The sequence below is a fragment of the Talpa europaea genome (genome assembly GCF_964194135.1).
Source record: "Talpa europaea genome assembly, chromosome: 7".
NCBI lineage: Eukaryota > Metazoa > Chordata > Mammalia > Eulipotyphla > Talpidae > Talpa > Talpa europaea.
Window position 1 is genome coordinate 83638641 of NC_140074.1, and position 105856 is coordinate 83744496.

The 105856-nt window shown below is 47.4% G+C and overlaps 7 protein-coding genes across 9 annotated transcripts; all 7 read right to left on the reverse strand.

The window, feature by feature from the left end:
- Positions 1–5711: 5711 nt before the first annotated feature.
- On the reverse strand, positions 5712–10968 carry UNC119 (unc-119 lipid binding chaperone; the record flags this gene model as incomplete). Its single annotated transcript, XM_084236636.1, has 5 exons — positions 5712–5824; positions 6389–6561; positions 6716–6818; positions 7279–7392; positions 10743–10968. The coding sequence occupies 5 exons, from the start codon at positions 10966–10968 to the stop codon at positions 5712–5714; spliced, it is 729 nt and encodes a 242-aa protein (XP_084092762.1).
- A 1665-nt stretch (positions 10969–12633) lies between these two features.
- Positions 12634–27787, reverse strand: PIGS (phosphatidylinositol glycan anchor biosynthesis class S; the record flags this gene model as incomplete). Its single annotated transcript, XM_084237846.1, has 12 exons — positions 12634–12909; positions 13264–13474; positions 14295–14395; positions 14956–15101; positions 16506–16620; positions 17351–17493; positions 17752–17959; positions 19878–19969; positions 20188–20277; positions 27144–27255; positions 27341–27501; positions 27751–27787. 12 exons carry the CDS (start codon positions 27785–27787, stop codon positions 12634–12636), a joined length of 1692 nt encoding a protein of 563 aa, XP_084093972.1.
- A 4301-nt stretch (positions 27788–32088) lies between these two features.
- ALDOC (aldolase, fructose-bisphosphate C) lies at positions 32089–34381 on the reverse strand (the record flags this gene model as incomplete). The annotated part of the gene is made up of 8 exons (XM_084238197.1): positions 32089–32507; positions 32627–32826; positions 32951–33125; positions 33368–33451; positions 33567–33727; positions 33815–33869; positions 33972–34179; positions 34266–34381. The coding sequence occupies 8 exons, from the start codon at positions 34379–34381 to the stop codon at positions 32412–32414; spliced, it is 1095 nt and encodes a 364-aa protein (XP_084094323.1). The 3' UTR covers positions 32089–32411.
- Positions 34382–36411: 2030 nt separating this feature from the next.
- Positions 36412–57292, reverse strand: SPAG5 (sperm associated antigen 5; the record flags this gene model as incomplete). The annotated part of the gene is made up of 25 exons (XM_084237847.1): positions 36412–36483; positions 36732–36812; positions 36931–37005; positions 37090–37245; positions 37403–37483; positions 37867–37978; positions 38075–38195; positions 38444–38524; positions 38681–38789; positions 43094–43232; positions 43431–43564; positions 43748–43850; positions 43931–44078; positions 44248–44341; positions 44703–44816; positions 45139–45231; positions 45354–45473; positions 45687–45821; positions 45912–46004; positions 46250–46324; positions 51654–51828; positions 51931–53009; positions 56523–56648; positions 56889–57050; positions 57233–57292. The coding sequence occupies 25 exons, from the start codon at positions 57290–57292 to the stop codon at positions 36412–36414; spliced, it is 3738 nt and encodes a 1245-aa protein (XP_084093973.1).
- Positions 57293–60004: 2712 nt separating this feature from the next.
- Positions 60005–64643, reverse strand: RSKR (ribosomal protein S6 kinase related; the record flags this gene model as incomplete). Its single annotated transcript, XM_084237848.1, is given in 19 exon segments — positions 60005–60043; positions 60046–60219; positions 60791–60839; positions 60841–60899; positions 61011–61054; positions 61057–61089; positions 61092–61097; positions 61186–61275; positions 61378–61405; positions 61648–61656; positions 61660–61688; positions 61867–61997; positions 62178–62251; positions 62617–62685; positions 63041–63124; positions 63218–63357; positions 63360–63465; positions 64145–64296; positions 64613–64643. Coding segments are annotated over 19 exon segments (1347 nt in total).
- A 530-nt stretch (positions 64644–65173) lies between these two features.
- Positions 65174–93172, reverse strand: BLTP2 (bridge-like lipid transfer protein family member 2; the record flags this gene model as incomplete). 3 transcript variants are annotated; one of them, XM_084238620.1, is made up of 39 exons in its annotated part: positions 65174–65356; positions 66043–66177; positions 66475–66576; positions 66738–66868; positions 66974–67109; positions 67251–67361; positions 67559–67645; positions 68254–68434; positions 69255–69376; positions 69455–69610; positions 70104–70225; positions 70586–70768; positions 70977–71076; positions 76444–76650; positions 76875–77032; positions 79595–79883; positions 80711–80913; positions 81034–81133; positions 81258–81448; positions 81757–81977; positions 82107–82225; positions 82349–82551; positions 82690–82881; positions 83294–84386; positions 85543–85748; positions 86690–86948; positions 87094–87257; positions 87360–87478; positions 88430–88575; positions 88686–88753; positions 89009–89133; positions 89288–89411; positions 90181–90370; positions 90564–90624; positions 90854–90972; positions 91147–91294; positions 91601–91650; positions 92145–92268; positions 93105–93172. In XM_084238620.1, the coding sequence occupies 39 exons, from the start codon at positions 93170–93172 to the stop codon at positions 65174–65176; spliced, it is 6696 nt and encodes a 2231-aa protein (XP_084094746.1). The 3 variants fall into 3 exon arrangements, with proteins under 3 accessions (XP_084094746.1, XP_084094745.1, XP_084094747.1); XM_084238619.1 differs by having other exon boundaries at positions 88424–88575; XM_084238621.1 differs by lacking the exon at positions 93105–93172 and having other exon boundaries at positions 91120–91294; positions 92145–92261.
- Positions 93173–95988: 2816 nt separating this feature from the next.
- Positions 95989–104960, reverse strand: SDF2 (stromal cell derived factor 2; the record flags this gene model as incomplete). Its single annotated transcript, XM_084236153.1, has 3 exons — positions 95989–96276; positions 99883–100079; positions 104810–104960. The coding sequence occupies 3 exons, from the start codon at positions 104958–104960 to the stop codon at positions 95989–95991; spliced, it is 636 nt and encodes a 211-aa protein (XP_084092279.1).
- Positions 104961–105856: the final 896 nt, after the last annotated feature.

The following is a 105856-nucleotide window of genomic DNA, read 5'->3' on the forward strand; positions in this document are numbered from 1 at the left end:
TGCACACACACACACAGTGATTCAGACATATGCCCACTCACACACCTTGTATCCAGAAGAATCAGAACTGCATACATCACAGAGAACCTGACTTCATTTCCGGGGCAGCTGAGAGCCAAGGGCTTTGGTTACCAAAAACCCAAGCCCCTCATGCCAGGTCTGAGACCACCCTGGGCCCTGATCTTATATCCACGTTCTCCATAGGTCTGGCTCTCTCCAGGCACGATCTTTCCCAGACCCCCTGTATTTATTCTCCCCTTTTCATCCTAGCAATCCATCAAGAAGGAGGAAATATGGAGCCTCCCCCCAAGTTGTCTCGGGGGGCTGGCTCTGCCAGGCTCTACCTGTCCTTAGCACACACTCTGTCTGGCACACAGGAGGGGCACCATCCACCCCAGGACCAAACTGAGCCCAATTCCAACACAAAGTGTTTGGAAAAGCCCGTGCCCCGGGAAACTTGAAAGTGTCCTCTTCTCCCGTCCTGGGTGCAGGGAGGGCCCCCCCGGTCACCAGTCTCCTTCAGTAGTTTAGGTCCCAGCTTACTAATTACTTCCAACTGTCTCAGACAGCCTGGGCATTCAGAGAAGGGAAACCTGGTACAGGCTAGGGGGCAGCACCCATGCCCCTTCCCTTTGACTGCCTGGCAGGCCCAGGATGCCCCTGGTATAGGGGTGTGGCTGAGCTGCCTGCTGTGTATTACCCAAGAGCCCAATTAAGTGGGAACTGCAGCCTACCCTGGACCTGGGGGCAACAAGAACCCCCAGAGTTTGGCCCCAGGCTCAGATGAGGTACAAGAAGATCCCTCCATGGCCTGCCATTGTCCCCTGTTCTGGAACAATAAAGCAAGTGCCTTGTGGTCTCGGCTCCCAAGGCTTCATTTCTGGATCACCGCTCCCTGAGCAGAAAGGCCAGGACAACTAACTGTGGACCCCCTGGTCCTGTGTTATCATTCACCACCAACCAGGACCATGAAATTTCCAAACTTAGAGTGAGGCGTTGAAGAAGACACCCTGCCTATTCAGAGGGAGCAAGAGGGTGTTGGTAGGTTGGTCTCTTCCCAGGAACACTTCCAAAGGGATGTGAAAAGTACCATGCCCTCTCTACATGCCGCTTCCTCTGACACGCTCCATCTCCCCAGGCAAGAAAAGGGTCACTGCGCCTTCCTGCCCCCCATCTTACCCTGAGTGGGACTCTGGATTCCACAGGGGACATGAATAGAGCATAGCCTGGTGCTGCATCCACTGCTGGCCCTGGAGGGTGGTCTCTGGAGATTCAGGAACCCACTTCATCCCACTCTAGACTCCTCTCCCAGGTGCCCCCCACCCCCAGGACCACCAGGCAGTCTGGTATCACCAAAGGGCAATCTGAGAGCCCCACACTCTGCTGCATAGGGATGGGGCATGTGTGGGAGCCAAAAGCACAAACATGAACCTCGGGTCTCAGAGGTGGGGCCTCTGCTTAGAAAGTGCTTGCCCTGGACCTGGGGGCCAAGTAACACCTACCTGCCGCAGAGGACAGCTCTACAGAAGAACCCGTAATACAGCCCACCCTCCATCAGCACCCTCCCTCCCGAGCCTGGAAGGCTGGGTCCAGGACTAGAGGGTCCGAGTGGGGTGAGGAGTGGGGGAAGCAGGGCCAGCCAGGGCACCCAGGAGGAAACCCCACCTACTTCAGCCTGGCTCTGGTCGTATGGGAAGGGGATGAAGCTTCCCTTCAAACCCCCCACGCCCCACTGCCCAGGCACAGCGCACTTCAGCGCAGCTGACCCCCAGGCCTGTGTCTTCATGGCCAGGCCCCCAAGGCCAGAGTTTTATGTGAAAGAAATTTCCAGGGACCCACTTCCTTGCCTCAGACCTTCAGACCCTGAAAGTTCAGACAAACTTACTCTACACCCCCAGCCTAGATAACGAGGGGAGCAGAGGACATCTCCACCAAGAACCCTCAGACCTGGTCCCACAGGCCCAACCTCAGCACCGCCCCTCTCGCGTGGAAAGCACAGAGGACTTTGGGTCTCATGTTAGGTAGGTGGTTAGTTTAGTTTCATTAGTTGGTTGGTTGGTTGGTCGGTTGGTAACCAGGCTGACCTTTAGATCTAAAACTGGGTGGCACCACGACTGAGCAGAGCCCTGCACTGCCGCTCTTATGCTGCCCCCTACTGGCCTCCGCGCGCCAGGTGTTTAACCCCGTTTTAAGGTAAGGACCCGTCAGAAAAGAAGCCGGGCCTGGAGGTTTCCTATTAGGGGGGAATCAATACTTTTCTTCAGAGGTTCTAAAACTGGCTGGATATCATGGATCCATGATCTTTTTTTTTTTTTAAAGATTTATTTATTTCTTATTTATACAAGCACTGGGTACAGTCAGAAGCGTGGGAAGGTAAGAGAATTCACCAGAGCCAGAGCGGGGAGCAGAGCAGGCAGAAGGACCTAAGTACACTGCTTAGGGGAGCAGCGGGCGGCAGGAGAGGTCTGCGCGCCATGTGGGACCCTCCTCCGGTGGCTGGGGAGCAGCCAGGGATCGAACCGGCGCTGCAGAGGCTGAGGGCAGCTTCGCAACCTAGCGCTCAACCACTGTGCCACCGGGGAGGCCCATGGATCCATGATCTTGGAGGGAGAAATTAAACCTTTCCTTTCACTCACCTCTACCTCAAATTTATCATTTCCCTGGATAATGTCATCCACAGATCATAAGAGCTGTGCAGAATCTGTGACTGTCATTAGATAGACCGATGAGACTGGAAATGACAGGTGTTGTCATATAACACTGCTGGTATTGAAAAATATATAAGGATTTTTAATACATAAAATAGATATGATTACAATAGATTTTACTTAAAAAAATACCTTTTGTCCCAAGGCCTCAGCAAATAACAACAAAGGGGGCCATGGCACACAAAACATCAAAGCACCCTTGCTTAAGGGGTGGAGGGTGGCTGGGGTGGGGGGCAGGCAGGAGGGAAGGCACAGGGAGCTAGAAATGCAGCTCTTTACCAACTACAGGGGAAGCAACCACCAAATTAACAACCACCTGGCAATCCAAGTGTGCAGCGTCGCCCAAGCAGGCATGAGGCAGGGGTCTCTCTAACATTGGAGCTTTCCTGCTAAACTCAGTGGTGGCATCCTCATAACGCCCCTGATGAGTCAAAGCAAAAATATCTGGCCCACTTCAGAGACAGGCTCTGAGGCCCAGTTTCACCAAGTAAGGAGTGACTGCTGTGCTCACAGGCCCTCAACATCAGAGGCCGAACTAGCCCCACCCCCACCATGTCTTCCTCCTTCTGTTGCCCAGGGATCCTCTAAGACTTCCCAGGGAAGTGCCAGGGACCAAATGCAGCATGTGACCCCATTAGCAGCAGGACCAGGGCCAACAGCATTAAGACTTAAAAGGAGGCAGGGGACTAGGCTTTTCCCAGCTGGGCCTCCTCCAGGCCCAAAGGACACAGGCCTATGGGGGAGCGCTAACCCGCTGAGTGCCAACCTGGTGCCTGCCCCAGGTGGAATCCCCCTCCCAGTCACAAGCTGGAGTACAGCGGGCCCAGTACAGAACCTCAGCCCAGTTCCCCTTAGCAGAACAGTGAAGAGGACAGTTATCAGGGTGGCAGGGGAGGGCTTCTTCCTGATGTCTGTGTAGGTGGAAAAATCCCTCATGCTCACTGGAGTTTCCCTATAACACCACCAGGACCTCCCTGGTGGCGCAAGGGGTTAAGTCTCAGCACAATGGGAAGTCACTGCAGCACCAGTTCAATCCAGATCCCAGCTAGGGAGTTGACCCACATGACCCAGCAGACCTCTCCTGACTCCGCCCACTGCTCCCCTCAGCAGTGTATTTCAGTAGATCCACCTTTTCTGCTCCCTACTGTGTCTCTGGTGAATCCTCTCACCCCCCGCATCTTTGGCCTGTACCCTAGTTCTTCTACGTAAAAATAAATTTAAAATTTAAAAAAAAAAACCCAGCACCAAAACCCTAGAGTGCACACAGAAAGTACTCTGTAACACATGAATGGTAGCATCACAATGCCAAGTAGGTCTTTAGGTCTAAAAAGGTCTCCAATAGGATAAAATAAACCAAGTGAAGGGCCTCCCTGGTGGCCTAGAGGTTAAGTCTCAGCACTTTGGCCTGAGTTCAATCCTCAGCCAGAGAGCTAACCCATATGTGGAACAGCAGACCTGTCTCCCCTTAGCAGAGTATTTCAGTAGATCTGCTTGTTCTGTTCCCCACTGTGCCTCTGGTGAATCCTCTCTCCCTCACCCCTCTGGCCTCCACCCCAGTTCTTCTACGCAAAAATTTAAAAAAAAAAAAAAGTAAAGGAATCAGGAATGAAATTATACTTACATACACAGGGTTGGATTGAATACACCTGGTAACTCTCACCTCCCAATCGTGGCTTTACACTGTACCATACCCCAAAGGCTTTCTCCCCTCTCTTCCAGTTAAAGTTGTCCCATTTACAAGCACCTGCTCCAAAGCTGCCTCTTCCAAGCAGGATGAATTGCTCCCGTATATGACCAGCCCATCTTATTCTTGGGACAGGTACTTTTTCCCTATGTCTCACTCATTTTAGAATTTCCAGAATTCAGCCCAGGTTCTGCCTCACAGAAAAGGCTCCATAGAACCCAGCTTAATTCCAGGGTTTCTGGGCCTCCTCAGGGTTGGCCCCAGGCATATTTAAATGAGTGCCTGGAATAGTAGGGCGCATGCCTTGAGTTCTCTGCCCAGCTCAGTTCCTGAATTTCCTCCATTAAGGAAATCAAGACCTCTGCATGTGGGGTAAGGCTGGATGCCAAGGGCGGTGTTATATGTAGGGCACAATGACAAGGATGTCCCAAAAGCAGCTGATGGCAAGGAGCTGGATCTAGGCCTTAGCCCAAGTCCTGCACCTTCTCTCTCTGACAAGGGCCACTCAACCCACTGGTTAGGGAGAGTCAGGGCCCTTGTTGCAGCCTCTGTTCCGCCAAGGTTAGCTGCAATTTCAGGCCAAAGCTTGCCCTCTCAGGGCCTGGGTTTCCTTTATCAAAGGAAAAACCCTTTCCAGCTGCAACATGTTCTAAATGCTGACGCGAGATGCCGAGTAAGGTGTCATGTGCAGAGGACTAGGGGACAGGAGGACTTAAGGATCACATTATCACCTGTCCCACCCTCCTGCCCCTAACACACACACACACATGCTGGCCCACTGCCAGAGAACAGAAAAGAAGTTTATTGAAAACTATATACAGGTGCACTAGCCCCTCCCTCACTCGGGCAGTGTCTAAGCCCCTGATGGGGGAGACTGGGCAAGGCCAGGACATAGACTCCTTTGGGAAGCTTGGCAGTCATGGGTCTTCATCTGCAAATATACTATAAACGGCCTGTCAAGGGTGGGCAGGGCACAGAGAATGGACCCCCACCCTGACTTAGGCAAAGCCCAGTTAGAGGAACACTATTCTGAAACTTGGACCCAAGAGGCCGGCCAGCTATCCGGAAGAGGTGGCTACTCCTCTCGCAGGAGGCCTTCCTGGACAGGGAGGCAATCAGCCTTCCTCCCACCAACCCCATGTGCCAGGCTCCCTAGGTTTTGTGGATGTGGGAAAGGGCCATCGGCCACCCTCCCTCCCAACATTGCCTCAGAGCCAGAGGTTCCTGGAGCTCTCCTCAAGAAGACCGAGAGGTGAGTATTAAGGAGGTCATGGCTGAGGGCCCAGGACCCTCCTGGGCCAAGGGCCGGTTGCGGGGAGTCACGGAGTCCCACTGTAGGAATAGTCTGCTTTGTTGTGCATCACCAGCCGGTCGTCCACAAAGTAGAAGCTGTCAGACTGCGTTTCATACGGGTGACGGATCATCTCATTGACTGTAAGAGAGGCCCAGCCAATTGGGGCAAAGGTCAAGAGCCTGAGCCAGTCCACTGCAGGGGCTTCAAGACTAGGGGAAGGGGACAAGCTGAATAACCTCTGAGTTCCCCCAGTCTCTGTGCACCTCAGTTTCCCGATAGGTGATACGGGATTGGTAGCCAGACATACAAGTGGCCCAGGGTGGGAAAAAGAGGGGGTCAAGAACCACATGCAGGGGCCTCCCTGGTGGCGCAAGGGGCTAAGCAACGCACTATGAAGCAATCCACAGCCTCTGCAGCACGAGTTCGATCCCAGGCCAGCCAGGGAGCAACCCACATGGCGAGGCAGACCCTTCTGTCTCTCCCGCTGCTCCCCTCAGCAGTGTACTTTAGTCAGTCTGCCTGTTCTGTTCCCCACTCTGTCTCTGGTAGATCCTCTCATCCCCTGCATCTCTGGTCTGTACCCCAGCTCTTGTATGCATAAATAAATCTTTAAAAAAAAAAAAAAAACCACACACACCCCCTCCCCCAACTTGGTCTCTACAAGTCCTCCCTTCATTCCCCCTTCCCATGAGGCCCACGCACTCAGCTCCTCAGAGAGAGGGGGGAAGTCGTAAATATGTTCGCAGGTATTCTTGCTGCTGGGGATGCAGAAGCCAAAGTGGAAGTCAAAGCTTTTGAGCAGCTGGTTGCGGAAGTAGTGCCTCTCAATCATGCGGAAGTTGTTGACAGGCTTGTCTCCCACTGTAAACTCCACCCTGATGGAAAGAAATGGGCAGGGCTGAGCTGGGCCTTGAAATCAGCCAGCCAAGCTCAAGACAGACCACCCCTAAGAGAGGCTCAGTAAGAACTTGGGAAGGGCTTTCCTCCCACCCACACCCCCTCAGCCCTCGCCCAAGCCCAGTGACTCACGTGGCTCCCACCTGCCTCAGGCGGAGGAAGGCAGGCGTGAACTGGTAGCGGACAAAGCGCCCAGCATTGGGGTCCAGGTCCCGCCGGTTGATGGGCAACCGCTCTGCAATGCACCCCAGCTGGGCTCAGTGGGCTTCAGGCTGGGGCCCTTGCCCACCCAGGGCTGCACCCCAGGGTCCCCATCTGTTTGCATTTTTTAAGCTCCCCCAGGTGATTTTGATGCACACTGAGGATTCATATCATTGGCAGAATGGTCCCACCTGGGGGTTCTATGTCAGCGGGTCACCAATTTCAACTGAGTCCTGGGGCCTCTGGGGCTGCAGTTCCCAGAGAGGCCTGCAGAGGGCAGGCTGGCAGGGACAAAGGGCAGGACTGTCTTCCCAAGAAGTACAATCCCAGAGATAAATGGTAGGAAAAGGGGTCCAGCCCCAGGCATGCCCTTGGGAATGCTGGGGTCCAACTCCCAGCTCTATTCTGACTCCTCTGTGGCGTGAGAAGTCCCGGTGCAGCCTGCTTCACAGCCCTCACCTACCTCTCTATTGCTGGCCCACCGGCCGGCTCACCTGAGGCTGGGGGCTTCTTGATTTCAAAAAGGACAGTGCCTGAATCCATGTCCCGAATCTTGAACCTGACGAAGTCGATCTTGTAGATATTCTCCTCGGGGGAGCACAGGTAATCTAGGGGAGAGAGGCAGATGAGCAAGAAAGGGGGCAGGTCCAGAAGCTCCTGTTGCCAGCGCAGCTTTTCTGGCACCCCAGACTAGGTGCTATTTTCTCTGATCCCTAAGGCCACTCTGCCTTCTAGAAAGGGTGAACTGAGCCCCTGTCCTTGGGGAGCCCACACAGTGTAAGAGACAGAGAGCTCTGCCACTGAGATATAACTGGGGATAAACTGAGGAGCAGAGTAGAGGATGAGGCCACCTCCCCCACACTTTCCCATCCACCCTGAAGTTGAGTCAACAGACTCAAGGTGAGGTTTTAGACAAATGGGTCTCTAATCTGACGGAGTGCCCCCAGCATGAGAGGGAAGACACAGTCCTGTTTGGGGGAAACCTCCTCTAAAGGGGGTGATAGAGCTCTGCCTCAGGAGAGACAATTTTTCTCTAAAGGATACTGCCAGCCCAAAGCTGCCCCTGGTGCTATTATCTAGGTGGCCAGGCAAGGACTTGCCCTGACCTCAATAGTGCTGGGGCAAACAAACAACCCCTTCCCTGTTCCTCTTCACCCCCAACGCCTGCTCTCCCCATAAACACCTGCTCTCCCCATAAGCGGCTTGTAGGAGCCTAGCTCCATTAAGCAGCTTAATCAAAGCTCTGCTGACTCAAGGCCAGAGCCTAGAATACTGGGGGGAAGGGGATCACCTTTACTTTCATCTCATTGATCTCCAAATGGGAGGAAGTTTTAGCAAACAAAGTGAAGCCCCTCAGAGGTCACCCATCTAGATCCTTGACTATGAACCACCCTCAAAAAAGAAAGCACAGGCAAGGGGAAGCAGAGGGTGTGGTAGGTGCAGCAGGGGCGGTGCATGGGGGTAAGAGGAGTCCTCTGGTCCAGAAGAGGAACCAGGAATGGTGGTAGTCCCTGCCTGAGGAAGCTCAGGAATATCAGGGCCTGACCCAACTCTCCATGCTCTTGCAGGAGCAAGGGCAAAGTGTGTTCTGGGAGGCTCTGGTCACAAATAGGAAGAAGCAGAGAGGCATAGTGGGGGGGTCCGGTGCTATCTGCCTGCACCACAATACATCCTCCCCACTGAGGCCCGGAAATCACCCTCTGGCCCCTGAGCCACCTCCTATTCCTCTGAGGCAGGAAGAGGAAGTGAATGTAAAGCCACTCTCTTCCCCAATCGTTGGACAGCCCCCTCCAGGAAGCCCTCCTGGTAACCACTTGGTACCCTGAGGCCCAGATGGGACTACATTGAGCTTGGGGAGGGGTCTGAGCCCTGGTCTGCCCATCACAGCCCAAGGTGGGAAAATGAGAAGCGGCAGAGCCTCTACCTCACTCTGTATATACCTTATTTTCACAAAAAAAACAAACACTAGTCCAAAGTATGAAAAGAAAGTGCAAGGCACAGAGAGAGGAGGCAGAGCTGGGAACAGGATCCTAGTTACCTAACTTCTTGTGACTTTGGTCTCTTTTAGCAAATTCAACCTATCTCTCCATTCCCCCAATCTTCACCCCCTCTTCCCCACTCCTCAGGTCCTTAGGAGACTGAGGAATGGGGATGCCATGGCTCAGGACACCACAGCCACTCCATTCAGGTTCTGCCAATGAGAGATGAGGCTTGGCACCAGGGTTAGGCCAGATAAGAGGCAGTGTGGCCACGGGCTCAGGACAGACTGCTTTCCTCCCCTCCGCCACAAATAGCTTCCTGAGCTGGATTCAAGACCAGGTAATCCAGGAAGAACAAACTTCAGATCTGTGTGATTAGGGTCAGAAGGCCAGGGCCACGGACTGTCAGGGTGGAGGGCCCTGGAGTCCTGTTTTCAACTGCTACTGAGAAAAGGGCTCCCATGAAGCCCCTTCCTCCACTCATCCCCACAGATGCCTAAGGGCTGAGAATTCCCTCCAAATTAGGAGACTTATGGTGCATGTGCTGGAAACCTCCATCATTACAAAATAACCCCTAAACTGACTTAGGGCCTGGACAGGTCAGCCTGACCTCTAGAAACCTTATAAGGAAGTTCTGTTCCTGAGCTACCCTGAATCCTTAAATGCTACTGTTGCCAATTACAGCCCAGGTGCAACAACATTACCAATCCAGGCCCCCTCCCTCTACAGGCAAGGGAGCTCAGTGCTCTGGGGACCCAGCCAACAATGGCTGCTGCCTGGCTCTACTAAGAGGGAGAAGCTAGTCCCCTAGGGACCCAGATGCACAGGCCTAGACCTGCTACCGTGGACTCCTCTACAGCTGTCTGGAAGCCCTGAGTTCTGCTGTTCCTACAGTTCCAGAACTGAGGTCCACTCAGGCACCTGTCCCCACCCATGCAAAGGAGCCCCTAGAGTTGCTCTCACAGAGGGAGCCAGGGCAGGCTTGCTGATGAATGAGGCCTGTTCTTTGAGCCACCGCCTCTGCCATGAGGCTTCCCAGTCCTTGTTCCCTGCCTGGGGGGACCCACCCCACCCCCCTGCCCTGAATGCCCAGTTGTCTGCCTCCAGGCAGGAGCCATAGCAGTCTTGCTTATGTGGGGCCCTCAGTACTACTGATAAAAAGAGTCCTATTTACAGAGCACGCACAGCATGCCAGGCTAGGCAAAATCAGAGCATTTACTTTCACAATATCCCTAAAAGTTCGGTGCCATTATCCCCATTTTACTGATGTACAAACTCAGAGAGGTAAAGTTACTTGCCCAAGGTCACACAGCCAATTATGTATCAAAAGTGGGACTCCAGCCCAGGCAGTCCCGCTCTGAATTTCCATAGTGGAGACCAGGCCTCCCACCTCCCCTCAAAAGGAAAGGCCCTGGTTGTCCAGCCTAGTCTAGCCTAAGGGGGACATTAATCCACTCCCCCGAGAGGGCCCAGGTCAATGCACTGACGTTTTCAGCTCAAGTCCTTCCAGGAGAGGAGGGAGGCTGGCTCCAGACTTCCAGGGAGCCCCAGGTGAGGGCATTAAGGTCAGGAAGACCTGAGGGTCTTAACATCACCTCAGTAACTCAGCCCCCACCTGGCCTCCAGGGTGGGGCTGAAGAGAGAGCACTCAGTCTCCCTCCTCATTACTACAGAAAAAGCCAGAAAAACTCCATGGTAAAGGGGTCACAGTGGCAGCTGCCGCCCCACCACCATGGGCAAGGGGAGGGACCCCTCAAAAAGGACAGTGGGGAGGCCACAGATTCTCTGAAAGGAGGGGAGGGGCGAGTAGGCAGGTCCAGGGAAGGGAGTGCTCGGGGTCTGCAGGAAGAAAGGTTAGGGACGCCGGCGCGGGGGGAGCGGGTGGGGGAGGGGAAGCGGGGGGCAGGGCGGGAAGGGGGCGGGGGCCCGGGGCGCGGCGCCGGGGGCCCCTCCCGCGCTCCCCGCCCGCGGGCGCTCACCGCCGGTGATCCGCTGCAGCCCCAGCACGTCCTCCGGCCCGATCGGCTGCTTCCTCCGCAGCGGCCCCAGCTTGGGCCCCAGGCCTGCTTCGGGTTCCGACTCGGACCCGGATTCGGAATCCGCCCGCGGCTGCGGCTCCAACTTGGACTCCACGCTGGGCCCCGAGGTCCCCGGAGCGGACTCCGCCCCCGGCCCAGCCCCGCCGCCGCCCTTCTTCACCTTCATGGCCTCGCCGGGCCGCGGCTCGCCTGCTGCCGCCGCGGCTGCTGCGCCGGCTGGAGCCTGGGGAAGGGGGAGCGCCCGCAGCCCCGCCCCCGGCCCGGGCCCAGGTACCGCTCCGCCCAGGCCCCGCCTCCCGGGTGGGCCCGGCCGGCGGCCCGCCCACCCGCGCAGGCTGCGGCTCGCCGGCCGGGCGGGGGCTCGCGGTGGGCTCCAGCACTTGGTCGACGCGCACTCTAGGGAGGGCCTAGCTACTTTTCCTCCTAACCAGCTGTGCTCCAGCCACTCTCCTCTTCTCTGCACCCGTCCAGTGAGTTCACACCTCAGGGCCTTTGCCGGAGATGCTGCTCCCCCAGATGGCCTCTTGTCCTGGTGACAGCTCAAGCGACATCTGTTCCAAGACCCTCCTTCAACCCAATCTAAAGTGCTAAACCAGAGTCTCTACCTGATTTGCTTTCCTACTACATTATCTGAAATTAATTTGTACACTGACACCTCACCCAAAAGATCAGTTTGGGGTAAGCAGAGAGCCCGTCTTCTATCATACCCTGGCAGCTAGCCCAGTGTCTGCTGCAGCCCATGCTCAGTGTATTTTCTTTTTTTGAATTAAGTTAGTATCTGAGGGCTTACACTGGTACAAAAGATCCTCTCCCAGATACCCTAAGAAAAAATAGAGGCTAACAGCCTTGTTGGGCAACCCAAGACATGCCGAGGGACAAAAGCTTGGGTGTCTACCTCCCAGTCAGGGAGGCAGAAAGGGCACGTGGTCACACGGAAGCAAGGTGGACCTGTGATGTGAGTCCAGGGGGATAGATTCTAGAAAACCATTACTACACATGAATGAAGGAAATGCTCATACTTTGCATCAGTCCACCTTATATTCAATCACTTTATTGAGAGCCCAGAATATGCCAAACACTTTCACAAGTTTGTCACATTTAATTCTCAAACCACATCATAAGGTGAGATAATAGTAGTGCCATTTAACAAATGAAAAACTGAGGCCCAGAGAAGTTCAATAGCTTATTCAAAGCTCCCCAGATGGTAAATGCAGAAGCAAGGGTGCTGAGTTCAGGCATGACTGATGCCAAGTCATCACACTGCCTCTGTGTAAGGATGATGGGAGCCCCTGCAACACACAGCAACAGGTCCAAAGCTGCCACTTTCTAGATTCTTGTGAGGCTATACCCAACAGCATCACCAGTCAGGAGGGAGGGGAATAAGGGAGAAGACCCAGAGGTGATCTGCACCTGGCCCTTCCATGACAGGAGTGCTACAGGGCTCTCCCTAGGGCTTAGGGAGTAGCATGGAATGGAACCAGCTCAAGTTTTCCCCCAATGCTCTCTCTCAGTGCAAGAGGACTGTGAGGAACAAGGCTGAAGCACAAGCTGCCCCTGTCCCCCAAGTGAGATAGGCAAGTATCTTCACATTCAAGCTGTATAAACAGACCCAGAGGATGTGACTTTTGAGATGGTGTGTTGGGAATGGGATTTGAGCTAGAGAAATGGGAAGGGACAATACTAATTTTCAAGTGTGGGGGTTTGGTTGCTGGAGAAGCCAGGGCAGCTGGAGAGAGACCAGTCATTCATGACAGGCTCCACTTATGTGCCTCTCAGTCTAACACTTCCCACCTGGCTGGGAAGGAAGGTTTCCTATGAGACACTGTGCTCCTCAGTCTATCTTCTCAGGCTTCTTCCAGGACTTGCGGGTCTCCAAGAAGATCTTTACCAAAGACAGGAGGATGGGCACAGCCATAGGCAGGAAGAGAGGGATGTAGATGGCAAACTTTTGGTCATCAGGGAAATAGAGGAGGTGGAGGAGCGAGGGGTCAAAAAAGGCACGTTCTGAAGATGTCACCGCTTCCTGGCTGGCGACGAAGGCAGAGGCCAGGTGCCCAGCAGCCAGCTCCTCTGCTGCCTTCTGGACTGCAGCTACAGCCCTGTACACCTAGGAAGGGGGAAGGGATTATCACTAAGTCCGAGGCATTGGGGGTGGGAGGGCAGGTATGGGAGTGGGGGTACTGGGGCTCACTGTGTCTTCCATCGACCAGAGAGTCTGCCTGGAATTCACCAGGATACATGGAGGCCAGTATGAAAGGGACTATGGTATATTTTCTCAGCGTTTGCTTAAAACCTCACACCCCCACCTACTGGGGACCTGGCATTGCCTTCTAGAGGATGCCTGGAACTGAAAAAAGGAACCCCACACATACCTTGCTTCTCAACTGGCTCTGGAGGCACCGAACCCTACGCCTTTCTGGCCACTCCAATCCTAGACCACATCCATCCCCTGCCCGCTTACCTCAGATGCCACATCATCCTTGATGACAATGTTGCTGATCTTGCCCAGAAGCTGGGCCAGGGAAGTGAGAGTGGTGGTGGCTGTGGCCAAGTTCTCCACTGACCGAGCCCAGAGCAAACGGTCCAGCTCCCAGGTCATTAGCCCTTCACTCTGAGGCCCTGATAACAGGCATTTTGGAGGCACCTGGGGCTGAGCAATCCCAAAGAGCAGCCTGTAGGAACAGTGAAGTAAGGTCAAGGAAGCTGAGACCAGAAAGTGGGAGAAGATGGCTAAGATTCCTGGAGTAATTAAAAGTGATTATCAGTCTAATCCAGAAACATGGGGGCTGCAGTAAGTGTTTTGGGGTACTGGGGGATGAGCAGTAACACTAAGCAACCCTAAAACCCAAGCCCAACATTTTCACTTTTACATATTTCTATACTGGACTTCTAAGATCTTGTTTGAAAAGGTTTCCATGGCTAACTATTTCTAATAACACAATTTAGTTTAATCCTCTTACCCTGCCTACTCTCTGGACAAATGGGGCCACTGAGAGTTAAGGGATGATCCAGTACTCCCTCTGACAGGGCATGCATGCTGTGCCTCGCTAATCCTGCACCCACGGCAAGACACCGCCAATCAATCAGTATCCTCTTTCCTGATGACCCCAGACAGCGTTAGAATCCTCAACATTGGTCTGCAGGCAGTCGCTATCAACAGATCAGTCAGCTTAAGAATTAATAGTTAGGGCCTCCCTGGTGGTGCAAGGGGTTAAACACCGCACTATGAAGCAATCCACAGCCTCTGCAGCACAAGTTCGATCCCTGGCCAGCCAGGGAGCAACCCACATGGCACAGCAGACCTCTCCTGATTCGCCCACTGCTCCCCTCAGCAGCGTACTTCGGTCAATCTGTCTGTTCTGTTCCCCACTCTGTCTCTGGTGAATCCTCTCACTCCCTGCATCTCTGGCCCTGGGGCCCTGGACACAGTCAAGGTTGGTAAGATTTCATTTCAGTCAGCTCAGGAGATTGTGGTCAGACCCAGGACCTCACCGCAACTGAGCCAAGAACACTTCCATCACCCGCACCATGTCCACCTCGACTCTCACTGGCAGCTCTGAGGCATTGTAGGCTTTGGGGTCCACATTGTACACCTGCGAGGGGATAGGAGATTGTCACATCACACCAGGACTGTGCACAGCTCTCCCCTAGACACCCAGAGGCCATGAGCAAAAAGGAAGATGTAGTCTGTGCTCTTCAGAAATTATAAACCTGATGGTACAGCTAATATTTTTGATCCCTGCTATTAGCTTTAAATAAATTTTCTCTATTATCCCCTCAAAGCCCTATGAAAGAGATATTTTTATTCTATTTTAGAGTTCTGACCCATGAGAAACTCCTTAACAGAGGAGATGTCTAACAGAGGAGATGAAGTCCCCAACCTTGCAAAACTCCCACAAAAAGGGTTAATACCTATGACGCACACAGACTGAGCTCTCAGCATGTGCAAATTGCTACATGCAAAAGGGTCAAATTATAGAAGACACTGGCAGAAATCAGATGCTGTGGGTCTATGAGGTACGAGCTACAAAACCCTCACCTCCTCGGTGCCAGTCCCTCCCATAAGCTGGCCCATAGTAGACACCAGAGGACAATCTCAGGGAGCATCTGTCTCTCCCCAAAACCTCTGGGATCTGCAGAGTGTGACCATTACCATAATGCCACCCCAGCGGGGACTGTGGAAGGCGTTGGTGGCCACTGGAGCTCCATCCTTGTCCTGAATATACAGTGGGGTGTGGGCAAGCTCAGGTACATAGAGCAGAAAGTTGAGCACAGGGTAAAGGGAGGCAGCACTGGATCCTGTGGTACGAAGAGAAGGGGAGTCAGAACACCAAAACATGTTGGATCCAGATCTTCCAGAACAGCCTCTAACTTGCTGGTCACTAACTCTGGGTCTCAGGTTCCCCAGCTGATAATCACTAGGATGTCCTCCAGCCCTAGGTTTCTATGGTAAAGAACCTCTAAATATTCTTCCAAAGATGAAGTACAGTCCTTATCCCCCAAATGCCCCTGAAATCTCCCCTCCCCTCAGTCCCTCTTGACTAAGATAGCTTTTCTCTGCCACCACCACACTGTACTCATACTACTATAACTAGTTTTATACACAGGTGTACATCTGACCTCATGCCAGTTCCCTGCTTCATATCTTTCAATGGCTGGTCATTCATACCAAGTTAAAGTTCAGACTCCTTTGTGATCTGGCACCTGCCTGCCTTGCCCACCTCATCTTTGGTTACTCCCTCACAACTCAGTCACACTAAACTTCTCTGAGCCTGGGTCTCCCTGATGGCACAAGGGATTAAGCACCGCACTATGAAGCAAACCACAGCCACTGCAGCACGAGTTCAATCCCCGGCCGACCTGGGAGCAACCCATGTGGTGCAGCAGACCTCTCCTGTCTCACCCTCAGCAGTGTATTTCAGTCAGTCTGCCTGTTCTGTTCCCCACTCTGTCTCTGGCGAGTCCTCTTATGCCCTAAATCTCTGGCCTGTACCCCAGCTCTTGTATGCATAAATAAATAATCTTTAAAAATACAAATTAAAAAAATAAGCTTCTCTGAGCCTCTTGAATGTCCACGCGCTCTTACTCTTCTATATTGAGATTCATAGTTCCCTTGCCAGAAATGCCCTCCTATATGTCTGAACTCAGCACTGCCCCAAAAACAGTCCCCTGGCCAATGTCTGCTGAATGAATGAATGAAAAGGAATTTACAAAGGCCTCTTGAGTCCTCACTAGCCTGAAATTCCACAATCAGTAATATATTCACTTTGGTTTGCCTGCATGACAGCTCTCGGTCACATCTACTCTTCCTAGTTTCCACCCCGCAAGTGAAAACCTAGAATCCTAGCATCAAGGTTCCTCAGCAGAATTGTCAATTTTTAAATCCTATCTTCATGTACTTTTGTCGTTGTTTTCCCCACATATGTGACCACATCTTTCCTGGGTAGCTTTTAGGGAGGGAGACACAGCCTATCCATTTCTAAAAAGTGCTGGGAAACATGTTTAAACATTTTTAAAGCATCGGGAACATGATGACATGGAGATGCAAATGTCAACAGAATATCATGAAAAGGAAGCCTACATGCCCTACACTCCTTCAACACCCTCAGGCCAACCCAGCCTAAGAACCATCACTACATACAACCCGCCTCCTAGGCCAGGATGAAGCTGCAGGTCCTTCCCCTGGCCTCCTCAGGAGCTCACCCAGCCGGGACTCCACTGGGTTGATGACATGGGGAAGACTGTGTGCAGCCAAGAAGTAGCTGGAGGAAGTAGGGTCAAAGCGAGGGTTTACCCCCAACACTGCATAGTAAAGGATCTGCAAAGAGGGAGATTATTTTATTGGTTTATATCCCACATTGTCCCAGAAAAGATTTGAGGTGCATTTTAAGGACCTCAAAAAGATTTGAGGTGCATTTTAAGGACCTAATTTAGGTGCAATTAGGACAGGGAAAAATATAAGATACAAAATCAGGGCCGAGACAAAATAGGTAGAGGGGAACAAATACAGATGTCAAGGGTAAAGTTGAATATACTAAATACATGCTTTGAAAGCCACATAGTTTACCAAGCTTTTACACAGTCTAAACAAAGAACAGCAGAATTCAGCAACCAAAAGATCAAATCTAGCCAATTATTCAGAAGTAATTACTCCCACTCCCAAAACCTGACAAAAATTTCTCCCACGTTTTCCCTAAAAGGACACTGTGTGATACAGAAAGCTGCATTCTTCACATCTTCATTGTTACTACATTAGTCTATTTCAGGGTTTTTTGTTTTCTAAAATAAATTCCTTTAAGGACAGCACAACGAGCAAGCATTTCTAGAGGAAGTTATCAGGAAATTAGTTTAACAAGCACTGATGAAACTCCCTGAAGTAGACACCAAAGAGGGAAACTAGATGCAAGAACCATAGACACACACAGGAAGTGCCTCGCAAATCAGCAACTCTGAGAGCTGGAAGAACAGACTATGCTTGTGAACACTAAATACAGGCAGGCTCTGAAGAGGGTGCAGCCAGAGGATTCCTCAGCTCATCCCTGTCTCACCTGAGAGTCCACAGAGATGTTGCCCGCAACACTGAGCGCATCCAGGAAGGGCTGCACGTAACGCTGGACAGCCCCCTCGATGTCCCAGTGGACGTCGTGGGACTTCGGGTCTGGGTTGAGCAAACTGAAGGTGATCTCATAGCCTGTAAGACAGAAGTCTGGGAAGTCAGAGGCTTCTTTGGACTAAAGAAGAGGGGAGGCCTGTTCCCATGGCTGAGTTGAACTTATTTCTTCTTGCCATCATGGAAGCAAAGAGAGGATAAAATTAGGAGGAACATTGAGTGTTTTAAAAAAACACTTGTGACCAGAGAAGAAAGGGGTAAAGAGTTTACATGCAGGTTCCCCTCTGCCCCTTAATTCATTTCCCTCTCCCTTCCCACGGCAGAGCCCACACACCCTACCCAGGCTGGACTTGAGAGGCCGCCTCTTATCAGCACTCCACTTGTCTTCTGGAAGGTGGTCCGCCAGGGCTGCAGCAAGCACATCCTCAGTCAAAGACATGGCCTGGGCTACTTGGATTATGCGGCGGCCAATGATGTTAAAGGCTTCCCGATGCACAATCCCCCGCACCACCGCAGTCCTCTTGGGCCCAATGTAGCTCAACATATCCTGTGAGGGGCAAGCAAGGGACAGAGTGCCCATGGCTCAGGGAAGAAAACAGAAAAGCACTCGGGCTCCTGTCTGAGACTCAGGCCTTTGGCCACTGACCAACAGGTCTGCATGTCTCTTTAGATTCATAGTTAACTCCCAATTGCATTTCTGAGCTTGTATTGAGAGTTTCAGCCACTGCAGCACGAGTTCGATCCCCAGGCAGGGAGCTACCCACATGGCGCAGCAGACCTCTCCTGTCTTGCCTGCTGCTCCCCTCAGCAGTGTATTTCAGTCAGTCTGCCTATTGTGTTCCCCACTCTGTCTTTGGTGAATCCTCTCACCCCCTCCACCCCGCACCTCTGGCCTACACCCCAGTTCTTGTATGCATAAATAAATAAATCTTAAAAAAAAAAGAAGTCCCTTCTCTTTCCCAGTAGGCAGAGATATCCAGAGAATATCTAAATCTTCACTAGTTGAAAAGATGGCATGCTGAGCAAGAAAAGCAGAGTAAACAACAACTGGAAAGTCTGACATAAGTAAATGGCACATGGCTAAGAAGCAAACACAAGAATGTTCACAGCAGTATTAGTTCCAGTAGTAAAAACTGGAGACAATCCAAATGCCTGTCAGCAACAGACTGGGTAAAATGTGGTATGTTTGTACAACCAAACATTCAACAGAATTTAAAATGAGCACATTTGATTCAATGTATGATCGTAATGAGTTGCTCAAACATAAATGATAAATAAAACAAAAGCTGCAGAACATGTGCTATACTGTACCATTTATATAAAGTTCAAAATATGTAAAATTAAGTATATTGTTTATGGAGATACAACATATGTATCTCTATACAACTCCAAAGAAAAGTAAAAAAATATCATCATTCAAAATGTGGTCACTTTGGCTGACAGGGAATGACATGTATTCATGAAGATGCACAGTATTCCAACTCTGTTGCTATTTTTGTAGTTTGCAACCCAGGGTGAATACATGAATGTTCATTAAAATGTTCTTTCATCTTTTCATAATAATTAAATCTCTCGAGGGCCTCCCTGGTGGCGCAGCGGTTGAGCACTGGGTTGCGAAGCTGCCCACAGCCTCTGCAGCGCCGGTTCGATCCCCGGCTGCTCCCCGGCCACCGGAGGAGGGTCCCACATGGCAAGCAGACCTCGCCTGCCGCCCGCTGCTCCCCTCAGCAGTGTACTTCGGTCCTTCTGCCTGCTCTGCTCCCCGCTCTGGCTCTGGTGAATTCTCTCACCCTCCCGCGCTTCTGACTCTACCCAGTGCTCGTATAAATAAATAAATAAATCTTAAAAAAAAAAATTAAATCTCTCGGGCCTCCCCTGGCGGTTGAGCGTAGCACTGTGAAGCTGTCCACAGACTCTGCAGCGCCAGTTCGATCCCGGCCGGCCAGCGAGGGCCCCCATGGCGCGGCAGACCTCTCCTGTCTCGCCCGTGGCTCCCCTCAGCAGTGTATTTCATCAGTCTGCCTGTTCTGCTCCCCACTCTGTCTCTGGTGAATCCTCTCACCCTCCCACACATCTGGCTTGTACCCCAGTTCTTGTATAAATAAATAAATCATAAAAAAAATAATTAAATCTTTCATTATAAATTTTAAAAGAAAATGGTACTTGGTACTGAGCCTTTTTATCATAAAGTAAAAAGGTCAAGAAATCACCTGACTACCATCACAACCCATTCAAACCAGCTTCTTTCTTTTAATCCTGATTTTATTCCACTTTAAATGGTCACTGGAGCTTTAACTGTGTACAAGTCTTGGAATTAGAAAGTTCGAGTCAGTGAGTAAATTCCTATTTGCTGGAGAATTTTCTACAGCAAATGGAAGAAATGGACTGCAAGGCTGCAAGAAAGTGACCTAGGAGAGGAACAGCTGGACAACGCAAGGTCAGAGCCCGTCTTCTGCTCAGCCTACCTGGGGGAGAAGTGAAGAGTGCTCAGAGATCACGTACACAGTCAGGGAGCCCGCTGCTTGTTCCTGTGGCTCAGCTAACGTGGATTCTGCCTCTAGGGACAAGAGCAGGTGGTATACCAGGAGTGAAATATCAGTCTTCTCCTCGAGGGTCCCCTCCATATACCTGACAGTGGCCCAGGCTGAAATACAAGATATTTCTTTCCCAGCTTATCCAGAGACTTTGGAGTTAAGCTATGGAAACTATGCACTTAGAGAACAGAAGGGGAAAAGCGGCTTCATGTTCAAATGATATGATCACCCCTTCTGGTACCTTGCACACTGCCCAATGACAGGGCTTTCTCCTCATGGTCCAAAGCTCTCCGATAGGCCTTCTGGAAACGGCATTTGATTTTCATTTTGTCTGAGAAGGGAAGAAGCATAATGGGAAAAGCAAGAGTCAGATCTCAGCCAACATTCCCAGCCCTCACACTAACAATATCCAGTGACTGAGGAGAGCAAGAGAAGAGAAAGACCAGGAGGCCACAACCGATTCTAATGATTTCTGCAAGGATGATGTTAAACACACAACATCCCGTCTCTTCCACCTGCCTAGCTCTTGCCTTTGACTATGCAATCACTACCTTCAGCCTGAAGGACCTCCCATGGAGAAGTCTACCATAATATTCATGACAGTAATAGATGAAAGGAAAAAAGTTGTATGATCATTTTAATAGCTGACCCCAAAATTAAATCCAATGAACAATCTTGGTAAGAACAAAACATACACAGTAAATATAGTTCCATCAAAGTGAGTAAGAAGACAAAGATCCCTACCCTCTATTCAGTTAGCATTGTTCTTTCTCACATTCCTGATCAATATAATAAGAAAAATAAACATAATTTTATTTGAAAATTAAATAAAACATAATTTATTTGAAAAAGATTAAATGGCCACTTCTGGGGGGGCCTCCCTGGTGGCACAGGGGTTAAGTCTCAGCACTATGAAGCTATCACCAGCCACTGTGGCATGAGTTTGATCCCTGGCCAGGGAACTGGGGTACTGGCCAGAGGTGCGGGGGTGGGAGGGTGAGAGGATTCACCAAAGACAGAGTGGAGAGCAGAACAGGCGGATCTACTGCAATACACTGCTGAGGGGAGCAGCGGGTGAGACAGGAGAGGTCTGCTGCACCATGTAAGTTAGATCCCTGGGCAGCCGGCAATCAAACTTATGCTGTGCTGCAGTGGCTGGTGATAGCTTAATAGTGCTGTGACTTAACCCCTTGCGCTACCAGGGAGGCCCTGCATAAATTTTTTATAAATAAATAAATAAATGGCCTCTTTGGAAGTAGTATAATTATTTAAAAAAAAAAAAAAACCTAAGAGGACCAACTGAAAAACTATTAGAATAGTAACAGTTCAGCAGCACTTCCACTGCCCACCTGTGCCTATGCACCAACTGTGCCTTTTCACCAACTCTCTCCCTCTGCAGGGCAGCAGCCTTCCTGCCTGCCCATGACCTACACCATGCCAGGGCTTCTCTTTACTGACCTCCCTCAGCAGAGACCGCTCTCCTCAAGGCCACCCGCCTGCAACCATGCAGGCCTCTATCAGCAAACCTGTCTCTTTCGGGGCAGCTCTTCCTGCCCACCTGTGTCTAGGCAAGTGTCTTTTACTATCCTATCCCTTTTCTAATAAACCTGCTCTTTAAATATCAAAAAATAAAAAAAAGAATAGTAACAGTTCAGTAAAATGACTAGATGTGAGAATAAAACAGCAACAGCTTTCTAATAAATACCAGCAATATCTGATAGAAAAGCAATCATTTTTCAAAATCGCAATGATAGGAATAAATGTACAAGACTATAAAAAAATAAAAAACAAGGACTTTACTTCAGGACATAAAAGATCGGAAGAATATGGGAAAAGCATGCAAACTCCTAGATGGAAAAACTAGTCTATGGATGTTCATTCTCCCCAAGTTAACCTATACACGTAAGGCATTCCCAAAGAAATAGTTTGCTCCCCTAGAATATGACAAACTGAACCTAAAATTTTATCGGGAAAGGGCCTCCCCCGGTGGCGCAGCAGTTGAGCTGCCTGCAGCCTCTGCAACGCCGGTTCAATCCCCATCATTCTGCCTGCTCTGCTCCCTGCTCTGGCTCTGGTGAATTCTCTCACCTTCCCGCGCTTCTGACTATATCCAGTGCTTCTATAAATAAATAAATAACTCTTAAAAAAAAATTTTATTGGGAAAATTCAAGAATTCCAGGTCATATAACACAGAAGAAATAATAGATTTAAAAAACCACAACTGCTGGCCTTCCCGGTAGCACAGTGGGTTGAGTGCAGCACTGCAAAGCTGTCCTCAGCCTCTGCAGCGCGGGTTCGATTCCCGGCCAGCAGGGGAAAAACCCACATGGCGCAGCAGACCTCTCCTGTCTTGCCCACTCTCCCCTCAGAAGTGTTTTTGGTCATCTGCCTGTTCTGCTTCCCACTCTGTCTCTGGTGAATCCTTTCACCTTCCCTCATCTCTGGTCTGTACCCCAGTTATTGTATAAATAAATCTTTAAAAAAAAAAAAAATCACAACTGCAGGGCCTCCCTGGTGGCGCAGCGGTTGAGCGCTGGGTTGCAAGGATGCCCGCAGCCCCCTGCAGCGCCGGTTCGATCCCCGGCTGCTCCCCAGCCACCCGAGGAGGGTCCCACATGGCGCGCAGACCTCTCCTGCCGCCCGCTGCTCCCCTCAGCATTGTGCTTCAGTCCTTCTGCCTGCTCTGCTCCCCGCTCTGGCTCTGGTGAATTCGCTCGCCCTCCCACACTTCTGACGTACCCAGTGCTTGTATAAATGAATAAATAAATCTTTTAGAAAAAAAAAAAAAAACCATCAAGGATGCAAACCAGTGGCACTCCAACAACAATTAAAAAAAAAAAATCACAACTGCTAATAAAACGAATTCCAGCACCAACGGATGCTAAAGCCATCAGGTGAAAGGTTAACGAGGAACTTTAAAATACAGAAATCAGGCTGACAATACATGAACTCACTAAATCATCTTTGCATCATCCAAAATGGGAAAATCGGCCATTATGACATGCTTCATGAAATAGCACAATAGGAAGTACACCACACCAATTTTAAAGTATTCTTGCCTAAAAAATCAAACATACTAGATCTAAATACCAGTTTATAAGAAATATGGAAACTAGAGGGCCTCCCCAGTGGCGCAGTGGGTTGAGCACAGTACAGCACTGTGAAGCTGTCTCCAGTCTCTGCAGCACGGGTTCAGTACCCGGCCGACCAGGAAGAGACCCACATGGTGAGGTAGACCTCTCCTGTCTCGCCCGCTGCTCCCCTCAGCAATGTATTTCAGTCAGTCTGCCTGTTCTGTTCCCCACTCTGTCTGAGCTGAATCCTCTCAAACCACACCCTCACCCCGCACCTCTGGCCTGTACCCCAGTTCTTGAATAAATAAAATAATTTCTTAAAAAAAAAAAAATTATGGGCTTCCCCGGTGGCGCAGCGGTTGAGCACTGGGTTGCGAAGCTGCCTGCAACCTCTGCAGCGCCAGTTCGATCTCCAGCTGCTCCCAGCCACCGGAGGAGGGTCCCACATGGCGCGCAGACCTCTCCTGCCGCCCGCTGCTCCCCTCAGCAGTGTATTTCGGTCCTTCTGCCTGCTCTGCTCCCCGCTCTGGCTCTGGTGAATTCTCTCACCCTCCCGCGCTTCTGACTGTACCCGGTGCTTGTATAAATAAATAAATAAATCTTAAAAAAAAAAAAATTATGGTGGGGGCCTCCATGGTGGCTCAAGGGGTTAAGACACAACCTATGAAGCTATCCGCAGACACTGCAGCACAAGTTCCATCCCTGGCCAGGGAGCAACACACATGACGCAGCAGACCTCTCCTGATTTGCCCGCTGCTCCCCTCAGCAGTGTACTTCAGTCAATCTGCCTGTTCTGTTCCCCACTCTGTCTCTGGTGAATTCTCTCACCCACCACACCTCTGGCCTGTACCCCAGTTCTTGTATGCATAAATAAATAAATTTTTTTTAAAAAATATGGTAACTAGAAAAATAAGTTATATGAAACAAGGAAGAAGTGACCTGCCAGATCCAGAACGCAAGATGTTCTATAAAACAAATGACCTGGTTTCTCCAACTAATCAATAGTATATGCAAAGAAGTACTGGGGGTCTGGAGCAGGGAGCAGCTAATATATAATAAAAGAATTAGATGACATTAAGGAATTACTGCTAACTTGGCTATGTGTACTAATGGTGGTTCAGTTTTTTAAAAAAAACCCTTCCATGGCTTCCCTTTTTATCTAGAATAAAAGCTGTCTGTGATCTGGCCCCTTGTACAGCTCTGGTTCTCTTTATTTCCTCTTAATCTCTCCCTTCTTCAGCTCATTCCAGCCACAATGGTATTCTTGCTGGTCTTCAGAGGCACCACACCCGTTCCCACCTCAGAACCTTATACTTGCCTTTCCCTCTGCCAAAAAAGTTTTTCTCCCAAATAGCTACACAAAAGACTCCCTCCCCTCTTTCAGGTCTTTACCCAATGTCCTATCTTCAATTGTCTTCTTTGGCCACCCTATGTAAAACTGCAATGATAACCCCAACCCCCAAGAAAACCTCCTTAACATCCCTGCCCTACTCTATGTTTGAGCCTTTCACCATCCAACATACACTTTTTTTTTTTTTTTAAATGTAAACATCATTGTTACATACTTTTTTTTTTTTTTTTTAGAGGCATGTTTTTATTTATTTATTTATTTGTTTGTTTGTTTTGTTTATACATGCACTGGGTACAGTCAGAAGCACGGGAGGGCGAGAGAATTCACCAGAGCCAGAGCGGGGAGCAGAGCAGGCAGAAGGACCGAAGTACACTGCTGAGGGGAGCAGCGGGCGGCAGGAGAGGTCTGTGCGCCATGTGGGACCCTCCTCCAGTGGCCGGGGAGCAGCCGGGGATCGAACATGCGCCGCAGAGGCTGCGGGCAGCTTCCCAACCCAGCGCTCAACCGCTGCGCCACCGGGGAGGCCCCTCCAACATACACTTTTACTTGTCTGTCTTTTTTTAATTGTCTGTTCTCTTTTTCGGTCTGCTTTGTTCACTGCTGTATCTAACATAGGCGCTCAATAAATATTTGTTGAATAAACGTACAGCCCTAGCACTCTTCCTATTTAACAGATAAGAAAACCAAGTTCAGAGAGCTTACCAACCTCATCCAAATTCACACAAATAAGTGGCAGAAACAAGGCTTTCCTCCAGCTGAGTTCAGATTTCATACTTTCGATAGGCCCCTCCACTGTACTGCATATTATCTTATGGAATACTGAATCACTAAAAATGAGCAGTAGTACACCACAAACTGAGAACAAAGCTGCAAACTAACATAGGAGTTACAATGCAATTTTTGTTTTTGGGATGTGTTTGAGAAACCAGACATATTTGTGTACACATTAAGTTAAATCATATAAAATGGTACGGTTGTTTTTAATGTCTTGACCAAGGTTAAAGAGCTGGAACATACTTGGCACACAGATACTTCACGGTCTACACTCAGTCTACAACTCCATTCACACCCAACCTTTCACTTCACATGGTGGGAGGAAACAAGTGTTCACAGAGTCCCTGATATGCAGATTCACCTCCCCATGCTTTATGCAGGAGGCAGTATTGTTTGCTGATGAAAGTCTGATCACTGGGATCAGTCAAACCTGGATTTAAAATCCAATCCCACCTCTTACTAGGTAACTGTGATCTAGGAAAAATCACACTCTAAGTTTGTTTTTTCATTTATAAAATGGAGCTCATAATGACCAGATTAAATGAGACAACACACCGAAAGTGTCTCACCTACTTTCAGGCATACAAAGAGCAACAATAACAGCTTCCGTGATTTAGGTGTCTTTCTCTCTTACCTACCTATGGATTTCTTGAAATTGCAACAGGGTGGTCCCCAGGAAAGGGGGAGGTTCCCTGCCCCACCCAAGGGAGGGTGGAGCTGAGCAGGAAGAAGAGAAGCTGGAGAAGAGACTGAGGAAGGAAGGAAGCAGGATGGAGCCAGGAGACCTGGAGGAGGCGCATGGAGCCTAGAGACATGTGAAGAAACTGCGCTTGTCTTTTGGTCGTGGACTGGGTGACACAGATGTGGGTGAGACCCGTGGGGAGGTGACAATGGCAGCTTTTATCTTGATGTTGATTTTGCTCTTTTCCTTCCGGGCTTGTCTGGTTGTTTGTGACCCTTTTCTGTGGGTCCCCACTGGAAGATGTTTTAGACTTGTAGCAGGCTTTGGGGCCTTGTTCTGGGCCGATCCCGTATGGATGGACTTTTACCCACGAGGGGACGGGTAACTTTGGGTGCTTCATTTAGAAACTAGACTCTTTGCCTTACCTGTATTGTTTCCTAGTTTTATTAAAGTTCCTTCCCATTAAAGTCTCCTATGTTTTGTGTTGATGCGGCGGATGGCAGAACCCATGTAGAATAGGCAGGTTTGCGGGGTTTGGGCTGCCCCTCTCCCTGTCCTATAACAGATTTGGCGCCATCACCATGGAAATGGTGGCAAAAAGTGAAAGGGGGGAATTGTTAGGGGGAAAAGGCGGTCCCAAAGCAAATTCCATACAGGCTTTGTGGACTCCACCCCCACCCCAGGTCAAAGCCAAAGACACTGGGAACTCCAAATCCCATCACCACCAAAGGGAAGGTGGCTGGGACCTGAGGGTGGGGTTAAGCAGCCAGGTGGATACAAAAGGCAGACACGTGGGCTTTGGGGGGCTCTCTCCATTTTGGGCTCTTGGCCAGCAGCAGCGTCCGGTCAGCTCTGAGAGTGACTTTGGGGTTTCCAGGTCGTCGGATCGGGTAGGACGCATTAAAGACTTTATTTCCCTATTTTCTCCCTGAGTTGTACATTTTCCTTATTTCCTTTCCTCTTGTAAATAAACCTTTTATTAACCCTTTTGTGTGTGTCTGTAGTAGAGTATTCATAAGTCCCTTTAAAGCGCGCGGGTGAGGACCCACAGCCAGGAACCCGTTTAATATCGGGGTTGCTCTATAACAAAATCATTAGCATTTTCTAATTCATTCCCAAATCGTTCCTAGTACCTAAGAACAGTACCTAACACTTAGTAAAGTGGCTTTTTTTTTTCTAACCAAACACATGTTCATTCGGAGAAGTCTTTTAATAAGTTTTTAACTACCTTATGGGGCATCCACGCTGTTCCTCCCCAATCCATCTCTGGACAGAGCTGACACCAGAAAGGGAGCCCTGATGACCTAGGAACTCACATTTCAGCGGGATCTCTCTCTCATGCACAACGGTGAAGGGCAGCTTCTCCTGGTCGTCCAGGGGCAATGATTCCCGGGTAAAGACGACAGTGACAGGCACCGTGAGCCGGAGCTTCGGGAAGGAGCATCAGGGCCATGAGTTGAGTCTTCAGCCTTGCCGGTGGGCTGCCCACGACCTTCCCCCACCGAGGTCTCACCTGCAGAGCATTCAGCCCGCTGATCTCGGAGTAAGGCAGCGGGGCTCGGTAGGTCTCCGTGGTCTTCCACCAGAGCGGCAGCCCCAGCACGATGGCCACCGCAGCGAAGAAGAGGGCGGAGCGCTTGCCTCGGACCACCTCTGGGGGGACCAGAGGATCGACTCAGGCTCGGGAAAGGAGGTTCGGGTGCCGGCCCCACCCCCGACGCGGAGGAGCCTGGGCAACCCGCACAGTCCGCCCGCATTCGTAGGGATCCCCGCGCCAGGAGCCCGGCCCAAATCTGCAGGGATTCCGTCAGAAATGACCCCCGACTCTCAGTCCGCGGGACCTCTGACACACCACAGTCCCCGCCCTCTCGTACCTCCCCAGCAATTCGCGAAACGCAGGCCCCCGTCCCAATCCCCACGCACCTAGGTCGGTAGAGGTGGTCGCGGCGGCGGCGGCCATACTTGCTTCCGGCTGTATGGGGGCGGGGCTTGGGAAGCTTCCTCCAATCGTAAGCCGCCGCGGCGATCGGGACCAATGAGGAGCAGCTCTCCGGGCCGGCAGGCGGAAGTAGGCCGGCGCGGGTGGGCGGAGCCCGCGTCAAAACAAGCGGCGAGTTTGAAAGGTTACTAGGGCCCCAAGGGGCGGTCGAGGTGGCGCGGTTTCGACCCGTATAGGAGATTAGATTAATCTCCCGCTTCCTAGTCCACACTTCTAGTCCCAGAGATTAGGACCGCAAACTCTGCAGTTGTTAAATACTAGCTGGGTAACCATAGGCAGCTCTAAATTTCAGTGTTCCTCACTAAAATGAAGATTCATGTATAGAATCTGGCGCACGGAAAGCGCTCAAATGTCAGCCATCAAGGTCGTTGCTTATCATCGCTATCACAGAGCTCCTCTTCTGAATAGCCTCTCCTCAATCCTCAGACTTGGAGATTGCCAGTTAGTAGTAACTTTTAGCAGGTTTTGTAACAGGGTGGTCCCCAGGAAAGGGGGAGGTTCCAGGTTCCCTGCCCCACCCAAGGAAGGGTGGAGCTGAGCAGGGAGAGAAGAAGCTGCAGAAGAGACTGAGGAAGGAAGCTGGATGGAGCTAGGAGACCTGGAAGAGGCGCATGGAGCCTAGAGACACGTGAAGAAACTGTGCTTGTCTTTTGGTCGTGGACTGGGTGACACAGATGTGGGTGAGACCCGTGGGGAGGTGACAATGGCAGTTTTTATCTTGATGTTTATTTTGCTCTTTTCCTTCCGGGCTTGTCTGGTTATTTCTGACCCTTTGCTGTGGGTCCCCACTGGAAGATGCTTTAGACTTGTGGCAGGCTTTGGGGCTTTGCTCTGGGCCAATCCCATTTGGATGGACTTTTACCCACGAGGGGATGGGTAACTTTGGGTGCTTCATTTAGAAACTAGACTCTTTGCCTTACCTGTATTGTTTCCTAGTTTTATTAAAGTTCCTTCCCATTAAAGTCTCCTATGTTTTGTGTTGATGCGGCGGATGGCAGAACCCATGTAGAATAGGCAGGTTTGCGGGGTTTGGGCTGCCCCTCTCCCTGACCTATAACAGTTTGACTCATTCGGTATTTTTATTTTTTTTTTTTTAATAGAGGCATGCTTTATTTGTTTTGCTGGTTTGTTTGTTTGTTTTGTTTATACATGCACTGGGTACAGTCAGAAGCGCGGGAGGGTGAGAGAATTCACCAGAGCCAGAGCAGGGAGCAGAGCAGACAGAAGGACCGAAGTACACTGCTGAGGGGAGCAGCGGGTGGCAGGAGAGGTCTGCGCACCATGTGGGATCCTCCTCCAGTGGCCTGGGAGCAGCCGGGGATCGAACCGGCGCCGCAGAGGCCGCGGGCAGCTTCGCAACCCAGCACTCAACCGCTGCGCCACCGGGGAGGCCCTCATTCGGTATTTTTAAATTCATTTGAATTCGTTGCTTATAAAAGCCTGGGTACTTCACTTAAAATTCTTGAAAATTCATAAACACAGACTCTGGATTTTTTTTTTTAAAGATTTATTTATTTATTTATTTATTTATACAAGCACTGGGTACAGTCAGAAGCGCGGGAGGGTGAGAGAATTCACCAGAGCCAGAGCGGGGAGCAGAGCAGGCAAACTGACAAAGTGCACTGCTGAGGGGAGCAGCAGGCGGGCAGCAGGGGAGGTCTGCGTGCCATGTGGGACCCTCGCCCGGCGGCCCGGGTTCGAACTGGTGCTGCAGAGGCTGAGGGCAGCCTCGCAGGCCAGCACTCAACCGCTGCTCCACCGGGGAGGCCCCAGACTCTGAATCTTAATGATTTGGATTCAGATTCTGATTTCACCACTTACGACCAAAGTGATGTTGAGAAGTTACGTTTTCCGTGCCTGTTTCCTCATATTAAAACAGGGAGACTAATAGGTCTACTCTATGTGAAGGTGTTGGAGTAAATGATTTAATAAATCAAGTGATTAAAATAGGATCAAAGTGACAGGAATATATAAAGTGTCATACAAGTCTTACTTTTGTTCGTGTAAGATCAGGTCACATTGAGCCTACATTTCCACATTGCAGTAATTAGCTAGATGGAGGATTGGTTACCTACTTTACACAGAGTGTGGCCTCCTTGGTTCACACAACACACACCCATCACATTCTCATCTTCATCTGCTCAGCTAGACCCAAGTGCTTACATCCCAGTCAAGTGGTCATAGTTCAGCATGAGACTTCACCACGTCTGCCTTTGCCCAGTCTTTTCTCCCCATATGCCACAGAAAATGCACACCAGCACTAGCCAGTCTCCCAGATATCTTGCTCTGCATGAGTTCTGAGGCTTAGAGGTTTTCCCATCAGCCAGAAGCCCTGGTGCTCCTTCTGCAGTGACTCCCCCTAGTGGACTGTGTCAAGTCAGCAGCTTGTCCTGCCTCCTACTTCCGACTTTGCACAAAAGCTGCCTTCAAGAGTTACTGAAATCGATGGAATTTATGTTTCTGTGTCCTTTGGGTAAATACCTTGGAGTGGAATTGCTGGATCATATGGAAGCTCTATGTTTAGTAGGTCAAGAAATCTCCACACAGCTCTCCATAGTGGTTGGGCCAGTTTGCACTCCCACCAGCAGTGCAGGAGAGTTCCTTTTTCTCCACACCCTCGCCAACATTTGTTGTTGCTGGTTTTTTTAATATGTGCCATTCTCACTGGTGTAAGATGGTATCTCATGGGCCTCCCCGGTGGCGCAGCAGTTGAGCGCTGGGTTGCGAAGCTGCCCACAGCCTCTGCAGCACCGGTTCGATCCCCGGCTGCTCCCCGGCCACCGGAGGAGGGTCCCAGGAGGAGGGTCCCACAGGGCGCGCAGACCTCTCCTGCCGCCCGCTGCTCCCCTCAGCAGTGTACTTCGGTCCTTCTGCCTGCTCTGCTCCCCGCTCTGGCTCTGGTGAATTCTGTCACCCTCCCGTGCTTCTGACTCTACCCAGTGCTTGTATAAATAAATAAATAAATCTTTAAAAAAAAAAAAAATGGTATCCCATGGTAGTTTTTTTTTTTTTTAAGAGGCATATTTTTTATTTATTTATTTGTTTGTTTGTTTGTTTTTTGTTTACACATGCACTGGGTACAGTCAGAAGTGCGGGAGGGTGAGAGAATTCACCAGAGCCAGAGCAGGGAGCAGAGCAGGCAGGACCGAAGTACACGGCTGAGGGGAGCAGCGGGCGGCAGGAGAGGTCTGCGCGCCATGTGGGACCCTCCTCCGGTGGCCGGGGAGCAGCCGGGGATCGAACCGGCGCCGCAGAGGCCGCAGGCAGCTTCGCAACCCAGCACTCAACCGCTGCGCCACGGGGGAGGCCTCATGGTAGTTTTGATTTGCATTTCCCTGATTACAAGTGATGTTGAACATTTTTTCATATGCCTGTTGGCCATTTGCATTTCCTCTTCAGAGAAGTTTCTTTTTAGCTCTTCTGCCCATTTTTTGACTAGGTATTTACCCAGAGGACACAGAAACATCAATTCCAAAGAGCACCTGCACCCCTATGTTTATAGCAGCACTATTTACAATAGCTAAGCTTTGGAAACAACCCAAATGCCCAAAAATAGATGACTGGATCAAGGAAGATGTGGTACATATACACAATGGAATATTACTCAGCCTTCAAAAAAGATAAACACAGGCAATTTGCAGCAACATGGATGGAGCTGGAAGGGATCATGCTCAGCGAAATAAGCCAGAAAGAAAAAGAAAAATGCCGGATGGTCTCACTCATAGCAGGAATCTAGAAAACTTAAATAAGGGACCAGGAAAAAGAATAACTATAAGAAAGTAAAAATCAAAATCAACAAACAACTATGAACCAGAGACACTCTATGGAGGGTGGGGGGCAGGGAAAGAAGGGTTTGGGGTCAAAATAAGGGGGTTGCAATTGTATGGGGAATATAAAAATAAAATTAAAATTAAAAAATTCAGCTTACCAAAAAAATAAACATATCATAAAAAAAAGTTACTGAAATCTTGCTTCATGCCATCCTTCTGCAGCTGCAGTCTATGACTCTGAAGTGCCAGTCTCTAAAAGATCAGCGGCCCAACATACTGTCTGCTCTAACCTTGGACATCAATAGGCAAGGGCCTGAACTGGGAATCATAACTGGGTGTGGCCTTCCCCATAAACTTAAAACTAAGTAAAATTCAAAACCCACCCTTTCCATCTCCACAGTCAGAGACTCCAGAGAGGAGTCAGAAACATGGAGGTGGGAATTTGATGCATAAAATACACAGACAAAACATGTTTTGCTACATTTATTTGTTATGTGGTATGTACTCTAGCATGAGTCAGGTCTAGTGTCCTACCCTGTGATTCCAGGAGAGAGCACAAGCAAGGGGAGCCCAATGGGGAAGTTGTGGGTGCTGGCAGAGGCAGAGGGAAGATTCTGACATACTACTCTGACTTCAAGCAAAGGCTCCTGCCCTCAGTCATCCTTTTATCCAATGGTCTCAGGTAGCAATGGGAGAGGGCAAGGGAGAAAAGGATTCAGTATTGGCTAGAGAGAGGCATCTCTGCTCTGAATGGCTATCACTACAAGCAAAACTGGGTGCAGGTGGCCAGGCCAATGGTTGTGTGGGATGGGTACTCAGTAGGCATGGTTGGCAATGTAGAGGGACTGTGCTGCAGCTCCACCATCCTCTCCAGTGCCTTCATACTTGCCCTGGGCGGCAAGCCCATTCACCTGCAAAAGGAGGGGAGGTGGTAAGCAGATCAAACCAACCCTCAGGTGCCACACCCTCTAGGCTGTTGCCACTAGCTGCTTCCCCTGCCTAGCAACACACACAATCCCATCCCCACAACCTCAGCCCGCTTGATGAACTCCTCAGTGGCAGCCCCGGCATTGTCCCGTTGCCCTCGCCAGGCATTGAGTGCAGAGGCTTGCAGGGCACGCCCATAGGAGAAGGTGAGGGCCCAGGGCCTGGGAAGGGGACATCGGTTGATGGCATTGAGGTTGAGGGATGCTTCCTCTTCACTCTGACCTCCAGACAGGAAGGTCACTCCTAGGGTGAAGAAGAGAAGACAAATTGGTCACTTCCTATTTTTCCTGGGTAAAGGACCCCAAAGGCACCGAGAAGAATCTGAGGTTGAGTCTTAGGGATAGCAGCAGGTTAGAAAGGGTGGCACCTGGAACAGCTGGGGGCACAGTACGACGCAGAGCAGTGACAGTTGCCATGGCAATCTCCTCCGGGCTATACTTAATGGGACAGGCATGGCCAGGGGTCACCATGTTGGGCTTGAGCAGGGTCCCCTCCAGGTACACATGATGGTCACTCAGGGCCTTGTACACAGCAGCCAGGACCTGGGGAGGAGAGGAGGTTTACTGAGGTTCTGGGCCCCTGCCATTTATCAGTCTATGTTCTCGTCTCAAAGTGGCTGGGCTTCACTGTGACTATCAAAACAGGCTCAGACTCACAAGTCTTTCCTGGGATCAAGTAAAAGAGGACTTGGGAAAAGTATCTGAATCTGAGCCATGGATTATGGGGAACAGGTTCCCTCATCAGCTGCCCTGCAGTACATGCCCATGCCCAGGTGTAGGCTCACCTTCTCTGTAACATACTGGCAACGTTTGAGGTCATGATCCCCATCAGGAAGGATTTCAGGTTCCACTATAGGCACAATGCCATTCTGCAGGTAAAAGCAGGAGAGTTGGGAGGGGCAGTAGATGGGATGGGGGAAAGTCCTGTAACCCTCTTCCCCGGGCACAGGGCACCCAACCGACCCCCTCAGGAGCACAACACACCTGCTGGCAGATGCTGGCATAGCGGGCCAGCACATTGGCATTCTCCACAATGGCAAGTGCTGAGGGTGTGCGCTCGCTGATTTTCAGCACACAGCGCCACTTGGCGAAGTCAGCGCCATCCTTCTTGTACTGGGCACAGCGTTCCGAGAGCCCATCCAGACCTGCAAGCATAGTGCCAGCCTCATCACTCTGCCCATCTGTGCCAGCATCAACCACCTAATCGCCCTGTGTTGCTAAAAGTCCTATACCTTGAGTGGTGCTTTCTCCATCAGTCCCAGCTAAAGGCACTACACCCTTGTCAACCTATAGGAAACACAAAGAGAGGGCTAAACCCAGGCAAGATTCTCCATGCCACCCCTCACACATACACATATTTTCACATTCACGCCTCTCCAGTGGCTGCACCTTGATGCCCACAACAATGCCTTTATCCTGGATGGTACGCATGAAGGGGACACCATTATCATCTTTTTGGTAAAGTGTCTCATGGAAGAAAATGACGCCTCCAATGCACTTCTTCACACGGTCGTCAGCACTGAACAGAACCTGGCGGTACAAACGGCGATTCTCCTCTGTGTTTTCCACCCCAATTTGGCTCAGCCGCTTGGCCATGCTGCCTGGAGACAAATGAAGAGAGGTGGCAAGATCATCCCCAGGGTTCTCTGGTCACCTCGCATCACTCCACCACAGACCCCCCACCTACCTACAGATTCATCAGCAGCCAGAATGCCTTTGCCAGGGGCCACAATCCGAAGGGCGATGTCAGACAACTCCTTTTTCTGCCCAGCAGAAAGGGCTGGGTACGAGTGGGGCATGGTGACAGCTCTCTGGAATGGAGACAAGATAGTAAGACTGGACCACATCCACTAACTGCTCTGCTTCCTGTCCTCGCCATATGGGCCAAATGGCTTTCCCTCTGCCCCACCCCCCAACAATCATGGGACTGGGAACAGGGCAGGCATCCTTGGCATGGGTTCTGGGCATCAAAGTGGCACCAGTCCTGCTGACAGCAGGCTTAGGGCCCAGTTCTCACAACTCCTTTTGTCCCTGGTGGGCAAAATTCCCAGCCTCAGGGAAAGAGGTAGGGTGGGGGTAGGGAGGGAAGCAGCCCTAAAGTTACAGGTCTTCTGATGAAACTGCTGCCCAAGCAAAGATGTCAATCCTCTCACTGACTTTCACCCCTTCTTCAATTAAGCAAAAGCCCTGACCTTTCCAACTTTCCCTTTCTCATCTTCAGCAGGGCCCCCAGGAAAGTGCACTTACTTCCAAGGCTTCTGAATGAGGCAAAAACACCCATCACTGCTCCTTCCCTAAGCTTCTGGAGGAAAGGTTTGGTTTTCTTGAGGGGTTAGGGGCAGCTACGGAATAGGAATGGTACAAATAACAGCCACAGGCTTTCATAACTTCTTTTGTACCCCAAACCTTACTGCTAGCACAATTGGGAGTTGGGAGCAGAGGTCAGGCTTGAAAGGAGTAAGTAGAGAAAGGAAGAGAGTGATGCAGGAAGAGCAAGGAGACTTGCAGGGAGGTAATGGTGAGACAGGGGGAAGGACCTAGACCAGGAGGACAGAAGGCAAGAGAACAGGAGAAGGAAATTAGCCTAAAAATGGGAGGAAGCTGAGGTTAAAATTATCTGGGTTGAAGAGGCTGACCCCAATGAAAAATGCAAGAGACAGAGGAAGATTTAGGATTGAAAAAATTGAGGTCCAGGTGTGAGAGCCGAGCGAGGGGTGTTGTGGAAGAGGCTGAGCCAAGGGATTAGGAAGGAGTTAAGATGTAAGAGAGAATGTAAGGAGACCGCGAGAAGGCACATCCAGGGACCCCAGGTATAGGGCAAGGACAGCAAGAAGAGCCAGGGAGAGGAAGCAGAGATGGAGTAGCTCCCACCTCACCCGGAGCCTCACCTGTGCGCAGCACAGTTAGCGGCGGCAGCCACGGGAACAGCTCAGCCAGAGGAACACCTCGATTCTGAGGAGCAGCCGCTGTGGCTCCAGCCCTAGCTCCAGTAAATGAGGTGGCGAATACCGCAGAGCTACGTGACACCCCCGGGGGGGCGGGGCCAGCACCTCACCGCCATGACCACGCCCCCTCCCCGAGACTGGCGGTCGCGGTGCGGCCACGCCCATAGGGGCGGGGTGACAAGGTGGAGTGACTCCTGGCCCCGGGCCACAGCCGTGCAGGCAGTGGTGGACTCTCCCCCTCCCATCTCATGGAGCGCTGCCACCAGGGCCCCAGACACAGGAAATGGTCTTGCCCTCATTTCTGCCACAATAGCCTTTACCAAGTGCATATCACTGTGCGGGATGTTGGGAATTTTGCCTGTCACAACGGGTAGATGGGACAGAGGCACCAACGAAGTGTGGGAGTCCTGTGCAGGGAGTAAGTAACTTACTTGGGTGAATTTATTGGTCCTCACCCCCTTATTAACCAAGGCCTAGCGTGGAGGGGGATGGAGAAGGTAAGAGAATGAAGTCTTGTGTATTCCCCCCAGGCCCAAAGCCAGGGACAAACAGTCCAGTGCCCGGGGTATTTGGGGAAGCAAGGGAAGGGAGGAGGGGCAGCTGGTTTTGGCTCTGCAGGAGGGGTGTGTTTAGGGTACTCAGGCAGGAAGGCCAAGCTGCGTCTCCCCAGACCTCATCCACCCCTTCCCCAAGAAAGAAGATTCAGTGAGCCTGAAAAAATACATTAAATATATTTTATTTAAATAGCATTCAAACATAGCTGAATTAAGTAATTAAAAAAAAAAAGATAAACATAGCTGGCTGTGTGCCAGTTGGTCCTGGAACTGGGCGAAGGGTGTAGTGCGGGTAAAAAGGGGTGAAAACAGATTCCAGCTTTTCATTTCTTAGCTCAGAAATTCTAGCAACCCCTGTAGCTCCTTGCAACCCTTCACGACCTCTGGAATGGACAGCAGAGTCTGGGAAGAGAGGCAAAAAAGGCAGCTCAGGGTCATAGGCTTGAGACCTGAAGCTCACAGCCCCAGGAAGCACCCAGTCAACACTGAGTTAGAGAAAAAAAACAGAAGCCACAGAGCAGCCTGCAAGAGTGAGTAAGGCCCAGCTCTCAGCACAGGCTGGGAACCAGTGCTGTGCTCTTCTCTGCCTACTAGGGCCACACCCTATCCCAGGGTCTTTTTTAGTTGCATCAGTTCCTTCCCTCCTTTACCTCACAAATATGCTGAACAATGTCATCTAGTTTCTTTAATTCCTTGTCAGAGCGCCGAAGATTCTCTTCTAGGATACTTCTCTAGAAAGCAAAGAGGCTAGATAAAGCCTGTGCTTAAAAGAATAGCACAGTTTTGGGGGCAAGGAAAATATGGCCAGGCACTTGCTGGTGGTTGAGGAAAATGCATGGGAATTCTTACATGGCTCTGGAACTTGACCATGAGTTTTGCTTTCTCATTTTTCATCTCCAGGAACATCACCCTCAGTTTATCCACCTAATGATAGATATGTCCAGATCAGTAGGGGTATAGCCTAGGGTCCCCACCAGCTGCCCAGCTCCTCTGTCAACCCAGAGTCACCTCCTGGGAAAGAAACACTTTCTCCTGGATCCAGCTAGTGGCCATGGGCTGACAGCTGGGGTCCAACTGGCCTGCCAGAGTCTCTTGGAGCACCTTAGTCTCTGTCTCTGCACGCCGAAGTGAGCGGGTAAGTTGTGTCACCTCCTCTCTCAGGCTCTGGGGATAAGAATGGAAAGGTATTCACAAGCCCTCAAGTATCCTCTCAATTCTTCTACCAATGTGAACAAGGGTAGACCAGGGGATCTAATGCCCAGATTTGGGATCCTGGCTACCAGCAACACAGGAAGTAAAGGGCCAGGCATCTTGAACATACTATGAGCTCTCCACTCTTGTCTATCTGCTCTAGGATCTTCTCGTTCTGCTGCTGTATCACCTCCTGGAGCTCTTTTTCATTCTGTGAAGCCAAAGGGAGTAAAGAAGGTATTGAGGGAGGCTCAAATCTTACAGCCCTTGCCAGGAAATAGAATTTAGTGTCTGACCCATGCTCAGCCCAGGTGATGCCAATTATTAACACTCCAGTTCTCCCTCCAGGGCTCATCATACAAGTCACATTTCAGTACTGAGAGTTCTGCTAGAGTTCCCAACTTCTAGGTTAGCCTGGGGAGATGGGTCACCCCATAGCTGATTCCCAAAAGTGTAATGTCTGACCCCAGAGGGGCAAAACTAGGGCAATGATTGGAAAATCCCCACCACCCAGATTCCTGGAGAGACAATGATTCCCAGTGGGCCAGTAGAGCTGCTCCAGTTCATTGCCCCACTTCTAGGCCCCTCCTTCACCTTGTAGCGCAAGCACAAGGCCTGGTTCAGCTTCTCTATATCTGCTTCCTTTGCCTTCTGGGCTTCCTGATGCTGTTCCTCCTGGGCCTGCAGTCTATCCTGCAGATCACAACTAGGGGAGGGAAGAATTCAGCATTATTCCTGTCCTCTCAGGGCTGGCTAGGCCCTTGACATTAGGGGTGTTCTCACTTGACCTGCTCTCGCTCACATTTTTCCCTGCAGACTCTTGACAGCTTCTTCTTTAGACTCTTGCAGCAGGGAACACAGGCTCTGAAGCTCCAGAGTCCTACTACTCAGTTCTGCCAGGCTCTTCTCCATGCCAGGGGTCTCTGAAAGGGAAAGTCTTAGGTAGAGGCAGAGGCGTGGAAAGAGTATAGCTATCATTTCCACAACTCTCATCCATGTTCCCCACCCACAGGATTTGAATGTCCGGAACATTACAGATCCCAAAAGGCAGTAATAAAATGAGCCCAAGTAGAATTGAGGTTTTTAGAGCAAAGCACTTCTCATTGCTTTAGTCTTTATCCTCACTACCAGATCTAGAAATAGGCAGGATCCCTGGAGAGCCCACCCTAACCTGTAGGCTGAAGGGATGCCATGGATGCTACTCGGGTGAAGGCACTCTTGTCACTTCCAAGCAAGGGCACAGGAGCTGATTCTGTATGTAAAACAAAAACCAACCATGGTAGAGGCCCCTCTAGTGACCTAGCCAAGAATCTGCCCTGGAGAGATAGGTCTGTTGGTGGGCATCTCCAACAGCGGAGGATATCAGGAGTGGTCACAACTTCCCACCCCTAAATTCCAGGCCTCTAACCTTTGTCTCCTTTTGCTGTCAAGATGCTTCCCAAGAAGGCGCTGTTGGTGGGTGGAGGGTGTGCTTGGGTAAGAGCACAGGCTGTGTTTATAAGGGTCTCCGGATCAGCCTAAGGGCAAAGGAGAAAAAAATATCAGTTGCTTTTCAGGGTTAGTGATTTCCCCAAACTCCCCAACTACATCTGGAATGCTATTCTATTACTTCTCTGTCTTCCAACTTCTCCATTAGCTTTTTTTCCCTGAAGTTAATTCTCTCACTAAAGCAACAACAATTAAAAAGAAAACAAAAACAAAAACACAACAAACCTTCTTAAATCCCTTTAGCTACTGCATTTTCTCTTTCCCATTAATTAAAAATAAAAAAGAAAAGCCTACATTTCTTGCCTATTATCTTCACCATCTATTAACTCCTCTGCCCACTACACTCAGGCTTCTGCCCCCCTTCTTCACCAAAATTTTCATCATTTGGTTCACCAGTGCCATCCTTACTTTCAAATGCAATGGGCGATTTTCAGCTCTTCTTTTCCCTGAGTTATTTCATAGTTAATGACCATATTCTTCCTTTAGAAACTTCCTTTTCTTAGCTCTGGAGCATGACTCTCTCTCCTTCAAAGGCAGGCCTCAAATCTTTCAGGCTATATCTTGTCTCTATCCACAGCCCATTTCTTGACTATTACTCATCCTTTGCTCTCTTAACATTTTAATCCATTCCCCAGATGACCTTACCTCAGGAACTCCACAGACACATCCACTTCCACAGATAATCCCTCAATCTGTCTCTCTCAGCTGGATTTTTCCCCTACTCTCCAGACCCAAAGGCTTGAGAGCCAGCAAAAAAATCTACCAGGATGTTCCATAATTCCACCCGAGAGATAATATGTACAAAGATAATATGCACAAATATGTACAAACCTAAACTCACCACCTTCCTTATACTAACTCCCCAAATCTGCCCCTCTCCTGTATTTACAAACCTAGATCAGCGTGAGCAGCCAGTTATAGTCTACAAGTCAAATCTGGCCTGCCAGCTGCTTTTGTAGATAGTTTTATTGGAATACAATTACATCCATTCATTTACACATTGTCATGGCCACCCCTGGGCTATAAAGGCAAAGTTGACTAGTTGAGACAGAAACACTTGGCTCGCAAGACTGAAAATACTGTATTGCCCTTTGCAGGGAATGTCTACTGACCCCCGCTCTATAGTGTCGCTATCTTCCCATCAATCTAAGTTCAGTTACTCTTCTACCTTACTTCAACATAAAATTAGTCAAGGTTCTATTACTCCTACCTTCTAACTATGAATTAAATTCATCCAACTCATCCCTACCCCTACTATAAGTGCCATGAGTTCAAGTCTTCAAAATCTGACTTCTACCTACTTCTCTACTCCGGTCTCTTTGCCATCCTTGCCCAATATAGAACCTACACTCCAATGATTAAAAAGTCACTTCCTAAGCAACATAAATGCCCCAAAATAGATGAATGGATGAAGAAGATGTGGCACATATACACAATGGAATACTACTCAGTGATCAAAAAAGATAAACTCATGCCATTTGCAGCAACATGGATGGAGTTGGAAAGGATTATGTAAAGCGATATAAGTCAGAAGGAAAAAGAGAAATATCAGTTGGTTTCACGTATAGGTGGACTATAGGGCAACTAAACAAAGGGTCAGGAAAAAGACAAAATTTGCAAACTGATCATAGATCTGAGGCACACAGCAGGGGAGGGGCGGAGAGAGGTCAAAACAGAGGAGGGAAAAGCACAAGGGACTGTGGTGATGGTTTATAGGTGCTATGGTGCTGGGAGAACTACAGGGACTATATCTGAGGGGAGAAATCAAACATTATATCAAAATGAACAACAATAAAGAAAATAGTAAGTAAATTAGAAAAAAAAGCCACTTTATAGTCCCCAAACTTGCCACATTCCTCATAAGCAGGGCCTTGTCTTTCTCACCTGTAGTACCAGCACCTAACCTTGTTGCAAGGTAGCCACTATAAAAAGTACACATAGTGGGCCTCCCCTGGTGGCGCAGCAGTTAAGCACTGGGCTGCGATGCGAAGCTGCCTGCGGCCTCCGCAGTGCCAGTTCGATCCCCAGATACTCGCGAGGGTCCCACATGGTGTGACAGACCTCTCCTGCCGCGCCCGCTGCTCCCCTCAGCAGTGTATTCCGTCAGTCTGCCTGTTCTGTTCCCCACTCTGTCTCTGGTAAATTCTCTCACCCTCCCGCGCTTCTGACTGTACCCAGTGCTTGTCTAAATAAATAAATAAATCTTAAAAAAAAAAAAAAAAAAAGTAGGGCCTCCCCGGTGGCGCAGCAGTTGAGCGCTGGGCTGCGAAGCTGCCCGCAGCCTCTGCTATACCAGTTCGATCCCCGGATGCTTCCAGCCACCAGAGGAGGGTCCCGCATGGCCCGCAGACCTCTCCTGCTGCCCGCTGCTCCCCTCAGCAGTGTACTTCGGTCCTTCTGCCTGCTCTGCTCCCCGCTCTGGCTCTGGTGAATTCTCTCACTCTCCCGTGCTTCTGACTGTACCCAATGCTTGTATAAATAAATAAACAAATAAATCTTAAAAAAAAAAAAAAAAGTACACATAGTACCACTAAAACTTTTATAAACTATTCCCCCTGCCAGCTGGGCCTTCCTCTTAACCAACCCCTGCTTTCCGAATTTCTAAACTTCGGGACTGACCAAGGGTCATGTTCTTTGAGAAGACATGGTAACTCTCCAATGTAGAACTGATGCTCCTTCCTCTGCTCCACACAGACCTCTCCCATGATCACAAGTTAAGACCACATTTTACACCTCTGCCTTTCCTGCTAGACTGTGGACTCTGGCATTGCCTATGTTCAGTATATACTGGGAAAAAGGGTCAGCTCATAAGCACATTCAGATTTCAGGATTCTGATTGTAGCTTTAACTGCTGAATAACCAATATTATGGTTTTGGAAAGATACCAACCATTTATTGTTTACTGTGCACTGTGGAAGGCCAGAGAAGCAAGGCTAAATTTCTGCTCTCAGTCTAGCTGAACAGACCAGATATCTAAGGAAAGTTACTGTAAGTACAAAAGGAGAATAAGTTCATGAGGACTATAGAGATCACTGAGTGTGATTTGGGAATATTTCAAAGAAAGTGAAATAGGGAGAATTTTAATGGGAAAGGGAAAGGTATTTCCAGTTTGAAGACAGAGAAGAACAGAGGTGGTAACATCCTGAGTCTGAGTAAGAATGGAGGTGGGACGCGTGCATAGTGTACAGGTAGCCTAGATGAACGAAATGCTTCATAATAGGGAGGAGGGAGACAGATAAGAAAAGTTTAAGTGAAAGGCTAAAGAGCTCGTGTAGGCACGAGTAACTGAAAGTTACTGAAGGTCACGGAGATGGAACGAGAATAGTGTTTTAAGACCATTCTATACAATAAAGACTCAATTAAAAACTCTCAGTAACTTAGAAATAGAGGGGCACGTCCTCAACTTGAGAAAGAATAGCTACAATAACCTACAGCTAACATCATCTATAATGGTTAGAAATGAAGTTTTCCCTCTAATAGCAGGTACTAGGCAAGGATGGCCCCTCTCACTACTCCTTTTCAACATCATGGTAAAAGTTCTAATACAGTAAAGCAAGAATAGGGAATAAAAAGTATATGGATCAGAGCCTTCCCTGGTGGTGCAGTGGTTGAGTGCTGGGCTGCGAAGCTGCCCGCAGCCTCTGCAGCACCAGTTCGATCCCCGGCCTCTGGCGAGGGTCCCACATGGCGCAACAGACCTCTCCTGCTGCACCCACTGCTCCCCTTAGCAGCATGTTTCGTCAGTCTGCCTGTTCTGTTCCGTGCTCTGGCTCTGGTGAATTCTCTCACCCTCCAGTGCTTCTGACTGTACCCAGTGCTTGTATAAATAAATAAATAAAATCTTAAAAAATATATATATATGGATGAGTGCCACGGTCAGGAGAGCCGATGAAGTTCTCTGCCATTAACGAAGACTCAGAGTCTAAATGAATTTGCAGCAGGGGGAGGCTGGGGAGAATGCCATCAAGAGCAGCTCTACCTTTCACTGTCCCAGCCCAAGCTTTTATTAAAGATATAAACAAAGGAACAAGAAAATAGCACACAACTGTGTTTATGCTGATACAGATTAGTAAGTTACTGCTAAAAACAAGCTTTTCTAGTTAGTAGGGAACATGCGCACAAGCCAGTACGTCCTCAGAGAACAGGAGTCAATTCTAGGAAGAAATTCTGTTTGCAGAACTTCTAACAACCTGGAACTCCGCATGCAGAGTAAACAGGTATTGTCTAAAAACACCAGCTCCCTTCAGGGCAGCAGGATCCTAAAAGATCAGAAAGGAAGAAATAAAAGTTTGTTCAAAGATACAAATGCAAGGAAGGAACCCCCAGATTCTACCTTTTCCTGTAGTTTCTTCCGTAGGAAGAGGGTCAGGTTCTGCAGTTGCTCAGTCAGCACCCCAAGCTCCTGGGAATATTGACGTGTCTTCTCCAGGTCTTTCTCCTGGTACTCTGCTATGGTGCTAGCCAGTTTAGCCCTGAAATAAAGAGCAGGGAAGGCTGTCAAAGACCAGAAGTCCTCAGAACACCTCTCCCAAATCCCCAGAGTTGCATTCAAAGAGGAAACTAGAGGTTCCTGAACTCTGGCACAATACCCTTCTTAAAGACTAGCTTATAGAAGCATTCCTGGGAGAGAGAAGCATTCCAGGGGAAGCAGAGAAAGGAGGAGCTCTTACTTCAGATTCTCTATGGTGTCCTTGAGGTCCTCACACTGCAGGCTACGTTCCCGGAGCACTCCCAGCGTGGTTTTCAACTGACACTCAACCTGGCCCAGCTCCAAGTGAGCAACCTGATTCTCTTGGTCAGCAAACTAGGAAAGCAGGAAAAGGGAAGAAAGGAGTAAGGATAGTGGGAAAAATGAGCCCCAGCGTCTTGGGACTTTTAGAGCCCTGGGAACAGAGGACTGTCCAGTCCAGAGTCTAAAACCTCACCTCAATACCATTAGGCACGAGTCTCTCTTGCCAGCTCCCCCACCCTAAGGCATATTCCTTACCTCCAAGTTCTCCTTCAAGTCTTGTACCTCCTTGGCCAGCACAGCCTGTTGCTGCTGCAGTTCAGCCTGCATGTGTTTTAGGGCCATCTCTTCTTTTTGCCATCTGCCAGAGACCTTATATTAGATTCCACTTAGTCCTATAGCCTGGGTGCCTACTGCCACAATAACCTGATAGGAACTCACTGAGCAGCCTGCTCCTCATTGCTCTGGGTAAGCTGGCAGAGCAATTCATCCTTCGTGGTCAGGTCCTGGGTACAATGGGCATGCTGGCTCTGGAGCTCTTTCAGCTGGCTCTCCATATTGGCCAAAATCTGCAGCTGAGCCCGGAGATCTAGACCAAAAGTATCCTAATGACACCATGTGGTTACTGGGCCAAAACCTCCCTATACTTCTGCTCCAAAACAAGTGCTCTCCAGCATTTTCTTGGTCTACTGCCATACCCCAAACCTCACGAAGGCAAAATTACTTGCACGCACACACACATATACACACACACACACCTGTTGCTAAACGAGTGTTTTCCAACTTTAATTGTTCTATTTGGCCTTTGCAGTCCTCTAAATGGGCAGAGACTTGTTCCAGCTCCTTAGAAACCTAGGAAAAAAAGACAGTTTTCCTCCCACAGTTCCTCCTGAATCAAGAGTCCCAGCACATAGTTCAGGACAGCAAACCATCTTACTCCTGGGCAGAAACACTGCAGCAAATGAGGCCAATTCTCAGGAAAAAGTAGAACCAGAGGAGAAAAGTTGCTGAAGAAGGTGTTGAAGGACAAAGGAAACAGCTGGACCCAAGCCCATCGCACAGCAAAGGAACCCGACTGATCTCCAAACCCACAGGATAGAAAGAGGTCAGGGCCAAGGTAAGAAGCTAATGATCACACTCATTAGGAAAGCCTTCTGTAGAAAAAGAGGAAACCAGAACTAAGAACTAAACAGTCCCCACTGCTGGTTTGTACCTGCTCCTTTTCTTCAAGTGCAGTATCACGTTCCTGCAGAGTCTGCCTGCTCTTAGCTGTGAGTTTCTTTGTGAGTTCTTGAGACCGACTCAGCAAAGCTGTCCATGTTATATACTGCCAGGGGAAGCAAGCAGGTCAGTAGAACACACTCGAGGCCAGGTGCCCAACGGGGCTGAAGTGAAGGAGTGCTGTGTTGGCCCCAAATACTCACATCCATGCAGCACGAGTTCAATCCCCGCCCAGGGAGCTACCCACATGGTGCAGCAGACTTCTCCTAACTCACCCACTGCTCCCCTCAGCAGTGTATTTCAGTCGGTCAGCCTGTTCTGTTCCCCACTCTGTCTCTGGTGAGTCCTCTCACCTCCCACACCTCTGGGCTGTACCCCAGTTCTTGTATGTATAAATAAATAAATCTAAAAAAAAAAAAAATACTCACATCCAGTTGCATGGCTATCCAGTCCTGATGCAAGATGGAAGTGAGACTCGATGTTTTCTGAGCCACCTCTTCTTGCTCAGCATGCAGGTCTACCTATATGAGAAGGAGTGCCTGTGCAAGGAGCCCCTTTCCTCTGGTAACAGCAAAGTGGGGATATGTGGCCATCCTCCCAGTATGTTGGCATGGACCCCAAGAAAGAAATGCCCTCAAATTACCATTTGGGTTTGGGTTTCCTTCAAAAGGTTTCTGAACTCCCCCAAGGATGCCACATCCTGTTCCAGCTGGCTGATACGCTGGCTGGCATGTGCACAGAAAGCCTCCAGCACAGTCTCTGCCTGTTTAGAGAAGAGATTGCAAGGACAGAGTGAGCAGAAGAGGGAAATAGCATAAAAAAACCATAACTTTCCACGGCTCCAGTAGTTAGTGCATGATTCTCCAGGGCAAACAGCTCATAGGTCACCTATCTATGTCTCCAGTGAATCTGTGTTCCCACAGGACACCTGAGGAACAGCTCTCCCATGTCCAAGAACAAAAACCTGACATCTTACCGCATTCTGGCCTCTGAGGGCCATTTCCTCTCTGTGCTTTGCCTCCTCGCCTTCTGCTTTGAGGCTCTGGAGTCTTGCCTTCAGTTTCTTCAACACATCAAAACAGCAGGAGACCAAGGTTTCCACACGCCGAGACTGCATGACAAGAATCAGATGCTGTGTCTTGTTCCACTTTTTGGCTTTCAGTCCCACCAAAGGTCTCTACTTCATCTTTACATTTCTTACCTCCTGACTCACATTCGTTTTATCTTCCTCTAAGTGTAACATAGATAGGTGAAGCAAGGATATCACCTCTTTAGAGACCAGCACCCATGACTGCTGTAGAGAGAAAGATGATTAGACTAGGTCAAATAAAGTCGCTGAGCAGGAAGAAGGGGGCACTGGGGAACAAAGTCACTGATGCCAATTTCAAGTTCCCAGTAGGGAGAAGGTGAACTTAACAAAGGTTTGGAAACCTCTCTTCACTACCACAACTGAGTACCACCATCGCTAACCACCTAGGATGCACCATTCTTGATCTTCACAGGAGACCCAGTAGCGGTATAAGGTCAGTCAACACTTACCATGATATTCCTGGCCTGCTGCAGAGCTTGCCCAATCTCTTGGTTCTTCCAAAGATGTTGAGGTTTCTTACTTATCTAGTCAGAGAAACAGAGTTCTTCCTTTTGTGTATGATATATCAATACCCCATTGCCTCTCCTACCAACTGAGTTCAAGAATCCTTCCTATTAAATGTAGGAGCAGGGCCTCCCTGGTAGGTTAAGACGCAACCTATGAAGTTATCCACAGCCACCACAGCACGAGTTCAATCTCTGGCCAGGGAGTTACCCACATGGTGCAGCAGACCTCTCCTGACTTGCCTGCTGCTCCCCTCAGCAGTGTATTTCAGTCAATCTGCTTGTTCTGTTTCCCACTCTGTCTCTGGTGAATCCTCTTACCCCCCACAAGTTGGCCTGTACCCTAGCTCCTGTATGTATAAATAAATAAATCTTTAAAAATAAATTAATTAATGGGCCTCCCCGGTGGCGCAGCGGTTGAGCGCTGGGTTGTGAAGCTGCCCGCAGCCTCTGCGGCGCCGGTTCGATCCCCGGCTGCTCCCCGGCCACCGGAGGAGGGTCCCACATGGCGCGCAGACCTCTCCTGCCGCCCGCTGCTCCCCTCAGCAGTGTACTTCGGTCCTTCTGCCTGCTCTGCTCCCCGCTCTGGCTCTGGTGAATTCTCTCACCCTCCCGCGCTTCTGACTGTACCCAGTGCATGTATGAACAAACAAGGAAAACAAATAAATAAATAAATAAAACATGCCTCTATTAAAAAAAAAATTAATTAATTAAATTAAATTAAAAAATAAAAGTAGGAGCAAGGCTCATAGTTTGATGAAGCCAAGTCAGGAAAGAGATCCAAAAGTAGGTTAAAAACTCCTTTTTAAAATAACATTTTTCTCAGGAACTCTCCTGCACTGTTGGTGGGAGTGCAAACTGGTCCAACCACTATGGAGAGCTGTGTGGAGATTTCTTGACCTACTAAACATAGAGCTTCAATATGATCCAGCAATTCCACTCCTAGGTATTTACCCAAAGGACACAGAAACATCAATTCCAAAGAGCACCTGCACCCCTATGTTTATAGCAGCACTATTTACAATAGCTAAGCTTTGGAAACAACCCAAATGCCCAAAAATAGATGACTGGATCAAGAAGATGTGGTGCATATACACCATGGAATATTACTCAGCATTCAAAAAAGATAAACACATGCAATTTGCAGCAACATGGATGGAGCTGGAAGGGATCATGCTCAGTGAAATAAGCCAGAAAGAAAAAGAAAAATACCGGATGGTCTCACTCATAGCAGGAATCTAGAAAACTTAAATAAGGGGCCAGGAAAAAGAATAACTATAAGAAAGAAAATATCAAAATCAACAAACAACTATGAACCAGAGATATTCTATCAGGGTGGGGGGCAGGGAAAGGAGGATTTGAGGTCAAAATAAGGGGGTTGTAATTATATGGGGAATATAAAAATAAAATTTAAACAAAATAAAATAACATTTTTCTCTAAGAACAACATACGTTTATTGTAAATTTTTGGAAAATACAAAAATGAATAAAATGGAGAAAAAATCATTAATAATTTTACCACCTATAACAGAGTTTCCTAACCAATAGTATAGCACCCATCTCAGAGATTGCTGTATACCTCCACAGTGAAATTTGGATATATCTTAGTATTGGTAATAGATTTGATGAAATATAGTAATGCTTAAGAAAAACTATAATTGAGATTATGTAAGTAAATTAGGATCCTGCTTTTAGTAATTTTATTAAACTACTGGTGTTATTTAGCCCTGAATTTATATTCATTCTCCTCACTGGATTAGTCTGAGACTGGGACATCTGCTTTTGGGGAAACCTACCTTGGAATACCACCCATTTTTAATTCCTGCTGGTATTTTTATCTTACCTCAAAGCCTCTCAGAGGGTTATCTGAGCTCTGATTTTTTTCTTAAAAACCATGATCTTGGGCCTCCCTGGTGGCGCAAGGGTTTAAGACGCAACCTGGGTCTCCCTGGTGGCACAAGGGGTTAAGCACCGCACTATGAAGCAATCCACAGCCACTATAGCATGAGTTTGATCCCCAGCTGGCCAGGGAGCAACACACATGGTGCAGCAAACCTCTCCTGCCTTGCCTGCTGCTCCCCTCAGCAGTGTGTTTCAGTCAGTCTGCCTGTTCTGTTCCCCACTCTGTCTCTGGTGAATCCTCTCACCCTCCCACATCTCTGGCCTGTACCTCAGTTCTTGTATGCATAAATAAATAAATCTTTAAAAAAAAAAAAAAAAAGACACAACCTATGGAGCTATACGCAGACACTGCAGCACGAGTTCAATTCCTGGCCAGGGAGATACCCACATGGTGCAGGAGACCTCTTCTGACTTGCCCGCTGCTCCCCTCAGCAGTGTACTTCGGTCAGTCTGCCTGTTCTGTTTCCCACTCTGTCTCTGGTGAATCCTCTCACCACCCCCACACACATCTCTGGCCTGTACCCCAGTTCTTGTATTCATAAATAAATAAATAAATAAAACCATGAACTGATGTTAAACTTGCTTAGCCGTGTACTTAATAACTCTTCATAAATGTACATTTTACTGACTACAGAATATTCCATCTTGTGGATGTACCATTATTTTACATTTTTTCATTATTAAAAAATGTGACTTTTTTTTAATTTTTAAAATTTTTCACATCATTGTTCATTTTTAAACAATATTTGCTTCCCCCCCTCAGGTGTAGTCCCCATAGAATTTCCTTCACCAATGCACCCGTGCACCATCACCTCAGTCCCATGTGCTCCTCCTCCCCTGCAGTATATCTCTGATTTATAATTGTCTGTTTTTGCTTTGTTGTGTTTTGTACTGTTATGTTTTTACACTGATGTCTTATTTGGTTCCCCTATATTCCTGCTATAAATGAAACTATCTGATATTTTTCTTTTTCCTTCTGGCTTAAAATGTGACTATCTTTATGCAGAATTTTTTTTTTTTTCCTTAGAACATATCCCTAGAAGTAGAGTCACTGGGTCAAAAAGTTTCTTGAACTGCTTTAAAAAGTCTTTTTTTTTTTTTTAATAGTGATACTTCTTTTTTTTTTTTTTTTTAAATACAAGCACTGGGTACAGTCAGAAGCGCGGGAGGGTGAGAGAATTCACCAGAGCCAGAGCAGGGAGCAGAGCAGGCAGAAGGACCGAAGCACACTGCTGAAGGGAGCAGCGGGCGGCAGGAGAGGTCTGCGCGCCATGTAGGACTCTCCTCCGGTGGCCGGGGAGCAGCCGGGGATTGAACCGGCGCTGCTGAGGCTGCGGGCAGCTTCGCAACCCAGCACTCATCTGCTGCACCACCCAGGAGGCTCCTGCTTTAAAAAGTCTTAAATTGCCTTCAAAAAAGACTGAAGCAATTTATTCCCTACTGACAACAGGTCAGTGCTTACAGGTCAGTGGAAGCATTATCCAACTTATTCTTTACTATTTGTTGGAAAGCTATTTTGGCACTTGTTTCAATTGCATGTCTTTGATTACCAGTAATAGTAACTTTCTCAAATATTAGTGAATTTTATTATCTTACCATCTAACTGTCTATTATCTTGGGGCAGAAAAGATTTTTAGTGTGCTTTGTAATGTAGATGAGGATCTCAAAGACAGAGGAGCCACAGAAAGATTTTAAAGTTCTGAAAGAAAGTGGGGAGCCTTCATTACTGCTGAAAGATAGCCATCACCCGGGGAAAAAAACCTCCTGCTGGAGCAGAAGAAAGCATCACAGTGCTGTGGCAGTCTGCATTTAAGGAGGCAGATCTCCTGGAATTCATCACTCTTCTCCAGCAAAACAAGCATTATTCCCTAGTATGCCAGCAGTACTGCACCAAGTACCTGCAGAGCCCTGCAGAGAGCACCATACTGCTCTGAGCTGGGCAGTCAGGCAGGTGATAGGATTAGTGTGATGGAGACAGCAGAGTGAAAAGGATATGGCCCTGGAATGCAGAACAACTGAAGGTGCTATCACGTACCCTCTTTGGTTCTGCTTCAGTGGTGTCCGAAGGGAGCCGGCAAGCTTTTGGGGTAAAGGGTATTCATACATAGGGAAAAAGATCAAGGATAAGAGGAAAGAATACAAAAATAAGAAAACACAGGAAAGAAATTGAGCAGTTGGAGGATCAAAGAGACTATGATTTCCAAAAGGTAAAAGGTAAAGTCATTATTTTGAGGACCTTTTCAACCTAAAGGAGGTCTGGACATTTGGAAGCCAACTCTTATTAGTAACAGCCACAATTCTGAGGCAATCAATCCCTTCCCTGACACCATTCCCTTCTTTCCTTAACTGTTTTCTTCTCATATCTCCTACAATAATTTTGGAAGATTAAGTAGCCTTAAGTGTAAATTGTTACAAAGGCTATATATACTATATTAGTAATACATATTTGTACTTCAAAGACTGTTACTCATGAGTATCTCTGCAACAACAACAAAAGTTGATCTAAGTTTAAATTTCTTTTAAATTCCTCTGACCATAAAAGTTGGAAATGAAAAAAAGTTTCTTTCATCAGTTGTACACTATCATGGTAAATATTGTAATTTTTGCAGTGAAATTTTAATGGGAAGCATCTATTAATGAAATGGATAAAGCTTTTTCCCCTTCATGTTCCTATGGGTCACTATAATTCCTATAATAAGACATGGTTCAGCAACAATTTTATGAAAGAAAGTGGGGAGCCTTCATTACTGCTGAAAGATAGCCATCACCCGGGGGAAAAAACCTCCTGCTGGAGCAGAAGTTTATTTTCCATTCTTAAAGTAAAGAATTGATAAATCTTCACATAATAATGGGAACAAGTGGGTAAGGAAGAAGGAAGACAGGGCATGTCACCCAGTTCTAGAGCAGGTTTGGAGATATACACTAAAAATCTCAAAGTGAACTTTCATCAAAATTTTTAGTGAACTGCTGACATAATTAAAGTCTTCCTTCAATTTTGTTGAAAGCATGTATAAGTGATGTCTGTAATCATTGCAGCCATGCATTCTCAGCAGGTACATAAATATTTCCTATTGTCCTTTGATGGCTATCCCTTGACAACATAAGATTCAGGATATGTGGTAAGTGTGTTCTTTAGTAAAGTGCACAAGAGCAGTTGAGAATGAGGAAGTAAGAAAAAATTAGTAAACAGTACATTTGGAAGCTGAAGATTCTAGAAATCAAGCTCTTCAAAATTTTCCTTGCTTGTATTCCCTCGGAAAGACTTGATGTTCCCCAGGGGTAAAGTGAATACCCACAGCTTTAAGGGATTTTTTCAGATCCCGCTTTTACATACATTCTAAGAATGTGCCTGTGACTAAGGAGTCCCCTTCGCCCTCTGGCAGAGTAGCATACATTTTGAGGAAGAGGCTCACTGAGATTCTCAGAGCTTTCGGAAGAACCTTCTTACCCCACTTGGAGAGGTATCAGTCTGTGTGCTATTGTCCTGAACTTCCGGGTGAGGACCTGTCAGCTGGCTCTTCCAGTCCCGCAGCTGATGGGAAAGAACTTCCAGAACAACAAGAGAGTTCAGCAGGTTATCTTCCAGGTCACGTCGAGATAAGGTAGTCAGATCTGGAGGATGGCTGCAGCAGGAAGAGAAGAACATAAGAAGAGAGAGGAAGGGGTGGGAATATCAGGTCCAGTTTAAGTGGGCCCAGGAGGTACAAGGATTCAGGGACACTTACCCCAACAAGAAACGCTCTGTTTCAGAAGTACTGTTCTTGGTGTCTACCACGCCTGTTTGGGATGTGTCTGAACTCTTTTCACATGGGGGTGGGGGAGTAAACCAAGTCCCCACCGAGCAAGTAGAGAAAGGTGTTGTGCCAATCGCAGCATCCCGAAGCACAGAGGGAAGGGATAAGCTCTGACGGAGATTTTCCAGCATGGTGGAGGTATTTACACTTTTTTCCAGCCAGGCCAGTGGAGACATCCAAGGTCCTGTATCAGAGATGAGAATCCTACCAGCATCTTCCACTGCTGTCTCTGAAGCTGCCTGGGATTCCACTTCCCCTGGACTTTGGGTCAGACATGTGGACAGAATATCTTCCATGTTTGAGACAAGTGCTTGATCTCTGAATTCAGCCTCCTCAGGGAGTGTGAGAAAGCTCATTTCTCCTTCCTTAATAGCTCTGTGCTCCACAATTCCCTCCCCTGGGTCCGCATGACTGACAGGGAAATCTGCTGCTAAGGTAGTTGAAGGGGAAAGCCAGAGCATAGAGAAAGGCAAGAAGTCACTACTTTCAGAAGGGCCTACATCCTCAGCCCTGCTGTCTCTCAGGCTTTCATTGGGACAGTGTGGGCCCTGTTCAGAGCAAAGATTTGGTGAATACTCTAAGAGATGAGATGGAGGATCTTCAAATGTAGGTTTTTCAGGCATGGCAAGAACAAGTTCTGAAAAGCTGTCTTCCATGCAGGGTGCCTCACCCTTTTTCAGCAGATCTCCTGTTCGCAAAGGCTCATCTAGACACATGCTATTTGTCTCTACCATGCTCTCCAAATGGACTGTCCATGTAATGTCTTGCTGCTGCCCTACTGTAGGAGGTTCCAGGACAAGGGTTTTAACCATACTGTCATCCAATGAGTCTACTGCTTCCCCGGATATTTTGGGAGTAGAGTTGGTTTGGGGAACTGGATCTAGCTGGGGCTCATCAGATTCCTGTTGACAAGTTTCTAGCCACTCTGAGGGATGGCTGAACTGTTCTGAAGGAGAGTCTATCTTCTTAGAATTGACACAATCCAGTAGAGATGACTTGTTGCTGCCTTCCTGCCAAAGGGGAAAAAAAGCAGTTGACTAAGGCAGTTGATTCTGTTCCCCACTATGCAATTATATGTACAGGATGCTGTACAATCTCATAAAAGAGCTCTCATTACCTCTGCTTAGGTAAGAACTTGGCTGAGTCTTGCTGCTCACTACACTGACCCAATACAGGGAAAGAAAGGCTGAGAAGCCATTTTGGGGTCTTTCAAGTGTTGACTGCTAAAACCAGTCTACAGTCTACAGTAAACAAGGCTGAGATAACCTACCCATACCATGCAGAGACAGTAGCTTGAATATCATACTATTCCTCCCCAACTGTATTCTAGGGAAATAAGTGGGAAGGGTCCCTAGGCTCAAATTCTGTCAGAATCTAAAGCTAATGGGCCTCCCTGGTGGCACCAGAAGTTGGGCGTCAGCTCTATGAAGCTGTTTGCAGCTGCTGCAGCTCAAATTCAAACCCTGGCCAGGGCGGTAACCCACATGGCACAGCAGACCTCTCCTGTATCACCCGCTGCTCCCCACAGGGGTGTATTTCAGTCAATTCGCCCGTTCTCTTCCCCACTCTATCTCTGGTGGATCCTCTCACCCTCCATATCTTTCACCCTCCCCCCACCCCAGTTCTTGTATAACATTTCCTCCCCTCTGGAGCAAATGAGAAATTGAGGACAATTCCATGGACCCTGATAACATCAATCTGTGTTATGACTAGTCTCCTTGGCCCACAAGAGCTATAGGCATCCTGAATACATGGATGAATCCATTCAACTTGGGATTTGAAAAGCTCTAGCCTTTGTAGCAGGGGAGAATGAAGAGCAGAGAGATTTTCTCCTGGTTCCCTGATAAAGAAACGGACAACCTCCCACTTCTAATCCACAGGCACACAGTCCACTGCACCTTCCACCACTTGCACATTTGTTGGACCTAAGTCCATATGAACAAGGAAAAGGAAAATACAAATGTACTTGAGTGGCTCTAATAGCCAGAGAAAGGACAAACCCTAAGTTAGAAAAGTTAGACCCTAACAAAACAGAGCTGATGGAAATCAGATGGTAATCCAAACCAATAAAAATAAAATAATATACATACATGTACACATATACATACATATGTCATAACAAGATTTAGGTTCAACAAACACATAGAGACTGGGGAAAATAACTATTACTTTTAAACAAAAATATTTCAGTGAAATAAATTGAAAGATGGTAGAGTTGAGAATGGAATTACTGGTCTGGTCAATCAACTGTAAGAAACATCTTAGAGCTAGAAATAAAAAGAAATGTAAATCTGAGGGAAAAGTTAACAAAATTAGAGGGAAAGTCTAATGAAGCTAACATGTGAATAAATGCTCTTTCAAGAGAAAAGAACATATGCAAATGAGTTATTAACAAATAGAATAAAATTTCTCCAAGGTAAAGGAAAATGTGAGTTCACACGTTGAAATGGCTCAAGTTCCAAGCAGGATTGACTAGATCTTTATTTCTTTTCTGCTTAGTATTTATTTCTTTTCTACTGTCTAACGTGGTAACCACTATTCATATGAGGATATTTAAATAAAATGAAGCTAAAAATCTAGTTCCTGGGCCTCCCCGGTGGCGCAGCGGTTGAGCGCTGGGTTGTGAAGCTGCCCATGGCCTCTGTGGCGCCGGTTCGATCCCCGGCTGCTCCCCGGCCACCGGAGGAGGGTCCCACATGGCGCGCAGACCTCTCCTGCCGCCCGCTGCTCCCCTCAGCAGTGTACTTCGGTCCTTCTGCCTGCTCTGCTCCCTGCTCTGGCTCTGGTGAATTCTCTCACCCTCCCACGCTTCTGACTATACCCAGTGCATGTATAAACAAGCAAACAAACAAACAAATTAATTAATTAAAAAAAAAAAATCTAGTTCCTCAGTCACATTAGCAACATTTCAAGTGCTCAACATCCTTCTATCATAGTGGGCAGCACAGATTATCAAACATTTCCATTATCCAAAAAAGTCCTATTGAAAGGCAGGTGTTAGGGCCTCCCCTGGTGGCACAGCAGTTGAGCGCTGAGCTGCGAATCTGCCCCCAGCCTCTGCAGCGCTGGTTCAATCCCGGCTGCCGGGTGAGGGTCCCACATGGTGCGACAGACCTCTCCTGCCACGCCCACTGCTCCCCACAGCAGTGTGTTTCGTCAGTCTGCCTGCTCTGCTCCCCGCTCTGGCTCTGGTGAATTCTCTCACCCTCCCGAGCTTCTGACTGTACGCAGTGCTTGTATAAATAAATCTTTTAAAAAAAAAAAAGAAAGGTAGGTGTTAGAACCCTTTCAAGACAGCTACCCTTATAAATCTGTTATCTGGGCTGTGTCTGTTGTTACATGCTCTTCTTTCCTCCTATAACTTTATTTAGTCCATCTCCTTCCAAAAATAATTTGGACTGCATGAAAAAGAACAGATACAGATAGATCAACTGATCAATTAATGAAATACAAACTCATGGTTAAAAAGAAAAAAAAAAGGGGGAAGCAGTTTTTCCTATTTCAAGGAGTAATAGCTATACCTGATAATCAGATTTGACCCCTGAGCTTTCTGGAAGAACAAGAGCAAAAAATATGACAACTACATAGTTCTATTTTCAGGAAGAGAAAAGAAGAGCAATTTCTCCAGAAAGGTAATTTTCCAAGTAGTAAGTTCTAAAAGAAGTTTCCTCAAGGAACCTTATAGAGAGGTCAATCTCCTTTGACAATTTTTTAAGCAATTGAAAAGCAGTTTCCACACAGCTACTTCTCTCAAGACCTTTGATAAAGGACTCAGTGAAGACAATTCTACAAGGGGCAAGTTTTAAGGTGGTACATGAACCCTGCCTTCCAGAGGTGCAATTTGATCCAGGAGAATTCTGGCTGCCTCTGATGATACTAAGGATAGGACTCAGTCTTGCAGAAATCCCTGACCTTGGGGCCTCCCTGCTGGGGCAAGGTGTTAAGTCGCAGCACTGTGAATCTATGTGCAGCAGGGCAAGTTCGATCCTGGCTGGCCAGGGAGGTGACCCACATGGCACAGCAGACCTCTCCTTGTCTCACCCACTGCTCCCCTCAGCAGTGTATTTCAGTAAGTCTGCCTGTTCTGTTTCCCACTCTAGTCTCTGGTGAATCCTCTCAAACCGCACCCACCCCCCAACTCTGGCCTGTACCCCAGCTCTTGTATGCATAAATAAATCTTAAAAGAAAAAAAAAGAAAAGAAAAGGACTGACCTCTCCGTGAGTCCTTACTAGAGGGAGAGCACAGTATTTCTCAGTTGTACGGTAAACATAGGGGGATTGAGGAGTAAGGAAGTGGGGAGTTGATAAAAAACTAACAACTAAATAGAGGTCCGGGGTCTCAGTGGATTTCCTTTAGCCAACCTAGGGCACCTCTCTGTTGGCCTGAATAGCTGTAAATGGATGTCACTGAGATAGAAGACTTCATTATCGCTATTAATTACGTTCCAGGCCTCGCCCTCTGTTCCTCTGAGCTCTCATTCTCGGCAAAGAGCCCAGTTAGAAGCTGGCCAGGCGAATCTCACCTGCAATCCCAGCTTGGACAATGATGGGGACAGCGTGTCGCATATCGGGGGTCCTTTTCCAGAGCTGGGGAGGACACTGGGCTGCAAGACAAGTTCTCGGAGAGGCGTTCTCACAGCTGGCTTTCCCTAACAAACAAGAGAATGTGTGAAAAAGCCCGGCCTCTGCGAGCCCGCCCTTCATCCCCAAGAAGCTGACAGGGTAACAAGCGTAGGTCCCGACATGGTGGCGCGCAAAGCCGCGGGACAAAGACTCCGCACGGGCCCCGCCGCCTCACGCTCGGCCCAGCTTTCCAGGCCACTCGGCACGACGGGCGCCCCCTCCGGGAAACCCCGGCCCTGCTCTCCCTAAGAGGCTCTCCTGCTTACCGGTGGGGGCGAAGGCGACAGGCCAGTGTCCCGCTTTTTCACCTGCCACATCTTCAACGCAGACACGAAGTCGCTCACCTTCCAGGCCCAGGGGGTGAAGCCATGGCCGCCCGCCGTCTCTATTTGAACCTGCGCCGCGCTCCCGGATTGGCCGCGGAGTCGCTGTGCGTCAGGGTAGCGGGTCGGCCCCGGGCTCGCGCCGGAGGGCGGTGGGCGGGGCTGGCGGTGGCCCCGCCCCCAGGTAAGCCCGGGGGCCCCCTGCGCTCTCGGGCGGGAACGCCTTCCGCCTCCCCCGGCTGGAGGCTGGATGTCGGCCGGGCGCGGGACTGGCGGTGTGACCTCACCTCGGGGAGGGTACCGCGGTGGCAGGAGAACCCAGGGGCTCCATACCTCCTGTTCCCCATAGCTCACCCTCCTGCTCCGTCAGGTCTTCGTGGCCTGCCCTGAGGCAGTCTCTCCACAGGTTTCCCTCCGTTACCTTTTTTTTTTTTTTACAGATTTATTTATTTACACAAGCTCTGGGTACAGTCAGAAGCGCGGGAGGGTGAGAGAATTCACCAGAGCCAGAGCGGGGAGCAGAGCAGGCAGACTGACGAAGTACACTGCTGAGGGGAGCAGCGGGCGGCAGGAGAGGTCTGCGCGCCATGTGGGACCCTCACCCGGTGGCCGGGGATTGAACCGGGGATACAGAGGCTGCACCCAGCGCTCAACCGTTGGGCCACCGGGGAGGTCCACCGTTACCTCTCTTCAGGAGGGAGGGACAGTGAATTCAGAAGGTAAAGAGGACTTGAATTTCTCACTCAGGCAGATTGGGTTGCACGTGATAACCTGAGGTCTCAACCAGCGCTCTAATTTAGCCTCTTGAATTTCTGGTGTTTTCTTGGGACTTACCTCAGGGCCTGCAGCAGATTTACTGGAACAGCTAACATGAATCGAACATTTATTATGTACCTGGCACTGTTAATTCCTTTAATCTTCATAAGGGTCTGTCTATGAAGTAAATACTATAACTATACCCACAGACCCACCCTACCTCCCCATTTTACAGACACAGGAACTGAGTCACAATAATATGATTTGCTTGCAGGTAGTAAAGGGCCATCAAGGTGTCTACTGTCACTTGATAAACATCCTTTACAAAATCCACAACAATTAAGTTTCATGGGGACTTTTATACAGGCTGCCAAAGTACAATCCAGAAAAAGCAATTCTCTAGAAGCCAATAAAATGCCATCAACATACAAGGAAAATTCAGTTTTATCTAGGGGCAGAATTAATAAATAGATATACATAGAGCACTTTCTAAATTCTCTTTGGTCAGGAGAGATCAGATATAACTGAAGAATATTAAAAATGAAGTTTTTGAGAAGTAAAAACAAAGCCACAAAAGGCCAAACGTATACAAATTTAAGATCCAAATGACTTCGTTTGCTGAAGGATAAGTTCCTTGAGATACATTTCTTTTTTAAAAAAGATTTATTTATTTATGCATACAAGAACTGGGGTACAGGCCAGAGGTGTGTGGGGTGAGGTGAGAGGCTTCACTAGAGACAGAGTGGGGAACAGAACAGGCAGATTGACTGAAATACACTGCTGAGGGGAGCAGCGGGCGAGACGGGAGAGGTGTGCTGCGCCATGTGGGTATCTCCCTAGCCAGGGATGGAACTCATGTTGCAGAGGCTGCGGATAGCTTCATAGGTTGAGTCTTAACTCCTTGCACCACCAGGGAGGCCCGAGATACATTTCTAATCTTAAATCTTAAGGTTCATGTCATGGCTCCTATCCTTTGGTTTGTCCATCAAAAACTAAATCCTGAGCTCTCTAGGGAGATGATGAGCATAAGTACTCATTGTGTCATTGAGTATCATTGTATCTTTTGTTTTTTCAATAAAGAGTTATTTATTTATGCCTACAAGAACGGGGGTACAGGCCAGAGGTGTGGGGGGGTGAGAGTATTTACCAGAGACAGAGTAGGGAGCAGAACAGGCAGATTGACTGCAATACACTGTTGATGGGAGCAGTGGGTGAGTCAGGAGAGGTCTGCTGTGCCATGTGGGTTCCTCCCTGGCCGGGGATCGAACTTGTGCTGCAGTGCTTGTGGTCAGCTTCATAGTGCTGCATCTTAACCGCTTGTGCCACCAGGGAGGCCCTCATTGTATCTTTTGGATAGATTTTGTTTTGGAAAAAATTTTCATAGCTATTCCAGTGACTCCTAGAAGAGGCATTTAACCCTACCCATGTTTCAGCTCCTGTTCTCACTTCAAGCTATTTGGTTCACTTTCTAAAATTTTTTAAAATTTTATTTATTACAGATTGGCTTTGAGTTCCCAGATAATGTTTTAACTCCACATTTAAGATTGAAATGCTAGCGGGCCTCCCCGGTGGCGCAGTGGTTGAGCGCTGGGTTGCAAAGCTGCCGGTGACCTCTGCAGCTGCCAGCGACCTCTGCGGCGCCGGTTCGGTTCGATCCCCAGCTGCTCCCCGGCCACCTGAGGAGGGTCCCACATGGCGCGCAGACCTCTCCTGCCGCCCGCTGCTCCCCTCAGCAGTGTGCTTCGGTCTTTCTGCCTGCTCTGCTCCCCGCTCTGGCTCTGGTGAATTCTCTCACCCTCCCGCGCTTCTGACTGTACCCAGTGCATGTATAAACAAATAAAAAAAAAAAAATGCCTCTATAAAAAAAAAAAAAAAAGATTGAAATGCTAGCTTTTGAGACCTTCAAAAAACAGTCAAACTGCTTCTGATAAGCCTACTAAATATATAAATAGCACCTTGGGAACCCATGAAGTATTGTTTACTAGGCTCAAGAGAGGAAACACAACAGAGAAACAGGAGGGGAAAATGGAAGATGCCTCTGGCTGAAAGCAACAGCACTGAAGACATGAAGCGAAGGAAAAAGTCACCACTCTGAGATGTTGAACTGAGATGTGGATTAGAGCTAACTGTGGCTACCAGCAGCAGAATGCCCAGGATTTGAACTCCTGTCTAACACCTGCAAGAACAGAATGGTAAAAGGTCACAAAGTAAAAACACACTGGATCATCAAGGCGGTCATACTGAGCTGGCAGTAGGGGAGATCCTCAGGTTCCCAGATAGGCCCTAATCTACAGTAGAGGAGCTCAAGCAGGGCTGGGGCGAACCAGGTAGGACTCCAGGTCACAAAGTCCTTGAAGAGCATGGACTCCGATGGACTGAGTTGGGTGGCTCGTGTCTTCATGACAGTGTTCACAGGCTGCTTCTGTAGGAGCTCTGGGTCAAAGGCCACACTCTGAAAGAAAGGGTGGAGCTGGAAGTGATGCAAATAGAGACAATGGAGGGGATTCTGACATAAGAGCTGAAGAGAAAGGGAGCGTGAGGGATGAGGGTCTAGGATAGGAAAGGAGATGAACAGATACACTGGAAAAGGAGAAAGAAGTTCATGGAGATGAAGAGGACAGGAAAAAGAACCATAAAGAGAAGAGAATTTATAAAATGGAGAAAAGTGTTAATACCAGGACAAAGGTGGGGATAAAGGAATGGCACTGGGAAGAGAGCAGCAGTGGCCCACTGTCTCAGAAGTGACCTCTCTCGGGCCTCCCCTGGTGGCGCAGCGGTTGAGCGCTGGGTTGCGAGGCTGCCTGCAGCCTCTGCAGTGCCAGTTCAATCCCCGGCCACCAGCGAGGGTCCCACAAAAAAAAAAAAAAAAAAAAAGTGACCTCTCTCATGGATGTGGAGATCATCTGGAGGACCCAAACTCAGTAATGAAATTTGAAGTGGTGGTTAGAGGGCAAGTAGTGAGGTGGTACTTGATCAAGTTGGAGTCCCTGCCCCCAAGCTAATCAGAAATGGGTAACTATCACTTTAATTATAGGGAAAGGACAGTGAATGGTTTGGTAGTCAAGAAAGAAAACAGTGCTCCTCCTTACCTCATGAAGCAGGAGTGAGAGCCCTTGGTTAAGAGAAGCTGGGATCTCAGTCACAGTGGGTCACGCTTGCCAACATAGATACATGATCTCTCTCTGCAGCGACTGGGAACTGAGTTAAGGGGTGGGAAGGTAGCATTCCTTAGTTAGAATAAAGCAAGATTTCTAAGGTCATCCTTTTTCCCACCACAAGGTTAAGCTCCTCTTTTCTACCAGTTCTCACCTTTCCAGTTGCCAGAGAGAAAACTAAGACACCCAGAGACCACAATCAACCGCATGGCTGTAAGGCCCTCCACTCAGACCTCTGGGGCTACAGATTAGAAAGATAACTTGTCACTGATATCCAACAGCTAGCCTCCTGCCCAGTGCTTGCCCACCAGTGTTAACTTCTCTCTCACCCATATACTGAAGGGTGCCACAGGTAGTATAGGCGCAGGCAACCTGGGGCAGGTGGTGGGACAGACCAAAGTCTGTCAGTTTCAGATGGCCTAAGAAAGAGAAGGCAACAGTATGACTCATCCACCTCTTGTCAGTCATGACTTACTCCCAAACCAAAATACCTCTCATTCTGGCCTAGCAAAAGCACTTACCTCGTTCATCTAGAAGGATATTCTCCATCTGAAAAAATAACAGATAAGAAGTTATTATTCTCCCTCTTCTTTCCAGCCCACTTTATTCATGTACACTCCCCAGGAAGAAACACTACTCTGCTCTCAGATCTATACTTGGAGGGCCCTTACTCAAATCCTTAGCACTCATGGGGGCCCCAATGTCAACTGTTCTCAGCTCCCCTTTGCCTTCTTGGACCTGTTGGTACCTCTTACTAATGCCTCGCCTCAGACACAAAAAAAGCACTTTACCTTCACATCTCAATGGATGATACCCAAGTCGTGGAGATAGCCTATGAATGACAAAGTATGGCATATGCTGCAGCTCCCCTGGCCTTTCTAATTTCACTGGGCGCCTCCACTCCATCCCTATCCCTGTTCTTTTACCTTCAAAATTAATACCAATAATGTCTCTGATGCCCCACCCAGTTGTTCCCTCCCCATTTTCATTACCACTCTTGTTTCACTTACACAGCACCAGAACCAGTTCAGCAGCAAAAAGGTGGATGGAAGCCTCAGCAAAGCAGCCAACAGCAGACCACAGGGAGTACAGATCTGTGCTGCACACTGCAAACCACCAGAAGACTAGGCAGTATTGAGGGCTACTATGCCTGGGCTCAAGGCATTGTAGACCTCCTGCCCAAATTGATGCCACCTGCTGTTCCCTCTCCGTTTGGGAGAGAGAAGTGCTATGAGAAAGGGAACAGCAAAGGCAGAAGAGAGAGGGATGGGTAACCTCAGAGAAGAAGTACAGAACAACTCTTGGGAAGGAGGCCAGTCACTCATTAATGAAGAGGTGCCGTTTTCCCTGCCAGCTGTCCCCCAAACCGTGCATAAATGGACGGTTGATCTGTCGCTAGGGATGAAGAAAACAGCAAATTAAAGGAGGGTCATTGAGGATCAAGGCAGCCAAGAAGTCAGGTTTTACCTAGTTTAGAAAGGATGCTGCTGACCTCACTCTTAGTTCAAGTGAACTCACTAATTGGGACTGCCTGCCTGGTAATTTCAGAACCAGCATAATACTAAGGCACACACTAGGTCATGCTGGAGTGAGTTCCCTGATAGACCTTAGGATAACTGATGATAGCTACTTTTCCCATGTCTTCCCATGTTAAAGTACCTTGAATCAGAGGGAGGGGACAGAACCTGGAAGAGCAGACAGTTGGACAAGAAAGGTACTTTCCCCACCTGGGATTTAGCTCTTCCCAGGCCTATTTGTACCTGGATATTAACCTCTTCTTTGCATTGCCTCAGGCTGTCCCTCTGTAGGACCTTTACCTTGGGCACCACCTATAAAGAGAGGCATGATGACTCCAAGACTGGAGGCAAAGAGGAATTCCCTGTTGGCACAAGGGGTTAAGCACCGCACTATGAAGCAGTCCACATCCTCTGCAGCCCTAGTTCGATCCCCGGCCAGCCAGAAAGGAATCCACATGGCAAGGCAGACCTCTCCTGCTGCTCCCCTCAGCAGTGTATTTCAGTCAGTCTGCCTGTTCTGTTCCCCATTCTGTCTCTGGTGGATCCTCTCACCCCCCACACCTCTGGCCTGTACCCCAGTTCTTGTATGCATAAATATTTTTTTTAAAAAAAGATTGGAGGCAAAGAGAAGAAAGAAACATGAAAGAGTACCTAGGCCCCTCCCTACCTTGACTGCAAATACTGCTTTCTGGCCACAATCTAGCACCTTGAGGACAGTTCCAAAAGAGCCTTTAGCCACAAGGCCTAATATCTGTACAGAGAAATGGAGAACAGGGCAATTGAGACTGGTTGTAGATTTTTCTCCCTAAGACTGAGACCCCTTCAGGGGATTCCATTGACCTACCTTCAGCTGCTGCTGCCCCCTAAGGGGCCTAATGGGAAATTCCGGCAGAAAAAGGTTGATGAACTGAGGCACTGGCCACTCAGACAGAGGCTTCTCTACCAGCAGTGGGACTGGCTCGAGGGGCTTCTGATCAGGCACTAATGCCCCCGAGGTCCCCACAGTTCTTCCAGACCTGACCTTGTGGTCCTCACACCTGACCAGAGGCTCTTCCAGCCTCGGACCAAGGGGCCCCAGATGTTGCCACACTGCTAGGATCCAAGGAAGCCACTCTAAACCTTCTGCCCTTGAGGAATTACAGTTTCTGCCCATCTTAGCAGGCATTCCCTCCCCCATAAGTCTCAACCCTAGCTAGAGATATTTTTTTGACCAAGTATAACTGCCATTATCCTCACTTTGGACCAAAGCCTAGAGTTCCTGGACACAATTCAAATCATCTAAGAAAGCAATCATTGGATGTTTCCCCATAAGGCATTAGAAATATAGCCTGTGGGGGCCTCCCTGGTGGCGCAAGGGGTTAAACACTGCACTATGAAGCAATTCGCAGCCTCTGCAGCCCGAGTTCAATACCCAGCCGGCCAGGGAGAAACCCACATGGCACAGCAGACATCTGTCGCCCGCTGCTCCCCTCAGCAGTGTGTTTCAGTCAGTCTGCCAGTTCTGTTCGCCACTCTGTCTCTGGTGGATCCTCTCACCCTCCATCCCCCCTGGCATCTCTAGCCTGTACCCCAGCTCTTATATGCATAAATAAATCTTTAAAAAAAAAAAAAGGAAATACAGCCTGCGTCTCTCAGTATGGAGCTGAGATACCTCCCTTCCCCACCCCCACATTGGGCATCACTAACATACTCCTCACCCGCTGCTTCCCAGACCTCAAGTCCATGCCTCCTTCACCTTCCCTAAGCAGGCTGTCACAACCCCACAGCCTACCTTCTGAGAAGCAGCCACTCGGGCATATTGCCACTGCCGACAGCTCACTGCTCCTATCCCCAGCCTCTGCCTCCTCTCTGCTAAATCTGCTGTCCCAGTTACAGAAGCAATTCCTCCCCCTGATGCTGCATTACACGAGCCCCGCCTTTTCCCTGCTGTTCATGACTAGAGCTGCAAGTGATGCAGCCAAAACCTTCCCTACCCCAAATCCTATTCCTCCAGGTTTAGTCTAAACTAACATGTGCAGAGACCTATTAGCATGGAGTCAAAGTCATACCAGAGCTGGGAAGTATCTGGGATAATGCCGCAGACAGAAGGAAAGAGGCCACCTCATTAGAGTGGCAGCTAGAGGATGTATCTTGGGTTGATGGAGAGGGAAGGACACTTGCACTCAACACAAAAGGAAAAAAAAAAAAACCCAACATCAAATTTAAAATATATATTTTTCTCTTTAAATCATTTTCTTACCATTTTCCAGGTATGCCCCAGGGGTACCCATGGCCAGCCCTGGTTCCTATTGCCAAGTAAGCTTGGCAAAGACTGGGGAGCAGCTGATACACCCAGAACACCAATATCTTTCATCCAAGGCAGTGGATTGAGGGTCAGATCCACCCCTGCCAGCCTCCGATTTCTGGCACCAGGGGGAGAGCAGTTATACTTAAAATATATATTTATATATGTATCTTTATAAAAATTTACCACACTTGATCAGGACTGTACCCCCACCCTTTCAACTGACCCCAAGGGAACCAGATCCCAGCCTCGGGCCTATTCTCTGTATCTTGCTCTCTTGATGCCTCTCTGGTTCTGGGCCTGCTGATCAGCGTGAGGTAGAATTCTCAGCATTATCTACCAAGCTCTGCAGGGGACAGACCAGCTGCTAAAGAGCAGTGCCTCTCTCCACAGTACCCTGCAGGCTCCTGGCCCCACCCATCCTGAGGGATGAAGAGAAGTGCCTCCCACCCCACAAGTCCCTGGGGCCTGAGCCAGAGTCAGCTCCTGTACTTCAGTCACTCTTGGATTGCCGGATCACTTGCGCCTGCCAAAGATGGACTTCTTGCCAGGGTTCTTGTTGCCCACCCTCAAACCAATGAGGAGCCGGGCTTTCTCCTCCTCTTCCTGCTGTTGCATGTTGATGTTTGATTTAGTCTCTAGCTTTCCCCGGACCTCAGACCCTGTTGCAGACTTCAGCCTTAGCTTCTCTTTGATTACCTGATAGGTTAGAGAGTAAAAAGGAAGGTAAATATTAGTGGGACAGGCTGAATAAATCAAGATAAATCAAGTCAATGAAGATTTATTAAACTTAACGTGAAGGCACAATAGGGCAATTCAAATTATAAAATGATCTCCACTTTCAAGAAGCATACCGTCTAAAGTCCATTCTAAAACTGAGTTTGTGTAAGCCCTGAGTTCCCAAAAAAAATCAACAGTAGTTAACAGAGGAAACAGTAAAGATTCAGTCCAATCATCTTGAGCAAAGTCACTCACTTCATTCACCTGCCCTTTCCCAAGACTGCTATTAATGTATTCTACAATAAGATGCTCCAGAGCAGGGCCTTCCTGGTGGTGCAAGGGGTTAACCATTGCACTATGAAGCAATCCGCAGCCTCTGCAGCGCGAGTTTGATCCCTGGCCAGCCAGGGAGAAACCCACATGGCGCAGCAGACCTCTCCTGACTTGCCCGCTGCTCCCCTCAGCAGTGTACTTGGGTCAATCTGCCTGTTCTGTTCCCCACTCTGTCTCTGGTGAATCCTCTCACCCCCCACATCTCTGGCCTATACCCCAGCTCTTGTATGCATAAATAAATAAATCTTTAAAAAAATAAAATAAAATGTTCCTGAGCAGAGGACCTGCTTGCTACCCTGCTAACCAAACAGCCATGAACTCTGGTGGGATACCTGCGCAACCAGGGCTTTGCGGCTGTCCCTCTTGACAGCCATGGCAAAGTCCAGCCATGTCCATGTGTTGTTGTGATACTCTAGACAGGGGAGCACCAGGTTAAGGTCACCCCAGTCCACACTGTTCTTCTCACCCTGTGAGAGGAGGAGGGAGAGAGAAAAGAAGAGGGAAGAAACATATCAATTGTTATTTTTAGTCCAAGCCAGTACTTGAGCCCAAGTCTAGTGAGCCCCTTCCCATAGTGATAACCTACAGATAGTGATGTCCCTCTACCTCGGCCTAGTAATGGTGCTCACTCCTGGAGAGGAGAGCAGAGGGAAGCAGATGTAGCACTCACAGACTAGTTTCACAAGCTGAAATCTGTCTTTAATCTCTGATTTTATCTGGTTCACTTCCCACCCTGTTCTAAAAAATGCTGGGGAGGAGCAGACCTTGTAGCTGACACATAGTGGAACTTGTGGGATCTTTATGTAGATGAAGGAGTTGTTCATGGCCGCTCGCTCTTTCATTTTGTCAATATCATCCACTGGGTGCTAGGACAAGCAGGAAAATTATGAGTCCCTAAAATCATCAGAAGAAACTTAAGACTCCAAACATCCTACTCCCCTGGAAAAGATGCAAAGGAAACAGAAGAAATCCTCAGCTAGGCCAAACCCAGCTCCCATTTTTCTGTCTTTAAGAGCATGTCAGGTACCTCAGGTGCTTTGCGAAATGACCTCCTGACCCCAGAACTCCGATTCAAGCCCTGTGCTACACCCTTCCCAGGGCCCAGGGGTGCTGCATCATCTGTCGCCATCAGCTGCCGAGGCTTCACCACTGGTATTCCTATGAAAAAGCAAGCACACCAGCTGTCGTCCTCTTTCTGAAGCTTCAGTTGTCTCTGGGACCGTTACCCCATTTCTTCTGGAGTTCCACCACAAAAGTTCTCACCAGTAGTCACCAGTTTGGATTTATCTTCTTCATCACCAACCTCATCATCTTCCACACTTCGGCCAGGAAAGAAAAAACCCATTATTCTATGGAAGAACTGGTGTGTCAGCTGGATGGTGAGAGGCACCACATTTACCTAAAGAGGAAAAAGGCTGAAGAAGCAATTAAGCTCAGACATCATCCCTCAGTTTTCCTAACCCTAATATAGCATCAGGTAACACAAAGAAAGCTTCTGACTGCTCCTTCTTCCTGGGTACCCAAAGGACTGTTTACTAACCTCAAAGTGCTCCTTAACAGAGATACCCCCAACAGGGGGTCGGACTTTGCTGAAGAGGCGTAGGGCCAGCTGTCGTCCAGATTGGCAGGAGCTCTGGGGCCGCAGGACTACCTGTAGGGTAGAGTGATAAATCAACCCACAAATCTTCTACAGACTTAGAAGGGAAGCAATGGTCTTACTAAGCTAGACAAGCTTCCACCATTTCAGATCACCACATTGTTGGCAAGAGAGGGTTTATGTGGGAGGACTTTTACAAATGCTCTGTAGTAGGTAGCATGTGAATGGCGAGGAATGGGGAAATGACTTGCCTTGTAGACAGCATTGGGCAGGAGGTTGTTCATGGTGAACCAGCCCAACTCCAGAAGATGTTCTGCTGTATCATCAGACTTATTCACCTATAAAAGACGGATAGCCCACCACCCAATCCACTATAATAAGCATTTCTCAGGAGCCGTCTAGAGAATTGCTATATATCCTATTGTTTTCAGCTTCTCCATGTTTAATCCCTATTTTTTGCTATCTCTTTCAATGTTAAAAAGTCAATACATCCTATAATCCAGAGTTTCTCATGGGTACTCCAGGTCTCACTGGTACTAAATGTCAGCATTACTTCTCATTCACTGTGACACTCAAAATGGTCTCACTTCCAAATGTCCAGGAGCTTGTGGAAGGGACTCAGACTTCCATGCAAAGAGGAACTGCAGGAAAGCTGAATGCTAGTATAGAATTAATGGTTCTTTTACAAGTTGGACTTGGAAGATTATTCCTTCTGGGCATTTCTAGAGATACTAGTCAATGAAGGAAGCATTTGATCAAGTTTATGTATATCTCTATTATTTCACATTACAAACATGTCTAAGGGGAGCTCTGCTCATGTCTCTATCATTAATAATCATATAATAATTAGCCCCTTTTTGTTTTACTTTTTTTGTGAATCAGACATCTGAAATAGGTCAATGCCTCTCAATACAGCTGCCATTCTGTGACCGTATATGCCCAATACCTTGCTGTACAGGAACCGCTGCAGCTCCAGTTCAGCTATTCCTAGCTGTCCATCTTCCTCTGTCAGACGCCACCGTGCCTGAGCAAAATAGAACTCAGTGCGACGAACCACACTCACATCTTCTTGCTGCTTTCGCAGCTCCATCTTGTTGGCCTGCTGCAACTGGAAATCCTTGAAACACCTATAAATGGACAGCAGGAGCAAAGTTAACAAGGGTAAAAGAGTTGGGGGTGGTGCAGAATGCTCTAGGTGATATAGGAGGAAAACTCCGAAGATGGACCTATTCTGGAACATTTATTCCCTAAAGTTTTTTCATGGATTTCCTGCTCTCCTCACCTTGAAGCACAGAAGCACAAACCCCATCTTTCAGGTCTATACCTTACTGATAAAGTAGCATCTTCCCACTAATAACCCTTATGGTTATATCTGCAATTGTGAAGATATCTTCCTTGCAGTTCAGCTGCATAGTATCAAGGTCACAAAAGTGATCAATCCCAACTACCCATTTTTCTCCCTTCCCTAGAGGTATATTATTGAAAAATCAAAGGATTTTCTTGGCCAAGTCCAACAAGGCTCATTCAGAAAGGGATGCCAGAATCTACAACAACAGCCTTTGATAACACATACTGGATTCTTGGGCATCCCTGGTGGCGCAGGTGGTTGAGCACCGCCCTGTGAAGCTGTCTGCAGCCTCTGCAGTGCAGGTTCAATCCCAGCCAGCCAAGGAGAAACCCACTTGGTGCAGCAGACCTCTCCTGTCTCACCCACTGCTCCCCTCAGCAGTGTATTTCGTTAGTCTGCCTGTTCTGTGCCCCACTCTGTTTTTGGTGAATCCTCTCACCCTCCCGTACATCTGGCCTGTATCCCGGTTCTTATATAAGTAAATAAATCTTTAAAAAAAAAAACAAAAAACACATACTGGACTCTTAAGAACACAGAAAAGAAAGAGAAATCCACTCAAGTGTGGCACTGAAAAGCGCAGGTAAAGAATGCTAGGGCACCTGATGAGGATATTAAGTTCTTCACTTTCCAGCTGTAGGTTGGCCTTCTCCTGGTTTAGCTGCAACTGAAGCTTTTGGTTCAGGTCAAGCAAATTCTCATTCTTGCTGTCATCCTGCAAAGACTAAGGACAGGAGAAAGAAAGAGGTGATTTCCCTTGCTCTAGGAGACCTCCCTAGCTTCAAACCGGCCAGGTCACTACCTTCATGATAGAATACATCTGTTTTTCCAGCTGCCGTATCTGGGCCACATGCTGCCGCACAGCCTCCTGCAAATGTAATATGCTGGTGCGCTGCTCCTCAGGATTGCTAGAGATCTCCAGCTGGAACCTGACCCGCTGCTTTTTCTCACTGTGCTCCTAAAGAAATGGAAAAGGAAATGACAAGATTTTTTAATAAACAAGTATTACCATAAAGTAGAACAGAAAAAGAACAGGAAACAGAGATCTCCAAAAAAAGAAAAGAAAATTGGGGGTCTCTTCTAGAAATTCTATCACTGTGTAATAACAAGAGCAAGGAATGGGCCAATACAGAAGATTTAATAATTTGGATTTCACTATAAGCCAGTCTCACAAATGGAGATGAAGATGGAAGTGGGGGGCAGCTACTGTTTTCAGAGGTATTTAGGTGACTGAGTAGAGAACTGACCAAGAAAAACAATCAAGTAAACAAGCTCGGACATTTCCAAGGTAAGTGATATTTCAACTGCCATTACTGACTAATAGAGGATGCACCAACCACAAGGCCCTTTTTCCATTTGAAGCATGGCTTTTCTTTTTGGACTCCAAATGAAGGACAGGGTCCAGTGGTTCCCGTGAGCCTAAATGGAGTTCCGACAGGGCCCATGCGCACCTTCCGCTTGGGTTCTACATGGAGCAGCAGGTTGTTGACAATGTCCAGGATCATGGCATACTGAGCCGGGTTGGTGGAGATTTCCAGCTCATGATGGATGAGGGTGAAGGTATCCACAGCCCCTATGTAATTGTTAGCAGCTAAATAAGAAGTTCAAGTTTCTCCTTAACTATTTACCCCACCTCCTAACCCATATCTGGAGCCAATCCTATTAACCCCATAGAAAGGGATTGTGAGACATCCTTATGGGTGGAAATATATTTACATATTTCAGAATCAAATAATACTCATTCACCCCAGTTTCCTCCAAGAGTACAGGATATTCTTACCCAAGAACTTACAAAATATAGAGCCAACTCTAATGTTAATGCCTGCTGCACACTGACACTTTAAATAACAGTACTGTCTCAAGATCACTAAGAAAATAACTAGTCTCACAAGTTCCCTAGTTCCTTCCTAAAAGCCTTTCATGTCCTGAATACCTTCCTGCTTCTTTAGGAGATCTTCCTTTTCCTGGTTCTCATGAACCTCAGGTGGCTTAATCTGAGTTGCAAGCTCAGGATCGATGTCATGGCTGTAACTAATATAGTACATTCGGCAGTTGCAACGCGAAATGATCCTCTGGACTTGCTGGGCTTGTTGCGCCTCAGCTGGCTGGTTCCAATCTGGGAAGAGGTGAGAAAGACATTCTCAATAGAGGTATTTTTGAGAGTCTCCCAGCTATGTGTGATGTCTAAAGAACTCCAGACACTTCCAACCAGCCCTAACACAAAATGGTCCTACTCCAGCATATTTTTGTCTTAAGAGGAGGTAAGGAAATGAGGCCCCTTTGGGGTGCCCTCACTACAGGATGGGGTGGAGGAAAAAGCGAACCTGTGGTGGTGGTGACCATGCCTCCCACTGCCTGCCCGCTCTCCATCAGCTCCTGGACAGAGTCCAGACTACGCTGCCGGTGCTCTTCAATATTCTTCACCTAAAGACAGAGATACAGATACCTGGGTCACAGATCTCCACACGATGTTAAGTAGTGATACTATCTAGAGTTCATCCGTCTGGAATAGCTTAAAGGATCTCCTAAAACGGAGAACATATGTCTATTCCTTCTATCCCAGACCACCAAAATTTCCAAACTCAACTGAGTTATGTGCACATTTTGCCAGGCCCACATGCCTCAGTCCAGAAAGACAAGCTAAGTTAAGATCAAATCAGGGGCCTCCCGGTGGCGCAGCGGTTGAGTGCTGGGTTGCGAAGCTGCCCGCAGCCTCTGCAGCGCCGGTTCAATCCCCGGCTGCTCCCCGGCCACCGGAGGAGGGTCCCGCATGGCACGCAGACCTCTCCTGCCGCCAGCTGCGCCCCTCAGCAGTGTGCTTTGGTCCTTCTGCCTGCTCTGCTCCCCGCTCTGGCTCTGGTGAATTCTCTCACCCTCCCGCGCTTCTGACTGTACCCAGTGCTTGTATAAATAAATACATAAATCGTTTAAAAAAATATATCAAATCATGGCCCAAATCACACCCATTAAGATAGCTACTTTCAAAAAAATAGTAATAATAGGTGCTGGCAAGGATGTACAGAAATTAGAACCCTGTACATTGTTCGTGGGAAAGTAAAATGGTACGGACACTTTGTAAAACAGTGTGGCAATTCCTCAAAATACTAAAAATCAAATTATTCAATGACCCAGCAATTCCTCTTCTGCCTATATATCTAAAAGAATTGAAAACAGCGTCTTAAAGAGGTATTTGTACAACCATAATCGTAACAGCATTGTTTACAATAGCTAGAGTATGGAAGCAACCCAAGTGTCCATCAGTGGGTGAATGGATAAGCAATATATGGCATATATATTATTATTCCACCTTAAAGCAATATATGGCATATCCATTATTATTCTGCCTTAAAGGAAGAAAATTCTACTACAACATGGATGAACCTGGAGAACATTATATTAAGTGAAATAAGCCAGTCAAATACTATGATTCTGCTTATATAAGATAGTAGTCAAAATCATAAAGAAAGAAAGTACAGGGCCTCCCTGGTGGCGCAAGGGGTTAAACATCGCACTATGAAGCAATCCACAGCCTCTGTAGCATGAGTTTGATCCCTCCCCGGCCAGGGAGCAACCCATATGGCGAGGCACACCTCTCCTGTCTCACCCGCTGCTCCCCTCAGCAGTGTATTTCAGTCATTCTGCCTGTTCTGCTCCCGACTCTGTCTCTGGTGAATTGTTTCACCCCTGCCCCCCCTCCCCAGCATCTCTGGCCTGTACCCCAGCTTATATGCATAAAAAAATAAATCTTTTAAAAAAAGAAAGTACAATGGGTGTTTGCCAGGGACTGGGAGACAGGAGAGTTATGTTTGATGGGTGTAGTTTCAGCTTTACCAAGATGAAAAGAGGGCCTCATGTTGGCGCAGGCAGTTGAGTGCAGTGCTGTGAAGCTGTCCGTAGCCTCTGCAGCATGGGTTTGATCCCGGCCGGCCAAGGAGATTCCCACATGGCGCGGCACACCTCTCCTGTCTTGCCCGCTGCTCCCCTCAGCAGTGTATTTCGTCAGTCTGCCTGTTCTGTTCCCCACTCTGTCTCTGGTGAATCCTCTCACCCTCCCGCGCATCTGGCCTGAACACTGGCTCTTGTATGCATGAATAAATCAATCTTAAAAATAAATAAATAGGGCCTCCCCGGTGGCGCAGCGGTTGAGTGCTGGGTTGCGAAGCTGCCCACGGCCTCTGCGACGCCGGTTCGGTCCCCGACTGCTCCCCGGCCACCTGAGGAGGGTCCCACATGGCGCGCAGACCTCTCCTGCCGCCCGCTGCTCCCCTCAGCAGTGTACTTCGGTCCTTCTGCCTGTTCTGCTCCCTGCTCTGGCTCTGGTGAATTCTCTCACCCTCCCGGCTTCTGACTGTACCCAGTGCATGTATAAACCAAACAAACAAACAAACAAATAGATAAATAAATAAATAAGACATGCCTCTAGAAAATTTAAAAAAATAAATAAAAATAAATAAATAAATAAATAAATGTCCCCTATATTTAAAAAAAAAAAAAGATGAAAAGAATTACTGAGACGGATGGGGGTGAAGGCTATACAACATTATGAATATATTTAACACCACTAGACTGTATACTTAAAAATGGTTTAAGAGAGTAAGTTTTATGTATATTTTATTTTTTTTAATGATTTATTTATTTACGCATACAAAAACCGGGTACCTACCAGAGGTGCTGGGGGGGGGGGGTAAAAGGATTCACCAGAGACAGAGTGGGGAGCAGAACAGGCAGAATGACTGAAATACACTGCTGAGGGTGAGCAGTGGTTGTGACAGGAGAGGTCTGCTGCACCATGTGGGTAACTCCCTGGCTGGCTGGGGATCAAACTTGTGCTGCAGAGGCTGCAGACAGCTTCACAGTGCTGAGCTCAACCCCTTGAGCCACCAGGGAGGCCCAATTTTATGTATATTTTAGCAGAATAGAAGTAGGAAAAAAAAATCAAAAAATCTTCAGAAGGAGAAATACCAGATGGTGTCACTAATATGTGGAATATAAAGTAACTAAATTAATAGTCAGGTAAGAAAAAGCTGAGACACTAACTCTTGACAGCTGACTACAGAACTGCAGGACCAAGTCGGGAGAGGTGTGGGAGAGAAAGAACAAAGAGGGAAGAAAGCACAATGGTCTATGGTAGTGGAGTATGGGTGAGCTGATGGTAGATATACTATGATGGTAATACTATGATGGGGAAATAAAATTAAAAGAAATAAAATTAAAAAAAAATAAAACCACCAATGACTTTCCCGCCCACTTTAGTAATTCATCTATCTGTGCTGCTATTTTCTGTCTTCAGGCAACCACTCTGACACTGTTGCCAAGGGGGAAAAGGACTCAATTCTTTTGAGTCTCTCTGCCAAGCTGAAGTCAAAGTGAGTAACAGAATGAGTAATATGGGAAGACCATTAAGTAGATCTGCCAAGTCACAAAAAAATTCAAACAGGAAAGGCAAGATCAAATCCCTCCCACCTAAGCCCAAGGACATTCCACTATAGTGCTAATATCAGAGCTCAAAAAAGGGGTTCACTTGCATGCCTTAGAGAAGCAGAAAATGGGAGATAGGCAGGTCTTGCATAACTCATCCTTTCTACTTCTGCATGAGTAGTTAATACCTTCTGTGCCTACCTCCTGAGACTACTGGTAAAGGGCATGGAGTGCCTGAACCACAACTATATTATCAGCATAATCTCTCACATTACCAATCACTTATTGGTTTAACATCTGATTTAAATGCTCACTACCATTTCTATAATTACACTTGAGGTTGCCTGGAGTGAGCCCTAAGATCAATGGAGTAAGAAGTACCAGCCAGGGAGGAGGAAAGAGGAATCAGTTTTATCCCCATTAAATAGAACAACAGGGCCTCCCTGGTGGCGCAAGGAGTTAAGCACAGCACTAGGAAGCCATCCGCAGCCTCTGCAACGTGAGTTCAATCCCCAGCCAGCCAGGGAGCAACCCACATGGCGCAGCACACCTCTCCTGACTTGTCCGCTGCTCCCCTCAGCAGTGTATTTCATCAATCTGCCTGTTCTGTACCCCGCTCTGTCTCTGGTGAATCCTCTCACCACCCGCATCTCTGGCCTGTACCCCAGCTCTTGTATGCATAAATAAATAAATCTTTAAAAAAAAATAAAATAAATATAACAGCAAATGAGGTTATGAGATTGGTCCTTATCACAGTAAGCTGGATCCAGCAACTCATTTGAGTGCACCATCTTCAGCACAATACACACACTTAACACCTGGTACATAAGTGATGGCAATGCAGAATATTGGCTAGGTACATCTTGTAACCACTAGATCTCCCAATAATTCTAATATTATATCCTAGAAATTACAATGCAAATTCAGTTTTACCAAGAAACGGCACAGTCCCTGCCAAGTGCTCACAATCTCACCATCTAACAAAAACATCTTGACACATACTTAAACCTCCCAGACATACTGACTTTTAAAAAATTAAAAGACTACTTTCTATCAGGAAGTTTTACTTATATCAAAGTACTTTGTGTAGGGTAAAGAAAATATCAGGCTTTTCTGCCCTTCCGCCATCAGGATAGATGATGGATCCTTGTCCTGAATGCATGCCTGATGGCGGGCACCTGGAATAGGGCGTGGGCCTAGGTAGATGGGATTCAGCTGAGCTAAGACTGTGCTTTTTTAAGGGCGGAGTCACGGAGACGCCAGCAGCAGCAGCCAAAGCAGAAGCCGAGAAGCAGCAGAACGAACGCCGGAGAGTCCAGAAAGAGTGAAGACTTGCTGGGGGGCTGGGAGGCTGGCAGGCCTCCCAGCCCCCCAGCCAGTACCCCTGCCTGCCATATGCCCGGTGAACCCCAAATAAAGGACCTGCAAAACTACTGAGGACTCTGACTCCTCCTTTACCCGGTCTGCATGGGATCAGAAAACCTGCACTGTGGCCATTCCTGACCTTACACTTTGTTACTGGAATTTTTCAACAATCTTGTGTGGGTGAAGTACTAACTCCATTTTACAAATAAATGTGAGTTCCCCAGTTCCCGGCTACTATAACAGCAAAGCTGGCATTAGAAATCACATAACCTGACTCCTAGACAAGCACTCTTTTTTTCTTTTTTTCCTGAAGATTTATCTATTTATGCACACAAGAACTGGGGTGTAGGCCAGAGGTGTATGTGGGGGGGTGAGAGGATTCACCAGAAACAAGTGGGGAGCAGAACAGGCAGATCTACTGAAATACACTGCAGAGGGGCGCAGCGGGTGAGACAGCAGAGGTCTGCTGCGCCATGTGTGTCAGCTCCCTGGCCAGTGATCATCATGCCACAGTGGCTGGCGATAGCTTGATAGCTCTGAGACTTTAACCCCTACACCACCTGACAAGGCCTGACAAGCACTCTTTCTATGTGACCTACTGCCTTGCTGAAACAACGAATCATCTTCCTAAGAGAAAAGGGAAGTAGAGAGCTTATCCAAATTCCCTGATTTACTGCCTAGTTTTCTTGGCTGCCTGCTGATTAGAGTGATCTTATTAAATGGGATCAGCAATCTTTTCAAAAAGTAAACAAGTTCCAGTCTAAATTCTAGTGCTAGGATGTGAGAATTTCCCTTGCAAAGAAACAGAAGAGCATGAACTTTAAAAAAATAAACATGTACTCATTGACCAAAGACAGATAACAATCTCTACATTCAAGGTGATATCAACCTCACTATTATTCTTAGCAGCAATAGGTACTGTCAAGAGTCTTGCAGCTATTCTGGTAGAAGGGTTAACTGTGGAAAAATGGGTTAAATTATAGGCTTTTCTCAGCCCTGCTGACTAACCTCTAACCACAGCTGTCGGCCATCCTGCTCAGTGGGGCTGCTTTCAGTGGTAGCAAAGTACTGCATGCCATCCAACAGGCACGTCCAGGATGTCTTTTGTTTTAATGTGTCACCGTACCAGGCTGGATGATGTTGACACTGCAGCAGCTGGGCCTTGGCAGCTGACACAATGACACAGCCTTCTGTTTCTGCTCCACGAAGAACCATCTGAGACAAAAGCAGGGTCACAGCATCAAGGCCGCTGCAAATGGTTCTAATTCTGGCTTACTGAGTGAACTCACCTGGCTTTTCGTCATGGAAGTGATTACCCATGATACCTACTGGAAGGAGTAGTTTTGGGGGCTCTATTCACCCATTCTTTTTACAGATACGGGAAAGTAAACAAATTTGATCACAATCTAGCCCAATGTTAGGGTGCTCTGGTGAAATACCTGACAGTTGACAAGCTCAATAAGGCAGTTTCGGTTATATATATCATCTGTCTGGCAGGCAGCAATGCCACACAACTGGTCGCTCACACCTGACTCCTCTTCTGTGAACACTACAAACCTATCTGTTTCTTCAATTAGTTTCTGCAACATGTAGGCACCTGGAAGAGAAACACAAAACGAGGAAAAGTCACCATCTCAAGGCAGCAAGATCATAACCAGGCCAAAACAATCTTCCTGCAATTTCTCTAGCTAAGGAAAACTAGAAAATATTCTCCCCAGCCCAACCTACTTCATGACCCTTGAGGACAAAATAAGGGTTGACATTTCATTTCCCTCTTATTTTAATACAAGTAACAGATTCCCAAACAAACTTAGAAACGCTCTCTAATTGTAGCATTTTTCTTTCTTATGCATATCCATCTCTGGATACCATTCCAGGAACTTCTCCCCCATTTTTGTTCCAAATGGGGGATGTGCTCCAAACCTGAATTCAACAACTCTACACTTCCAAGACAGTTACCTCCTGGTTCTCCTCTTTCTCATACTGTTACCATTATGCCAGTAACTGGCTCAAAGTCTCAGTCATCTGTTTGAACTCATTCTTCTAACCAATTGTCAGATCACTTATATGCACAGTAACATTTCTATCCATCCCCTCATCTCCATTCCTTCTATCTCTACTTTGCTCAGGTCCTCCTGGCCTCTAGTTGAGATATCATAATAATTTTCTAATTTGTCTAACCAATTTCAGTTTCTTTCTCCCCAGTACTCTTACACACCATTGTCAGACTGATTTACCTAAAAGTAAAACTCTAATGACACTTAAAAACTCTAACGACACTTAAAGGCCTTCATTAGTTCACCATTGTCTACTGAATAAGGATCAAAATCTCCTTAGCCTTTAGTGATCCACCTCTCCTTTTCAGCGTCTTCTCTCACTCCTCTCCTTCAGCAAATCTCTATGCCAGTCAAACTGTTCACTCACCTTTGGGCAAACTGAACTCTTACCTACTTCACTCTATTCAGGTTGTTCCTTCTTCCCTGAATTTCTACATGTTCAAATCTTAATAAGTCTTTAAGGTCCAGCTCAAATGCTACTTCGAGTGAACCCTTCCCTGATCACACTCCCTCCTTCACTCCAGTGAAGAACAGCTCCCATATTGTTGAATTTCTCTCCTGTGGCATTTATCACTTTTCACCTTGTTCTTAAGTGCACCATAAATTTGTATTTCTTGGACCTCCCTGCTGGTGGCGCAGGGTTTAAGTCTCAGCGCTATCACACTATTGCCACTGTGGCCTGAGTATGATCCACGCCCCAACCAATCCCCCTCTCTCCCCCCTTGCCAAGGAGCAGCAGACCTCTCTGTCTTGCCCGCTGCCCCCCTCAGCAGTGTATTTCAGTAGACCTATTCTGCTCCCCACTCTGTCTCTAGTGAATCCTCTCAACCCCGCACCTCTAGCCTATACCCCAGTTCTTGTATGCCTAAATAAATAAATCATAAAAAATAGTCTCTTTCCCAGTAGACAGAGATATCCAGAGAATATCTAAATCTCCACTGGTTGGAAAGATGGCACACTGAGCAAGAAAAGCAGAGTAAACAACAACTGGAAAGTCCCCCACCTTTGGCCTACACCCCAGTTCTTGTATGCATAAATAAAAAATTCTTTTTTTAAAAAAATTTGTATTTCTCTGTATTTGTTGTTCCCTCTCCCTAAAATGCCCTCTCCTTTTTCCTCATCCACAGAACTTTTACTCATCTCTTAAGACCCATCTTAATTATCATCTCTGTGAAGCCTTTCCAGACTTACCTAAACTCTTAAATATTTTCTTTTTCTTTAAGATTTATTTAATTATGCACGTAAGAGCCGGGGTGCAGGCCAAAGACATGTGTGTGGGGTTGGGGGTGGGGGAGAGGATTCACCAGACAGAGTGAGGAGCAGAACAAGCAGATGTACTGAAATACTCTGCTAAGGGGAACAGCAGGCAAGACAGGAGAGGTCTGCTGTGCCATGTGGGTCACCTCCCTGGCCGGGGATCAAACTCGTGCTGCAGAGGCTGCAGATAGCTTCATAGTGCTGCATCTTAACCCCTTGCACCACCAGGGAGGCCCCTCCTAAATATTTTCTTACTGAACATTGTTACAAAGCATTTTCATAATGACACAATAATTTTTATGACCACCAGTTTCTGAACTCTCCTCACCTTTGTATTGCCAATGTCTAGGCTCATGTGGGGATTAGAAATCCTCAATAAAACCAAAATGAACCTAAGAATGCATGACTGGGTTAATGAATGAACTAATCTTAGCTCACCCAGAGACAATAAACTTGTTGAGGTAAGTAGAATGTCATACATTCTATATCCCTCATTGAACAGGCACAATGCTTTGTGCCTGTTAAGTAGTCAATAAATATTTGTTGACTAAACAGCTTAATTCATCAAAGCACAAAGCAATTCTCTAATCCTTTGCTTTTTTCCCCTATTCAGCCTGTTTTGGCCCCTTTACCCCTTCCTGATCCTTTTCTCCTGGCTAGAGAACCAGATCTTCAATTCTCTCATATTTCTGCTGGGCAAGACTTAAGTGTCCTAATAGGGAAGAATAATAGTTTTATCTCTATGCCCAGATGGAACCTGTCATTATTTAGACCTCAAACTCCTGTCCAAGACCATATCCACAGTCTTAAACCTAACCCTGGGGAGTCTTATCACCCTAACTTACCTCCTGATGACCCCTTATCAGGCTGTCCACTATAGCTGGGAGTGCTGATGGGGGCTGGGGCACTGGTCAGGACGCTCTGTTTTGGCTTCTTGGCTGGCAAATGGGGATCAATCTTTAACCCCTTCAGGGCCTCAGTAGAGAGATTACGTTTGAGCACAGCTGCCTTTTTGTAGCCATCATATAAACCAAAGGCAATATCCCGATTGGTGGTTGTCCAAGAAGCCCGTAAATCTACCAAGTGCAGCTGGTGTGTGTGAATGGCAGGATCCCCAAGTCGAGTAGAGAGACTCTAAGAAACAGGAAAAGAATCTTAGGGTAGCATGGAAACTCCCACCTAGACCACAAATGCAGAGATAGGAAAAAAATCTCATTAAAAAAGAAACTTGTTTTAGGGGAGAGGAGAAGACCCCAGAGAAAGAAACACTAAGGGAACATAGCATGTGCATTAAATTAAACTCTTCACTACAACCACCGTATTTTCAATGACTGAGAATTTAACATACAATCTCCTTAAAAGATTAAGAAATAATAATAAGATGCTAAGAAATATTTTACTCTCCTTCCTAAGGGTAAGAGGCTATCTTTAGGAGACAGAAAAAAAAGAATTTTCAGAAAGATGGATGCTAACACAGCTGACACAGACAGTACATGAGAAAGTAATGATATTTATGCTAAGGTTATAGTTAGGAATGTGACCAGGAACTTAGTCTAACACTTACTGTTATGGATTCAATTGTGTCTCCCCAAAATTCACAGATTCAGGCCACAACTCCTAATGAGATAGTATTTGGAAATAGGGCCTTTAAGGAGGCAATTAAGTTTAGATAAGGTCATAAGGACGAGGTCCTGATGAGGAGATTAGTGTCTTATAAGACTCCAAAGAGCTTTTTCCGCCCTCTCTTTTCCCACCATGTGAAGACAAAGAGAGAAGGCAGCTGTACACAAGCAGGGGAAAGAGCCCTTCCCAGAAGCTGACCAGGCTGGCACCCAGGCTCTCCAAAAACAAATTTCTGGTATTTAAGCCATCCAGGCTATGGTAAATTGTAATGGCAGCTGAAGTAGACTGAGACACCTATTGATAGAATAAGGTGGTAAAGAGATTGTGCCGGGCAGTACCTCCTCAGCCATGCGGTTACTGTGCCGTTGGTAGGTGAGGGAGGATAGGCTCAGTAAGTGGGTCTTTGTCACCAAAGGATCGAGGCAGTGATCAGCATTCTCTTCAGTGGGTGAGGCCATCAAGTGAACAGTCACCTGACTTAGATCACTAACCATCTGGGTCACACTCCAGTCAGAGATGAGGCGCCGCATCACTGTGCCCGCTGAGGAAAGAAGGCATCCCAGTATAAAAGTGTGTGACAGGAAGAGGAAACGAAGGGGACAGAGAAAGGGAGAGAAAACAAGGAATGTGCTAGGAGAAACGAGGGAGTCTTTAACCTTACCTTGAGGTATAAGCCGCTGAGTTCCCCGAGTGAAGACATGGCCCTGACTGCACTCAATCTGGATGCCCCGATGCTGGGCAAATGAGGCCCAATAATGTACCTGGCAATAAGACAGTGTAACACTGAGCAAAGGTTGACAGGAGAAAGATGACTGTGAGAGAATAAGAGAAAAATAGAGAAGGGGAACAGAATTGAGCATGTCAGCAGGGTCATCAGAGCCTGACCTGCAGCTGGGGGAAGAGTGCAGTATAGGAAAGCTGCTTGTAGTGCTGGCCAAGTTTCTTCTTACTGGGTTTCAGGTTATTGAAGAGCTTTCCCCTGCAGATAGGTCTTGTCACACTAGTCCAAGTGGCCCAGAAGTTTTGCATCCAACGCAGCGTACTACTATATAGCAGAATTCGCGGCTGAGACATCGCTGCAAAGGAAAGGATTGACATTTCCTAGCTGTGGTTGAATCTCAGAGATGAAGTTAAATCCTTCCCTAGCTTCAGGTTTTAAAGGTTTAGAAACCTAGCGCTCAACCTCATAACTTAACACACTATGCCTTCTCCTTTCAAAGATCCAAACTCTGCTTTCAATAACGCTCTCCAAAAGAAAAAAAAAAAGGTGCTAACCCAATTCTCCCTTTCTCATGCCCCTCCCCAACGAGCCAAGTTGAAATCCTCAAATTCTAAGCCCATCCTCCCAGCCCTTCATCCCCAAGGCCCCAGACCCAAGCCTCACTCCCGCTGTGCCGAGTCAGATCCATCTTGATGGAGAGATTGAGGTTCTCAGAACGGAAGGCCCGGTAGGAGTCATGGAGTTGGCCCACGGGCACCTCGGGGAGGAACTCTGGGGCCCGCAACGTGACACTATGATGGTCATGGGGGTTCCCGTGGCATAGCCACTGCAGGTCCAGTGTCATGCAGAGGTCAGGGAGGTGAAGGAAGCAGCAGTCGTCATACCTGCCTCACAAGAGAGGCCCAACCCTCAGTGCCCTTGTCACTTGAAGCCCCTCAGCTTCCACCCTTATTCCCCTCTCCCTCCGCCCTGATTCCCTCACCCTGTGGAGGTCCAACCATCATGCCACTTACTTAGAAGCTGTTCTCACGTTGACATCCAAGTCACCCTTGAACACAAACTGACCAGCTTTCCAATGGAAAGACAGGTGGCTCCACTCCCAGTGCATATTTTCAGTTGTATTGTATGGATCCTGTAACCATCCCCAAGAACTTGGTGAGATACGGATGAGTACCACCCTCACCTCCTAAGTCAGTACCCTTCTCTCTTCCCTGATAGCATCTTAATAGGAAAACAACTGCTCTGGATCCCTCACCTCAGTCGCCAGCTGGTGCAGGTTTGCCTGTTCAATGTCCATGTGCCAGTCCCCGTGGAAGAGAAGACGGCTCTTGTCCCACCAGGGCAGAGGTGGGCTGGGGTCAGCTGAGGGCTTGGTCAAGAGGTCAACAGACTGTCCAATTAGTGTCCAGGCTGGATCCCAGCATGGGCCCCATACCACAGTATACTGGAAGATTTCCGCTGGGGTATAGGAGCAAAGGGTACAGCTTATTATACAGCTTCATCCCTCTCACTTCACTCCAGAAGGGTGTCAGCTCACCCTCGCACTCAGTCATCACAAACATCCCTCAACCAAACCAGCTGCCCTCCCCTACTCACAGTGAAAATCATGGTAGAATTTGAGTGGCGGCATGTTCCTCTCTACTGCCACATTACCCCACAGATGCCCCAAGTGCAGAATTTGACGCCGACGGGAACAAGGCTGACCACTCTGCTCCGTGCCCACAAGCCGACCTGTCAGTCTCCAGTCACGAATCTCAAACAGGTACCGGGGATAGTCTCTTATCCGAACTGTTATCACAGGGAGGACACACACTGCTATTCAGGGGGCTGCGTCAGTACTCAGGCATCTTCCCCCCAAAACTACCTTTATTTTTCTATTTTACAAAGTCATCTGACAGAACAAGAGCTGGCAGTTGGTAACAAAGCTGAAAAAGGGCATGAAGACTCTGAACAGAAAGTGAGGGATAAAATAGTGAGATCCAAGAGCCAAACTAACCCTGAAGATGACGTGTTGCTTTTCACCAAGTAGCTTCAGGGTGAAATTCAGGAACAAAGAAAGGGAACCCCACCCATCCCACTGCGCCCATCCAAAGAACAGCCACAGTTCTCAAAATAACCAAGCTCATCTGTAATCACTCAAAGACCTCCTGGAGCTTTAAGCATAAACACCAGGCTCTGCAAATAAAGAAGCACCACTTACCCAGAAAAGTCTTGACACTGCACTTGAGCATACGACACCACTGAATAACAAGATCGACCCCCTCTGCAGGAAATGGGCTGCCTGGATCAAGCTCTCGAACCTGCTCTATCACACGCTCAGGCCCATGGAAGGAGGCATCTGCCAGAGCCACGAGCTCTAGCCCTGCCAGGCTCCAAGTGAGCAGCGCCCGGCGCATGGGTGTGTTGCCATAGAGACGACGGGAACGCTGGATGTAGATTTCAATGTTTTTGTGTTCCAAAGATGCATAAAGCTCCTCAATTTTGCGTGCTGGCAGCAACTCCCCATGCTGCTTCCGAAGGGCAGCCACTTTGGCATCAAGCAGTTGCAGCCTTTTGGCACTCTCCTTACTTTCATCCTTCATTAGTTCATAGTTATCACGGAGCTTCACCTCAAAAATGTCATCCAAGAAAACCCAGGAGAAGTGTTGAACCTTCAAGAGTAGATCAGGTGGGAGTGGGGCGGGACTTGAAGAGGTCTGAGCATGAGCTCCTTGATGGAGCCCCTTCAGCCATTTCTGTACTCCCACTGCCTCATCTAAAGTTCGAGAGAAGTCATACTGATAAGGAAACTCCACTGAGACTGAGCCCAGAGAGAGGAGCCAAACACGATTCCGGAGGGTCTGCAGTACAGGGAAGGGGTTCCGATGGAGGATCATTTCCTCCAGTTCAGGTAGCAGCTGCAACTCGACCTCCTTGAAGTTGAAAATGCCATTCCCATCAAAGCCAGCAGCCAGCTCTGGACAATAAGCCTGTAGTGAACCCCCGTGCCGACTCAGCGACACACTCTCTGCAGCCAGAGTAATGAACTTGTCCTCAGCTACAAAAGCTGTCAGTTTGGCTGTGCTCACCTCTAATGTAAGGTTTAGCAGCCGCTTTGGAGGAGATGGCTCAGGGGGACGGCCTTCTAGCTCAGCAGCAGTTCCTGGAGTCTCCAGCTCAAGGAGTGAAACAGTCCCAGGAAGCAGAGTGGCTCTTAGTAGGTCTCGGTTCTGAAGGGTGGCCAGGACATGCTGGTACAGGTACATGTGATCTTGGGGGCTCCAGAGTAAAGTCAGTCCTGCACCACACTGAACCTTTAGGGAGCAAGAGAAAAGGATCTGTCAATTACCATGACCAGGAATAGGAGACGGCAGGCATTATTATACACGTACATCTGGCTCAAGAACCACTTCCACCCACAAGACTTTGCTGAGTAACCACATTAATTATGCCCTGGCCGTGTTCCCCTCAACAATAATGTGCTGAGCTAACATTTCTAACTGATTTTATACTTAAGGGCACTTATGCTTCTTAAGTTCTTCTCAACTAGCTTCTAAATTGGGTAAAGACCCTGTATATTAATGCTTTGGTATCTACCATGGAATAGCCAGTAAACACAACACACGCTCAATAAATCATTTGGTCTTAAATTTCTATTTATGAAAATGCTTCATTCCATTGATTACAACTTCAATTAATTCCCAAAAAAGGATAAAAAGCATGGACCATACACATTAACACAGTAATTGACATAGAATATAATATGAAAAGTATGTCTCAAAGAGGGGAGCACAGTCCTTGTCAGCTTGGAAAACAAAGTCAGTTCTGAGTAGCTAAGTGGACACAGAAAATTTAAACTCCAAGAGAAAAATTCCTTTAATTCCAGCCTCTGAGAAGGAAATCCCTCAGTTTCCAAAGGAAGGTGAGGTCTGACAAACAGGAAGGTATCCCACTCTCCTCCTAAGAGTCTCACATATGGTACCCTGAGGAGAGAAACTAGAAAGACTCTCAAAACTTGCCAGTGCCTCCATCTTCAGATCCCATCCAGCCTTTTGGCAAGCTCAGTGCTTCAGCAAAATGACACCAGATCATGATCTTTAAAAAGCTCTTTGTTCTTCAGAAATGTAAACTGAAATATTTATAGCTTCAATTATTTAAATCTGGTATCTGCTTCAAAATAATCCAGGAGACGGGCTACTGGCAGGATTATAGCTGGAACAAGTTGGCACTAAGTTGGTAATTTTACTAAAGCACAGTAGGAATACAGAAAGTTCATATATTTTCTCTAATTGTGTATGAATTTTAAGTCCTATAATAAAAAGTCAAAAATGTACAGAACAAGTCAGGACAAAAAAGTACATCAGGTGTTGTATTTCTCATTAGATAAGTTTCATATGACTCAAAAGATTAAGAAATGTTCTAAGCCAAGGTAAGACCCAACCTGACTCCACCTCCCCACAGAAGCATTACCTCTAGAGAGCGGGTGCTGCTGTGATAGGTGACAGAGAGCATGGAGAGGCTGAGTACTGGAGCAGGGATGTCAGGAGCCTTGCAACAGGGCTGCATCTTCTCTGTGACTGACTTCACCAGCGCAAGCACAAGTCCCTGAATACCCACAGTTGAGGTTTCAGCACTGCCCAGGACAGTCAGCGTGTCCAGTCGGACTTCTGAAGCACCTAACATCCAGAAATCCACATCAGCCTTGGTTCTCAGTTCTCAAATGGCAACTTCAGTCCTCATTCTTTCTTACTTATAGCCTTCACTTTAACTCATCTTTATTCCCCACACCTCCCTAAGTTTATTTCTTGCATTTTAGGCAAATTTTTCCTTTCCCATCTCTTGGGTCCTTGCTTCCAAAATGACCAAGAAGGAATAATGGTCATGCCGAAAAAGGACCATGGCCACGGGCAGCCTATCTGCAACACTAACTGCACCCGACGTATGCCCAAGGGCAAGGCCACTGAGAAGTCCATCATTAAATGTCGGGGAGGCCACAGCCATCAGGGATATATCTGAAGCAAGTGTCTTTGAAGCCTATGTGCTTCCCAAGCTGGAACTACATGACTGTGTGAGTGATGCCTTTCACAGCAAGGTAGGCAGGAACTGTTTTGGCAAAACCCAGAAGGTTCAAACACCTCCACCCCAATTTAGACCCACAGCTGCTGCCCTACGACCTCCCCCAAAGCCCATGTAAAGAAGCCAAGTTCTTAAAGACTGATGAAAAATTCCTCTGGGGAGAAACAAAATAGAAATCATACTTAAAAAATATTTTTTTTCCTTTTCCCATCTTAACCTAACTAGATCACCTGGCAGAGTCAAAGAAGTTCCTTAGCTCCTGCAAATTGCCCAGAGGCAAGAACTAAAACACAAGGAAATAAAAAAATGCAGGGGTCTCATTCTCTTGATCAGACGTCACAGCTAAGTCCTATCCTTACACATCTTGCTTGAAACTTTTCTCATAAGCCCTTAAAAAACATCAAAAAGTCCAATAGTTATAGAAGGCTTTGCAGCAACTGATGCCAATAATCTGCTTCATTATATGAGAACAGACTAAACCAGCATAACCTACTTAGGTTACAAACTACATACTTCAGTATAGACTCTCTGTTCCACTTACCAACCAGGGCAGCAAGGGTGAACAAGTTCATGTCCTCCACCTTCAAGTCTACCTTCCACAATAATGACACAGATTCCCCGAATGAAGATTCCCTAGAGACGGCTGACTTCCCAGATTGTGGGCTCATCAAGGACAAGATCCGAGAGAGACACTGGGCACAGGTGTCCGATGCTTCTACCTGCAGTCCTCGGATGGTACAATCAAGAAAGAGGGTATCTGACTGAGTGCTGGACAAGCCCAGTGGCTGGTTATAGCTACCCTACAAAAGAAGCAGAGGAAGGTCATTAGGAACATGCATATGGTTCTGTAATACTCAGATGTATCACCTGATGGTGTGCAGTACAGTGAAGCACAACAGGATGAGGAAACCACATGGGTCCCTGTTCACCAATATCCCCACGTACCTGTAGTGTGAAGGAATCCAAGACAAGCGCTTCACCCCAAACATGCATATTGGGTGGATGTGGTGCCCGCTGAATGTGGGAGTCACTGCCCACGCGCCAGCAAAGGTGGTCCACAGTTAGGACACCCCGCTGATGGATACTTTGTGGCCTCAGGTGCTGGTAATCTGAACAAAGAAGGTGAAAGAGAGGAGTTCTGTGGAGGTGCTGTGGCCATCAAATAGGTCCAGCTCCACTAGTGGACAGATTTTCCCATTCCAGAGCCTTACCCAAAGAGATGGAATTGAATCCCAAGGCAAAGGGTGGTGTATCTCCAAGCTGAATGGAAATGTTGACATTGGAAATGGAGGTGCTAACGATGATGGGAGCCAGGATTTGGGGCAAGGTTCTGCATAGGGACAAGACATCATTGTTTGATGAGGAGAGAATTGTAGCTTCCTATCATAGAGCAGATTCCTGAAGCTCTCAAAATCAGATGAGATTTATGGTCTTTCTTAGGATGGTATGCAACCAGAACATAAATGACTGAATTTGTCAGCTTGCTGCTATTCCCAATGTAATCTGCAGGAACATCAGAAAGGCATCAGGTGGAACCACATGAAATTGTTTTTTTTTTCTTGTTTGTTTGTTTGTTTACTACTTAGAACTGGGGTGTAGGCCAGAGGTGCAAGGGGAGAAAGGATTTACCAGAGACAGAGAGGGGAGCAGAAAAAGCAGATCTACTGAAATACACACTGCTAAGGGAAGCAGAGGGGAAGACAGGAGAGGTCTGCTGCACCGTATGTGGGTTAGTTCCTTGGCCAGGGATCAAACTCAGGCCACAGAGCTGATAGTGCTGAGATTTAACCCCTAGGCCACCAGGGAAGCCTGAAATTGCTATTTTCGTAGGCCAAATGTGGTGAACATCAGCCTATCATATGATTCAGTCTAATACAAACAATGAGCATCACTTTCAAACATTAACCTTAAATTTTCTCTGCAACAAAACTACACGTTGCATACACAAAGACATATTGCACTGCTGACAAGACCTGTCAACTTACAATCCAAGACAGATATGCTACTATTTGTCATTTATAAGTTCAGGTCAACAAATATTTATTTTGGATAATAAGACTGTGCTAGATATGGAAGACACTCAAACAAGGAGGGTATGACCCTATCATCAAAGAGCCTATGGGAAAGATATTTAATATGGGATTGCTACTGAAACCAGGCTATTGAGACTGAGGTTTGGTGAGCACAAACAATCAAGCATGTATTTAACACAAGATGCCATTGTGGTAAAAGAATCCCAGATTCGCCTCATCAGAAGGTGGCTGAAAAAGATTACACTGACCTTTTTTTCCTTTGCTTAAGAACAGAAGAACTAGACCCTTGGGTCTCTAGTGTTAGCATATGCAGCCAGTGAGAGAATTCCTGGTGCCGGTAATGAATAAAGCAAGTGTTCAGAACCAAGGAGGCTGAAAGGTCAATGGTGGTCACCTGGAAATGAGAACACCAGAAATGTGGGCTTGGGCTTTACAGGCTCCTAATACAATGGTGTTAGGAAACAGCAGAGAAAGGAGTGTTTCCTGAAAGCACACTCATCATACCTGCAAACTAGCCTTGAGGGAGTTGAGACAGACAATGCGCTGGCGGCTCTGGGACAGCAACAACCCATCTGTAAGGACACAGGGCAGATCAGAGAGCACTGGAAGTGCAAAAGATAAAACTAGGAGAGGATCAGAGGGAGGCAAGGAGAGGAACAGACTGTCAACTACACTCAGGAGTTGGAGTTCTTTCATCTTAGTATGTTCCGTCCTCCTCTTCCTCCCCAGTTACACTGATATTAAATGAAGAAGACCACATGGAAAATGAGGAAAGAGAGTGCCTGATCTCCCGTTCTCTCTCAGTACCAGTATCCCCACCCATGAACCTTTCAGGAGGAGTTCAGTGCTCATTTGCGCCATATCAGAGTTTGCTGTGAAGCTTCGAAGGGGCAGCTGATCCTCATCACAGTGGTACAGGAAATGCAGCAGCTTTACTGTCCAATTCAGGTGCCTGGACCAGAGAAACTCTGGCTCAGAAAGATGTGGAATGCCCCTCTTACTCATTTTTTCCCCACAGACAAGCTCAGTGCAGCTATAATGCTGCCTATGGAGATCCCAGACATATGCACTAACCATTGCTCTCCATACTTTTGTGGAGACCTCACCTCTTTTGACTATTCATGGACAGCACTACACTTGTGATCTCCATCTTCATCTTGACCTGGTCTGGCAGCTGCTGAAGGAAGTATAGGCCAGGCAGAGTTGGTTCGGCCAAGTTCTCTGTCACCTCTGTAAACATGAATGCATAACACAAGGACCATGAATCCCTAACTCTATGAATTCTCCCAAAATTCCCTTCCATCTTTGGTCAAATCCTTTTTATTTTTTTTCAATTTATTTATTTATTTTATACAGGAACCGGGGTACAGGCCAGATGTGCAGCAGGGTGAGAGGATTCACCAGAGACAGAGCGGGGAACAGAACAGGCAGACTGACGAAATACACTGCTGAGGAGAGCAGCGGGCGGCACAGGAAAGGTCTGCCGTGCCTGGTCAAATCCTCTTACATAAAGCAGGTTAAGCAAATGCCCAATCTTAGATGCAGATACCTTCTGTACTTCACTCCCCAAAGTCTAAAAATTAGGATGTGTTAACAGATTGGCATAATGGAAAGAATATGGATATTAGGGCCAAAAGAGTTAAAGTCCATTTTTACTACTCCCCTCAGCAATGCCTTCAGTCTGTCTGCCTGTTCTGCTCCCCGCTCTGTCTCTGGTGAATCCCCTCACACTCCCGTGCTTCTGGCCTGTACCCCAGTTCTTCTATAAAAATAAATACATTTCTTAAAAAAAAAAAAAAAAAAGAAGTAACCACTAAATGTGAGTTCTTGCACACACCATAAGCAAACACTCTATTTCCTCTGGTTATCCTCAGGGTCAAAGGTCATAATGAATAACAAACGAGTAGTAACACCTAAATGAGCCGTGAGAACAGTATTTTTTTCTATTTCCAAAATAATCCTGAGTTAGGCAGACAAAACTCGCTGGCTAGGGCCTTACCTGAACAAAGAACAGGTTTAGGTGCCAGGCTGGGACCCTGGCGCAGCAACTGACTATGGAAGAGGCCTTCGTGCAGTTCAGCATGGAGCGTCCACACATCCAGGGTGATCGCCTTCAGTTGTCGACTACTGATACCCACCTCTAGACACAGCTTTAGGGCCAGTGAGACCTCGGCAAGGCAGGTGTCCTCCTGCAGGGAAGATAAGTCTCTAAGGTTGTGTACTTGTAGGGAACTTGGGAATGTGGAGTCAAAATGTAGTGATCTGGAACACTACCCTGAGGAACTCCAGTAAGGACACATTATCTAGAATATGAGTCCTAAGCACCTTTATGTCTTATGCCCAGATGGAAAAAAAGCATCTAAATGACCATGGGATACTCACCAGCTGGCCACTCTTTAGAACTTTGCTGTTGATCTGACTTAGGCTCACCTCACATTTTAGCCTGGAAAAGGAAAAAAAATTAAGATGCTGGCCTTTGTCCTCACTATTTACCTTCAGTCAAGCTTTCTTGGCTGGAAGGGACAAGGCAAAAAGTACCTATTCTTAGTGTTTCCTCAAATTGCACAGAATGAGAACTCGACACCTTGTAAGACGTCTTTGACACAAACCCACCCTGAAACAATTCCCAGGTAAGAATAGGACTACCAAATCCTCTATTTCCTGGTGCTTACCTTTTCCCATCACTATCCAAATGAAAGCTGCATTCTCTGATCTGAATATGCCACAAGGATTCAGATGTAGCCACTTGGAGTACCATGATATTTATAGATTCTACATGAATGGAGAAAAGCTGAAAGGAAGAAGCAAAGATGAACCATAATTAATATCAAGGCGCTGCCCTTCCTTTTCAGTAGATAGCAAGAGACAATATTCCTAGTATTAATGCCTCCAAAATAGAAGGACCCACCCAATGCTCCTAAGTCAGTCATCCCTAAATAGTCCCAGAAAGAGGGTACAGTCTCACCTGGCAGAAGATCTTTAATAAGGATGGGCTAAATGACAGCTCCTTTTGATGTACCCCAGTGTTCTTAGAGAATGGGGCAAACAGGCTAGAAACCTTCTGTAGGTCCCTTCTGATCCGTACTTCTCCAAAACACAATGCCACATAGTTTCTGTTTTTTCTGTCCAGAAAAGAAACCTCATTGCAAGCAGGTTCATCCTTCCCATAGCAGACCCTTCCCCTCCCTCACATTCACTCTCCCATCCTCCCTTGCAATGTAGCTCAAGATATGGAGGGTAGTCTCTTAGTAGTTACAGTATCCACCTCAGAAAATAATAGCTTCCAGACTAATGGGAGAGAAACATCAGCAAGAATCCACTTTCCTCCTTGTTTTATGAGACATATATTGAAGATTCTCTTTCTGCAAATCCCAATCCAAAAATATTCCCCTGGGGAAGAATGAGGATAGAGTACTTACGGCAAATCATGGCTAAGTAGTTTGCTGGAAATCCACAGGCTATCAATTTCCTAAAACAGTGTGGGAGAAAGCTTTGTATACTAGCTGTGGGGTAAGCCATGAACAATCTGACAAGCCAGCAAAGGTTCTAAGAAAATAAGTGCTATAACCCATCCTCTAAATACTCTCCACTCCATTTCCACCAGCTTCTCTCCTCAGCATTGTATCATGTTCCTCACAATGATGTTAGTTGAAATTGCTTTGTACTTCTCTTTCTGGTTTCTCTGCTTCCCCTCTTAAATTAGAACAGTAACTCCTATTTTCTATTACTTTCTTTTGTGCTTTACTTTTGATTTTTCAAAATGCCCTAGAGACTCTGTGCCTTATATACATTTTTTAACAGAACTTGGATCAATCCTAGTATTCCCAAACTAACTCTAAAATCATTTTTACAAAGTTGGATTAACTAGGAAAAGTCACTCCCAATTTTTAAAAAGGAAATTAAAAACTGAAATTCAGCAAAATCAACTCTACATACATACCCAGGGAGTTCCCCAGGACTCACCACTGTTTGCTGGTGCTGCTGAAATTTAAGACTGACATTTTGGATCCAAAAAAAGGAGCCAATCTTTAGCTCTGCCTGCAGCTTCCGCTGACACCAATTGGTGGCCAATCTGACCACAAGCCACCTGCAGAAAAATTCCTATGAGTTCACAGGACCCTCTTCCAATTAATGGCTTCTGACAACCCTTTGCTGGTCCTAGAAGGCCTTGCAAAGGGTTATCTTCTGAAGCTGGTAACTTTCTTGTCTCCCTAAACACCACTCTGTCGCATACTTTCAGCCACACTGATCAGAACCCTAACAGCCCAGAGTGTCCCTTGCATCAAGATAAATGAGAAAAGCTAAGCCCCACCCTTTAAGTTGGGGACAAAAAAAACAAACAAACATGGAATTCCCCAAATCTTTAGAGATCCCAGAGGTAACGAGAAGAGGACCCAACAGCAGCCAAAGTACAACCAGCCATGTTAGACATGCATTACATACTCCCTCAAAAGGGTCTCAGTCTCCGCCCTCCCGACAGGTGTCCCCGAGACGGCACAGCGGGGTCAACCGGCCAGCTCGCTTGCCACTTTCTCCAGGAAGTCTGACTTGTTCCTGCTCCCCAGGGCGCAGCTGCAGGTGCCCTTCGCACTCGGCGAAGGGGACACTCACGGGAGAGAGGACTGCAAGGGGGCCCAGGGAGCTAGCCCCCCCCAACACACCCCTATTCAGTTCCTAGCCACAGCATATTGTCAGGCCTCGCCCCGCTCCAGCGTCCCTGCGCTCCCAGCGCCTCCTCACCAGCTCCGGCTTACGCCCCCGCATCTCGTCGTGCGCCCCCTCCTCGCCCCCTCCCTCCCGCCGCCCGCGCACAGACCCCTCCTGCTCCTCCCCACTCCCGTGCGCCCCTTTCCAGCTTGTGCCCCCTCCTCAATCTTTCTGCCCCCCACCCCTCACCCTCGCTGTAGCCGGGCATCCGCTCACCGGCCAAGGAAGACGGCGCCAATCGCAAGCAACAGCAAGGCCAACAGCGCGACGAAGAACAGGGGCATTACGGCCCCGGCCCCGCTCGACTCCGGCCCCCGCCCAGCCGGGTCCCCCCCTCCCGCGCCGGCTCCGCGCTGCGCCGCCGCGGGCCGACCAGCCGGGCGCGCAGGGACGCTCTGGGCCGGGAAGAGTTGGCGCGCGTGCGCCCCGCCCGCCGCCAGCCGCCAGCCAGCCAGCTGTCTCTCCTCCCCGCCCCGCCCGGCGCCGGCGGCCCCGTAGGGCCGACCTGCTGCTTGCGCGAAGTGAGGCGTGGCTCCGGAAGGAGAGTGAGGGGGAGTGGACCTCGCGCGGACCGACACGCGCGCCCCGCCCCCAGGCGCACCCTTTCGGCGCCCGGAAATGGGGAGCCTTAGGCTTGCCAGTGTCCGGAGGCCGAGCCTGGTCCCCGGCTGGCAGTGACCTGGCTGGCTCGTTTGGACCATGCAAAGTTTCACTTTCAAAACATTTTCCCTAGAGAACTAGAGCATCAGCTTGTCCACCTAGAGCCTGGATACTGCGGAGGTTATTACTCTGGATCGGACGCAGTAACTCTGCCACCTTACTTCTTTACAGGACTTTGAAAATCATTGAGGAAACCAAGAGGCAATTTAAAAGCCCCCAAAATCTCACCTTATTCCAGTCCACAAAAGACGGAGTTTTTAAATCATTCACTGTATTGAATGATTCACTGTATTGACCTACTGTGTTGGCAGCACCATTTTGGACACTTTATTGGAGCTTTCAGTATCTGCTATGTGTATGGCACAAACTGGGCAGTGGGCCAGGGGTGTACTATGTAAGTAGAGAATATTGCTCATGCCCTTCATTAAAAAATAATTTATCTGGGAAGCAAACATGAAATAGACAATTTCAGGGTCAACTTTATTTTGCCTGTTCCTTCTGTGAAGTAAAGGATTTGGACTTCAACTCAAATATGTGATGCTAACCCAGTACAAGCAACAGAAATTATGAGGATTTTAAAAAACTATTGAGCACTTCCTGTCTCTGCTCTTAAATCCTAATCTCCATAACACCCTTCAAGATTTCAATTGGGGCCCTCCCCTGGTGGCGCAGCGGCTGAGAGCTGGGCTGAGAGCTGGGCTGCGAGGTTGCCAGAAGCCTCCGCAGCACCGGTTCGTTTCCCGTTCCCCGTTGCCAGCGAGGGTCCCACAAAAAAAGAAAAAAAATTCGATTGGCAACTCTCCATTCCTTCTACTAAAGTACCGTTTCAGCTTTCACCTGCATTGCCCAGTTGCTTTTACCCCTCTAACTGGTTTCCTTTATCTAGTTTTCTCTTCAGTCATTTCTCAAGGGCTCCACCAATGTTTCAAGGTCCTATTTCTCTCTCAAGCTCCACAGCTGTTATCCTTGTAATCTGCAGCCTGCTGTCAGGGTTATGTTGTCTATGAACACTCAAGAGAAATCATAGCAACTCAGCTGAAAACTGTCCAAGCCAAGGTTAGTTTGCAACACCTCTCCCTGCACTTACTCATCTTGTCCAGTGTTTTATTTAGGTGACTTCCCATTCTTCCCCCTACTTCCGTTTTACCACCCTGTTCTCAACTTTCTCAATAGCCTGAAATGTTGATTTTATCATTTGTCTACTTCTTTCTGAAGAGATCTCGAGGGATCAATGCAATCAAAATTCATGGCCTCAACTTACTGGGCAAGTCTTTGTAAAAGAGACCAAAGTCTTTTAATGTCATTGGTCAAGTCCTGGCACACAGCTGATATCCTCAAATGTTCAATGTGTTAACTCCCCAAAAAAAGGGGGGGGGGAAGGTGGAAGTTTCTAAAAATAAAAAGGTCTGCTAGTCACAGACATTCCAGCAGATGGCAGACACCTTAGTCACTATTGCCATATTTGAAAGACATAGGCGTGAACTTGCTGCAATTCATCAGCAGATGGAAAGAAGAAATAAGGGAACAGTGTGATAAAAGAGGTTTTCTAACCCTTCTTTTCAGAAAAAAATATTCCTACATTTGTCAAAATAAAGAGGAGTTATCTTTAAATTTACTAGTTTTCAGGATTCAAGCAGTTCCTCAACTTTTCTGGAAATAGCTCCCTTATCTGTGAAAATTAAAGGAGATAAGAGCAATAATTTAGTATCTAGTATTTAGCATCAGTGAATAAATATTGATTCCTCTTCTCACCCATTCTCAACTCTAAGTAAGAGATACAGAATGAAACATTTCATTGGCTATTTATTAAGTTACATTCTTTGAGGATCATAATTAGGCATAAATGTACTGAAATCGAGGTGTTGGAGGCCAACTCAAAGAGAGAAAAGGTTTGGAGGTATGTAAACCTCTTAAGAGCCCATACCAAAGGTTTCCAGCATCTCAAAAGAGTGATAGCAATAATCACTGGATTAATCAGTCTATGAAAATAGTTCACCTAATAAATAACAACACAATGACTAGCAGTTAAATTCTTTATCATTTTGGAGGGAAAAAAAATAGGGGAAAAGTCACATGTCAATAATCAATGATGCCACGCTTCCAAGACATAAAAATTTCCCTGTTTTAAACGGGATGTCTTCCTCAGTTTCTGTTTAATCAATATGAATAAAAAGCAGCTGCTCCTTTACCAGCAAAAAACTGACCCATGTCTGGGAAGACAATCTGTACTCAGAAGAAACTAACCCAAGGCTGGAAGACCAAACAATTCAAGTGTGAAGAGCTGAAGCTTCCAAACACAGCCACTGTTTTCTGTCATGCATCTTCATCTCAGTGATGACGTGGTCACTGCCCAAGTGATGACATGACAGGGATCCCAGCATGAAGCAGCAGCAGAAGTCTATGAACACTGTATGGTGACAGTGGCTCACAGTCTCCAGACTCATAGCTCAGTGTGATGGGCTTCTGTTTTCAACAATTCACTGGGCTTCATGAAAATGCCTTCCATAGCTTTCCAATAGTTGTTCTGACTTGGCTGGGCCATGCCATGCACCTCTTTTTGTCCACTGATGGGTCGACCATATTGTTCTCCCGTGACAGACAGCAGAACCTCAGTTGAGGAATGCTTGAACCGCACTTCTCCATCTCTCACCCAGTAGGGCCCATTACAGAGCACTGTCCAGTCATCCAGATAATCACCTTCTCCTTCCTCACCAAAAGCACTCACTTCCTGGAATACACAAATGGTAGCAACATTAGTATAGCTGATGTAGACTTGCAAAGGGGAGAGAGGGAATGGGAAGAATATAGCTACACAAAAGTGAAAAATGAGAAGACTTTCCAATGTTGTTTGGGAAAAAATAAACTGTGGAGAAAAGAAAAAGATGAAAAGGACATGGAATTAGTTGCCTAAAGATTATGGTCCACACACTTATTTTGCAAATAAGCCTATATTTGACTTCTATGTTTCATTACAGTTTTCAAATACTTTGTAACTCTGGTTATTTGACTTTATTGCCTGCCTCATTTCCTTTAGATTTTAAGTGACCTGGTAAGAAACACAAGCTGGAAAGGAAATAGGCTCTAAAGATGGCAGACCTTTAACCTCAGCTCCATCCCTCCCTATATACTTCTGAGTCTTCCTTTTCTCCCCTATAAAATGGTAGAAACAGTGGCCTCCCTGGTGGCCTAGGGTTAAGTCTCAGCACTATCACTGGATGGCCCTCCTGCAGAGGCCTGAGTTTAATCCCCAGAGCTAACCCACATAGCGCAGCAGACCTCTCCTGCCTCGCCCCACTGCTCCCCTCAGCAGTGTGATAGTCAATCTCCCTGTTCTGCTCCCCACTGTCTCTGGTGAATCCTCCCATCCCTGTACCTCTGGCCTGCACCCCAGTTCTTCCACACAAAAATAAAGAAAATCTAAAAAAAATAATAAAATGGGGACCACTCTGGTGGCGCAAGGGGTTAAGGCGCAGCACTATGAAGCTATCAGCAACCACTGCAGCACAAGTTTGATCCCCGGCCAGGGAGCAACCCACATGGTGCAGCAGACCTCTCCTGACTCGCCACTGCTGCTCTCTGCAGTGTATTTCAATCCACCTGCCTGTTCTGCTCCCCACTCTGTCTCTGGTGAATCCTCTCACCCCCCACACCTCTGGCCTGTACCCCAGTTCTTGCATAAATAAATCTTAAAAAATAATTTAAAAAAATGGTGGAAATATCATCTTAAAGAGTAATTATGAGAGTTAAGTAACAAATACTCATTGTGCAAAATATACCAGAGTCTATCTTCAACTCTTCTTTAGATCCTATTCCCCTTGAGGCCAAATATTCAAAGTTTCTATCACAATAACAAGAATTACTGATTATTTCAGAAATACGTAGTTTATACATATATGTTAATCACTATAACTTTATTTTAAACATTTATTTATGCATACAAGAACTGGGGCATAGGTTAGAGGTGGGGGGGGGGATGAGAGGATTCACCAGAAACAGAGTGAGGAGCAGAATAGGCAGATATACTGAAATACACTGTTGAGCGGAGCAGCGGGCGAGACAGGAGAGGTCTGCTGTACCATATGGGTAGGCTCCCTGGCCAGGGATCGAACTCATGTTTCAGTGGCTGGGGGCAGCTTGACAACATTGTGTCTTTTACCCCTGTGCCACCAAGGAGACCCCCTAATCACTAAAATTTTAGATGATGAAAAGCAGTCATTTGGAAATGGAGTAAGAACAAAGACAAAATGCACTACACACAAGGTTAAAGGGTTACAGTTCTGATACTACCACACTTGCATACTGAAAGTGAATTAAGTAAATGGATGACAGTGATAGGAGCCAGATAGCTCACTGTTAGCAGTGGGAATTTACAAACAAGCAAACAGGAAGCCAGAATAATTTATGTGGCAATGGATTAGAGTTGGAAACATCAGTTAAGAACTCATATTTAGGGCCTCCCCGGTGGCGCAGCAGTTGAGCGCTGGGTGCGAAGCTGCCCGCAGCCTCTGCAGGGCCGGTTGGATCTCCGGCTACCAGGTGAGGGTCCCACATGGCGCACAGACCTCTCCTGCCACCCACTGCTCCCCTCAGCAGTGTATTTCGTCAGTCTGTCTGTTCTGCTCCCTGCTCTCAATCTGGTGAATTCTCTCACTCTCCCGCGCTTCTGACTGTACCCAGTGCTTGTATAAATAAATAAATAAATCTTAAAAAAAAAAAAAAAAGAACTCATATTTAAAGACAGATGATTACACATATAAATACTTGTATGTGTATATATGTTAATATTTAGTATAAATATAAATACATATAGTATACAGTATTTATAATAAATATAGTATAAATATGGTATTTAATATAAATATATAGGTTAGTATTTAGCATAAACACTTAGATGTGTGTATATATAGGTTAGTATTTATGCATTTATTCCTTTGCTCCATTAGGTTAGTGGGCCTAGAAGAAACAACATCCCAATAGCAACAAGCTCAGGCAGGGTCCAATCTTGGTTTCCAATGTTATTCTCCAATAAAAGGAAGCAGGGCTCCTTGAAAAAGTAGCTCATTCTGAAACTAAAGCAAAACATATACAAGATAAAGTTGGAGATTATTAGTGCCAGAAGGAAAGAAAGTGTTCAGTATCACACAATGACAGGACTATGTTAAATGGATACAGGAGATAACTGAAAGGGCTCCCAACAGCCAAAGTTACAATAATTTGAGCATCAAAGTCAGGACAGTGGTATCAGGTTACAAGTACAAAATAAATATCCATGAGTCCATACTGATATAAATAAATGATGAAATAGAGGAGAAAAGATAAATCTCCCACGCAAATTTCTAAGTAAGTTATTTTTACTACTCTAGCCTAAAGAAGGGGGAGCATAACTCCTTAAGTATGGGCTGTGCACAGTGACTTTCTTCCAAAGAGAACGGTACTGAACGGAGAAAAACAAAGTAACTTTATAGGAGAATCCTGACAAGCATTACTTCAGCCAGGTAATCAACATCAACAGTCACAAATCATATAGGTAGTATGTACAATTGATTCAATGTGATGACAATGGCATTTTACCCCAATCCAATCAAATCTTGAGAAAAATGTCAGACAAATTCCAACACATGTGTACCCTATAATATACCTGACCAACATTTCTCAAAACTGTCAAGACCATTGAAAACATAGGAGAATCTGAGAAACTCACAGGCAGAGAAAGCAATGGAGACACAACTAAATGCAATGTGGTTTCCCGGATGGGATCCTGAAGCAGATAAGGGTAATTAGATAAAAGCTAAGGAAACAAACTTTGAACTTTGGTTGATAATAATGTATCAATATTGCTTTATTAACTATAGCAAATTTACCATACCTACTTAAAGATGTTAAAAGGAAAAACTGTATGCAACCTAGGGATAGGAGGGAAATCAATCATTACAGGGCCACATGTCCTGAAAACTCAAGGTACAAAAGGCAGCACTTAGTTCATTTCCTAATGTTGTTAAAAAATGCTATTAATTTTTACTGCAAGTTTGGAAAACACTGGGTTAATTTGTTGCAAGATTTACCAGGATAATATATGATATGCTAACATATACCTATTGTGTCCTTACTCCTCATGTCTTCACTTGACTAGATATGAAATGGACTCGATCTCCATTTTGACCAGAAACAATTTCCTTCACATTTCAGACAGAAAATAATTTATCTAAGCAGGTCTGCACAAAAGTGAACCTCTACATCTGGAAAAGAAAGGGCTAAGAATAAGAACCAAAATATCACACGACGACTCAACTGAGTAATGCACAGAGCAACAATGATCCACAGGATGTCACCTCACCTGGTTTCCAGAAAGAGGTGAGGTAAAGTGGTGACTATGGAGATTTCGGCCAGTGTTGACATGTGTCAGCCTGATAGGCTGGCCACATTTGATGGGGGTTCCCCTCTCACATACTGTGGCAGTCTTCCCCCGTATCCTCCAGTAACTGTTGCTGTCATCCACAGAGGTTACACCTGTCACTGACTGTTGCCCACTACCTGCAGTCATTTAAAAAAAAAAAAAGAGGGTGAGTTCAACCTGATTCCTCTCTTTCCTATGGCCAATAATGGGCCCTGTGTCAAAAAATACATTTGCAGGGGTAAGGAGAAAGCCTTATGTTTGCTAATTTTTTTTTCCACATAAAAACAAGTAAACATTTTTATATTATTAGTTACTGTATGATAAACTATACTGAAGCATACAAAATATCCACAAAGTTCAACAATTTGCATTAAAGGGCTCTAAATAAATGAACATGTGGTTTTTTGAAGCATAGGCAGTATTTACCTATACACATTAGCCTAGATAGCCCCCAGTGTATGTCAAGTAGCATGGACAATAAGATGTTAACATTTGTAACATTATTCAATGAGACATTTTTGCTGTCAATTTTAATCCAAGAGAGATTAATAACTTCCAAATTCTTTAAGTGACCTATGAATATAATATAAAAGCATTCTTAAATCATGTAAATTTAGTTAATACGGCCTTAAATGGAACATCTCTGCGGGTTAAAAGGTTAGACAGGCAGCATGACTTAAAACATAAGGAAAATAGGGCCTCCCCGGTGGCGCAGCGGTTGAGCGCTGGGTTGCGAAGCTGTTTGTGGCCTCTGCGGCGCCGGTTCGATCCCCGGCTGCTCCCCGGCCACCAGAGGAGGGTCCCGCATGGCGCGCAGACCTCTGCCGCCCGCTGCTCCCCTCAGCAGTGTACTTCGGTCCTTCTGCCTGTTCTGCAACCCACTCTGGCAGGGTGAATTCTCTCACCCTCCCGCGCTTCTGACTGTACCCGGTGCATGTATAAACAAAACAAACAAACAAATAAATAAATAAATAAAACATGCCTCTATTAAAAAAAAAAAAATCTTTAAAAAAAAAAAAAACACATAAGGAAAATAGGGGCCTCCCTGGTGACACAGGGGGTTAGGCCCCAGCACTGTGGGACTATCTGACCCACATGGTGCAGCAGACCTCTCCTGCCTCGCCCACTGCGCCCCTCAGCAGTGTATTTCAGTCAATCCTCCTGCTCTGTTCCCCACTCTGTCCCTGGGGAATGCTCTCAGCCCCTGCACCTCTGGCCTGTACCCCAGTTCTTGTATACATAAAAACCTGAATTTTTTTTTAAAAAGATTTATTTATTTAGGGCCTCCCCGGTGACGCAGCGGTTGAGCGCTGGGTTGCGAAGCTGCCCGCAGCCTCTGCGGCGCCGGTTCGATCCCCGGCTGCTCCCCGGCCACCAGAGGAGGGTCCCACATGGCGCGCAGACCTCTCCTGCCGCCCGCTGCTCCCCTCAGCAGTGTACTTCGGTCCTTCTGCCTGCTCTGCTCCCCGCTCTGGCTCTGGTGAATTCTCTCATCCTCCCGCGCTTCTGACTGTACCCAGTGCATGTATAAACAAACAAATAAATAAATAAAATGTCCCAAGTCTAGTGCCTCTTTAAAAAAAAAAAAAAAAAAGATTTATTTATTTATACAAGCACTGGGCACAGTCAGAAGCATGGGAGGGCGAGAGAATTCACCAGAGCCAGAGCAGGGAGCAGAGCAGGCAGAAGGACCGAAGCACACTGCTAAGGGGAGCAGCGGGCAGCAGGAGAGGTCTGCGCGCCATGTGGGACTCTTGCCCGGCGGTCCGGGATTGAGCCGGTGCTACAGAGGCTGCAGGCAGCTTCGCAACCCAGCGCCCAACCGCTGTGCCACCGGGGAGGCCCAAAACATGAATCTTTTAAAAATAAAAATAAGGAAAATACACAAATAATTGCTAGTTAATATATACTTTGTGCAGATACCGATTCAAACCTTTCACCTTAATATTCTTATATGACTTATGTATTATCTATTCTCTGAGGTAGGTATTATTATTGTCAGTATCCTCAGTTTACACTCGAGTGTTAGAAAGGCTGAATAGAATGCCCAAGGTCACACAGCTCTAAGAAACAATGCTTCGGATTGAACAAAGGCAGCCTAACTCTAGGATGCATATTGTTTAACTACCCTCTCATGGGCTCCCACAAAGCTTTATTCTGCCAAGTTTCTCCCAAAAGGTTATTACTCAAATTCTGGGGATAGTCTCTCCCCTAGGCCTCATCCGCTACTCCATTCTTTGAAGGCACTCCATATTTTCCAGAAATTTTCCTGAGATTCTTTCCCGTTTCTCCTTGCTTTGCCTTCAGTCCCCTGGTCCTGCCTAACCAATCATTTGAAGATTGACCAACCCCTTTTACCACTTAACATATTACCCTCGTACTGTGTTAAGTGGATGCATGCTTATAAGTAAACTACCAGCTTCTCTCAATTGCTTCTTTCACTGAGCTCATAATTTCGTTTTATCTTAAAAGAAAAAGGAAAACCAACTCTCCTTACTTCTGGTTACTGCTTTATAATTCTCTCTCTCTCTCTCTCTCTCTTTTTAAAGGTTTATTTATGCATACAAGAGCTGGGGTACAGGCCAGAGATGCGGGGGTGAGAGGACTCACCAGAGACAGAGTGGGGCGCAGAACAGGTAGAGCTACTGAAATACACTGCTGAGGGGAGCAGCAGGCGAGACAGGAGAGGCCTGCTACATCATGTGGGTCACATCCCTCACCTGGCTGGGGATTGAACTCGTGCTGAAGTGGCTGTGGATAGCTTCATAGTGCTGCGTCTTAACCCCTTGCACCACCAGGGAGGCCGCTTATAATTCTCTTGATCCTTACTATGCCTTACTAAATCATGGTCTATATTTTTTCTGTCTCCTACTTTTTAACTTTCTAGTCAGCCCTCTACTTCCTCCCCCATCCTTAAGCCTCAGAATTGGGCCTCCCCGGTGGCGCAGCAGTTGAGCTCTGGGTTACAAGGCTGCCCGCAGCCTCTGCAGTGCAGGTTCATTCGCCGGTCCCCGGGCGAGGGTCCCACATGGCGCGCAGACCTCGCCTGCTGCCTGCTGCTCCCCTCAGCAGTGTACTTCGTCAGTCTGTCTGCTCTGCTCCCTGCTCTGGCTCTGGTGAATTTTCTCACCCTCCAGCGCTTCTGACTGTACCCAGCGCTTGTACAAATAAATAAATAAATAAATAAATCTTTAAAAAAAAAAAAAAAAGCCTCAGAATTACCCAAAGTTCTAACCCTGCTCTTAAACAGTTGGTAAGGTCAGAGGAAAGAGCATATATTTTTTTAAATTTTTTTAAATTTATTTGTACAAGAGCCGGGGGACAGGCCAGAGTTGCGGGAGGGTGAGAGGATTCACCAGAAAACAGGCAGACGGATCGAAAGCACTGTTGAGGGGAGCAGGGGGCAAGACAGTAGAGGTCTGCCTCGCCATGTGGGATTCTCCCTGGCCGGCTGGGAATCAAACCGGCACCAAGGAGGCTGCAGACAGCTTCACGGCACGGCGCTCTACCCGCTGCGCCACCAGGGAAGCCCAAAGAGCATATATTTTTAACAAGTTTTTCAAGTGATGCAAATTGACACCAGATTGAAACAACAGTTCATCCACAGTAATCTCATTTGTTCTTCTCACATCATCAATTACCACCATGTAATGATGCTGTACTTAACTCTGTATCTCAGGCTCAGTACAGAGCTCTCTTCTGAATTCCAGAATAAACCTGATTCTCAAATCTGGCTGCCCATCAGGATTATCTGAAGCGCACTTTAAACCTACAGATTCTTACTGGTAGGCCTCTCTCCACCCACATTATGATTTAGTAGATTCAAAGGAGGAAACTAGATCAAATTAGAAAGTATTATGCCTAACACAGAGTAGGTGTTCACTGGATGATTGCTAGGATAGTTAGGCCATCCCAGCAATGACTACTCAGTTCCTTTGCTAGTATAACTGTGGTCAGAAAGGTTTGGAAATCAGCAACCAGAGACCAGCCCCCATCTAAAACAACACCTTCTCTAGGTAATAGCCATAAACCATCCAAGACAGAAACCTAGCAGTCATCTGAGATGCCTCTTCACAGCTCACTAGCTGAATTTCTCTGTTTTTTTTTTCCCCTGGGTCTGTTCTTGTTTTGTTGCAACTTGTTGACTAGTTCACTACTATTAACTTCTTAGGTTTGCAGTAGGAGCTCATTAAATCTATGCTGAATGATTGAACCCGCAAACTAAGCATTTTAATTTCACATGTTAAAAAGCCCTCTAAGCAGTTTCCACTTCAATTCCAGTAAGTGCTTAGCTTAAGTTCTTTACAAGAAGGTAAAGGCCTGAGTGAAAACAGGCCAAAGGAAAGGAGCTGAGGAGCAAGTACAAAATGCGAAAGAGCTAGAACAGAGAAAAGGAGTCAAAGGTTCTTGTAAAAAGCTACAGAAATCCAGCATTTCCTGTCATTTTCTACACGTTTCTCTGTTAGGCACTGGGTAGTGCCAGCCTGGAGTAGCTGAAAGCAGGCGGCTTTGAACCAGGACAATTTGGGATCAAAATCCTGTCATTCACTAGCTACTAGCTTCAAGCTTGTAATTTACTTCTGAGTTTGTTCTCTCTCCTGTAAAATGGTAATACTACTATCTACCTCGCAGGAATAGTAATAATTGGGTGAAAGTGCGTATGTAATGTTCCTGCTCTCCACACAAGCTGGAAAAGCTGGTATCACAGTTAAGATACCTGAGGACAACTCAAGTCTCCTCTAGACCTGAGGCTCTTCTCCCCGGCCCTCCAACCTTCCCAGACCACACCCCTCAGATTTTCCTCAGGCCCCGCCCCCTCCGGAACCTACCAGGCCTTCCCAGCCCACCCGAACTCGAGCGGCAGTACCTGACCCATAGCGCACGTCGTGTGAGTGCAGTCGCACGTTGTGGCGCGTATTGAGAAGCTTCACCACAGAGCCGCACGTAACCACGGCCACATTGGATGCTCCTATAACACTCCATAAACCCCCGAACAACAGTAATGGCACCACAGCCATCCCGGCAGCTTCGCCGAGCCCCTACCTAATCCTCGAGGAGAACTCGGCCCCACCCCGGAAGCGGAAACTACAAGCGGAACCACAGAGATGAGGAAGCCACCCTAGCCTGGTCTTTATGGTTCCTATTGGCTAGAGCGGCCTGAGGAACCGGCTAGCCGGGCCGCTTCCGCTCCCTTCGCTCGGCTCTCGGGACTCTGTGACGGCTGCCTTCGGACCCGCATCGGCCAGAGTCCGTACCCCCGCCCGCCCCGACAAAACCCTGAGGACCGCGTAGGCGAAGAGACCAAGAAATGATCCGCCACTCCCGGTGACAGGGAGCCGGAAGTGACGTAGCACGTTTGACGCAGCAGCGGCGGCCCTGGCGGCGGAGGGACCGTGCGGTGGGTTCGGACTATCCTTTCCCAGTCTCGGTTCGACGACTCCATTTTCCTCGGTGGGGGCTTAGCGCACCGGAGAAGCGACGGGCATCCGGCAGGTAAAGTTGGGGCTGGGGGGCGTGTTCTTCGAATGGGCCGGGTGGGGCACCAGGCTCCAAGGGCCTGGTCCCGTAAGGGAAGAGGCACTGGGGAGCCGTATGCGGGAAGAAGGAGGGGGCGGCCTTCCCTGTTCTGTGAGGGAGGAGGAAAGCAGGGTAGTTGCTCAGAGATTCAAGGCTTTTCCTGACCCTTTGCCACTCAGAGCCAGTGAATTGGGCGTCATATTGTATCAGCAAGCTTCCTAGGATCCCGTCCTCGCAGCTCCTGAAAACTGGGCCACGCGAATGGAAGGGACTTAGGGCTTCTGAGTCAGGATCAGGTGATCGAATTATTTCTTGTGGGGATATGAGACCTATGGAACTTTCAGTAGCTCTCCCTTGAGGCTAGAGGACGATGTCAGATTCCAGCTTTTCCCATATT